The sequence below is a fragment of the Mus musculus genome, chromosome X (genome assembly GCF_000001635.26).
Source record: "Mus musculus strain C57BL/6J chromosome X, GRCm38.p6 C57BL/6J".
NCBI lineage: Eukaryota > Metazoa > Chordata > Mammalia > Rodentia > Muridae > Mus > Mus musculus.
Window position 1 is genome coordinate 101,500,671 of NC_000086.7, and position 139,055 is coordinate 101,639,725.

The following is a 139,055-nucleotide window of genomic DNA, read 5'->3' on the forward strand; positions in this document are numbered from 1 at the left end:
AGAAACCCTGTCTCTCGGAAAAAAAAAATAGAAAAGAAGCTATCAACTTGAGGGTGCGTGTATAAGGGGTTGGAGGGAGGGTACCTGGGAGGGGCTGAAGGGAAGAAAGGAAGGGGGAAAATGATGTAATTCTATTTCAATTAAAAAACAGCTGGGCGTGGTGGCGCACGCCTTTAATCTCAGAACTCGGGAAGCAGAAGCAGGCAGATTTCTGAGTTTGAGGCCAGCCTGGTCTACAAAGTGAATTCCAGGACATCCAGGGCTATACAGAGAAACCCTGTCTCAAACAAACGAACAAACAAACAAACAAACAAACATAAAACAGTTAAAGGGCTGGAGAGGTGACTCAGGTTAAGAGCACTGGCTGTTCTTCCAAAGGTCCTGAGTTCAATTCCCAGCAACCACATGGTGGCTCACAACTACCTGTAATTGGATCTGATGCCCTTTTCTGGTGTGTCTGAAGATAGCTACAGTGTACTAATATAAATAAAATAAATAAATTGGAAAAAAAGACACTGTTTTAACAAAAATTAAAAAGTAAATTGGGGCCGGGTGGTGGTGGTGAACGCCTTTAATCCTAGCACTTGGGAGGCAGAGGCAGGCAGATTTCTGAGTTCGAGGCCAGCCTGGTCTACCGAGTGAGTTCCAGGATAGCCAGGGCTATACAGAGAAACCCTGTCTTGAAAAACAAAACAAAACAAAACAAAAAAAAGTAAATTGGGGCTGGAGAGATGACTCAGTGGTTAAGAGCACTGGCTTTTCTTTCAGAGGTCCCTAGCTCAATTCCCAGCAACCACATTTTGGCTCACAACCATCTGTAATGGACTCCGATGCCCTCTTCTGGTGTGTCTGAAGAGAGCAACAGTGTACTCACATACACAAATTTAAAAAATCTTTAAAAAAATAAAAAGTAAATTGTTAGTTATAATTTAGCTTTTTTGGTGTGAGACAATTTCTCTTGTAACCCAGGTTGGCCTTGAACTCAAGAGTTTCCTCCCTCCGCTTCCCAAGTGCTGGGATTACAAGGATGTGTGTCCTACCACGCCCTTATTGATGTACTGCTGAGGGCGGAGGGCAGTCTTAGTCTTGATGCTTGTTTCACTATTTTTTTGTTGTTGTTGTTTTTTCGAGACAGGGTTTCTCTGTATAGCCCTGGCTATCCTGGAACTCACTCTGGTAGACCAGGCTGGCCTCGAACTCAGAAATCAGCCTGCCTTTGTCTCCGGAGTGCTGGGATTAAAGGCGTGTGCCACCATGCCCGGCTTATCTCACTATTTAAGTCAGGCTTGCCTCTAATAAGTGATCTACCTGCTTCCACTTTCAGAGTCTCACAATCACAGTTGTGTGCCCCTCCATATTTCTTAATAATCCTTTATTAACAGTTATACCAAAAAAAGCCAGAAAAATTGTTAGGCTAAGGTATATGTACTTGCTACCAACCCCTCAGGCTGGAACTCACATAGTAAAAGGAGAGAACTCACTCCCCAAAATTGTCCTGGGTCACAATCACAGGGTCTCTCTTTTCACCCATAGAGAGCACACAGATAAGTAAGAAGGAAGGAAGGAAGGAAGGAAGGAAGGAAGGAAGGAAGGAAGGAAGGAAGGAAGGAAAGAAGAAAGAAAGAAAGATGTATGGATGCCAATAAGTACATGCTGAAAGGAGCCTGGTATGGCTGTCTCCTGAGAGGCTCTGCCAGAGCCTTAGAAACACAGACACAGCCAACCATTGGACTAAGCGCAGGGTCCCCAATAGAGGAGTTCAAGAAAGGACTGAAGGAGTTGAAGGGGTTTGCAATCCCATAGGAGGAACAACAATATCAACCAACCAGACACCCCAGAGTTCCCAGGGACTAAACCACCAACCAAAGAGTACACATGGAGGGACTCATGGCTCCAGCTGCATATGTAGCAGAGGATGGCCTTGTTAGGCATCAATGGGAGGAGAGGTCCTTGGTCCTATGAAGGTTCTATAGATGCCCCAGTGTAGGGGAATCGAGGGCGGGGAGGTGGGTGGGTGGAGGAACACCGTTATAGAAGCAGAGGGAGGGGAGAGGCGATAGGGGGTTTTCAGTGGGGGACCAGGAAAGGGGATAACATTTGAAATGTAAATAAAGAAAATATCCAATAAAAAATTCTAAAAAGAAAGAAAGGAAAAGAAACGAAAGAAAAGGAAAGGGATTGCTTGGGGCTGGAGAGATGTCTCAGAGGTTAAGAACACTGTCTGCTCTTCCAGAAGTTCTCAGTTCAATTCCCAGAAACCACTTGGTGGCTCATAACCATCCGTAATTGGATCTGATGCTTTCTTCTGGTGTGTCAGCGACAGGATGCTCATATACATTAAATAAATCTTTTTTTTAAGGTGGTTTAAAAAAAAGAAAAAATATGCTTAAATCATTTTGGGAAGTGGCAGCCGGGGATCTGAGGTTTAAGGTCATACTTAGGTATATATAAATTTTTGAGTCCAGCTTGGGCTAAATGAGACCATGCCTATAAATAAATAAATAAATAAATAAATAAATAAATAAATAAATAAATGTCCTCTCTGTTCAGGGATGGGATGAGAGTGGGAAAACAGCTCTCTTGACTGAGAGTATGAGTCTGTGGTTGGATGAGCATGTGAGGGCCCCCTAAGTCTGATTCACAACTTCAAAACAAATCTGGAGGCCTGCAATTTGCATTCTGTGAAGAAAGCATTGGAGGCCTCCTAAAAGTAGTAACCAGGTTCTCCATGTAGAATGCAGGAGATTTACAATGGAAGCTCTCCCTCTTGTCCCTGGTTGGTTGTTGTTTAAGACAGGGTTTCCCTGTGTAGTCCTTGGCTGTCCTGGAATTCACTCTGTAGACCAGGCTGGTCTTAAATTCATGACATCCACCTGCCTCTGCCTCCTGAGTGCTGTGATTAACTTCTTTTTCTTTATTTGTTTTAAAGATGTATTTATTTTTATATCTATGAGTACACTGTCACTGTCTTCACACATGCCAGAAGAGGGCACTGGATCCCATTACAGATGGTTGTAAACTACCTTGTGGTTGCTGGGAATTGAACTCAGGGCTTCGGGACCTTTGGAAGAGCATTCAGTGCTCTTAACCACTGAGCCATCTTTCCAGCCCCAGCCGCCAGTGCTGGGATCAAAGGTGTGTGCTATCATAACTGTCCTCTGAGAGGTTCTATCCAGAAGCTGACTGAAACAGACACAGATACAGCCAAATATCAGACAGAGGTCAGGGACACTTATGGAAGAATAGTGGGAAGGATTGAAGGCCCTGAAAGGAATGAGAACCCACAGGAGGACCAACACAATCAACTAACTTGGACCTCTTGGAGTTCTCAGAGATGAGCCATCAACCAAAGAACATGCAGAGGTTGGAACGAGGCTCCCAGCATATATGCAACAGATGTGCAGCTCTCTCCATGTGGGTCCCCCAACATCTGGAGCAGAGACTCTCCCTAAAGCTGTAGCCTGACTGTGGTATCTGTTCCCCAACAGGGCTGCCTTGTCTGGTCTCAGTGGGAGAGGATGCACCTAATCTAGCAGAGACTTGATGTGCCAGGGTAGAAGGATACCCAGGGGGGCTCCATCTCACAGAGGAGAAGGATGGAAGATGGTCTTAATTGGGGGGCGGGACTAGAAGGGAACAGTGCTTAAGATATAAATAAATTTAATTAATTTTTTATTTATTTATTATATGTAAGTACACTGTAGCTGTCTTCAGACACACCGGAAGAGGGCATCAGATCTCATTACGGATGGTTGTGGTTGCTGGGATTTGAACTCTGGACCTTTGGAAGAGCAGTCGGGTGCTCTTACCCACTGAGCCATCTCACCAGCCCAAATTTAATTAATTAATAAATAAAAAAGGTGTGCTCTGGGGAACAGAGAAATGCCTCAATGGTTAAGAGCACTGTCTGCTCTTCCAGAGGTCCTGAGTTTAATTCCTAGCAACCACATGGTGGCTCACAACCATCTGTAATGAGATCTGATGCCCTCTTCTGGTGTGTCTGAGGACTGCTACAGTGTCCTCATATACATAAAATAAATAGGAAAAAAAGAGCCAGGCAATGATAGAACACACGTTTTTATAAATGTTTTCTTTTTAAAGATGTATTTATTATATATAAAGCATTCTGCCTGCATGTACATCCGCAGGCCAGAAGAGGGCGCCAGATCTCACTATAGATGGTCATGAGCCATCATGTGGTTTCTGGGCATTGAGTCCCTAAGGACTTGCCTAAATGAGATTGCCTTTGCAGTCAGGGGAGTGACTACTGCATTTAGTATGACTGGAGAGGATAACTAACTGTATAACAAGACATTATTTTGGAGGCAGTCTAAAAAAAACCAAACACCTTTTTTATTCATTTATTTCATGTGTGTTTGCATGTTTGTGTGTGTGTGTGTGTGTTTGTTGTGTAGGAAGAGGGAGAGCATGCAAACATGTAAGTGCTACAGCACAGCACAGGTGTGACAGTGGAACCTGAGTTCTGTTCTCAGCTCCCATGTCAGGCAGCTCACAACGGCAAGTAAGCTTCCAGATACACCTAAATATTTGAGTGTGGTGTGGGACTGCTCAACAGAAATACAGCAATGTATTCTATTTTTTTCTTTTTTTAAATATTTATTTTGTTTATGTTATGTATATAAGTACAGTGGAGCTGTACTGATGGTTGTGAACCATCATGTGGTTGCTGGGAATGAAGGTTGCTCACTCCGGTCGACCCCGCTTGCTCCGGCACTGACTCTCCTGAAACTGGAGTTTGCGCTTGTGGATTTGTGAGTTTGTGGCTGTGAGGCAACATGTAGTGGTGGGAAATGAACCTGGGTTCTCTGCCAAAGCAGCCAGCACTCTTAACTGCCAAGCCATCTCTTTACACCTGAAACAGTTTTGTTTTGTTTTGTTTTGTTTTGTTTTGTTTTGTTTTGTTTAATCAAAATAAACAACCAACCCAGCCACAAAACCTTCCACCTACAATTTGTCCTGCCTGTGGATGTGCTGGGGTAAAGATGGCTGAGAAACTGTGGAAGTGGCCAGCCAATGACTGGTCCGACTTGAGACTCATGCCACAGAGGGAGCCCGTGCCTAACACTGCCCAGAGGGCCAAGCCCAGCAGCTGGACCTAGGATAGAACCAAACACAACCAAAAGATAAAAGTCAATAAAATGATTTTTAATGATATTCTGCCATACTCTTAGACCAGAACCTAGCATAATGGTCATCAAAGAGGATCCATCCAGTGGCTGTTGGAAATGGATGCAGAGACCCATAGCAGAGCTCAGACAATCCTTTGGAAGGATTGTAGGAGGCAGGGGTGTAGAGAACACCACAAAAACACAGTCCACAGAATCAAATAATCGGGGCTCATAGGTGCTCACAGAGACTGAATAGGCAATCAGGTAGCCCATATGGGTCTGAGCTAGGTCCTCTGCATGTATGTTATGATTGTGTAACTTGGTGTTCTTCTGGAACTCTTAACAGTGGGAGTGGGGCTGTCTCTGACTCTTTTGTCTGCTTCTGGGACCCTTTTCTTCTTACTGGGTTGCCTTGTCCAGCCTTAATATGAGGGGATATGGCTGATCTTCCTGTAACTTGTTATGTGATGTTCAGTTGATACCCCTGGGGGACCTGCTCTTTTCTGAAGGGAAAGTGGGAGGGGGGAGGGAAGGAGGACTGGGAGGAGAGTAAGGAAGGGAAACTGCACTCAGGGTGTAATATATGAGAGAAGGATAAAAAAAAGAATAAAGAGCAGGGAAAAATAAAATAAATAAGTTCTAAACCAAAAATTTGGAAAGAGAAGAGAAAAAAATTTCCTTTTGTCTCCAAGTCATATAGCTTTCTTTCCAGGAAAGAAGTCATGTTTCCAGTTTCCTGCAGATTTTTTTAAAAGAGATTTATCTATTTATTGTATGTATATGAGTACATTGTTGCTATCACACCAGAAGAGGGCGTCAGATCTCATTACAGATGGTTGTGAGTCACCATGTGGTTGTTGGGAATTGAACTCAGGACCTCTGGAAGAGCAGTCAGTGCTCTTAACTGCTGAGCCATTCTCCAGCCCCAGCTTTGCAGATTGTATTAGCATGTACATATACAAGTGTTGATAATCCTTCTTCCCTTGCACAGATGATAATCAACATTCTTTTTTTGGTTTTTGGTTTTTGGTTTTCCCGAGACAGGGTTTTCTCTGTATAGCTCTGGCTGTCCTGGAACTCACTCTGTAGACCAGGCTGGCCTCGAACTCAGAAATTCGCCTGCCTCTGCCTCCCAAGTGCTGGGATTAAAGGCGTGCGCCACCATGCCTGGCTATTCTTTTGAGTCTCAAGGCATTTATTCATTTATTTTGGGACAGAGCCTTATGGTTGGCTTGCCCAAAACTAACTGTATAATCCAAGCTGGCCTCAAGCTCTTTTCATTTCCCAAGAGTTCAGTTCATTTTCTTTTACACTGTTTGTTTGTTTGTTTGTTTGTTTGTTTTTAAATAGAGTCTCACATGCTCCAGGCTGGCCTTCCTCTTGCTCTGTGGCCAATGATGAGTTTGAATTTCTGATCTTCCTGTGTCTACCTCCAGAGCACTGAGATTAACAGTGTGCAGCAGCACAGGTGGTGACTGGGGACTAGAACACGGGACTTTGTGCCTGCTGTGTAGCCACTCTACTGAGGGACACCTTTAGCCCATTTGTTTCTAGTTTTGTTTTTCCAAGTGTTTCCAAGTATGGGTTTACACTAGACCTGCCTTCCTTCCTCTCTCCTTCTGGTCCCTCTTCCCTTCTTCCTTCCTTTTCCTTCCATTCTTCCCTTCCTGTCCTTCCTTTCTTTCTTCCCTTTCTCCTTCTCCCCTTTCTTTTTCTGGACTTTTGAGACATGTATCTTATAGGCCTAGTGGGCTTCACACTCACTATGTAGGGAAGAGTAGCCTTCAACTTCTGATCTCTTTCCTCAGCCTCATGAGTACTGAGACTATAGGCAAGAGCAATAGTACTTTTTTGTTTATATATATATATTTTTATTCTATTCCTATAATAGTGTGTGTGTCCATGTGGTAAGTGTTCATGCACCCACTCCACAATGCTTAATGTTTTGTTTTTGAGACAGGGTCTCTTTATGGCTGTCCTAGAACTCAATAGGAGGGCCTTTAAGTCAAAGAGATCTGCCTGCCTCTGCCTTCTGAGTATTGAGATTAAAGGCTTGCGCTACCATGCCTGGCTGGAAGTCCTTCTCTTATTCCTGAAATCCAGTTGCGTGAAATATACAAAAGCCAAATCCACGCTATCACCAGCAAGGCACCGGCAGAGAGGCTACCAGCCTGTTCTCAGCCCAGCCAACTCTCTGACTCAGCTCGGTAATCCTGGCTCGCTAGATTCCTAAGGCTGGCTTCTGCCATGCCCTGTGCGCCCAAATTCCTGCGGTTGGCTGGGGTGCATTCTTGCCACCGTACCTTTCTCTTTGGAGCCCAGCGGAGTCGCCATGTGAAAGAAAACACCACACAATCTTAGTTTACAATCAATAGGTAACACAATCACTGGGCACAAAACCTAGCATCCTAATTTTATTTTTATTTTATTTTATTTTATTTTATTTTTTGTTGTTTGTTTTTCGAGACGGGGTTTCTCTATGTAGCTCTGGCTGTCCTGGAACTCACTTTGTAGACCAGGCTGGCCTCGAACTCAGAAATTCGCCTGCCTCTGCTTCCCAAGTGCTGGGATTAAAGGCGTGGGCCACCACGCCCAGCCTTTTTTGTTTGTTTGTTTGTTTGTTGGGTTTTTTGTTTGTTTGTTTGTTTGTTGCATCCTAATTTTATAAACTAAAATCCTCTGCAGGATTCACCACTCCCGACAGCCTCCAGCTTCCTACATTGTGTCTGCCTCCCTTGATCTCACAGTCCAAAAAGGCCTCTTCTTTCTCCTGCCTTCCCTCTTCCTCTCCCTGACCCAGAAATCTCTTTCTCATCCAGTGATTGGTCCCTTGTAATCTTTATTCATTAGGGGAAAATTCTACCACACAAGTTAGCTACCATTTAAGCTTAGGATAGCATCTCTTTTCCCTGTGATAGTGGGGATTTGAGCCAGGGTATTAAAAATACAGTTAGGTGAGAAATCAAAATGAAAGGTAATAGGAGAGCCACCATTTCCAGTTGAGGTTGTAGCAAGGCCCAGACCTTAGCACAACTGACTCTGTTCATGCTGTTAAACTCAGCACATAGACAGCACCACCTGCCAAGACAAAAACAAGGGCCTAATCCATCAAAGTCCATGTTGTGGGAAAGTCTCTAACTGGACTAACCTTGCCTTTTGGCTTCTGTAGTTCTGCTTCTGGCTAACTGTTCTTGTTAACTGAAGTATGTCAATACAGAATATGATTTTGTGTTTAAAAACTCATCCCAAGAAAGGCTTAGTGCTACACTGGGATCCTGAACACCAAGTGTAGTCACTGTCTGACAAATAAGGACTTTCTATTATCAGCTTAAACGCATGTCAGAGCAGTTTTCTTTGGTGGATACCCCACATCAATGTGGAAATCCAAAACAACCAACTCACCACTTCATTAAACAAAGGAAGCATTTATATGCAAAATGACCACTTTTAAAATATACCCAAATCATGAGGGCAAGGGGGATGGCTCAGTTTTTAAAGAGCACTTATAGAAAATAAATTCCATTCATAATAGTAACAAAAGACATAAAGTGATAAAGGCAAAGAAATAAAAACAATAGTAGTAGGCATGGTAACAGGTAAAATCGAAAGCACCCCATGGCCTCACCTAAAAAAAGAACTACAGGCAACTAAGGGATGCTGAGAGCAGGAGAAATAGTCTTCCCCAGGTAAGAGCACACCAAATGGTTATCCAGCACCAAATGAAAACATACTCTAAAAGCATACATATGGGTGACTTTATATGCATTGAGCAGGTTGTTTTAGTAATAGATATGTATATGCATATATGTATGTAACAACAGTTAATAAAAAAGAGGTCAAAGAGCTCGAGGATAAGTATACGGGAGGGTTTAGAGGAAGAGAAGGGAAGGGGCAAGTTATGGAATTAAATTATAATCTCAAAAACTAAAGGAAATAATTTTAAAAAGAGTATGCTGGGGGCTGGAGAGATGGCTCAGCTGTTAAGAGCACTGACTGCTCTTCCAGAGGTCATGAGTTCAAATCCCAGCAACCACATGGTGGCTCACAACCATCTGAAATGAAATCTGATGCCCTCATCTGGTGTGTCTGAAGATAGCTACAGTGTACTTATATAATAAATAAATAAATAAATAAATAAATAAATAAATAAATAAATAAAGTAAAAAAAAAAAAGAGTACGCTGGGCTATGGTAGTGTGTGCCTTTAATCCCAGCACTCAGGAGGCAGAGGCAGGTGGATCTTTGAGTTCAAGTTTAGCCTAGACTACAGAGGGAGTTTCTTCCCCCACCCCCAGTTTGTTTGTTTGTTTGTTTTTTTAAATTTTACTTGTTTATTTTATGTATCTGAGTACACTGTCACTCTCTTTAGACATACCAGAAGAGGGCATCAGATCCCATAACAGATGGTTGTGAGCCACCATGTGGTTGCTGGGAATTAAACTCAGGACCTCTGGAAGAGCAGTCAGTGCTCTTAACCACTGAGCCATCTCTCTAGCCCCAGTTTGTTTTTTATTAGCTATTTTCTTTATTTACACTTCAAATGTTGTCCCCTTTCCTGGTTTCCCCTCCGAAAAACCCCCCTATCCCATCCCATCTCCCCCTGCTCACCAATCCACCCACTACTACTTCTCTTTCCTGGCATTCCCCTATGCTGGGGCACCGAGCCGTCACAGGACCAAGGGCTTCTCCTCCCATTGATGACCAACAAGGTCATCCTCTGCTATATATGCGGCCAGAGGGAGTTTCAAGATAGCCAGGACTACACAGAAAAACCCTGTCTTGGAAAAAAAAGAATATAGGCAAAGAGCGATTACACATGAATAGATTACAGGAAAAATATTAGACTTCAAGGTTTAAAATGTCTGCTAGTTTTATTTAAGAAAATGAAAGGCAATTGTAGACTGACAGAAAATACCTACAACACATGTCTGTAACAAAGGCTTTGGATACAGAACATACAAAGAATTTTATAACTCAAAATCAGAAAGCAGCCCAACAGCAGAAGGGTCAAAGGGAAGTGGCTAGGGCATCATATTCTGCAGTTCTAGCAGCCCGAATGGCAGAACAGTTTCTGCTTAGGTCACACAGCCAGACTCCATCTCCAAAAGATGTTTGTACAAAGAATTATTTCATGTATATGAGTACACAATAGCTGTCTTCAGACACACCAGAAGAGGACATCAGATCCCATTACAGATGGTTGTAAGCCACCAAGTGGTTGCTGGGAATTGAACTCAGGACCTCTAGAAGAACCTCTGAGCCATCTCTCCAACCCCAGTGGTATACATTTTTAATCCCAGCACTAGGGAACCAGAGGAAGTGGCTCTCTGAGTTTTAGGCCAGCCTGGTCTACACAGTGAGTTCTAGAACAGTCAGGGCAATAGTAGTAACCCTCTTTAAAACATCAAGTACAATCAAACAGCAACAACAGAACAAAACAAGGACCTGGAGGGCTGGGTGTGTTTGTGCACAACGTTAATCCCAGCACTCGGGCTACAGAGGCAGATGGATCTCTGTGAATTCTAGGCCAGCCAAGGCTGCATAGCAAGACCCTGTCTAGGGAAAAAAATAAAATAAATTAACCCCCTCTACACACACACAGGGTAGGAAGTGGGGAGATTGCTTGGTGGTTAAGACAACTGGCTACTACTCCATAAGATCCGAATTCAATTCTCAGGACATACGTGGTGAGGTAAAACAGGCTGTAACTCCAGTTCTGGGGACTCTGATATCCTTTTATGGGCTCCCAGACACTGACTGAATATGCTGAATAGACATACATTGCAGGTAATACACACATACACATAAAATAATAAAATTAAAAATTTAAAAACAAAATCGAAAAATAATAAAAATGAAATAAACGTATTAAAGGGGAGCTGAGAATGATGATATGTATCTATAATTTTCGCATTTGGGAGGCAGAAAGAAGAGGATCACCACTAGTTCAAGACCACGCTCGTCTACACTTCGAGCTCTAGGCTAGCCAAAGCAACATAAGATTCAACAACAACAAAAACAAAACTAGGACAATGCTAGGTTGACAGGTGTAGTTGCTCAAGTCTGCAATCCAAGCACTCAGGAAGTTGAGGCAGGAAGGTCACTATGAGTATGAGGCTAGCCTGGGTTACATAGTGAGATCATCTCAAAAAAACAAAAATAAATGACAAAAAGCATAAAGAGAAACGCATCATAGAGCAACACATATAAATAACTATAACTAAGTGAGAAAGTGCTTAATTCATTAGTTATCAGAGTAATGCCAATAAAAATGATAGTGACATATGACTAGATAGCCACGAGAATAGCTAAAGTGAATACCACTGGCAATACTAAATAATGGGGACTATTTGGAGGCACTGGGATTTTTCGTGTCAGAGTGTGAAACAATAGCTCTATAACATCAAATTAGGCAAATGTATACCTATCCAATGACTGCTGTTAATGATAAATGCAAGCACGTATCAAAAAAGACACACATTTACAGCAGCTTTATAATAACTGAAACAAAACCAAGTTTCTATTGTGACTGATGACTACCAGGCCACTAAAAAGAATGAAACATATTGATTTCCCATTACTTTGTGTAAGTCTCATAAGCATACGGAGGCTCGGGGGTTAGGAGTGTTTAATGCTCCCAAGGTACAAGATACAATTTGCAAAACACATGAAACTCAAGAAGAACGAAGACCAAGGTGTGGACACTTTGCTCCTTCTTAGCATTGGGAACAAAGCACCTATGGAAGGAGTTACATAGACAAAGTTTGGAGCTGAGACGAAAGGATGGACCATCTAGAGACCGCCACACCCGGGGATCCATCCTATAATTAGTCCCCAAACACTGACACCATTGCATACACTAGCAAGATTTTGCTGAAAGGACCTGGATATAGCTGTCTCTAGTGAGACTACGCTGGGGCCTAGCAAACACAGAAGTGGATGCTCACAGTCAGCTATTGGATGGATCACAGGGCCCCCAATGGAGGAACTAGAGAAAGTACCCAAGGAGCTAAAGGGATCTGCAACCCTATAGGTGGAACAACAATATGAACTAACCAGTACCCTGGAGCTCTTGACTCTAGCTGCATATGTATCAGAAGATGGCCTAGTCAGCCATCAGTGGAAAGAGAGGCCCATTGGTCTTGCAAACTTTATATGCCTCAGTACAGGGGAAGGCCAGGGCCAAGAAGTGGGAGTGGGTGGGTAGGGGAGTGGGGAGGTATGGGGGACTATTGGAAATGTAAATGAAGAAAATACCTAATTTTTAAAAAGCATTTAATGCTCAAGAATTTCATAAATCCATTGTTTTTAATAGCTGAGTAGTATTCCATTGTGTAAATGTACCACATTTTCTGTATCCATTCCTCTGTTGAGGGACATCTGGGTTCTTTCCAGCTTCTGGCTATTATAAATAAGGCTGCTATGAACACAGTGGAGCATGTGTTCTTATTACCAGTTGGAACTTCTTCTGAGTATATGCCCAGGAGAGGTATTGCTGGATCTTCCGGTAGTATTATGTCCAATTTTCTGAGGAATCTCCAGACTGACTTCCAAAGTGGTTGTACAAGCTTGCAATCCCATCAGCAGTGGAGGAGTGTTCCTCTTTCTTCACAACCTCGCCGGCATCTGCTGTCACCTGAATTTTTGATCTTAGCCATTCTGACTGGTGTGAGGTGGAATCTCAAGGTTGTTTTGATTTGCATTTCCCTGATGATTAAGGATGTTGAACATTTTTTCAGGTGCTTCTCAGCAATTCGGTATTCCTCAGTTGAGAATTCTTTGTTTAGCTCTGAACCCCATTTTTTTGTTTGTTTGAGACAGGGTTTCTCTGTGTAGCCTTGGCTGTCCTGGAACTCACTTTGTAGACCAGGCTGGCCTCAAACTCAGAGATCCACCTGCCTTTGCCTCCCAAGTGCTGGGATTAAAGGCGTGCGCCACCATGCCCGGCTGAACCCCATTTTTTTAGATTTATTTATTTATTTATTTATTTATTTATTTATTTATTTATTTATTTATTATATGTAAGTACACTGTAGCTCTCTTCAGACATTCCAGAAGAGGGAGTCAGATCTCATTAAGGATGGTTGTGAGCCACCATGTGGTTGCTGGGATTTGAACTCCAGACCTTCGGAAGAGCAGTCAGGTGCACTTACCCACTGAGCCATCTCACCAGCCCGAACCCCATTTTTTAATGGGGTTATTTGTATTTCTGGAGTCCAGCTTCTTGAGTTCTTTGTATATATTGGATATTAGTCCCCTATTAGATTTAGGATTGGTAAAAATCCTTTCCCAATCTGTTGTTGGCTTTTTTGTCTTATTGACAATGTCTTTTGCCTTACAGAAGCTTTGCAATTGATATTGCAAACTTTATATGCCCCAGTTCAGGGGAATGCCAGGGCCAAGAAGTGGGAGTGGGTGGGTAGGGGAGCAGGGCAGAGGGAGGATATAGGGAACTTTCGGGATAGCATTTGAAATGTATACAAAGAAAATATCTAGCCGGGCGTGGTGTCTCACGCCTTTAATCCCAGCACTTGGGAGGCAGAGGCAGGCGAATTTCTGAGTTCAAGGCCAGCCTGGTCTACAGAGTGAGTTCCAGGACAGCCAGGACTACAGAGAAACCCTGTCTTGAAAAAACAAACAAACAAACAAAAAAGAGTGTTTAATGCTCTTGCAGACTGTCCAGGTTAGTTTCTCAGCACCCATACTGCACAGTTCACAACTTCTTATAACTCCAGCTCTATCACATCCCTTCTTCTGGCATGCCCAGCCACCACACACCAATGGCATGCACTCCCACAGACATGCACACATGCACATAAATAAAATAAACAAAAATAAAAGTAAATCAACCAAAAATTCAAAACCATAAATTAAAGGGAAAGTAAACAAAAATGGAAAAAAACAAAATTAAGAAAAAATGAAACATAAAAGAAGGGACTGGGGCTGGCGATATGGCTCAACAGGTATGAGCACCGACTGCTCTTCCAAAGGTCCTGAGTTCAAATCCCAGCAACCACATGGTGGCTCACAACCATCCATACATAATGAGATCTGATGCCCTCTTCTGGTGTGTCTGAAGACAGCTACAGTGTACCTATGTACAATACTAAATGAATCCAGAAGAAGAAGAAGGAGAAGGAGAAGGAGAAGGAGGAGGAGGAGGAGGAGGAGGAGGAGGAGGAGGAGGAGGAGGAGGAGGAGGATCACAGCCATCTGTAACTCCAGCTCCAGGGAACCGTAGGCTTCCAGCATCAGCATCTATGTGCACATTCCCCCCCGACACACACATACTTACACATAATTAAAATTTTAATTTTATAAAAAGAAGAAAAATACAATGGACACAAAAGACTACATGCTGAGCTGGGTATGGTGACACAAACACCTGTGGACCAGCATTTGGGAGGTCCTCACAGGCTCATGAGTTTAAAGCTAGACTTGGCTACAGGAGACCCTGCCTCACATGAAACAAAACAAGCAAAACCTACAAAGAAATATAATTAGGTAATAAAAGTAGACAAAGTACTGATGTACACTGTAATATGGACCTTAACCTAGCCATGAAAGATGACATATCCCTGGGAGATGTGAATTAACATCTGACTCTACACATGATTTTAGTCAAAAGGCCAAGAAGAGCCCATACCCGACTCTGCAGTGGGATGGCACTAATAGTTCAAAGAATGGAATATACAAGTGAATCTTCAATAACAAGTCTATGGGGCTGGAAAAATAATTTACTGATAGAGTCCTTAACTAGCATTGTAAGGTCCTGCACTCAGTCCCAATGCCAAAGAAAAGTTTATTAGAAAATTGCTTACAGTAGCTGGGCATGGTGGCGCATGCCTTTAATCCCAGCACTCGGGAGGCAGAGGCAGGCGGATTTCTGAGTTCGAGGCCAGCCTGGTCTACAAAGTGAGCTCCAGGACAGCCAGGGCTACCCAAGAGAAACCCTGTCTCGAAAAAACAAAAAAAAAATTGCTTACAGAGGGAAGGACAAATGTGGACAGTTGCATTTTCCCAAAGTTGCCAACCTGCCTCCCAACCTGCTATGGTTTATGAGTCTAAGGCTACAGCAGAATTAACAAACCTGAGTTTAGAGCACCACCTAGTGTTCTAGCAGCAGCGGTGACTACAGATTTGAACCAGCCTCTGGGAACATTATCTTTATGTGTACCCCTTTTTTGTCCTTAGGGGGAACTTCTCTGGATTTAGAAAACACTGTGGAACTGTGAGCAATTTTACTGAAATCTGGCACTTATAATGGCCACCTGGTGGCTTCTTACAACATGGAATTACTTGCTGGCTGTGGTGGCATATGCCTTTAATCCCAGCACTCTGGGGGCAGAGGCAGTTGGATCTCTGAGTTCAGGGACAGCTTGGTCTACAGAGTCAGTTCCAAGACAGCTAGCGCTACTCAGAGAAACCCTGTTTCAAAAATCAAAAACAAAAACAAAAACAAAAAACAAAATCAAGATGGAGTTACTCTAAGTAGGACCAGAAGACCAGTTTCACTACATGTATGACCCAATTTAAGTGTCCAGAAAGACACCTTTACAGGAACCATAAATAATTGCCTGCACCTGAAGGTAGGAACATGGAACAAATGAAAATAAGCACTTTGGGATGGTGATGCAAATGTTCTAAAACCTGATTTAAAATTTTTTATTTTTATTCTTTTTAAAAAAATTGTTTATGATTTTTATGCAAGTACACTGTAGCTATCTTCTGACGCATCTGAAGAGGGCATCAGATCTCATTACGGGTGGTTGTGAGCCACCATGTGGTTGCTGGAATTTGAACTCAGGACCTTTGGAACAGGAGTCAGTGCTCTTAACCACTGAGCCATCTCTCTAGCCCCCTCATTTTTATTCTTATTTTATGTGTGTTTTGATTTTATGTATGTATGTGTGCCACTTGCATGGTCTGTTGTCCAGGGAGATCAGAGAAAGGCATTGGAGCCTCTGGAACTGGAGTTTTGGACAGTTGTAAGCCAACATGTGGGGACTGGGAATGGTTCATGAGTCTTCTGTAAGAACAATGGATGCTCTAACTGCTGAGCCATATCTGCAGCCTCATACACTTTATTATTTTTTTTTGAGAAAAGTTATTTCTCCATGTATCTCTGGCTTGTCTGGAACTCATCATGGAATCCAGCATGGCCTCAGACTTGGAGAGATCCACCTGGTTCTGCCTGTCAAGTGCTGAGGTGCCCTGCCAGAGAAACTATATTTTTTTAAATTATTTTTTCTTAGAAATTTCATACATGAGCCATGCATCTATATCACTTGGGCACCTCCCTCTTCTCCTTTCAACTTGCCCTGAAAATTCATGCTCTCTTCTTTCTTGTTGTTACACACATACATACACACACACACAACTTACATAGAAGTTTGTTTGTTTGTTTGTTTATGTTTTTGAGGTGAGGTGGTTGAGCCAGTGTCTCACTATGTAGCCTTAGCTGGCCTGGAACACACTTTGTAAAACAGGTAGACCTTCATCTACCCACTTCTGCCTCTGCCTCCCAAGGGCTGCTATTAAAGGTTTGTACCACTATGCCTAATGATACAATAACTCTTAAAAGTCCAGTGTCTACCCAAAGAATACTTAAGCAGTCAGCAAAATAACAAAGAAAGCTTGAGAAGGAGGAGAGCTCAGTGGGGAAGTGCTTACCTACCATGTGTGAAAACCTGGGTTCTATTGCCAGGGACACAAACAAACAGACAAGGTTCTCGGTTCACAGTCAGGTATGGGCTCTTCTTGGCCTTTTTTTTTTTCTTTATGTTTGCCTCTACATACCTTTAGACAAATATTTATCAGTGTGGGCCAACTACTGGTTCTTCTGTTACCACCATAGGCTTGGTGATAGGGAATTATCAATCCTTAGAAAGGCTATGTCCTGGGCGTGGTGGCGCATGCCTTTAATCCCAGCACTGGAGAGGCAGAGGCAGGTGGATTTCTGAGTTTGAGGCCAGCCTGGTCTACAAAGTGAGTTCCAGGACAGCCAGGGCTACACATAGAAACCCTGTCTTGAAAAAACAAAAAGAAAAAAGAAAAAAGAAAGGCTATGTCCTAAGCTTTTTGTGTGGCAATTTCCCTTCTCTTTCACATCTTACCCTAGGGACAGACCACAAGTATCACCCCCAAATAAAACAAAACCAAAAATTAAAAAAAAAAAACAACAACAAAACAAAAACCTGTCATGCCAGTCATTATCAGGCAGTTCTAGCCTATCTTCCCAGGCTTCTGTTACTGTCCTTAGTTGTTCTGAGTCTGTACGGGAGGCGTTGCTTGCTTCCATCCTCAGTGATTTCCCTACTTAGTCTCTGAATACTTCTCAATTGCTCCAGCTTTAAAATGTAGTGTGTATGGGGGCTGGAGAGATGACTCAGAGGTTAATAGCACTGAATGCTCCCAGCAACCACATGGTGGCTCACAACCATCTGTAATAGGATCAGATGCCTTCTTCTGGTGTGTCTGAAGAGATCGACAGTGTACTCATATACGTAAAATAAACCTTTAAAAAAATAGTATGTAGGGCTGGAGAGATGGCACAGAGGTTAAGAGCACTGACTGCTCTTCCAAAGGTTCTGAGTTCAAATCCCAGCAACCACATGGTGGCTCACAACCATCTGCAATGAGATCTGACGCCCTCTTCTGGTGTGTCTGAAGACAGCTACAGTGTACTCATATACGTAAAATAAACCTTTAAAAAATAGCTCTCCCTTTGGGTGCCACTGGCCGCGAGCAGGAGGACAGGGGCCGGGTGGGGACAGGGGCACTTGTGTGGCCGGACAGCGAGCCTGCGCCCAGTCTGTGCCGCCCCGACCCAGCCCCAACTCGGCCCTTCCTGACTCCGTCCCATCCTTGGTGGTCTCCTCCTGGTCTGACCCGTTGCCCAGCTGGCCATGTTTACTGCTCCAGGCTCCTAAAGCTGAGGTCCTTCCAGTCACTTTAGAGATGTTTCACCTCTTCGCTCCCGAACATTCCGCCTTCCAAACTGGGTCGCCTTTCTCTCTTGTAAAAGTCTTCCCTGCAGCCCACTTCTGTAGCCCTTGGTTCTTCCTTGGTTAGACGTTTGCATCCCTTCCAAATTAACTGCGATCTCTGCACAATAATGGCAACTTTGACACCTCCTTCCCTGAGGAGCCAGTCTTCCTTTTGTCCTGAACTCCGCAGCCCTATCATGGAGGCTGTCTACCTGGTGGAGAATGGGGTGGGCCTGGTACTGGACTTGCTGACCTTGATGTTGGATCTCAACTTCCTGCTCGTGTTCTCCCTCCTGGTTACCCTGGCCTAGCTTTTGGCCTTCATCTACAATCTGCCACACACGGTACTGACCAGTCTTCTGCACTTGGGTCGAGGATTCCTGCTTTCTTTGCTGGCCTTAGTTGAAGTTGTGGTCCGATTTACCTTCGGAGGACTGCAGGCCTTGGGGACGCTCCTCTATAGCTGCTGCTCTGGCTTGGAGACCTTAAAGCTACTGGGGCACCTGGTCTCCCACGGAGCTCTGAGGAGCCGGGAATTCCTGAATAGGGGCATCCTGAACATGGCCATGCTTTGCTGCGCCAGGCCTGTGACATCTGTGCTATTGCCATGAGCCCGTTGGCCTATGTGATCAACAGTCTGGTCAACATCTGCCTCATCGGCACTCAGAACTTCTCCCTTGTGCTGGCCCTGTGGGATGCTGTGACGAGGCCTCTTTGGAGGATGACAGACTTGGTGGCTGCTTTCCTCGATCACATCTCCAGCAGTACCGTGGCCATGGCCATTCTCCTGTGGACCCCCTGCCAGCTAGCACTGGAGCTGTTGGCCTCAGCCGGCCGCCTGCTGGCCAGCTGTGTGGTTTTCCACCTCACTGGATTGGTGTTGCTGGCATGTGTACTGGCAGTGATTTTGATTGTGTTGCACCCAGACAAACCTTGAGGCTGGCCACTCAAACTCTCAGTCAGCTTCATGCCCGCCCATCCTACCACCGGCTTTGGGAGAATATTGTACGGCTGTCTTGCCTTCCACTAGGTCTGGAGGCTTGGTGCAGAGTCTGGAGCCGCAGCCTACAACTGGCCAGCTGGCCAAATCGGGAGGAGCACCAGGAGCCCCCCAAGGTGGCCCCAGGAGGGTGTTCTCAGCCAGGATCCAGCCACAGGACACTCTTCCCAAAGCAGAAGAGGCGGTCATCAGAGCTGCACCAGCTAGAGGCCGAGAGCAACTCAACGAGGACAAGCCTGTAGCTGGGCAAGACCCATGGAAGTTGCTGAAGGAGTAAGAAGAGCGGAAGAAGTGTGTTATCTGCCAGGACCAGAGCAAGACAGTGCTGCTTCTGCCCTGCCGGCACCTGTGCCTGTGCCAGGCTTGCACTGAGATCCTCATGTGCCACCCTGTTTACCACCGCCAACTGCCCCCTCTGCCGCCACAGCATCCTGCAGACCTTCAATGTCTACCTCTGAAGACCCCCTCCCTGCCTGCCCATCCTCTGCTCCACACACCAGGACAGCATCAACATTTTGCCTCTGGGTTCTGGCCTGAGTCTTGTTTGTCCCTGAAGGCAACTCTGCCAAGCCTCAAGCCATATATCCAGGACATGTAGCTGGAATACTCTGGAAGACTCCAGTCTGGGTGGAACAGAGTAACACTTTCTCTAAACCCTGTGTGGGGACCCGAGATGCTGAGGGTGGTGAGTATGTCATTATGCAAGGGCCATGAGACTCTATGGTGGGCTCTTCTGCTGCGTCTGCCAGGGCCTACCCAGATGCCTGCCTCTAGGGCTGTCCTTCTCTGCTTCTGGCTTTTTTTGTTGGAGTTTTTAGTCCTTTCCCCCAGGCCTCACCATGCCACATCAGTGTTGTTTGAGGATTTTGGCAACTCATGGGCCTTAGAGTGATTTTGATTCTTTTTTCTCTTTTTTGCTTTTTCTTGGTTTGGAACAATCTTGAACCTTTATGTTCAGCCCTGGTAGGTCTGGGAGTAGAAACTCTCAGGTGCTCTTAGAGTCACTTCTGCCTGTCACTGTCTTTTAAAGACTCCCAACTTGACCAGGACCTGGGGTCAGGAGTTTATCCCTGAGTACAGGGGTGCAGCTACACCTGGCTTTGGGACCATTTACCTTCAGGCACCCCAGCTCCATGGGGAGCCTCGGAAGGAACAACCAGATGTCTACTCATTCCCTACATGGCATAGAACACAGCATTCCTCCTGGGCTCTCTTCGGCAGTGGAGAGGACATTCCGCACTTTTCACTTGGGTCCAAACAAGGGGCTGGGTGTCAGGGGTCATAGCTCCATTAAGTCGGTCGGACTGCCCAGTTTCTATGAATAAAGTTCTGTTGACGGCTCTAAAAAAAAAAAGTGTGTAGGGCTGGAGAGATGGCACAGAGGTTAAGAGCACTGACTACTCTTCTAGAGGTCCTGAGTTCAAATCCCAGCAACCACATGGTGACTCACAACCATCTGTAATGGGATCTGATGCTCTCTTCTAGTGTGTCTGAAGACAGCTACAGTGTACTTATATATAATAAATAAATAAATCTTTAAAAAATAGTGTGTATATTTAGAATATATATTTTTAAATTGTCTGTGTAGGGGTATATGTGCCATGAGTGAAGGTGCCCTCAGAAACCACAGCTGCTGGGTCCCCTGGAGGCAGAGTTACAGATGATTGTTAACCACCTAACGTGGGTGCTGGGACGAAAACTCAGGACTTCTGGGGAAACTTACAGATTACAGATGTACCATGTTTGGTTTCTTCCCTTAGGTGTTTCATAGGAATAGAATCCTATACTATGTGTAGGGGGAGAAGCTGATACTAAAATCTGTTTCCCTAATTGGTTTTTGTTTGTTTGTTTGTTTTGTTTTGTTTTTCGAAACAGGGTTTCTCTGTATAGCCCTGGCTGTTCTGGAGCTCACTTTGTACACCAGGCTGGCCTCGAACTCAGAAATCTGCCTGCCTCTGCCTCCTAAGTGCTGGGATTAAAGGCGTGCGCCACCATGCCCGGCCTTAATTGGTATTTTATTTTATTTTATTTTATTTTAAAGATTTATTTATTTATTATATGTAAGTACACTGTAGCTGTCTTCAGACACTCCAGAAGAGGGCATCAGATTTCGTTATGGATGGTTGTGAGCCACCATGTGGTTGCTGGGATTTGAACTCGGGACCTTCAGAAGAGCAGTCGGCGCTCTTAACCACTGAGCCATCTCGCCAGCCCTGGTATTTTATTTTATTCGGTTTTTCGAGGCAGGGTTTCTCTGTATAGCCCTGGCTATCCTGAAGCTCACTTTGTAGACCAGGCTGGCCTCGAACTCAGAAATCATCCTGCCTCTGCCACCTAAGTACTGGGATCAAAGGCGTGCTGCGCCACCATTGCCCGGCTCCCTAGTTGGTTCTTGATTGCGTCAATTAAGACAGCAGAAGCCAATTGCTGGGAAAGGTGGGACTTCCAGGTCTCAGGAGGAAGAGGAGGGGCGTAGGGAGAAGCGGTCTTTCTGGCCCGGCTTTGGAAGGAGAAACACACTTACATGCACCCAGCCTCTGCCGCGGGTGGGGCGCGAGGAGGTTGGTGGGGCGGGGGGCGCTAGCTGTTACCTGGTAAAATTAGGGCAGGAGACTTAGCATTTTTTGTGTGTTTCCCATGCGCTGGGCTAAGGTGGGCAGGAAAAGAAAGCAGCTGGGGTAGTTGTTGGCAAATCTAGCCGGGAGGAGTGAGCAGATTTGAAGTGAGGCCAGCGGCAGCCGATCTTAGATCTTAGAGCTAATCTTGGAGAGGTCGGAGCATAGGCCAAGCTCCTGTGAAGGAGGTAGCGGGTTTGAAGTCGGAGCTAAGCCGAAAGCGCGGCCCCCGGCAAAGGAGCAAGCATGTTTATAAAACTACATGCAATTGATGATATCCAACGTGGAAGGCAAGAATCCACTATTAATTTAGGAATTCCCGGATGAATACACACAGTAATATAAGTCAGGAGGGGGAGAATTGGTTTTTCGTCGAGCAAAGCAAAGTCATGTGGTTCCAGAATGTGAGAATCTTAAAAACAGGGGGAGGCTCTGCTCTCAGGCTTTGAGATCCCCTACTATGAAAAGAGACAGCTCATACAGTATTTGTTTAGTTTGCAAATTACCAAAACGTGTGTGATTTTTGAGTTTTGCGGTTATATTCCTCTGGGAGAGAAGCTAAAAGTCTGGTTACTGGCTCAAGGACATGCTACTTGGGGAGAAAGGCTCTATTTTTGTGTTTTGTTTTTGTTTTTTAAAGAACTATACATATGAGCACACTGTAGCTATCTTCAGGCACACCAGAAAACGGCATTGGATCTCATTACAGATGGTTGTGAGCCACCATGTGATTGGTGGTAATTGAACTCAGGACCTCTGGAAGAACAGTCAGTGCTCTTCACCAATTTTCTCCAAACCCTACTTTTGTGTTAATAGAAAAGGACATTAAGCTCTGGACCATGTCCAGAGTTAAATGGATCAGATGTGACAGGGAGCCCCCTTGAATAACTAGAAAAATGGAAAGGAGTCAAACAGGACAGGTAAAGATGCTTTGTGCCATCCTTCACATGGCAAAAATGTTTTTGTTTGTTTTTTGAGACAGAGTTTCTCTGGGTAGCCCTGGCTATCCTGGAACTCAGTCTGAAGATCAGGCTGGCCTCGAACTCAGAAATCCGCCTGCCTCTGCCTCCCAAGTGCTGGGATTAAAGGTGTGGGCCACTACTGCCCGGCTTTTGTTTGTTTTTGCACGTGGCATAAATGAAGATTTATGGTTGCTTTTTATTAAAATTGGCTCATAAAAAAGGACAGCTGAGCTGGGCGTGGTGGCTCACACCTTTAATCCCAGCACTTGGGAGGCAGAGGCAGGAGGATTTCTGAGTTCGAGGCCAGCCTGGTCTACAAAGTGAGTTCCAGGGCTACACAGAGAAACCCTGTCTCGAAAAACCAAAAAAAAAAAAAAAAAGGACAGCTGTCTTTCACATGCTCAAACAAGGAGCAGAATTTCATCCTCAACTATTCTGTGCACCCTGCACAGACTAACACAATCCATACAGATATCTTGATGGTGCTTAAATCTGTCTTGAGATTTGTATATTGCAGAGTGTACAGCTTTTGCAAGATTAATCCGATGTTGAACTGACCTGCTTGGACTCCCTATGTCAGGTATTCTGAGTCATCTTTCAGACTGATCCAATCAGAACTTCAGTCAAGCTGTGAGCCTTCTTAGCATCAGAGACTGAATACCAATTGCTGGCTTGGCTTTCTTTTTTTTTTTTTTTTTTTTTGGTTTTTCGAGACAGGGTTTCTCTGTGTAGCCCTGGCTATCCTGGAACTCACTTTATAGACCAGGTTGGCCTCGAACTCAGAAATCCGCCTGCCTCTGCCTCCCGAGTGCTGGGATTAAAGGCGTGCGCCACCGCGCCCGGCTCTGGCTTGACTTTCTTAAGGTCTAACTAAATCTCCTAATTTCCCTATGCTTCCTCTCTCCTTTAAAGATATTCATTTTCTCTGTTCAGCAGGACATGGAGAGTCGTCAGCCCAATTCCCTGGGTTTGGGGTGGATTAATTACAGATAATGTTGTCATTTTGGGGGGTGTTGGTTTTTTGAGACAGGGTTTCTCTGTGCAGCCCTGGCTGTCCTGGAACTCACTTTGTAGACCAGGCTGGCCTTGAATTCAGAAATCCACCTGCTTCTGCCTCCCAAGTGCTGGGATTAAAGGCGTGTGCCACCCCGCCCGGCTATGTTGTCATTTTAAGGGATACTTTACAAAGGTAGCTTTGGACAGGGAGGGAACTAGAGAGCTTAAGCTCAGGGATTCCTGCTTTTCCTTTTCTCTATCCTTCCTTAGGGAAAAGAGGGTTGAAGAGAAAGGGGGATAAGTAATATAGAAATTAGAGGAATAGACAAGTAGGGATAGGCTATTAAATTTATTTTTAAAACATTACATAGTCATATCTTACATTGGTAGAACTTTTCACAGTTAATACAAATTGAAGCTATAATTTTACATTGGTATGCAATTTATAGATTGATGCAGTTTTTTTCACGATTTTAGAGCTTTATTGTAGAAAGTCAGAGAGAAAGAGAAGGTAGAAAGAGAGGCTGGCCATGGCTACTTGGAGAAATGGGGGAAGGGAGTGGGAGAAGGAGGGCTAGAGATTAGGATAAGAGAGCTTAAGAGCTGGTGCAGATTTAAGGTTTCATTGGTGTGACTCATATTTGTCACAAGATTTATAGTTAATATTCCTTGATAGGCATTGTGCTTATGCAACTCATCTAAGAATACAAGGCTTGGGCCCAGTCCTTCTAATAACTGCCATTACAAATTGTTTAGGATGATTCAGTAACATAAGGTAAGGTCCAGATAGAAAACCCATGGTTCTGAGTTCATTAAAATTCAAAATATTTCAATTAGAAATAGCAGAGAGTAGTCAAGGGTTAACAGTTCAGATTACCTTATGTAACTAGTCTTCCAAGCCACCTGAAGTACACAGACTACAACAGTTAAGGCCATTTCATTATTAAGAATCATTTGACTAGAGACATGTCTAATCCTGACAGCACACCCTTGGTTCAAAGAAGATTTGAGCAGCTTCCCCTCCAGGCTAGGTTGCTCTCCTGTCAAGGCAGCCACTGGGCAGAAATTGCCCTTGTCATCTACAGACAATACTGTCTAGAGAAGGACACATTTTGCAGAATAGTTGACAGGGTTAGCGACCCTTCAAATTTCTGCATTATAAGTCTGTCAGAGGACTTCTGGGAAAGCAGTAAGCATTTGTAACTGCTGAGCCATTTCTCCAGTCCCCCAAATAAGTGTCAATTAATTGCACAAAATAACTGGTGTTATTATGACATCTAATAAGCACATATAAGGTACTTCAATAATTTATTTTTATATCAGATTATACATGTTAGCTTTTTCTTTTTTCTTTTCTTTTTTTTTTTTTTTTTTTTTTTTTTTTTGGTTTTTCGAGACAGGATTTCTCTGTGTAGCTCTGGCTGTCCTGGAACTCACTTTGTAGACCAGGCTGGCCTCGAACTCAGAAATCCGCCTGCCTCTGCCTCCCAAGTGCTGGGATTAAAGGCGTGTGCCACCACACCCGGCTAGCCTTTTCTTTTAACATGCAAAGTAACATTTCCTTACAAATTTTTCATATATACTTGGGGTTGGTTGACCCTCTCCCCACCCCTTCCTCTCCTCCATTTCCCTGTCTTCCATCACCATTTAGAACTTTCCATACTTGGTATTCTTCCTTTTACTTCTTATTTATGTCTATATGTGTTTTTCACACATGTACACATGTGCAACATATGTGTGCCTGTGAAGGCCAGAATAGAGTATTTGATCCCCCTGGGATTGGAGTTAAAGACACTTCTGAGCTGCCACGTGGGCGCTAGGAATTGAGCCCACATGTACCGTGTAGGCAAAGCACACACAGAAAAAAGCCTTCCAAGCCTGCCACCAGCACCTCCAGCAAGGCTCTACCTCCTAAAGGTTCCAAAACTCCCACAAATAGCACCAGCAACTGGGGACCAAGTGTTCAAATATGTGACCTATAGGGGCATTTTTTCACTATGGCAAGAGTTGCTGTATGTGTGGTTAAGAGCACTGGCTGCTCTTCCAGGGGACCAGGGTTCAAGTACCAGCAATTGCATACATGGCAGCTCACAACCATATGTAACTCCAGTTCCAGAAACCCGAACACTGTCTTTTGGCTTTTGTGGGCACCAGAAATATATGTGGTGCACAGACACACAGGCAGGGAGCACTCATATGTGTAATTAAAATAATGTTCTTGTTTCAAGTACACAGCTTAAAATCATTTAGTACATGTATTCTGTTGTGATAAGTCACTAAAATATCATTCTGGTGCCTTTTTTAATAGTGTTTTTTGAAACAGGGTCTCATGTAACTCAGTTTGTCCTCAAGCTCACTTAGTAGCCCAGCTGACCTTGAACTGATCCTCATGTCTCTACTTCTCTAGTCCTAGGATCATAGACTTGCACCAGGGTACTTTCTTCATTACTGTTGTTATTATTATTATTATTATTATAGATTTGTCTCTTGTATGTAACCCATGTTGGCCTTGAACTTAAGATCCTCTCAATTCGGGTTCCTAAGTGCTGGGATTACAGATGTACCATGTCTGGTCTCTTTCGTTAGGTATTTCATATGAATAGAATACACTATGTAGTCTTTATTGTTTTGAGACAAGGTCTTTTCTTTTAAAAGGGTATTTTAGGGTGACCCAAGAAGACTAAAGGAAACTTTCAGGTCCCCTACTGCTTTAGTCACAGGCAGTTGTGAGGCACTGAACACAGATGCTCTGGAAGAGTAGTATACTTTCTTACTGCTGAGCCACTGAGACAGAGTCTTAGGTAACCCAGGCTTATCTTGAACTCCCTTTGTAATCCAGGATAGCCTTGAACTCCTAACCCTCTTGTTTCTACCTTCCAAGAGGTAGGGCTACATGTGCCAGCACTCATTTTACATGGTGCTGGGACTCCAACCCAGGATCTTGTGCATGCAAGGCAGGCATTCTTTCAAACAAGCTATATCTCTAACAAATACATGGTCTTTTGAAAGTCCTTTCATTCATGACATGCGTTTTGTTTTGGTTTGTTTGTTTTTCAAGACAGGGATTCTCTGTGTAGCCCTGGCTCTCCTGGAACTCACTTGTAGACCACACTGGCCTCGAGCACAGAGATCCACCTGGGGCAAGATTTTCCTTACCCAATTACATTAAAATATTAGTACAGCAGAGGGCCTGTGATTGGACAGAGAAATGGGAGGCGGAGCAAAGAGTTGCAAGAACGGAGAGCGACTAAGAGGAGGAAAAGCTAAGATGGAGGCAGACGGACAGGAAGAAGATCCCGATCCCGCGTGGTTTTAAATAGCCACAGGTAGTTATGAATATCATATAGGGATAGAATAATTGGGAAAACTTGTATGATCTAGGTGGGCAGCTTGTATCATTATCAATTGGCTCTGAAATTATTGTGTGGACCTCTTGTGAATTGAGATTTTTTTTTTGATACATAAATCTAACCTGTTAATTATAAGCCTCTAGAGTTTTGTTTCTATTGGGTTGCTGGGGCTTGTGGCCGCTGGCCGTGGGGTGGACGGTCGTTTCGTGGGGCTGGTTTGGCGGCAAAGGGAACTCCGGAGCCATGCATGCAGAGTAGTTGGATGGAACGAAGGAATTTGGCAGTTCTTTTTTCGTTTTTGGTTTTTTTCGAGACAGTTTCTCTGTGTAACTCTGGCTGTCCTGGAACTCACTCTGTAGACCAGGCTGGCCTTGAACTCAGAAATCCGCCTGCCTATGCCCCCAAGTGCTGGGATTAAAGGCATGTGCCACCACTGCTTGGAGGCAGTTCATTTTTAATATTTCCTGCAACATCTACCTATCCCTGCTTCCTGAGTGCTAGGATTAAAGGCTCGTGCCACCATCATTCAGCGGCTCTCTTGAATGGTGAATATTGCACTATGCAGATGTCTCGTTATTTGCTTTCTGACTTCTCAAATGATGGACATTTTGGTTTTCACTATTTTTGGGAGACAGGATCTCATTCTGCAGCTCAAATTCTAGGTTATGTGTGAGCCACCATGTCCAGTTTGGGTTTTCAATTTTGTTATAAACTGTAATATGAGATCCAAGACATCTAGGGCTACACAGAGAAACTGGTCTTGAACAACCAACCCAAACACCAATATGGCAATTTCTGCACGAGGTTTTCTGTGAACACGGGTTTCTGTTATTTGTTAGAGGGTATAACACTGTAGCCCAGGCTGCTGTATATAGCAGGAGCTATACAGCAATGCTTCTGACTCAGTTTCTTTCCTTTTTTTTTTTTTTTTTTGGTTTTTTTGAGACAGGGTTTCTCTGTATAGCCCTGGCTATCCTGGAACTCACTTTGTAGACCAGGCTAGCCTCGAACTCAGAAATCCACCTGCCTCTGCCTCCCGAGTGTTGGGATTAAAGGTGTGTGCCACCATGCCTGGCTGTTTTTCCATTTTCATGGAGGTCAGAAGAGGGTGATAGATCACCTGGAACTGTGGAGTTACAGGCAGTTCTGAGCCACCATTTCAGAGCTGGAAACCAAGCCCCAGCCCTCTGCAAGAACAGCAAGTACTCTTAACTGCTAATCTCTCCAGTCCCTAGAGATATATTTGTCATTTTCTTGGGTACAAAATTAGGAAAGGAAGAGCTTGATCATGGGCAAATTAATATAAAACCATGTTTATTGGTGCTGGGGATTGAAATTAGGGCCTATTATGCTAAGTACATACTACCACTGAGTTCTAGTACATCTCCAGTCTCTAAATCCATGTTTTAAGATAGGTTTGCGGCCAGGAGTGGTAGCACATGCCTTTTATCTCAGCCCCAACAAAGGCAGAGTTGTAGGACTGCCAGAATTACATAGCAGAAGGACTTTATCTCAAAAAACAAAACAAGCCGGGTGTGGTGAGGCACGCCTTTAATCCCAGCACTCCGGAGGCAGAGGCAGGCAGATTTCTGAGTTCGAGGCCAGCCTGGTCTACAGAGTGAGTTCCAGGACAGCCAGGGCTATACAGAGAAACCCTGTCTGGAAACCCACCCCCCAAATTTAAAATGTGAGCCAGCTGGGGGTGTGACTCATACCATTAATCTTAGCAGTTGGGAGGCAGATTCAGTCAGTTTGAGGCCAGCCTGGTCTATAGAGAACATTCCAAAACAGCCAAAAAAAAAAAAAAAAGTTTAATGTGTCATGAAGGAGACCAAGGAGATGGTGTATTGGTTAAAAAAGGATTTGACCTTCTGCTCTTATAAAAGACAGGTTTGGTTCCTAGTATTCACAAGATGGCCCACAACCTTTTCTAGCTCTAGTTCCAGGGCAGGTGATGCCTTCCTCTGGCCTGTGTAGGCAGCAAGCAACACACAATGTCTATGTAGAAGATCAGACAAACACTTATACACACATCACATAAAATAAAAATAAACCTTAAAAAAAAGACAAAAGCAAACATGAGGGGCCTGAGGAGGTAGCTGAGTTGGTAGAGTGCTTTTCTAGCATGCACTGGGCCCAGGTTTGATCTGTAGTCCTGCATACACCTGACATCGTGGTTCATGCTCAACATCTGAGCACCCACATAGAGTTTGTGACTAGCCTGAGTTATATGAGACCCTATCTCAAAAACCAAACCAAAATTAAAGCCAAAATCAAACGGGGATCCAGGTGTGGGGCTACACACTTGTAATTTCAGCTATCTGTTTAGCTGAGATAGGACCCGGAGCTCCAGGTCAGCCTTGGCAATTTAGAGAGATCCTGCCTCAACATAAATTTTAAAAAATGTTTGTAGCTTAGTGCTAGAGAATTCTCTAGTATGTATAGGTTCCATGTTCTATCCATAGCAATGCAAAAAACAAATAAGGGACTGAAGAGATGGGTCAAGGTTTAGAGGACCCATGTTACATTTCTCAGCATCCACATGGTGACATAGTGGCTCAAAACCATCTGTAACTTCAGTTCTGAGGGACCTTCTTGCCTCTGAGAGCTTCAGGCATGCACATGGTATACAGATATACATGTGGATATGTGTGTGTGTGTGTTTAAATAAATAAAAACACAGAGCGGAAAGATGGCTCCGTGATTAAGAATGGTTTCATGGCCTCCTATCAGTAGCCAGCACTCACATGGGATCTGACAATTTATTCTGGCCTCTATGGCATCATATATGCATTGAGTACATAAAAACTATGCATCTACACAAATACCTGTAAAAAGAAATCTCTTTACAAAAATCAAACAAAAGCAAAACAAGCAAAACACACAAAAAGAGAAAGGGTCTGGAGAGAAGGTTCAGCGGTGAAGAGTGCTTGCTCTTGCAAAGAAACTGGGTTCACTTTCCAGAACTCACAGGACAACTTCCAGCTGTCTGTGACTCGAGTTACAGAGGATCCAATGGCCTCCTCTAGCCTCTGAAATCACCAGGTACACACACAGTGCACAAACATATTCAACAAAACATTCATATGCAAAAAAGACATTCATACACACAAAATAAAAATAAGTAAATCTTAAATTAGGAAGGGGCAGAGTATGAGTTTTAATGCATCATCATTATTTTGTTTTTTGAGACAGGGTTCAGTTCCCACCACACGCATGGCAGCTCACAACTGTCTGTAGTTGGCAGTTCCAGGGTATCTGACAGTGGCAAGCCAAGGCATATAGAATAAAGAGTGCGAGAGCTTTCTGTACAGTGGTGGCGCACGCACACCTTTAATCCCAGCACTCAGGAGGCAGAGGCAGGTGGATTTCTGAGTTCGAGGCCAGCCTGGTCTATAAAGTGAGTTCCAGGACAGCCAGGGCTGTGATAGCTTCCTGTTCTTCCTGAATCCAGTTTCTACTACTCAACATCAAGCAGCTCCAACTCCAGAGGCAGTCAACAGTTCTGGCCTCTGTGAACAACTGCACTTCAGTGCATATACCCGTGCACAGACACATACAGATCATTTCAAAAATAAATCTTAAAAAAAGAAAATGTCCCCATGTATATACTAAAGAGAGGTGATCAAATATAATCGCACGACTGAACTTGTTGGCAGAGACCTATAATTTCAGTTAGTTGGGAAGCAAAGAATGGAAAATTCAAGGCCTGGCCCAGGAAACTTAAGTGGGACTCTGCCTCAGAACAAACTAAACATGAACAAGCAAACAGGCACAAAAAATGCAAAGTAGGAACTCTGAACAGATCCTCGGTTTGGCCACAGTGAAGATGCTCCAATTCAAACAAGTCTGTGTGCCACCATGGTGATCTGAAACATGAAATATGTCCTCAGGATGGGGCTCCGGGGTTGGTGGCAGATATGTTACCTACAGAGGCACCTCACTGGTTCAATATGTCTATTTACACAAATATATAGAGTACTTAAAAAACTTTTTTTTAAAGATAGGGTTTCCCCTAGTAGCCTGGAGCTTAACTATGTATACTATGCTGGTCTTACAGAGACAATTCTTTTTTTTTTTTTTTTTTTTTTTTTTTTTTAGTTATTTCGAGACAGGGTTTCTCTGTGTAGCCCTGGCTGTCCTGGAACTCACTTTGTAGACCAGGCTGGACTCAAACTCAGAAATCCGCCTGTCTCTGCCTCCCGAGTGCTGGGATTAAAGGCGTGCGCCACCACTGCCCGGTTCAGAGACACTTCTACCTCAGGTTTCCATTCCTGGCAAAATAAGGTTATTTTTTAAGTACAGGGAATTGAATCTATGTTGGCCAGTGAGCTGTATCCCAGCCTTGTATATTTCTGTCTCTCTTTCACTTTCTCTCCCCTCTTCAACCCCCCCCCCCTTCTCCCACTCGGTTTCTTTCTTCTCTCCATGCTTTTACACATTTACACACATATATACATACATACACACACACATATATATGCATATATGTGTATGTATATATATATATATATATATACATATATATATATATATATATAGTGCTGGGAATCATATGTGCGCTTAAAAAAACTATGAAAATGTTTAATGTTTGTGAATCTTGAAGTTTCGGTTGCTCATTTTACTAAGCTTAACATTTTACCATGGGAAAATGTAAATTCAAAATAAGTAAGTAGCAGTCGTCCCCCTATCACAATTCATAGTAATGTTCCTTTGGGGAACGGCACAAACCGGAAAAGACGGCTCAAATCATTATTGTGTAGTGTGTACTGTAGCCGGTGACGCGCGGTTTCCAGAGGTCGTAGGTCACGCCGCCTCAGATCTACTTTCTTATTGGAGAAAAATCTGCCGCTCTTACCATAGCAACCAGAACGGACCCGCGCAGTTGATGGGCGGGACTGGTTTGTTTGACCAATCACCTTCCAGTTATCCAGCCTGATCTTGGGCGGACCAATCAAACACATCAAAGGAAGTAGCCATCCCGACATCAAAGGATCACGTAGGACGGCCCATCCTTCCCCCCTTTTTTTCAACTTCCGGTAGCCTCTGGTTGGGTCAGGGAGCGCTGCAAGTCACCCGTGTGCGACTGACGTATTTTTTCTTTCCCGCCCATGGGCCCGGGGTGGGCTGGGCTGCTGCAGGACAAGGGTGGCGGTAGCCCTTCCGTCGTCATGTCCGACACAGACAGCGACGAAGAGTCGGCTGGTGGAGGCCCATTTTCTCTAACTGGGTTCCTGTTCGGCAACATCAATGGAGCAGGGCAGTTGGAAGGCGAAAGCGTCTTGGATGACGTGAGTCGTGGGCCTGGGGCGGCGGGTGCTGTGGCTAGGGAGAACTGGAGACAGCGCGAGAGGGCTCAACTCGGAGGAAGGACGAAGAGGAAAAGTCTTAAGTGTCAGTCACTGATGCTGAGGTGTTGGCTTCGAAGGTAACATTCTCCTTGCCTGGTAGGAAAGATAATAGTTAACTCTAGTAAGGTTATCAGAACCGCCACTGTGGAAGGCCTTCTTAAAGACCCTTGGAACTCTGCTTTTTCTGGCTTTTGCTGATCCTAATGGCTCCAAAGCCAGGACTACGGATGGAACGTGTGTTGTTCGGAACTGATCTGTATGGAATTTAGCAGATTTCCTATATAGTTCTTGAATGTGATGTTTCTTTGAGCAGCACTTCATGAAATAATTTCTCAGATGGATTTGTGACTTTGTTATGAGCAAGGGAAATATACTTGTGTAGGACCTTCAGGTTTAGTTGTTATTTTCGACCCTCATGCTGTCCCCTTTTCAGGAGTGCAAGAAGCATCTTGCGGGCTTGGGGGCTTTGGGTCTTGGCAGCCTGATCACTGAACTCACAGCAAATGAAGAATTGTCCGGGAGTGATGGTGCCCTGGTAAATGATGAAGGTAAAGTGTGGGCCATGGGGAGGACAGTGTGGGTGGGGGGAGGAGATTAGCCTGTTGTACGCTTTTCAGTGGGGATTTTCTAAGGAAGTGATAATTACTTGCTTTCTCTTGAGACGTCTCCCTTTTTATCCATAGGATGGATTAGGAGTAGAGAGGATGCTGTGGACTATTCTGACATCAACGAGGTGGCAGAAGATGAAAGTAGAAGATACCAGCAGACAATGGGAAGCTTGCAACCCCTTTGCCACACAGGTGATTCTCTCTCCGCCCCCCCCCCCCCTTCTTGTTTTCTAGCAATGGGTCTTTCAACATAGCCCTGCCTGACCTGGAACTCATTATGCATGCAAGATTGTCCCAAACTCATAGAGATGCATTTGCCTCTGTTTCCCAAGTGCTAGGATTAGACATGTTCCCCACTACGCTTGGTATTCTTTAATGTTGCAAAATTGGCAGTTTAGTACATTTTCTTCCTGAATAAGTCTGTTTTGGGCTCTGTCTTGTATATTTAATCTCTGCCATTGTTCTTGCCTGCCAATACATTTGCTCTGTATGCTGTTTCCACTGTCAATTCAGTGCCAAGTAGTAGGTATTCTCTTACCAAATTCAAGCTTTTATTTTTATAATGTTCGGTCTCAAATTGTTGATTAATGACAAGGGTGAAAATGATTTCTTGTCATCTCATATATTTTAGTGCCTGTAGATTTGATATAACTATTCTTATATGCTTTTCAAAGTTAAAGATGAAAACAAACCCACTCTTTGCCCTTAAGATTTTAAGATTAAGAAGGGTTATGTTTATAATCTCATGTCAATGAGCAAATGTATTTTGACTCAAATCATTCCCCTATTATACTTCTTTTTCTTCAAAACATAAGTATTTTCCCTGCTGTATTTTAGAATAACAGTCTCAGAATCGGAAGAGGTTTATTTGTTTGGCCTCTGCCTCTGGAGTGTTGGGATTAAAGTCTTGTATCACCACACTCTGCTTTTATTTTCTATTTTTGAAACTTTTAGGCCTCAAAATTGATTACGTAGCTGAGGTTTGTTTTGGAACTCCTTTGATATTCCTGCTTCTACCTATCAAGTTTTGGGATTATAGACATTCGTAACTTGGGAGAGATTTTTAAAATTTTTATTTATTATTTATTATATGTAAGTACAATGTAGCTGTCTTCAGACACTCCAGAATAGGGAGTCAGATCTCATTATAGATGGTTGTGAGCCACCATGTGGTTGCTGGGATTTGAACTCTGGACCTTCGGAAGAGTAGTCAGGTGCTCTTACCCACTGAGCCATCTCACCAGCCTGGGAGAGATTTTATTATTTCTTTTTTTGTTCACTTTTGTTTCATATTCATAATTTCATTAGCTTAGTATATTAAAAACAACAGTAGCGTATAGTAGCAATGCTCAAAGCTTTCTATAGGAGGAAATAACATTTTATTAGGGAAGACATTAGGTGGCCAGTCAGGTTGCAATGCTGGGTGAAAGTGGAGATCAGCATTTCAAATGCTGCTTGAGGCTGTCCAATTGAGAAAGCCATTGCTTGCAGTAAATACTCTGGTAGGGACACTCCCCAGTGTTCTTCTTGTGCTTCTCCCCTTGTCTGATGAGCATATCTAAAGGGTAGAATTTCCATTCGCATCCCAGCTCACTGCACACACACACACGACTTCTCGCCAGTGTGTGTTCTTTCTTAGATGGTCTCTGATGAGATAAAACACTTTCTGGAGGTTGTCTTGGGGACAAAGGACAAGGTGAATGATCTGAGGATTCCCCTCCACATCACCTGAGGATGGAGGATACCAGCTGGCCAGAGTGGTTTTTCTTTTTTCTTTTTTTTTTTTTTTTAAGGAAATTTTTTTTAAAGACTTTATTTATTATTATAGTAAGTACACTGTAGCTGTCTTCAGACACACCAGAAGAGGGAGTCAGATCTTATTACAGATAGTTGTGAGCCACCATGTGGTTGCTGGGATTTGAACTCCGGACCTTCAGAAGAACAGTCGGGTGCTCTTACCCACTGAGCCATCTCACCAGCCCCCAGAGTAGTTTTTCATAGTTCTGTTCTGTTCTGTTCTTTTCTATTCTTTTGGTTTTTCGAGACAGAGTTTCTCTGTGTAGCCCTGGCCGTCCTGGAACTCACTGTGTAGACCAGGCTGGCCCCAAACTTAGAAATCCGCCTGCCTCTGCCCCCCAAGTGCTGGGAATAAAGGTGTGTGCCACCACTACCTGGCTGATTTTATTATTTCTTAACTTTCTATTAGGTAAGGGAAATGTGAACTCTGGAGAACTTTAAAAATGTGTAGAACTTTTAAATGTTCTGCACTTAGCACAACTTGACTGACTTAATAAGTCAGTTCATTAGACATTGATGGTCCGGACATTTGGCATGTGTGATAAACTTTGATATGCAGTTTAGTTCCAAAAGGTAAAGTCTATTTTCTGAATTTTAGAGTCTGTGATCTGGAACCTCTAGCTGTTGGTTATGGTTTAGTCTTTAAATTGCTATGTAGAACTTCACTACTCAAAACTTAGATGATGGTGTTCATCATTTACCTCTTCAAGTTAGATTTTATGCTGCTTAGTTTTAGATTAAAGGCCTTCATAAATACTTAATTAGCCCAGGGCATGGTAATGTAGGCTGGTAATCATAGCACTTGGGAGTTAGAGGCAGGAGGATCTGAAATACTGGGTTTTCAAGCTGTGAGTTCAAGATCATCTTGAGCTATCTGAAACTCTGTCTCAAAAAAATCTCAAAAACAAAACAACCAACCAACACCCCCCCTCACCTTTTGGACTTAGCTTTTGAGGAGCAGTTAATGGATTTGTGTGTTACCTTCTCCCTTAGTCCTTCTTCAACTCTTTTTGGGAGACAACGTCTCACTGCGTTGCTCAACCATCTCCACCTCAGGCTTTTGAGTCGCTGGGACTAAAGGTGCCATTTCTTCGGGTAAATGCTGCTTATATAAACCCACCACATGCAGCACTAGTAATTCATGAAACACAAGTAAAACAGTTATTTCTATTAAGGCCTAAGCCAACTATAAGCTCAAATTCCTTTGTAGACTGTCATAATTAAGTTTTAATGAGCTACCAAAATTGTCAGTCAAACTACATACCAATAATTTTTCGCATCCTGACTTAGGCTAAGGGTAGGTGGTCCATCTCTGGTTTGCAGTGAGAGTTGACAGTTTGGGGTCTGATTTACTGTCTTAACTAGGGAAGGTAAAGTGGATGGATGGGGGTCAGATTCTATGAATTAACATCCTTGAAATGGGTGCTGTATTTGATAGAATGTCAGTTTACTGGTGTGCTTGCTTCCAGGTTGTCTTGTCCTTTAGGGATGCCTTCTAGTATGCTATTAGTTCCCATCTTTCTTTGTACCTATCCTTTCACATTGATTTACAAATGAACTTCTTTGTAGTAATTGGAAGGGGGTCAAGGTAATTAAGACTTTGAGGAGGTACCAGAAGGTGGTGGCGCTTGCCTTTAATCCCAGCACTTGGGAGGCAGAGGCAGGCAGATTTCTGAGTTCGAGGCCAGCTTGGTCTACAAAGTGAGTTCCAGGACAGCCAGGGCTACACAGAGAAACCTGTCTTGAAAAAACAAAAAACAAAAAAACAAACAAAAAAGACTTTGAGGAGGTGAAAAATTTTTTTAAAGATGTACACCACCATCCCTGGCCTTTACTGTCATTTTTATTGTTGTAGGGTTTTTTATGATTTATTTATTTTATGTATGTGACTACATTGTCGCTGTTTTATGGCACACAAGAAGAGGGCATCAGATCTCATTCTAGTTGTTTGTGAGCCACCATATGGTTGCTAGGAATTGAACTGAGGACCTCTGGAGGAGCAAATGGTGCACTTACTCACTGAGCCATCTCTCTCCAGCCTGAGGAGGTGAATTTATAGCAAACTCTTTATGAGACAGGGTATCTGTGATGGTTTCAATAAGAATGGCCTCCATAGTCTCATATATTTGAATGCTTAGTTACCAGAGAGTGGCAGTATTTGAGATGGATTAGAGAATTAGGAGGTATGGATTTGTTGGGCGAAGTATGTTGTTGGGGATGGGCTTAGAGGTTTCAAAAATCTCACACCATTCCCATCCTCTAAGTACTGGGATTACAGGCGTGTACTATTTTCTCTGCCCAAATATTCTTTTGTTCTACATATTTCCTTTTTCAATAATCACCCTTACCAGCCAGTATAGTGGAACATGTTTGTAATCCCAGCACTTGGAGTCAGGCTGGATGATTAGGAGTTCGAGCCCATGCTTAACTAACATACCAAGTTCAAGGCTGCTCTGGAATATGCTGCCTCAAGATAGCAACAACAACAACAAAAGATCTCAAGGGATCTGGCGAGATGGCTCAGTGGATAAAGACACCTACCACCAATCCTAACAACTTGAGTTTGATCCTCAGGAACCATGAGGTAGAAGAAAAGAACTGATTACTTCAAGTTATCCTCTGACCGGTGGTTGGGGCATATGCTTTCACACACAAAACAATATATGTAATTTAAAGAATAAACAAAAATAGAGGCTGGACCAATGGCTCAGCAGAAAAAGCAACTCTCGTTCTTACAGAAAACTTGTAGCAGCTCACAATCTTCCCTAACTCCTAACTCCAGTTCCAGAGGATCTGACATGTTCGTCTGACCTCCAAGAGAATCAGGCACATACATGGTGTACATAAGATAAATACGGGCTGTGGGCGGTGGTAGCACATGCCTTTAAATCCTAGCACTCGGGAGGCAGAGGCAGGTGGATTTTTGAGTTTGAGGCCAGCCTGGTCTACAGAGTGAGTTCCAGGACAGCCAGAGCTATACAGAGAAACCCTGCCTCAAAACAACAACAACAACAAAAAATACATACAGGCAAAACACCCACACAAATAAATACATCTTTTAAAAATATGATAAAGAAACAACTATTTTAAAAGGCAGGGGGTTGGAGAGATGGCTCAGTCATTAAAAGTACTGGCTGGCTTACTCTTCCAGACAACCTGAATTTGATTTCTAGTAGCTACATGTATTGTTTTTATGCTTTATTTGGGATTTTTTTTTTTTGAGATAGGTTCTTACTATGTAGCCCTGCTTGTCTTCAGACTCAGAGATCTACCTGCTTCTGCCTCCTGAGTGTTGAGATTAAAGGCATATGCCACATACAGAGAAGACTCTTCTGTGTTTTTTTATTTTGTTTTTTGTTTGTTTGTTTGGTTGGTTGGTTGGTTGGTTTTTCGAGACAGGGTTTCTCTGTATAGCCCTGGCTGTCCTGGAACTCACTTTGTAGACCAGGCTTGCCTCGAACTCAGATCTTCTGTGTATTCTTAAAGGATATATAGTACTTCTTATTACTTCTGTGGTGCTTTAAATTCTTGAAATTTGAAGGAATCTTAAGGGTATTGTATAGCATTCTTCATATTAAGGAGTTCATCTTGGTTTTGCTAGATTATGATGAAGATGACTATGATGCTGATTGTGAAGATATTGATTGCAAATTGATGCCTCCTCCACCTCCACCCCCAGGACCACTGAAGAAAGAGAAGGACCAAGATGATATTACTGGTGGTAAGTTAAAAAAAAAGTATACTTCCTTTTAGGAATGAGTTTCTATTCATAAAGTCAGGCTTTGGGCATGCTTAAGGGGCTTTTAGAAATTTAATAATAGTAGTTAGAGGGCTGGAGAGAAGATGGCTCAGTGGTTAAGAGCAGTGGTTACTCTTCCAGAGGACCTGGGTTCAATTCTCAGCACCAACATGACAGCTCACAACTATCTTTAACTTCAGTTCCAAAGAATATAATGCCTTCAGACAGACAGACAGACATGCAGGCAGAATACCAGTGCACATAAAAGTAAATCTGAAAATAATGTTAGAAAAGGATTCCTCTTCTTAAAAAATTGTATAAGTGCCAAATACTGATATTGGATAGATATTTTCCTTACAAAATGTTAAGTAACACATAGTTAAGAAGTATTATTTTAAATTAATTTAGTGCTCCTTTCTCAAATTAGGTTGCCATCACAGTTACTGGAGTGAGTTTCCCATGAGCATTTTTTTTGAGACAGGGTCTTACTGTGAAGCACCTCACAGGAATTTTCTTTACTAGGCCAGACTGCCTTTAAACCTGTAGCAATCCTTCTGTTGCTGCCTTCTTAGTGCTGGGATTACATGTATGAGCTACCATACTCTGTTCCCCCAAGACTTTCTGATGTAAATAATTTATATACTCTCATTTAGAACTTATCTGTTCAAAAAGCCAAACCTTTTAATCTGGTCATGGTAGTGTATGCCTATATTCTCAGTACTTTGAAGACAGGAAGATGACTAGATTGAGGCTAGCTAGGCCTATGTAACAGAAATATTATGTCTCCAAAATCAAACAACTTTCTGGAATGGAGCATCACTCATATTGAGTTGTTATCTCACCATCCTTAACCCTGTAACAGTAATAATCCTGCCATAGGTTAGATAAACAGCACTTGTCTTTTTTTTTTCTTTTAAGCAAGGCTTCACTGTGTATCCCTGGCTAGCCTGGAACTCTATATAAACTGGTTGGCCTTAAACTCATAGAGATTTGCTTGCTTTTGCTTGCTGAGTGCTGGGATCAAAAGTGTATGCCACCATGCCTTGCCCTGGTTTTTTATATTTTGAGACTATGGTAACCTAAATTTCTTCAGTTGGTACTTTGAGCCATTTTCTTTAGTTTGCAAGGTAAATGTTATTTGACTTTGTATGTAGACTTTATTTTTTGTTATTCTGTAGGCTTTAACAATTCTTCATCTTATAGATCTCCGAACTGATCATAACAGGGCCTGATTAATGTCAAGTATTAGTATAATTTTGTTATTAATCACAATATGGACACAGTATTGGTCATTTATGGAAAGTAGTAAATGTAGTAATAGTGTTTATTTTCTCTCATCACAACCCTAGGGTACCAGGTCCAAGGTGAGTTTGGGGATGGTGGGAAGTAATAGGTTGGATGAGTTTTCTGGCCTGCATACTAGTAACCTGGGTGCTTGGGACTATATCTCCTGCCACAGAACCATGCATATTAGCTTAGAAGGGGGGTGTCGGCTGAATCTGAGGAAATGTGTTCATAGTTTCATGCCAAAGGGCTTTCTTTTCCTTGTTGCAGTGTCTGAAGATGGAGAAGGCATCATCTTGCCCTCCATCATTGCCCCTTCCTCTTTGGCCTCAGAGAAAGTGGACTTCAGTAGTTCCTCTGACTCAGAATCTGAGATGGGACCTCAGGACGCAGCACAGTCAGAATCTAAGGATGGACAGCTGACCCTACCATTGGCTGGGATTATGCAGCATGATGCCACGAAGCTGTTGCCAAGTGTCACAGAACTTTTTCCAGAATTTAGGCCTGGAAAGGTACTTTGTACGGATAATGTCCATAATGAAAACAGACTTTTTTCAGATTCCAAGTTCTGTTGTTATAAAGCTAAATATATAGTTATGAGTCATGAGACTACCACTGCCATGATTGTAAGTCATGAGTCTTAATCGTGTTCTTATTCAGTGGCAGATAATTGTTTGTACAGGAACTTTTTATGCTGTATTAGATCAATTTTTTGAAGTTGTGTGTAGGAAATGTGCTACCCTGTTGCCAAGTGTGGTTGTACATGCTTTTAATGCCAGCACTTGAGAGGTAGAGGCAGGTGGGTATCAGTAAGTTTGAGGCCAGATTGGTCTACATAGTGCGTTCCAGGACAGCCAAGGCTATGTAGAGAGACCTGCCTCAAACAATGGCAGCAACAAACTTGTCCTGTTGGTGGCTCGTGAGATGGTTCATTGGGTAGAAGCACTTGAATGCATGCCTGAGGATCTTAGTTTGCTCTGCAGATCTCACAAATTGGTCAGAGAAAACCAACTCCTGAGACTTGTCCTTTGACCTCCACCCACATGTTATGACATGTACACCTACATACACACACATAAACACATGGCTAAATAAAATAAATTTCCTGTTAGAATAAAAAGTAAACTAAGTATCCTAGTTACTGTTCAATTGCTATAGATACCATGGCCAATGCAACTTATAAAGGAAGGCATTTAATTGGATGCTTGTTTACAATTTCTGAGGTTTAATCAATCCATGAACATATGACAGGGAGCACAGTGGCAGGCATGGTACCTAAGCAATAGCTGAATGAAAACTTATATCTGGATCTGCAGGCAGAGAATGAGACTGGGTCTGGCCTGGGCTTTTGAAACTCAAAGCCCACCCCCAGTTACACACCTTCTCCAGTAAGGCCATACTCCTTGAGCCTTCTCAGGCAGTTCCACTAACTGGGAACACAACACTCAAATATATGAGATTATGGATCATACCTAGTAGTATAGACCTTTGACCCCAGCTCCTAGGGAGGCTAAGGCAGGGGGAATCACAAGTTCAAGGATTTCTGGGCTTCAGAGTGAGTTCAAGAACAATCTGGGCAGCTTAGTGAGACCTTGACTCAAGAAGCTAAAGACTAGCCAGGTATGGTGGTGTTTGCCTTTAAACCCAGGCAGAGGCAAGTGGATCTCTGTATTTGAGGCCAGCCTGTTGTACATAGAAAGTTCCAGGTCACTCCTATATAGTGAGACCCTGTCTCAGGAAACAAAAATAAAACTAAGGATTGGGAATGTAGCTCATTGATAGAGTACAAGTCCCTAGGTTCAAATCTCAGTACCACACCAAAAGAAGAAAGAAGAAATAATTGACCTATTCAGGGATAATACTTTTGTGGTCTGAACTTAGCACACCTTCATTTTTTCCCCTGCAGTTGAGTAGATCACTTGAGAGTTTTTCAGACTCTGAATCTCTGACATAAAACTGTGTTCTATGTTCTAGGTGTTACGCTTTTTACGGCTTTTTGGACCGGGGAAGAATGTTCCATCTGTTTGGAGGAGTGCTCGGAGAAAGAGGAAAAAGAAGCACCGTGAGCTTATACAGGAAGGGCAGGTCCAGGAAGAGGAGTGCTCAGTGGAATTAGAAGTCAACCAGAAATCTCTGTGGAACTATGACTATGCTCCTCCTCCACTTCCAGACCAGTGTCTCTCTGATGATGAAGTAGGCAAAGTAGACATGAGATTAAAGTCTACAAGGGGGCATGTAGAAAGCTTTCTAGCTTATGTCAAATTTGTAACTAACACTTTAGCACCAAGAGTTCTTTGTAATTATCAGTGACTAATAATGAGCTAAATCCAGTGGTCTCACTTTTCTTGTAATAGAAAAATATTTGGTGGGGCAAGGCAGAGTTGATGATGCTACATTGCTAAATATTACTCATGGACAGAGCATGTCATGTTATATTCAGGTAAAAATGTTCAGGAATCATCCTTGTGGTTCCTCTACGTCACTTTATAGTTAATTCTCTGTAGCCTTAGGTCATCTGGAATAGGGAAACCCCCACCTCTACATCTCTGACTTTGTTACAGATCACAATGATGGCTCCTGTGGAGTCCAAGTTTTCCCAGTCAACTGGAGACACAGATAAAGTAATGGATACCAAGCCAAGAGTGGCCGAATGGCGTTATGGACCTGCCCGGCTGTGGTATGATATGCTAGGTGTTCCTGAAGATGGCAGTGGCTTTGATTATGGCTTCAAAATGAAGAAGACTGAACATGAATCTACAATAAAATGCAACATAATGAAGGTAAGCAACTCTGGTATATGAGAGAGGAATCATCAGTGTGCATAGGGTTCTATCATTTTTACTATTCAGCTGGCATTTATTAAGTAGAATCTTTAGTAGGAGATTTGCATAGTAGGGCCTCATATAACTAGGCCCTATTCTAATGATGCTGTCTTTGAAATTCCTACTGTTGGAGTTGGAGAGGAGGCAGATTTCTTTTCATTATCAGGTAATTTGCACAAGTAAAACATCACTTTTTTCTGTGCTGGAGAGTGACTCCTAGGTCTTGCACATGTTGGGGAAGCACTCTCTTTTTTTTTTTTTTTTTTGAAACAGGGTTTCTCTGTGTAGCCCTGGCTGTCCTGGAACTCACTTTGTAGACTAGGCTGGCCTTAAACTCAGAAATCCTCCTGCCTCTGCCTCCCGAGTGCTGGGATTAAAGGCGTGCGCCACCACGCCAGGCATGGGGAAGCTCTTATCACTGAGCTACATTGCCAATCCTTGGCTTTTGAAACAGAGTCACACTTTGTATCCTGGGCTGACTTCAGACTTGGAATTCTCCTTTCAGTCTCGCAAGTGTTAGCACTGCAGGTATTTGACACTAAGCCTGGAAAAGCACCACTTCCTGAGTCATTTAGGATCTGCATTGGGACCTTTGATTAGTGACTGACTGGTTGATTCTTCTTTCTACTTACACAGAAATTAAGGAAACTTGAGGAAAACAGTGGCGTCGATCTTCTGGCAGATGAAAACTTCCTAATGGTGACACAGCTGCATTGGGAAGATGATATCATTTGGGATGGGGAGGATGTCAAACACAAAGGAACAAAACCTCAGCGTGCGAGTTTGGCAGGCTGGCTTCCTTCCAGTATGACTAGGAATGCCATGGCCTACAATGTGCAGCAAGGTGTGCTTCTATGCCAGGAATATCTAACATCCAGGCTTTTATCTCCGTCATTATAAGTAATCCTACTTGTGCTCTTTTAAGCTTCTGAGAGAAAGTGAAATGCTTCAAATCTAATCTCTGATTTTTTTTTCATTTTTTTGTTCATAAAGGCACTTTATATTTATCATGTTATAATTTTTTCTCAACCAGGTTAAAATAAAAAATACTGTGCTTAGCTGGGCAGTGGTGGTTCTTGCCTCTGTTCTCAGCACTAGGGAGGCAGAGGCAGGCTGATCTCTATGAATTTGAGGTCAGCCTAACCTATAGAATGAATTCTGGGACAGCCAGTGCTACAGAGAGACCCTGTATCAAAAAACCAACTAGCCAAACAAAGCAAAACACACATACACAAAACTGTGCTCAACATCATGAAAACAATGTCAAAGGAAAAATTCTGATATTCTAAAGATTATCAATTATTAATTTTCAGGGTTTTTTTTTGAGACAGGATTTCTCTGTGTAGCCTTGGCTGTCCTGGAATTCACTCTGTAGACCAGGTTGGCCTCAAACTCAGAAATCCGCCTGCCTCTGCCTCCCAAGTGCTGGGATTAAAGGCGTGCGCCACCACGCCCAGCTATTAATGTTTTTTTAATATTTTGTTTTCTACAAGTATATTGTTAAGCTTAATTAATAAATGTTGAGACAAGGTCTTGCTCTGTAACTGAAGCTAACCTGGAACTCAACTGTTTACCTCAGGTTGTCCTTAAACTCACCATCTTCCTAATTCAGGCTTCCTAAGTACTACAATGCCGGTGTTTGTTGCCGTGCCATTCAAGTTCAGTGTTACAATGCTGTTTTGTTTTGTTTTTTTAAAGATGTATTTATTTTATGTATATGAGTACACTGTAGCTGTCTCCAGACACACTAGAAGAGAGCGTCAGATCCCATTACAGGTTGTAAGCCATCATGTGGTTGCTGGGATTTGAACTCAGGACCTCTCGAAGAGCAACCAGTGCTCTTAACCACTGAGCCATCTCTCCAGCCCCGCAACCTCTAAATTATTCTTGGTGATCTTGATAACCCTTTCACCAACTCTGAGGTCAGAGGGGGCATATTTAAAAGTCACCTTGATTTATTGGATTTTTGAGAAAAGATTTCCCTCCTTATTCCTTGCTGGCCTAGTACTTGCCATGCATGTTTCAGTCTTGCCTTGAACTCGAAGTAATCCTTCTAACTTAGCCTCTTGAGTACTGTGATTGATCCAGTAAATGCCAGGAAATATTTAAAATATAAAGAAAAGGAAATAGGAAACAGCATATTTGGTATTCCATTTGTAAAAATGAAAAACATAGCACCATATAAACAAAAATCTGACAAAAATATATTAAAGTATCAGCAGTGGTTATTATAGTTTCTTCAGTTTTCTTTTCTTTTCTTTTTTTTTTTTTTTGGTTTTTCGAGACAGGGTTTCTCTGTGTAGCCCTGGCTGTCCTGGAACTCACTCTGTAGACCAGGCTGGCCTCGAACTCAGAAATCCGCCTGCCTCTGTCTCCCAATTGCTGGGATTAAAGGAATGTACCACCAGGCCCCGCCTTCTTCATTTTTCTTTATACCATTTTGTATTCTCCATATTTTCTCAGTTACCCTGGATTCATTTTATAATTCAGGCAACACACCACCACCACTGCCACCCTGCCATTGATTTTTTTTTGATCCAGTCTTACTATATATAACTCAGGTTGTCCTTGGACTCAGTATCCTCAGCCCCTACCTGTTGAGTGCTGGGATTATACATATACATCACCACATGCAACTCAAAAGAGCCTTAATTTTGTTTTTGTTTTTTCAAGCTAGGGTTTCTCTGTGTAGCCATGGCTGTCTTTGAACTTTCTGTAGATGAGGCTGGCCTCAAACTCAGAGATTCACCTGCTTCTCGAATTCTGGGATTAAAAGTGTGTGCCATCACCACCTGGCTTAAAATGCCTTAATTTAAAAAATCTTTTGAAAAAGTTTTTCTCTTCAGGTTTAGTTAAATACTTTATTGGTTGCATAGTCTCTCTTTTAAATTTTTGTTTTTTTGAGAAAAAGTCTTGCTGTGCATCTCTGACGGGCTACTTCCTCTCTCTGCTTCCCAAGTTCTAGGATTAAAGGAGAGTATAGCAGCTCAGTAACAGAGTGTTTTGATACATGATCTTGGTGTGTAGCCATTAGCCAGCCCTCAGGCTCACTTCACAGTCCTTCTTTCTGTCTCTGTCTTTCTGTCTCCTGAATGCATAGCAGTCTTAATTCTTATTTTGTGCATAATATTCTTAGAAGCATGTTTTCCTTGCTGATCATTGCTTTACTTGCTAATATAGTTTAATAGCAATATTGATCATCATAATTTTTAAATGATTTACTTATTTTTATTTTGTGTGCATTGGAGTTTTGCCTGCATGTTTGTCTCTGTGAGGGTGTCAAATCCCGGGAACTGGAGTTATAGTTGTAAGCTACCATGTGGGTGCTAGGAATTGAACCTGGGTCCTCTGGAAAAGCCACCAGTGTTGTTAACTGCTGAGCCATCCCTCCAGCCCCCCACCATAATTATTTAGCTAGTCCCTTAGTAAGTAGGCTGTTTAAATTTGAACTATTATAAACAGTATTACAATGAACATTTTGTTAGCAGTGGTTTCTGTCAAAGAGAGATATACGTGATATCTAGTAGGTTTCGTTTAAATAGTTACATGAGTACCTGCACTAATATTTTTTTTCTGTTTGCTAGGATCATAACTGAAAGGACAATTAATGTTTTGTTTGTTACTGTTTTCTCTTCTTGTTTGGTCAGGTTTTACAGCTACATTGGATGATGATAAACCTTGGTACTCCATTTTCCCCATTGATAATGAAGATCTGGTATATGGACGTTGGGAGGACAATATCATTTGGGATGCTCAGAACATGCCTAGAATTTTGGAGCCTCCTGTTTTGACACTTGATCCCAATGATGAGAACTTGATTTTGGGTATGTTGATGGCAGGAGCCAATGCTCCTTATCTTTGACATCTTATTATTAATGGCAAAGGTCAAGAGGATATAAAAATGTTAGAGAAGGCAAAAGCTAGAAACTTTTAGGTGATGCTTTTTTAAAAGCAGAGTTGTAGCTGCCAGTTTTTAGTGTTTGAATATTGTTTAGGAAAAACTCATGTAGGGATATTTAAAATTGTATCTTCAAGACATCATTAGACATGGCTTGGGCAGTAGTGGTAAACACCTTGGGAGACAGAGGCAGGCAGATCCCTGAGTTCAAGGTCAACCTGGTCTATAGAGTTCTAGGACAGCCAGGACTACATAGAAACTCTTGAAACAAAGAAACAAAAGACATCAGATATAGTCTAGCTGGAGAGAATTGCCAACTAAAAGTAGTCTGGAAGTGAAGTGAGACATCTACTTAGAAACTCCAAAATTATCAGTGGAAAGGTGAATTTTAGCTGGACCTAGTAGCATGGATCCCAGCTACTTAGGAGGCCAAAGCAAGAAGACTATAAATTCAAGGCCTTTCTAAGTTACAGATTGTGTTCCAGGACAGCATTAGTAATTTAGTGATATTGTATCTAAAGATAATGGAAAATGCAGGTCAGAGGGCTGAGATGCAGCTCAGTAGTAGAATCCTTACCTAGCTGTGTCATATTTTCGTTTCAATCCTTAGTATTGTATAGAGGGATGGGGAAGAGGGTAGGAGAAAGGGAAGAAGAAGAGGAGAAAACAGGAGGAAAGAACAAAATTGAGCATTTCCGAAGTCATTTCTTGTTATATCCTCAGAGATCCCTGATGAGAAGGAAGAAGCTACTTCTAATTCTCCTTCTAAGGAGAATAAGAAAGAATCATCTCTGAAGAAGAGTCGAATTCTCTTAGGAAAAACAGGAGTCATCAAGGAAGAGCCACAGCAGGTTTGCGAAAAGAAAAGGACTTGGTATTTAGAAGAACAAAGAAAAGTATTAGGAAAGTGTAGTCTGACCAATACTTATTTGATCTATCATTATCATTAGAACATGTCTCAGCCAGAAGTGAAAGATCCATGGAATCTCTCCAATGATGAGTATTACTATCCCAAGCAACAGGGCCTTCGAGGTACTTTTGGAGGAAATATTATCCAGGTACAAATAGCTGCTTTGTTTTGACAGAGGGTATAGGTAAAGATTGCCTGGGAAGGAGTTAGTATTTACTTTTAACTCTTCTGTTTCCTGTTTAGCACTCAATTCCAGCTGTAGAATTACGGCAGCCCTTCTTTCCTACCCACATGGGACCCATCAAACTTCGGCAGTTCCATCGCCCACCTCTAAAAAAGTACTCCTTTGGGGCACTATCTCAGCCAGGTCCACACTCAGTTCAGCCTTTGCTGAAGCACATCAAAAAGAAGGCAAAGGTATAAATGAATCCTTGTTAGAAAAATAGTTCTGTAAGGTAATTGAGGTACAAATTGGGGGGTTATACTGGATATTAGATTATATTAGGGATTATTTATTTTCTCAGATGTGATACAATTTTATTTTGGTTATTCAGAAGAATGTCCTTATTCTTAGCTATTTTTTTAGGAGCTGAGGATTGAACTGAGGGCCTTGAGCTTGCTAGACAAGTGCTCAACCACTGAGCTCAATTTCTACCCTCTAGAAGATTTCTATGAACATACCTAAGGCTAAACTATTGCAGCTTCTAAAACTGGTTCACTAAAATCCTATAGAAACTGTACAGATTTAGTAGGGAAAATGCTTAAATAGTGAGAGCAAAGATGTTCAGAATACTTTTCTTTCAGTTTTAGAGGTATGTTTGAAAGTTTTCACAATGAAATTGAAAAAAATAACATGTAAAAAACGTTTTGGTATTGTCTCAGATTGGATGATATCAGTGTACGTGTAGTTTATCTTTCTGTTGGGAATAAGCTATATTTTCTTCATTTTGGACAGATGAGAGAACAAGAGAGGCAAGCCTCGGGTGGTGGAGAGATGTTTTTTATGCGCACACCTCAGGATCTCACAGGCAAAGATGGAGACCTTATTCTTGCTGAATACAGTGAGGAAAATGGACCATTAATGATGCAAGTTGGCATGGCAACCAAGATAAAAAACTACTATAAGCGGGTGAGACTGTACTCAAATACTTTTTATGTTTTTTTTGTATGTGTTTGTTTTTAAATACTCACTTCATGTGTATGAGTGTTTTGCTGCATGTATGAATATATGCATGCCACATACATGTGCCTGAGAAGGCCAAAAGAGCGTGTCAGATTCCCTGGAGCTGGAAGTATGGATGGTTGTAAGCCACCATATGAGTGCTAAGAATCAAACCTGGGTCCTCTGTAAAAATAGCAAATGTTCTTAACCATGGAGCCATCTCTCCAGGCCCTGAAATTTTTATTACTGTAACTCTAATTAGGTATGTAGTAATAATCTGTGAACATGTATTTTACCATATACATTTCTTGGGAGAAAGGAGTGGTATCTCTTGTTAATAGCAAATGCTATGCTTATGGAAGATTACATGTATGTTTATTGGTTTTATTCTGTGAGTTTGAGCTTGCTATGTTTCTTCTAGAAACCTGGAAAAGATCCTGGAGCCCCAGATTGCAAATACGGAGAAACTGTTTATTGCCATACATCGCCTTTCCTGGGTTCTCTTCATCCTGGCCAGTTACTGCAGGTAAAGAATTCTTTCCTGTCTTTATTCTCTTCTAAGGAAATTGACAGATAAGGAGCAAGTCTGCCCAGAAAGGAACAATTTTGGTTGATTGAGGTGTTCATGTATTAGGTATAAGGTAGTATAATCCACTGGGAGTAATAGTGGGTGTGATGGTGCAAACCATTAATTAATCTCAGCACCTTAATTAATCTCTTGAAAAAAACAGTCAGTCAATCAATAAATAAAAGAAAAGCTGGAGTTCAAAGTTACTCTTAGCTATGTAGCAAGTTTCTATCCAGTTTGGTAAATAGGGGACTATCTTAAAAAAAAGACTAGTATAATAATATATTATTATTATTTTTTGGAGACAGGGTTTTTCTGTGTATCCCTGGCTGTCCTGGAACTCACTCTGTAGACTAGGCTGGCCTTGAACTCAGAAATCCGCCTGCCTCTGCCTCCCAAGTGCTGGGATCAAAGGCATGTGGCACCACTGACTGGCCATAATTTAAAATTTAAGGCAAGATACTTCCTTGAAAATAATTCTGTGTTATCTTTTAGATCTTTAGCCTAAATATAAAGGAGTGAGGTTGTTTATTGTTTGATTTGTGAAGGGGTGTCTGTGTGTTTTGAGCTAGGTTCTTACTCTAGCACAGGCTGGCCTGAAACTTACTGTTTAGCTTAGATTGGCCTCAGATTGGCCTCAAACTTTGGGGCAGTCCTCAGCCTTATGAGTTCTGGAATTGCAAATATGAGCATGAGTTACTATAAAATGTTTTTTGAAAATACACATTGGTTGGGGGCAGGGATGGTGATGGATGCCTTTAACTGTAGGAAGGCAAAGGCAGGTGGATCTCTGTGAGTTTGAGGCCAGCCTGCTCTACAGAGTGAGTTCCAGGACAGCCAGAGAGAGGTGTTGTTGGTGATGCCTGCTTATAATCTCAGTAGTAGGAAGGCACAGGCAGGAAGGTCATAACTTTGAGGTGAGCCTTGGTTATAGAGCAAGACCATGTCTCAAAAATGAAAAAAAACAAAAACACACCAGGAAGTCCACCTAGAATTAAGGTAGGATATGAGTGTTTTAAATTCTTTATGTGAAATTAGGATGTTTGACGGACTAGAGATGAAGCTCAGGAGTAGAGTGCTCACCAAACCAAAGCTCATTGTTCATCTCCCACTGTGTGTGGGCTCATAGTTATACTCCTTCATCACAGGTCCTTTCATGTGTTCAAGGTCCTGGGTTTGTGTCTACCACTGCAAAAAAAGTGGTACATTTTAAAGATTTATTTATTTATTATACATAAGTACACTGTAGCTGTCTTCAGACACACCAGAAGAGGGCATCAGATCCCATTACAGATGGTTGTGAACCACCATGTAGTTGCTGGGATTGGAACTCAGGACCTTCGGAAGAACAGTCAGTGCTCTTAAACACTGAGCCATCTCTCCAGCCCAATATCCTGCATTTTTCAGCTAAGGAAACTTAAGCTCAGAACTTCATACAGTGACTGGCAAAAGCTATTTCTTCTGAATCTAAATTGTATAGTTTTTTTTTTCCACTTTTTTGAGTCAAGGTCTTTCATATAGCCTCTGTTGCCTTCAAATTTGCTATGTGGCCAAGGATGGCTTTGAACTCTTGGTCCTCTTGCTTCTGCTTTTCAAGTGCTGGGATTATAGATAGGTATTATAATACCTTTTCCTCCAATATCATTAATTAATTAGCTAGTTAATTAGTTTGTGTGTATCTCTGTGTGTTTTATATCTATGTATAGAAGCCAGAGATCATTGTTGGTTGTCTCCCTCTATTACTTGCTACCTTACTTTTGAGATAGCATCATTTTTCATAGATCCTAGAGTACAGTTTTGTCTAGACTAGCAGGCTAGCAGGCTTTAGAGGATCTTCTTGTCACCACTAGTCTTCTCCTTGCCACCACTGGGATTACAGGCATATACCTCTGTGCTCAGCTTTATATGTGAGTGCTGGAGATCCAAACTCATGTTTTCATGCTTGTACAATAAGTACTTTACCTGCTGAACCATCACCCAGCCCCGTTTTTTTCTTTTTTGCGGGGAGGGAGGGTCCTCATGCAATCAGGCTGGCCTCAGATTTACTGTGTAGTCAAGGCTGGTCTTGAATCCTAACCTTCCTGTTCCTCCTAACAAGGACTGGGATTACAGAATATGCCACTATGTCCAGCTTTGACTCAATTTTTTTGAGAGATAGTTTCTTTCCATAGCTCAGGCTAGCCTGGAACTACTGTAGCCTAGGACGGCCTTGATCCTCCTGCCTCAGCCTCTTGAATGCTGGGATTAGAAGTATATACTGCTATTCCTGGCTCTATTTTTAAAGTTTTTCTTCCTTTTGTCTATTAGGTTCTAAAAGACAGTGGGTAAAAAAAACTAAAAAAAAAAATCTTGTGTGATATTCCATATTTTACTCATCTTATTATATAGACTTTAGAGCTAATAAATATAGGTAAAATTAAGTTTTTTTCCCTTTTTTAATAGTTGGCTGAATTTTCTAAAGATTCTCTGTAAATAACTTTTGTGGTTTACTTTCATTAGGCATTTGAGAACAACCTTTTTCGTGCTCCAATTTATCTTCATAAGATGCCAGAATCTGACTTCCTGATCATTCGAACAAGGCAGGGTTACTTTATTCGAGAATTAGTGGATATTTTTGTTGTTGGCCAGCAGTGTCCCTTATTTGAAGTTCCTGGTCCTAACTCCAAAAGGGCCAATACACACATCCGAGATTTTCTTCAGGTAAGATGGGAGTGTGGGAGTTGGGCTAAGATGCACATGCTAATAGAACGATGAAAACACATCTGAGCTTAGTTGGAGAAGGCACCTTGGTAAGAGCTTTTATCCTTTATGTAATAAAATGTATTTGGCTTATTGGACAGGTTTTTATTTACCGGCTCTTTTGGAAGAGTAAAGATAGGCCACGGAGGATACGGATGGAAGATATAAAGAAAGCCTTTCCTTCACATTCAGAAAGCAGCATCCGGAAGAGGCTAAAGCTCTGTGCCGACTTCAAACGTACAGGTCCTCAGTGTGACTTCTTGTCTTCTCTGATGCTCTTGTACTCCTAAAGAATTATGACAGTCAGTTAAAAGAAATTATAACTAATAGAATAGAAATTGATGGTTGTAAGAGAAGGTACCAAACCTTGTAACTAGAGACTTTGATAATTTGATGATAATTGGTTGCTAGTATAGTCCAAGTGAGTATTTGCATGTCTTACATAAGATGTAAGAAACCTGACAGCAAGGTTTCTAAATTAGTCATATTTAGGGCATTTCATGGTTAAGTGTCAGGTAACTATACTGTTACTTTTGGGTGTTAGAATTCAGAACAGTTTTCCCTGAATCTTTTCCAGGGATGGATTCAAACTGGTGGGTGCTGAAGTCTGATTTTCGTTTACCAACGGAAGAGGAGATCCGAGCTATGGTATCCCCAGAACAGTGCTGTGCTTATTATAGCATGATAGCTGCTGAACAGAGACTAAAGGTGAGCCTCTTCTTGTCAGGCACTGCTTATGCCTAAATTTCTTTTCAGAAAGATAGAAGACAATTCTGTAGAGATTATAGTTACTAGATTATTACCAGTTATTCAACATTTTAAACTGTATGAGGTACTTTGTGTGTGTATGGATTCTAAGGAAAGCTACAGTATAGCTAAGTGGCAATGTGACGCTCAGTGAGGAACTTAAATCATATTGCCTTCCTTTAAAAATGATAGCACAATTGAGTGATGACTGTTTTGTAAAACAAGCAGGAAAAGGGCTTTGCAGCTTCCCGGGGAGGCAGAGATGATAGCTGGAAGTGTGGCTTATAAGGCTGTCTTAGTTAGGGCTTCTGTTGCTGTGCAGACACCATGACCATGGAAACACTTATAAAGGACAACTTGGAATTGGGGCTGGCTTATAGTTCAGAGGTTTAGTCCATTATCAACATGCCAGAAAACATGGTAGCATGCAGGCTCTAAAGAGGTAGCGTGAAGTTCTACATCCAAATTAGCTGACAACAGGAAGACAGAGTGACGCTAGGGCCGGCTTCAGCATTTGAGACCTCAAAGCCCACCCCCCACTGACAGATTTTCTCCAACAAGGCCATACCTTCTGTAATAAGGCCACATCTCCCAGTAGTGCCACTCCCTGTGAGCTTATGGAGGCCATTTTCATTCAAACCACCACAAAGGCCAAAACAGAAAAAGTCCAACTGAGAAATTCTGTAGTGAGAATTTTTCTTTCTCTTTAGCTTAGATTGCTTGGTTTTAAAATGGGTCCTAAGCTATTCACACATCCACATAAGTTCCTTGAAAATGTTTTTTGTCTGAGGGCTAGAGAGATGCTCAATGGTTAAGGGCACTGGCTGCTCTTCCAGAAGACTTGGGTTCAATTCCCAGCATCTACACAGCAGCTCACAACTGTTTGTAACTCCTGTTCCAGGGATCTGACACCTTCACACAGACATATATGCAGGCAAAACACCAATGCACATAAGATAAAAATAAATTATTTTTTAAAAGATTCTAGAAAAAAACTTGTTTGAACCCAGGGCCATGCACATGTTAGACAAGCATTCTGCCTCTGAACTAATGCAGCAAATTCCTTGGAGTCTGGCATATCTTCTAGGAGCTCAACGATCTCAAGGGTGCTCAACAGGAATATATACATTAAAAATGCAGGATCTATTTTCTATGCAGAATATGGTTTGGTATTTTATATTTGGATTTGGTATTCAGCAAAACTGTTTTTGGAGAAAATATGTTTTTTCCTTTGACCTTATTTATGCATAGAATTGTCTTCTTTCAGGATGCTGGCTATGGAGAGAAGTCCTTTTTTGCTCCTGAGGAAGAAAATGAAGAAGATTTCCAGATGAAGATTGATGATGAAGTAAGATTTTACAAATTATTTTTATTTTCTGAGGCAGAATCTTGCTTTATAATCCAGTCTGGCCTCGAACTTTAAATCTTCCTACCTCTGTCTCCCAAGTGTTAAAAGTACAGACATCCCAATATGCCCAGCAACACTTGTTTGTTTGTTTGGTTGGTTGGTTGATTGGTTGATTTGTTGTTGTTTTGAAACAGGGCTTCTTTGTGTAGCTGTCCAGGAACTCATTCTGTAGACTAGGCTGGCCTTGAACACAGAGATCCTCCTGCCTCCCTGCCTCCTGAGTGCTGGGATTAAAGGCATGTACCACCACTACCCATCTTGAAATTTTTTGTCTTTAATTATGTGTCTGTGTGTCTGTGTGTGGGTATGTGCACATAAGTAGGTGTGTGTTGGGGCTGAAGAGATGGCTCAGTGGCTATTAATACTGACTGCTGCTCTTCTAAAGGTCCTGAGTTCAATTCCCAGCAACCCACATGGTGGAGATGGTGACTCACAACCATCTGTGACAGATTTGATACCCTCTTCTGGTGTGTCTGAAGAGAGTAATAGCTTCCCTCTTTTAGAAATTTCTTTTTCTTTTATTGCCTTTTTCCACACAATATATTTTGATTGTATTCTTTCCCCTCTCAAAACTCCTTCCAAATCTTCTGATGAACCTCCCAACACATCCAATTTTATGTTCTTTCAATAAATGAGTATTTTATGTACTCATATACAATTAAATAAATAAATAAATCTTTAAAATGTAGGTGAGTATAGGTGCCTATTGAAGATCAGCTACATTGGATTTCTCTGTAGGCGGAGTTAGAGATGGCTACATTATGTGGGCATTTGGAACTGAACCCAGGTCTTCTGAAAGCAGTTAGCTTTCTTACCCGCTAAGCCATCTCTCCAGTCTGCATTATATTTTTCTTCCCTTTTTTTCTTTTTTCCTCCCCCTTTCCTCCTTCCTCCCCCTTTCCTCCTTCCTCCCTTCCCTTCTCTTCTCTTCTCGTCTCATTCCTTTTCTTTTGTTTTCTTTTCAAAACAGGGTCTCTCTTTATGTCATCCTTGCTGTTTTGGAACTTATATGTAGACCAGGCTGGCCTAGAACTCAAAGAAATCTGCCTGCCTCTGCCTCCCAAGTACTTGGATTAAAGGTGTGTACCACCATACCCAGCTATGTACTTTCATTAATTCAAAGAAAACTTTTAAAGATTTACTTTTATTTGTGTTTGTATGTGTGTGTGCCTGTGTACAGGGTACAAAAGAGGGGATCACATAGATCCCTTAGAGCTGGAGTTTTAGGTATTTGTGGACATGGGCCTTCTTATGTGGGTGCTTGGATCCAATTTCTAGTCCTTGTGATTGTACACCAAATGTTTTTACTCACTGAGCCATCTCTGGCCCTCAACACTTTTTAAATCAGTGCTTCTTGTTATCTTGTTTAAAAAGAAGGTTTTGGGCTAGTGAGATCTGTAATCCCATCACTCTTGAAGCAGGGGGATCAGATATTCAAGGATAAGCTTTACTACCTAGGGAGTTTCAGGCAACCTGGTCTAGGGACCCTATTATAAAAAATCAAAATAAGGGAGCCATGACAATCAAATACAGATGTCCTTTTAACTGTGAGCATCATGAGTGTGGGTACAACACTACCTTCTGAAGTTTTATGGAAAGTGGAGTGAAGAACATCATTGTTTCCTCATATTTCTTATCCTGGTTACACTCTGAGTATCTCTTTAATATCATGATATAAGTACCATAGAAGAGAGCCAGGCATTGGATAGCCACTACATTTAACTTGATAATTTAAGAAATCATGAAAATTACCCTGAGAATCCTTTCCTTTATCTCAGGTTCGTACTGCTCCTTGGAATACTACAAGGGCTTTCATTGCTGCCATGAAGGGCAAATGTCTCCTGGAGGTGACTGGAGTAGCAGATCCTACAGGCTGTGGTGAAGGGTTCTCCTATGTGAAGATTCCAAACAAACCGACACAACAGAAGGTGAGAGTCTAGAAATCAAAATGGAAGGACTGAGGGTTGAGCAGTCGATGAATAGAGTGGAGGGCCTGGACGTGCTTCATTTACCACAATGTCATAGATGCTTACTGTTAGGAGGTCAGCTTCAGATTTTTATTTGTTTCTGTTTGAGACAGGATGATAAAGAGCCTCAGCCAGTGAAAAAGACAGTCACAGGAACAGATGCAGACCTTCGTCGCCTGTCTCTGAAAAATGCCAAGCAGCTTCTTCGTAAATTTGGTGTGCCTGAGGAGGAGGTAGGTTTAGAAGAGGAAAACTCCTGGTAAGAGGTTTTGTATGCAGAGAGAAAAGGTAGGAAGCTAGAAAGAATCGTCTGGAGCTTCATATGCTGTAGAGGCTTTACCAAAACTTGTGAAACTTCTTTTAGGCTTTGATTTTTTTTTTTTTTCGGTTTCTAATCATGGCCCTGTTTTGTCCTTTAACATCCCTGAATGAGTTACATATGTGTAGTTCTGTGTTTCTTTCAGATTAAAAAGTTGTCCCGCTGGGAAGTTATTGATGTGGTACGTACAATGTCAACAGAACAGGCTCGCTCTGGAGAGGGGCCCATGAGTAAATTTGCTCGTGGATCAAGGTTTTCAGTGGCTGAGCATCAAGAACGTTACAAAGAGGAATGTCAGCGCATCTTTGACCTACAGAACAAGTATGTTATATTCATTCAGTACTGTTTAAAGTTTAAGCTAGAATATGGACGTTTCCTAGACATGCTATATTTTGAACTAATAATGCTTTTGTACATGCAAATCACTAACTCTATCTCCCGCTCTCAGATACTATTTTTCTATTTTGGAATGAGATAGCCCTGCTGATCTCGAACTTGCTATGTGGGGTATGTTGGCCTCAAACTTTTGATAATTCTATATCTATCTCCTATGTTCTGGGCCATAGGTATCCATGCTCTACCAGATATTTCGAAAGAAGAGGATGTTACTTTAAAAAAGTGTAACTAGGTTGTTGGGTATCTGAAATATCAGGCACTGTCTGTAATAATACTGCCAGAGTACCTATTCCTGGTTTTTGTGTGTGTGTGTTTTTGTTTGTTTGTTTGTTGGTTGGTTGGTTGGTTTTTTTTCGAGACAGGGTTTCTCTGTGTAGCCCTGAATTCACTCTAGACCAGGCTGGCCTTGAACTCAGAAATCCACCTGCCTCTGCCTCCCAAGTGCTGGGGTTAAAGGCGTGCGCCACCATGCCCGGTTCCTATTCCTGTTTTTAAAGACAAGGCTTTACTATGTCACTCTGGCTAGCTTTGAACTCAGTATGGACACCCAGCGGCCCTGAATTGTAAAAAGTATCTTTTATTCCTCTGATGTAATTGTTGTCTTGGAAGCTTATTGCCTCAGTCTGCTAACCCAGGCCTTCTAGCCCCTGTACAATCTTAGCTAGGCCTAGAATGTTTTCAGCCTCTGAGACTTACTTCTGAATGAGCTCACCCTTTCTAGTTCTTTCTGAGCTCTGACTGGCTGGTTCAACTCAACTGTTCTGACTCAAACTCTTCTCTGAACTGACTGATTTAATCTGGCTTCTCTCTTTTGGCCTCTCCTGAATTCCTCTGCTTGTCCTCATACTAACTTTGGCAGTCTGCTCTAATCTTCTGTCTCCTTATTGTCTGGCTTTTTCTGTCTTCACCTGTGTCTAGCTTCTTCTCTCTAACCTGTCTGTGTAAAACTCTCCCAGAGAAAACTGCTTCCTTCTCTCACGGCCCCTTAAGGAGCTTCCCTTTCCTCTTTTCTCATGAGAGTCGGGCAGATCCTATTCTGTCATGTCTTTCTCTGATTTGTCACTTTGTCTGCCACTCAATTAGACATCACTTTCAAACATGGGTGCCTTCTTCTGCCAGGTAACTTTACCTTCATTGTTTGGGACTAAAGGTGTGTACTAAGGGCATTCCAGCCAGAGGGATTAAAAGTGTGTGCCCTTAGCTGAACCACACCATAACACAATCTTGGGATTCACAGTGTGATCAAATATCCTTCAGCACTGAACCCATCACCTGCCTGTTTGCCTCCTGAGAGCTGGGATTGATTAAGGGCATATACCACCATGGACAACTCTTTTTTTTTTTAAAGCTTTTTCTGGAGACAGGATCTTGCAATGTAGCCTATATGGGTTTCAAGCCTTTGGCTTGTCTTTGCTTCCCCAGTGCTGAAATTATAAGTGTGTCCCACCGTGACTGCTGAACCTGCTGTTACCATAGTAATTCAGCAAAGAATAATTTGAATATCACGGACTGCTTAGCTTGATCTCTTGGTTCTGTGACAGTTCTTGTGGTCTACTTGAACTGGACTTAGTAGTTTTAAGTGTGATAATGGGCATATTTTTTCTTGTAGTGACTTATGAAAGAATAGTAGTGTGCTGTTAAAATGATCCATGAAAGCTGGGCAGTGGTGGTGCACCCCTTTAGTGTCAGCACTTGGGAGGCAGAGGCAGGTGGATTTCTAAGTTTGAGGCCAGCCTGGTCTACAGAGTGAGTTCCAGGACAGCCAGGGCTACACAGAGAAACTGTCTCGAAAAACCAAAAAAAAAGATCCATGAGTCTAAATGTTGTAGTGTACTGGGGAGCTGAGCTGTGTTTGGGAGACTGGGACAAGAAGGATAAACAATTCAAGGCATACCTAGGGGCAAAGGAGAACACACACAAACAGTGAGAGTCTCTTTCTATTTATTTGTTTGTTTGTTTGTTTGTTTGTTTATTTATTTATTATATGTAAGTACACTGTAGCTGTCTTCAGACACTCCAGAAGAGAGCATCAGATTTCGTTACGGATGGTTGTGAGCCACTGTGTGGTTACTGGGATTTGAACTCAGGACCTTTGGAAGAGCAGTCGGCGATCTTAACCGCTGAGCCATCTCTCCAGCCCCGAGAGTCTCTTTCAAAAAAAAATTATTGCAATTTTGCAAATATGTGAAATGTCTATCAAGATGCAGTTTTTCTGTTATAGGTTTTGTGTCTGTGGAGTCTGCATATATCTTTTTAAGGTTGATTCCTCAATTTTCTTCTTCAGTCCTACTTTGTACACCTGTATCTCCCCTGTCTTTAACTTTTTTCCTCTCTTGCTAGGGTTTTGTCATCAACAGAGGTCTTATCAACTGACACAGACAGCAGCTCAGCTGAAGACAGTGACTTTGAAGAAATGGGAAAGAATATTGAGAATATGCTGCAGAACAAGAAAACAAGTTCTCAGCTGTCTCGGGAGCGGGAGGAGCAGGAACGGAAGGAACTCCAGCGGATGCTACTGGGTAAGGGGACTTCTTAAAGGATCAAAACCACAACTTAGATAACTGCAAACTAGCACTGACTCCAAGCTGAAGACAAAGTAAGGAATGAGTATAGAGAAATTTGTAGATGGGATAGCAAGATTTCTACAGATGACTCCAGTCTGTGAGGATAAAATTGAAGAGATGCTGCCAGCTTATTGCTTCCTCTTTCTGTGTTAGGTACCTGGCTAAACTAGGCTATTAGTGCTGTACATGAAATCAAATCAGCTTTCTAGGCTTTCATCCAAAGTAACAGGGTTTTTTTTTTTCATCCATCTGTCTGTCTGTCCATTCATTTCATTCATTCATGCATGCATTCATACATTCATTTACTCACTTAACTTTATATCTCCATACTAGGCATTCATCTTCCCATTCCCCTTTCTTTTTCTCTGAGAAAGTGGAGGCCCCTCTGAATATCACCCACCCTGGCACATTAAGTCACTGTTGGACTAGGCACATCCTCTCCCACTGAGGCACGCAAGACAAGGAGACTCAGTTGAGGGAATGGGATCCACAGGCAGGCAACAGATTCAGGGACAGTCCCCGCTCTAGTTGTTGGGGGACCTGCATAAAGACCATACTACATATCTGCTATATATATGCAGGGAACCTATGTCTGGCCCATGCTCACTCTTTGGTTGGTGGTTCAGTCTCTGGGAGCCTCTAGGGTTCAGCTTGGTTGACTTTGTTGATCTTTGTTTTAAAAATATAGAAAGTATCTGATAGGTATGGTGGCAGATATTTTTAATGCCAGCACTTGGGAGGCTGAGGCAGGAAGCTCTTGATTTAAAGGCCAACCTGGACTATATAGTAAGACCCTATCTTTAAATAAAGTACAGAATCTTTGCTGGATGAAGTTGCCAGATTGTCTTTGAACTCTCTGAATTTATATTTAAAATTGTATGCAGAAGATTCTTAAAGAAGTCTTAGGTACTAAAATGAGCTAAAACCACCATCAAAAGTTGCAGAAGCTGATGGTGAGGGTGATGGATAATGAGGTCTCCATGATGTTTCTCATTACAGATATCATCGAGCAGGTAGTGAATGTAGATACTGAGAGGATGAAGTCCGAGGATGAAGATTAGAGTGACCATTTTCATCCATACTAGTCTTAGCTTTGTTGCCCATCTCTGTGAAGCTTTGAAAAATTTTGTGTCTCTGGCTACTTTGTAAAGATATATGGCTTATACAATTATAGTCCTCCAGTTCTTTGCTAATATGACCCTAGAACACAGCATGTACATTAATTACATGAACAGTTGTTAGAAAGGTAGACTCATCTTGAGCCTGAGCTCTCCATACCTACTGAGTTTAGTTTATATTTTTACAAGATCTCCAGTGAGTTCCTGTTCATATTAAAGTTTTAGAAGCATACGTTATCTAGATCCTAAGACTGGGCTTAAGCACTCCTCTTGAGTGCTTGCTTGGGTGTTTTCATCAACTTTTTGCTGCTGGGAGTTGCTGGTTTTTTTCGAGACAGGGTTTCTCTGTATAGCCCTGGCTGTCGTGGAACTCACTTTGTAGACCAGGCTGGCCTTGAACTCAAAAATCCTCCTGCCTCTGCCTCCCAAGTGCTGGGATTAAAGGCGTGCGCCACCACTGCCCAGCATGCTGTGAGTTTTCTATCACTCTGCTATTTGGTGGAATAGTAATATTTAGCTATTGCTTCTCTGTCTCCAGTAGGAAGCCCAATACTCTGAGGTATTTCTAGAACATTTGTATGTAGGAAAATGGAAATGGGCAGTGGTTAAAAAGGAGTTGGAAGGGCTGATGAGATGGCTCAGTGCCGACTGCTCTTCCAAAGGTCCTGAGTTCAAATCCCAGCAACCACATGGTGGCTCACAACCATCTGTAATGAGATCTGATGCCCTCTTCTGCTGTGTCTGAAGACAGCTACAGTGTACTTACATATAATAAATCTTTTAAAAAAATAAAAAATAAAAAAAAGGAGTTGGAAAAGAGCACTTTGAGATGTTCTTGTGGCTAGTAGCAAGTCTACTTTTAGTAGAATTGTAGTTCCATGATATATTGAACATCTCTGTTCAACCCCAAGAAGTGGCTATTTGGGTGTTAGGGGGAATGATTAGAAATTGTTTTTTACCTTACAGCAGCAGGCTCAGCAGCAGCAGGAAACAATCACAGAGATGATGACACAGCTTCAGTGACCAGCCTTAACTCTTCTGCCACTGGCCGCTGTCTCAAGATTTATCGAACATTTCGAGATGAGGAGGGGAAGGAATATGTTCGTTGTGAGACAGTCCGAAAAGCAACTGTTATTGATGCTTATGTACGCATACGGACCACAAAAGATGAAGAGTTCATGTGAGTTTGATATGCTGCTTTTGAGTATGGCAGAGAAAATAATAATGTATGTGAGTTGTAGTGATTCCATTGATCCTGGAATTCTGCTATTATTTAGAACCTGCTTGTCTTTAGATCTTTGGATTTGAACAGAGCAAAATCACTAGAGAAATAACCGTTTTTACTACATTTAGATGGTGGTAGTTTGGCTCTGCAAAAATCTTAGAAAAGTTACTCCTATAAGGTTTTTATAAAGGAGGTTTTGGCAGGAGGAATACAGGTTCTAGACCAGTCTGGGTTGCAAAAAAACTATGTCGCAAAAGTCAACAGCAAAACCTTAATGATTATTAATTAGTTATTCAGGACTAGACAGAGAAATGTTACTCTATACATGTGGAGGACTGACTAACAAGGAAGATGAAGATGGCAGACAGTTTCTGTCACTTCAGCCTGGATGAATTACTTATATTCTGAGATGGTAGCTTTCAGGGTAGTCATTCTTGATTTAAGCTGCTTATGGTCTTGCTTTTTTTTCCCCGTTACTCAGTCGAAAATTTGCCCTTTTTGATGAGCAACACCGAGAAGAGATGAGAAAAGAACGGCGGAGGATTCAAGAGCAATTGAGGAGACTTAAACGGAACCAGGAAAAGGAAAAGCTAAAGGGGCCTCCTGAGAAAAAGCCCAAAAAAATGAAGGAACGGCCTGACTTAAAAGTAAGTATATTGGGCTGGTGAGATGGCTCAGCGGGTAAAAGCACACTGACTGCATTTCCAAAGGTCCTACCTAAGTTGAAATCCCAGCAGCCACATGGGGGCTCACAACCATCTGTAATGGGATCTGATGCCCTCTTCTGGTGTGTCTGAAGAGAGTGGCAATATACTTATATATAATAATAAATAAATCTTTGGGTCTGAGCGAGTGGGACTAACTGGAGTAAGTGAAGTTAACCAGAGTGAGCAGAGGTCCTAGAAATTCAACTCCCAGCAACCACATGAAGGCTCACAACCATCTGTACAGCTACAGTGCACTCACATAAAATAAATAAGTCTTTTTTAAACAGTAAGTATATTAAGCCAGGCATGGTGGTACATGCCTTTAATTCCAGTACTTAGGAGGCAGGGCTACATAGGGAAACCCTGTCTCAACTGGCCCCCAATGATGTCTAGTTTTGTTTCTCCCCCACTGCATATGTATTTCATTCTCATTTTGACATCCTTCACCCTGCTTACCTCTAACACATTGCTATCTTTTTCTGTTGCAGTTGAAATGTGGAGCATGTGGTGCCATCGGGCACATGAGGACAAATAAATTCTGCCCCCTTTATTATCAAACAAATGCTCCACCTTCTAACCCTGTTGCTATGACCGAGGAACAAGAGGAAGAGCTGGAAAAGACAGTCATTCATAATGATAATGAAGAACTTATCAAGGTTGAAGGGACCAAGATCGTTTTGGGCAAACAGCTAATTGAGAGGTAAGGGATGGCAGTCAGAGAGTGCTGTAGCAAAGATCTGTTCAAGGTTGATGATTGGGCCTTTCGGGGGAAATGTGGTGTGATTATTATTTGAAGTGGAACTAGGGCTTATATCAACTTTGAGTTATCACATGTAATTTTTGCTGGTAATGAAAATTCCAGTGAGCATTGGGGCTTACTACTTGCTTTTACATATTATGTTTTCGGAGTCACTATCTTTCTTCTGGTTTTATTTGGTTGGTGTTTTTTGTTTGTTTGTTTTGTTTTGTTTCAATACAGAGACTCTACATACCCCTGGCTATCTTGGAACTCACTCTGTAGACCAGGCTGGTCTTGAACTCAGAGATCCTCCTGCCTCTGCCTCTGGAGTGCTGCGATTAAAGGCTTTTGCTACCAAGCGAGGCTAAGTCTTAATATTTATACAAGTACCCTTACTGGGATAGCTTTTTGTTCTGTTTTGTTTTACTTGTTTTCTGTGGTACTGGTAGGTACAGTGGGTAACATCCTCAAACCCTTGCACAATTGTTTTAAGACTTTGCTAAATTACCCATGTTAGCCTCAAACTTTCTGTCTTTCTGTCTCAGCCTCCCACATAGCTAGGATTACAGGCATGGAGCACCACACCTGTCATGAGGGTAGTTAAGATAAAATGAGAGACTATAAAGCAAACTGTACTTATGCCCAATTTTCTTGCCCTTAGAGAATTTAATAGATAAAATAGAGATGTTAGAAACTGGAGAGATAGCCGGGCGGTGGTGGCGCACACCTTTAATCCCAGCACTTGGGAGGCAGAGGCAGGTGGATTTCTGAGTTCCAGGACAGCCAGGGCTATACAGAGAAACCCTGTCTCGGAAAAAAAAAAAAAACCAAAAAAAGAAAAAGGAAAAAAAAACTGGAGAGATGGTTCCATAGTTAAGAGCACTGGCTATTCTTCCAGAGGACCTGGGTTCAATTCCCAACACCCACATGGCAGCTTGTAACCATCTGTTCCAGGGAATGTGGTTCCTTCCCACAGACATACATGTAGTCAAAACAAAATGTACATAAAGTAAAAAGAAATAATTTTTTAAAAATGGAGATGTTAAAATTTTTTCCCATTTTAAAATTATAAACTAAGGTGGGCTTTGGTGGCCAGAGATAAAGGCTTTACTATACATATCACTGCGTATACTTCCTATACATAATTAAAAATAATAAAAAATAAATCTTAACAAACAGAAGAGCTGGCGAAATGGCTCATCGAGTAAGAACACTGACTGCTCTTCTGAAGGTCCTGAGTTCAAATCCCAGCAACCACATGGTGGCTCACAACCATCCACAATGGGATCTAATGCCTTCTTCTGGTGTGTCTGAAGACAGCTACAGTGTATTTATATAATAATAAATAAAACGTTGGGCCAGAGCACGCAGAGGTCCTAAAAATTCAATTCCCAAAAACCACATGAAGGCTCACACTCATCTGTACAGCTATAGTGCACTCATATACATAAAATAAATAAATAAATCTTTTAAAAAATGAACAGAAAAAGAAACTAAGATATTGGTATTGCATATACTTGTTAACACTGCGCTATCCTTGCTTCTGGGCTTTTTATTGAACAGAACTAGTAAGTATACATATATTTTAAATTGTAATTTCATACTAATGCTTTAATTCACATTATACTTATCCCATTTCATATTTGTATCCTTTTCTGATTTGTTTGTTTGTTTGTTTTTCCAGACAGGGTTTCTCTGTAGCCCTGGCTGTCCTGTAACTCACTCTGTAGACCAGGCTGGCCTTGAACTCAGAAATCCGCCTGCCTCTGCCTCCCAAGCGCTAGGATTAAAGGTGTGCACCATCATGCCCGGCCCTTTTCTGATTCATTAAAAAAAAAAAAAGATTTATTTATTTATCATATGTAAGTACACTGTAGCTGTCTTCAGACACTCCAGAAGAGGGTGTCAGATCTCATTATGGATGGTTGTGAGCCACCATGTGGTTGCTGGGATTTGAACTCAAGACCTTTAGAAGAGCAGTCAGTGCTCTTAACCACAGAGCCATCTCGCCAGCCCACTTTTCTGATTCTTTTTTTTTTTTTTGAAGAATTATTTATTTATTATATGTAAGTACACTGTAGCTCTCTTCAGACACTCCAGAAGAGGGCATCAGATCTCATTAAGGGTGGTTGTGAGCCACCATGTGGTTGCTGGGATTTGAACTTCGGACCTTCGGAAGAGCAGTCGGGTTCTCTTATCCACTGAGCCATCTCACCAGCCCCCCCTTTTCTGATTCTTAATGTCAATATATTTCTCCCTTTTCTCTGACTTGTAAGTGCAAAATAGTTTCAAAATTCAAGATTTATTTATTATATGTAAGTACAGTATAGCTGTCTTCAGACACACCAGAAGAGGGTATCAGATCTCATTACAGATGGTTGTGAGCCACTATGTGGTTGCTGGGATTTGAACTCAGGACCTCTGGAAGAGCAGTCAGTGCTCTTAACCACTGAGCCATCTCCAGCCTCCTACTGTACTATTACTAGCGCGCGCGCGCACACACACACACACACACACACACACACACACACACACACACACACAGCCTGTAAAATAGGTTCAGGATTTTTGGAGTTTGTTGTCTATGTAGCTCAAGTTGTCCAGTAAGATATGTTTAGAGCACTTGAACTGGGCCAAGTTGTGCAGGCCTGTAATCCCAGCTACCTGGGGAGCAAAGCCAGGAGAATCAAAAGTTCAAGACCAGCTTGAGCTACAAAGTGAATTTAAGGGAGACAGAGGGAAGGAGGAGGTAAAGAAGAGAGTAATGAAATACATGTGATGATGAAGGCTGAAGAGAAGCTATTGCAAGGAGGCATAGGGGGCTTGAGGCATGAGGGTTACTAGTATGGAAGGAGTGAATGAGAACAAAGTAAAATGATATGTTTATGAAATGCCATAATGAAACACATTACTTTATATGCTTACTTAGGAAAATAGATCAGCCTTGGCAACTTAGACATTGTCTCAAAAATAAAAAGTAAGGCCAGATGTGGTGGTGTAGTACTTTAATCCTAGCATTTGCTGTGAGTTCAAAATCAGCCTGTTCGACATAGCAGGTTCCAGGACATCTAGTACTACATTGAGAGACTCTGTCTCAAAAAACAAACAAACAAAAAAAACAACACATGAAAAAAACAATGTAAGGGCTTGAGAGATGGCTTAGCAGTTAAGAGCACTGACTGCTTTTCCAGAGGTCCTGAGTTCAGTTCCCAGTAAGTACATGGTGGCTCACAACCACTGTAATGGGATCTGATGTCCTCTGCTGGGTGTCTGAAGACAGCGACAATGTAATCACATACATTAAATACATACAAACATATATACATAAGTCTTTTTTTTAATTAAAAAACATTAGTATGTTATATGAGCTATATGATTTATTTTATGTGTTTGAGTGTTTTGTCTGAATGCATGTAAGTGAACCATTGTATGTGCCTGGTACCCACAGAGGTCAGAAGAGGGTGTCAGGTCCACTGGAACTAGAGTTACTGTCTAGTTGTGAGCTACCATATAGGTGCTAAGAGCTGAACCAGGGTCCTCTTTGTTAGAGTAGCAAGAACTCTTAACCACTGAGCTATCTCTCCACCCTTGTTTCTGTGAACTATAAATAACACACTATAACATGTTACTGATTGCAGTGCAGATGAAGTTCGCAGAAAATCTCTGGTCCTGAAGTTCCCTAAACAACAACTTCCCCCCAAGAAAAAACGACGGGTTGGAACCACTGTTCACTGTGACTATTTGAATGTGAGTATCTGCATTTTCTTCTTATCAGATGGATTCTCATTGATTTCCTTAACCTTCTGTAGCATGGTTCTGTCAGTGTCAGATGTTCCCCCATGTCTACTCCTTGAGCATTATATATATTGTTCATTATACAACTTATTAAAATGTATATATTATTTTTTTGTTTTTCAAGACAGGGTTTCTCTGGGTAGCCCTGGGACTTTCTTGGTACTCACTCTGTAGACCAAACTGGTCTTGAACTCAGAAATCTGCCTGCCTCTACCTCCCTACTACTGAGTTAAAGGCATGTGCTATCACATCCAGCTTTTATGTATAGAGAGGGTGTGTATGTGTACGTGTTCATTTGTGCATATGCCATGATGCACATGTGGAAGTCAGAGGACATGGAGTCAGTTTTCTGCTTCTTTACCTCAAGTCTGGAGATCAAATTATGGTCACTGTCTTGTATGGCAAGTGCCATTATCCACTGGGCCATCTTACTGCCTATCCTCTTTGATGTGCATGATTATTTTGCCTGCATGTGTATAAATAAGTCTACTTAGATGCATGCCTGATGCCAGAAGAGCCCAGAAAAGGGTGCACTACAGAGTTAGTTGTAAGTCATTGTGGGTGCTGGGAACTAGACCCAGGTCCTTTGCAAAGGTTGCAAGGTATCTTAACCACCGAGCCATCTATCTCTTCATCTTACCATCTCTCCTGATCTAACCCTCTGCCACCCCCCACCCCTCTAGTACAGACTAGTCTAGAATTTACTATGTAATACAGGCTGTTCTTGAGCTTACAGCAATCCTCCTACCTCAGCTTCCCAGTTGCTAAGATTATAGGCTTAAGTCCTCTAAGTCTGGCATTATTGAAGATTTCTAAAATATATCAGTATATTTGAGAGTATTGGGTATTTTTTTGTCTGAAGCATTCTGATTTCTTACATTTTAGAGACCTCATAAATCCATCCACCGGCGCCGGACAGACCCGATGGTGACACTGTCTTCTATCTTGGAGTCTATTATCAATGACATGAGAGATCTTCCAAATGTGAGTTCATTGCACTAGATATATAGAATAGGAAAACAAAGGCCTATTTGCTTTTTCTGTTACTTCAGCTAGATAGCAGTAATGTATCTGGAACTCTTAATCCTTTGGAATTTTTGTCTGTTTTTAAATGATTATTAAATGATTTAAATGACTCTTAGGTGATGGAGGACAATGTAGGCAGAAGGACACATGAATTATAAGAGGATATAAAGCTAATTTTTTCTAGTTTCAACTCAATATTCTTTTTTCGAGATAGATATGTGAATTCAAATTTCTGGGTATTATAGTAGAAAGAATTTTTTTAAAAAAATTATGTGTATATCTCTCTATGCATATGCAAATGTCCTTAGAGGCCAGAGGCATTGAATTACGTGGAACCAAAATTACAGGGGGTTGTGAGTCCCCAGACATAGGAACTGGAAAGCAAACTTAGGTCCTCTGGAAGAGCACTGAGCATCTCTCTAGCCTCCAACTTGTATGTCTTACAAGAGTAGCTTTTGCATTCCATGAGTGTCTCATATATATGGAACTAGAAAGACAGTTTAATGGTTAAGAGTACATACTACAGTGGGGCTGGATAGTTGGGTCAGTGGTTAAGAACACTTGTTGCAAAGGACCCAGGTTCAATTTCCAACACCCACATGGAAGCTCACCACCTCCTCAGGCACCAGGCACATACGAGGTGCACAGACTTACATGTAGGCAAAATACTCATACACATAAAATTATAAAAATAAACTCGAAAATAATTTTTAAAAAAAGAATATATACTGCTCTTCCTGAGGATCATGCTTGGTTTTCGGCACTCACGTTCTCAAAGCCACCTGTAACTCTAGCTCCAAAGACTTGAATACTTTGTCAAGTGTGGTGGCTCATGCTTTTAATCCCAGCACATGGGAGGCAGAAGCAGATTGAACTCTGTCAGTTTGAGACCAGTCTGGTCTACAAAGCTAGTTCTAGGAATGCCAAGGCTATACAGAGAAACCCTGTCTTGAAAATCCAAAAAGGAAGGAAGGGAGGGAGGGAGGGAGGGAGGAAGGAAGGGGAGAGAGAGAGAGAGAGAGAGAGAGAGAGAGAGAGAGAGAGAGAGAGAGAGAGAGAGAAGAAAAAGTGGTTTAATGCAAGAAACAGAATTACTACATCTGAAAAAGCCCTTGAGAGTTGGTAAACCAGTAAGATATAATTGGCTGTGTCAAGTGTTCTTGCTCACAAACGGTGCTGACTCTTGTTTTCCCAGACATACCCTTTCCATACTCCAGTTAATGCAAAGGTTGTAAAGGATTACTATAAAATCATCACTCGACCAATGGATCTACAGACACTCCGTGAAAACGTGCGCAAACGCCTTTATCCGTCTCGGGAAGAATTCAGAGAACATTTGGAGCTAATTGTGAAAAACAGTGCAACTTATAATGGTAATAGTCCCTTGTTCCTTGACTACAAAGGTCACCTTTCAGATTCTTACCCCTTGCTGGTTCTAAATTCAGAGTAGATTAGAATGAAGGAAAACACTTTAATGTGCTTTTTTTTTTTGGTATGCACATCGGGTAGTGTACATTTCAGTCATATAATAAGTGTTGCTTGTTTTTAGTTTTATTATTTAATCCTTTTTTTTGAGACATGGTCTCAGTATGTAGCTTTGGCTGGCCTGGAACTAACTGCAGACCAGACCGGCCTCAAAATCACAGAAACAATTTGGCCTCTTCTTCCAAATTAGTGCTAGGATTAAATCTATGATCTATCACACTCAGCCTCCCACTATTTAATTTTTAATATATTCTCTGGTGCATTTGAGGCATTGGGTGTGGGTGGACTCTACACAGGACGTTCTTGTAGCCATATTTTGTGTATTCTAACTCAGTCTGCATTTTTTGTTACAGGGGCTAGATGTCCATTTTGTTTATTAAAAAAAAAAAAACAAACCAGGAATGGCAGGGAGGAAGAAGTCAGTGTGCATTAATTCATATATAAGTGTTGGCATCCAGAGTAGAGATAATACCAATACAGCTAGGATGTAGTTTAACATCTCATGACCTCTTCTGTTTTCTCATGTATAAACAGGACAATAATGATAGCTAGATTCGGAAGCTTTCAACAAGCCAGTCCAACTTACTTATCAAATTTCATTTCCAATGACTAGCTTCTATGCCCATTGTAGACAATATTCATACTCACCATTATATTTAATTTGAATATTCCAAGGTACTTCTTCATGTCTTTGCAGTCTTTTTCCCTCTTTCTGAAGTTTCCTTTGACTGCTCAAAAAACAAAACAAATAGAAAACCAAAAAAAATATACTTGTTTTGTTTTTGTTTTGTTTTTTGATCCTCTGTGTTCTGGAGCACAGTAAAATTAGCTTTAAAACTCTTATCCCCTAATTATGTATCCAGCCAGTTTGTGATTTGCTAGAAATAATGTTATTTATGTTGACAGTTCAGAGCTGAGCAGAGTGTCAGATTGTATACAAGGGAAGAATAGGGGGTTGGAAATGGTGGCATATGTCTACAATCCCAACACTTGGGAAACAGACAGGATCAGGAGTTCAAGGTCATCCTTGGTAGCTACATAGCAAGTTCAAAACCAGCTTGGGCTACATAAGATACTGTCTCAAAAATAATAAGTAATACCAGCCAGGCTCCTCAACAGATAGAAGCACTAGCTATGTAAGGCTTACAACCTGAGGTCAATTCCTAGAGCCTACAGTGGAAGGTGGAAACTGACTTTTTTGTAAGGGTTTATTTTTATTTTATATATGTGAGTACACTGTTGCTGTCTTCAGACACACCAGAAGAGGGCAATGGATCCCATTACAGATGGTTGTGAACCACCATGTGGTTGCTGGGAATTGAACTCAAGACCTTTGGAAGAGTAGTCAGTGCTCTTATCCGATGAGCCATCTCTGCAGCTCCAGGAACTGACTCATGAAAGTTGTCCTAATCACACACGCCATGGCTTATGGACCCACATTTACATTGTGTGCACGCACACACCAATTGTAATAAATAAAAATAGAAGAGAATTAACATAAAACAAAGCCCCACAGTGGGACGTCTGTAACTCAGTAGTAAAGCACTTAACCAGCACATATTAGGTTCTAGGTTCAGTTTTCAATAGTAGCAAAAATGGCGCACACCTTTAATCCCAGCACTCAGGAGGCAGAGGCAGGCGGATTTCTGAGTTTGAGGCCAGCCTGGTCTACAGAGTGAGTTCCAGGACAGCCAGGGCTACACAGAGAAACCCTGTCTTGAAAAACCAAAAAAAAAAAAAAAAAAAAAAGTTTCTCACAGCCTTAAATCCTTTATTTTTTGATTCATTCTTCTCACTTCCTCACATGTCATTCCTGGTAACAGTGGCATGAAATGTTTTTATTTGGATTGTCTGCCCCCTCACACACACACAGTATTTCAGCTATTGTTTATTCCTTGATACTACCGTCCCTCCCTCTTTGGGACAGGATCTCTACATACCCAAGCTGATCTTGAACTTGCTGTATAGTCCAGACTGGCCTCACACTTGCTATCCAAGTGCTTTGCTCTCTTGACTACTGTGACTACAGAGTTGTAACACCATAGCTAGCTTATTTTCTTTTATGGATAACTTTTAGATATTAAGTTAGTAAATATTTTGGATTTTTTCACTTTAAAACTAACATAAACAGTTGTGAACATTTATGTTTAAACTTTTGTGTAAGACATTTGCTTTCATTTCTCTTTGGTATATGCATAGGAGAGGAATTGCTGAGTTTATAGGGTAGCTTTGACCAGCATCTTGAAAACCTATTATTTTCCCAGTTTCTAGAGTAGCTGTATCACTTTGTAGTTCTACCAGAAATGTAACATGTATTTCATCCTCATTCTGTCTTCTCCTCATCCTCACCAACGCCTGTTAGTCTTTCTATCGTAGTCATCCTAGTTCGTTTCAAGTGGCACATCATGTGTATTTACGTCTCCTTAATGACAGTGAGAGTCTGCATGTACTTAGGATATTACCCACCTTTTCCTTCTTGATGCTCTCTTCTCTCCTTTCCAGGAGTATTTTATATAGCATTTTTTACTTTTATGTGTATGTGTTTGGGTGTATGTACGTGATTGCAAGTAGAGACCGGAGGCTTTGGATCACCCTGAAACTAGAGTTATAAGTGAGCTACCTGATGTAGATACTGGGAATTGGACTGCAAGAGCAGTACACACTTCACCGAGCCGTCTCTCTGGCTCTTATTCTTTTCTTACTACTTCAGCTCCTATATGTCCACTGATGCCCCTATCTTTTGTCTCCATCAATTCAAGGCTTCATAGCTTTGTTTCCAGGTATTTGCTAGACATGACAGTTCTTGTCCTACTAGCAATTCATTATCTGATTGCCTATGTAGATAAATAGTTTTGCTGGCTGCCTAGTTATACAACCTAGAAATTTTAGTCACAATTGATACCATACACCTTTTCTCACACTCATAGCAAAGTCCTCTAAACTATACTATCTGCATTTTTTAACTTGTCCCTTTCCTTTTTGTTACCCTTGCTACTTGGTTAATTGGAGCCCTTGCTATCTCTTGTTTAACCTCTTGCAACAGTTTTCAAATAGTGTTTTTGCTTTAATTCTTCCTATTGTTGAAGTTCACATCCTATATATATATGTGTGTGTATCAAAACTAATTGTGGCCCTGATGAAATGCACTGCAGCATGTTTATATGAATTTGATTAATTACTTCTGTGTCTTTGTTCCTTCTCTCTGGAATGTCTTTCCTATTGTATGCCTGTTGAACTTCTATTCTTTAATGACTAACTAAATGTTAGAACAAGCCTTCCCTACTGCCCCCCAAAGCAGAATTTTTGCTTTCTTTTTTAATATACTAAAGATTGAGCCCAGAACCTCCAGCATGCTAGGCAACTACTCTACCTTTTAGCTATAGGCCAGCCTCCCTTTTAGTTTTTATTTTGGAATGAGGCCTTGCTAAGTTGCACAGGCTAGCCTTGAACTTTTCTTGTAGTCCAGCTTGAATTTAAACTTGCAACCTATGTCTCAGCGTCCTGAGTAGCTAAAATTACCAGCCTGTATCACCAGTCTTGGTTTCCAGTTATCAGATTAGATATACAGGGAAATAGAATATGGTTCATATGCAATCAGTGTATTTCATTTATGCTGATAGGCTTTTTAAAAAAACTTTTATAGAAACTAAGACGAATAAACTTTAGTGTACCTACTCATTGAATTTAACAATCTGTCAGTTTGTGGTGAGTCTTATTTATTATAGATTTTTCTTACTATATCATTTCAGTTATAGATATCTGATAGGATTACACTGTCCTGCAGTGATTTCTTTTCAAGTAATTTTCTTTGACTAATCCAAGATCTTTCTATAATGGAACTATTAATTGTCCTTATATTCCCATCATTGACCTTGTCTTAGACAAGGTATAAAACATTTGAATGAATAATCAAAAGCTGAAATAAATATTAGGGCTGAGGCTCAGGCCCTAGGGGTCACTAACAAGAATTAGATGGAGGAAAATAATCTAGTAAATGATACTGAAAAGAAGTGGCCAGATATTCGAATTAGAGCTGGGTGCTGGTGGGTCAGGCTTTAATCCCAGCACTTGGGAGGAATTTGAGATTAGTCTGGTCTACATAGTAAGTTCCAGGACAACCAAGGCTGCTCAGAGAAACCCTGTTTTATAAAAACAAAAAGAAAAGAAGAAAAAGAAATCCTAGTTAGATAAAAATGTTTTGGGGGTTTCTTTTTAAGTTTGAGATGGTTTCATTATATAGTTTAGGCTACCCTGGATCTCCTAGTCCTATGGTTGAAGCATCTCAAGTGCTGTGATTGATAGGTATGTGTCCCAACTCCCAGCTCAAAATGTTTTAACTGTTCCAAAGATGAGCTTAAATGAAGCAGCTATAAGAAGAGGATGTACAAGAGTGGTCGCTTAGTTCAAGAATTTTCTGAAGCTCTTGGTGAGGATTTCTGGGAAACTGAAATAATAGTCTTTATGCTGAAAATCTGTTTACTAAGCAGAAAAAAAAAAGATGTTCATTGGTCTCTGTTTTGGTTTTTTTTGGGGGGGGTGGTTTTTTTCAAGACGGGGTTTCTTTGTGTAGCCCTGGCTGTCCTGGAACTCACTCTGTAGACCAGGCTGACCTCAAACTCAGAAATCCTCCTGCCTCTGCCTCCCGAGTGCTGGGATTAAAGGCGTCACCACCACGCCCGGCGTTTGTTGGTCTCTCTACCATTCTTAACCACATTGTTCTCCATCCGCAGAATAATTTTCAGCATGTTGAAAGCAGCAATAAAGCTGGATCATGCCTTTACTCCCAGTACTAGGGAGACAGAGAGAGGCAAGTGAATCTCTTAAGTTTTGAGACTAGCCTTGCTACATAGATAGTTCCTGGCTAGCCAGAGCTACATAATGAGACCCTGTCTCAAAAAACAAACAAACAAAAAAAGCAGCTGTAATCCAAGAGAATATGGTCACAAATAAAGAACAGTTAAAAAAATTCATTCATATTGACTACCCATTGCTATATTAGGCACTGAAAAATGGAGTAAAGACTGGTAGTGTCTTTACCTTGTGCACCTACCTGTAATCCCAAGGAGGTGAAGGTGGAAGGATCTGAAGTTGAAGGTCATTCTCAGCTACATAGTGAGTTCAAGACCAGCCTGGGATAAATGAGACTTTGTCTTAGAAACATAAAAAAGAAAAAGACTGCTATATCTACCTCAGTTACTAAGCTGGTGCCTGGGACCTTTTAGGTTCTTTAGTAAATGTATGAAGTGTTGGAAACATGTGGCAACTTTGCTTTATAATGTCTATTTCTTATTCCTCTGTAGGACCAAAGCACTCACTGACTCAGATTTCTCAATCCATGCTGGATCTCTGCGATGAAAAACTCAAAGAGGTAAGAATGAAAGATAAGACAAAGTAGTGGGCATAGTGACACTCACCTAGAATCCTAGCACTTGGGAGTTGGAGACAGGAGGATCAGGATCGTAACATCATACTCAGCTACATATTGAGTTCAGGAAGAGCCTAAGCTAAGGCTTTGACTCAAGACTCAAAATAAATAAGGTTTTTAAAAAATAAATGCTGTGTGGTATATGAAGGTGAAGAATAGTGGAGTTTAGGAACTAGTGTATTTAACAGAAGGAACAGTACCCAAGGGAATGACAAATATTGATGTATTTGAGGGGTAGGGATTTAGAAATTATATAGCACTGTCTTCTATAGACTGGAAAGCCAAATCCAAAGAAGAAAATCCCTTGCTCTGTAATCATGCAGGATATAAAATCCAGAACCTAGTAACTCTAGAAAGAATGATGGAAAATGGCTTCCCAGGAGATCTCCTGTAGCTTACATTGCAGCTCGCTGCCATCCCAGCAAAACAATGAGATACTGACTGCCTTATCTAGCTCAGGCTGGCTTAGAACTCGCTGTGTCTTGAGAGCTGGCTTTAAGAATTAAGGATTCAGACAGTGAGAACACAGAGGATAAGTCAATGAGAACATAAGAGATTTTTGTAGTACACAGACTGAAGTGAATTTGTTTAATTAAGTTTCCTTAAAAGAGTCACTAATCAGGCTGTGGTTATATATTAATGTCAAGTCAACCTGGGTTGCATAGGATACATACCCTGTTAGAAAAACCATTAACTAGTGGTAATGTAGTTCTGTATTCTTGGCATTCATTTTATGTAAAAAAGACAATGTTATAAAAGCCAAATTTGCCAAAAATGTTGTAGCTAAACTGGTGATGTCTTGACCTTTCTATTCTTGGTATTATATAAGCATGGGATGTAGAATATGGGATTTGCTGACATGTTCCTTCGTGATCCTTTAGCCAAAGTATCATTTATCTAGGTTGACCTGAAACCGGATAGTAGATAATTTAGATAATTTAGTAGATAAACTTTTGGGGACTAAAGCCATAGACAGCTAGCTAGACTTTAAATTATCTTTAGTTTTCTGTGAATATCATACTTCATGAAAACTGCTTTCTTTTTTTTTTTTTTTTTTTTGCTTTATTTCAGAAAGAGGATAAGTTGGCACGTTTAGAGAAAGCTATCAACCCCTTGCTTGACGATGATGATCAAGTAGCCTTTTCTTTTATTCTGGATAACATTGTCACTCAGAAAATGATGGCAGTTCCAGATGTAAGTAATTTTCATGCCAAATATTGAGAGGATGGAAAGAAGTGCATAGAGTAAGCATGTGTATATTAAGAGATTAAGATAAATGGGGCGATGGATATCCATAGGAACTGGGATGTAATTTAAATTATCAACCTTTTGCTATGTGAATTTATTATTGTGTAAAAGTAAAGATGCCAAGTGTCTTTGAATATTAAGAGATTTGGTTTTGTTTTGTTTGTTTTTGAGACAGGGTTTCTCTGTATAGCCCTGGCTGTCCTGGAACTCATTCTGTAGACCAGGTGGCCTCGAACTCGGAAGAACTCAGAAATCTACCTGCCTCTGCCTCCCAACTACTGGGATTAAAGGCATGTACCACCACTGCCCGGCTATATTCTTACTTCCTAATGTCAGTATTGAGTATTTCTACACTCTTGAATAGCCTGGGAGAGCAAAGCTGTCAACTAATAGTAGATTCTTGATTTAGAAATGCTCATCTACAAATAACACTTTCAACATTTTTATTGCATTTATTTATTTGTGCATGTTGTGGGGGGAAGCATAAATCATGTTTTGTGTGTGGTCAAAACAACTTGGTATAGGCTGGAGAGATGGCCCAGCAGTTACGAGCACTAACTGCTCTTCCAGAGGTTCTGAGTTCAAATCCCAGCAACCACATGGTGGCCCACAACCATCTGTAATGGGCATCTGATGCTGTCTTCTGCAGTGTCTGAAGATAGCAAAATAAATAAATCTTAAAAAAACAAAAAACAACAACTTGGTAGAGTGTAGTGGTACAACCTTTCATCCCAGCACTTGAGAGGCAAAAAGCAAGTGGACCTCTGAATTTAAGGCAAGCCAGGGCTACACAGTAGGACCCTGTCTTTTTTTTTTTTTAAACCCCTTGCAGAATTGTTAGGCTTCCCTTCTAACCTGTGGGTTCCAGGAATTAAATTCCGGTCAGTGGGCTTGTTGGTAATCACCTCTACCCACTTAGCCATCTAGCCTGTTCACAAAAAAAAAAAACAAAAAACAAAAAAACCCCACAACAATTACTCAATGTTGTTGTCCCTTTTTTGTTTAATTGTTCTTTTTTTTTCAACATTTTATGGTAAGGCTATCATTTATCATACTAGTTCTGTGGACCATTTTATATATTGGTCCCCCCAGAAATTCTGAATTAAATTTTCTGTTGCATATAGTCATAATGATCTATGTCTACAGTATTAAAATTTTTTCAAGATAGAACTGTGGAATAAGCAATTTTATTCTAGTTTGCAAAACTTAGTCTTTAACACAGAAATAAGATTTTAGTTGTAAGTTTAGAGGAGGGATTCTCACTTTATCTGGATGTAAGAATCCTTAGTGAGATCCTGAAATTATAATTTTGCGTGCAGATTCATATTTTTGTGGAACGAGTCTATACTTTTCATCAGAAATATTTATAACTCAATGAAAATTGGACCTCTTTGTTATAAGTAATGGTTTTCACTTGACTTCCTGTGCTTTCTTTTTACTAGTCTTGGCCATTTCATCACCCAGTTAATAAGAAATTTGTTCCAGATTATTACAAAGTGATTGTCAGTCCAATGGATTTGGAGACTATACGTAAGGTGAGTGATTTTTTTTTTATGATCAGTGGCTTTTTATAATATTTTTGTATGTGTAGCTGAGTGCCTGTTTTTATCATAGAATATCTCCAAGCACAAATACCAGAGTCGAGAGAGCTTTCTAGACGACGTAAACCTGATTCTGGCCAACAGTGTTAAGTACAATGGTGGGTATTTATGTTTTTTCCTCTATCATGAGTTTTATGTATCCAACATTAATTTACATTACTAAAATTTTAAGGCTTAAGCAGGTTTGAGCAGTGATAGCTAAATCAAGTAACTTAGTTTACTTTTTTAAAATTTTGTTTCTACATTTATGTATTTGTGCTATCCTTGTGTGCTTTTGGAGGTTAGGGGACAACTCAGAGAATTGGTTCTCTGTTTCCACCATGTGGGTTCGAACCTAGATTGTCAGGTTCAGGGCTGAACCATTTAATCTGCTCAGTTTTTAAAGTAGGTATATATTTTAGTGTGTGTTCTGTAAGGATCACTATTAAAGAATCATGGAAATCAGTCTATCCTTTCTTTTGAAATCGTGTAAAGCATAGGAAAATGAGGCATTAATGAAAATCAAATGGATGTTCCCTGTCCTTTGAGTCATCACTGTGTTTCTATAAGCTTTGAAAAGCTATATCCCAAAGTTCTATGGAGCTGAGGCTGAAGTGTGTAGCTGGCTATATAGACCATGGCAAACTTTGCTGTATGTAATTTTGCTCAGCACCTGAACCAATGGAATAATGTGTGCTAAACACTTTGCTAGCTGCTTTAACTTCTGATAATAAGGATGGTCTCTGTGTTCAAGTACTTTATACTTCAGTTGATATAAACAAAACACATCTTGACAAGGGCTATAAATAGAAAGGTATACAAAAGGCGTTACTGGAAAAACAATACTCTAATCTGAGGGCTAGGAAAAACTTCATAAATTAGTAAAAGTTAAAGATTTTTTGTTTTTGAGACATGGTCTCATGTATTATAGGCTGACCTTGAACCTGCTCTACACATGAGTTCATCTTCCTGCTCTCACCTCTCATGTTTGTGGGGCACCAAGCATGGCTAAGACATTTATTTATTTTATTTATTTATTTATTTATTTATTTATTTTTAAATTTTTGAGACAAGAATCTCACTCTGTAGCCCTGCCTGGCCTGGAACTCACTATGTAGACCTCATAGAGACTGGCCTGTCTTCTGCCACCACACTCAATCCAAAAAATTATTATAATTTAAAAACGTTTTAAATGGCCAGGTGTGTGGAAGACAGAAGAAGATGGGTCTCTGTGAATTCGAGGCCAGCCTGGTCTATATAGTGAGTCCAGAACAGCCAGGGCTCAGTTAAACAGAGAAATCCTGTCTTGAAACAAACCAACAAAAAAAACCCTGTAATATTTATATTTTAATTATGTGTCGGTGTGCATGTGAGGAGGCCAGAAGGGAGCATGAGATCCCCTAGAGCTGGAGTTAGAAGTGAATGTGAGGTGCCTGACATGGATGCTGGAAACTGAAGTCAGGTCTTTCAAGAGCAGCAAATGTTCTTAACCATTTGAGTCATCTTTCTAGCCTCAGGAATTTGTTTTTTAACTGAGTCTTAAGGGATGCTCACTATCATGGTTAATTTCTGAGCATCTTCTATGCTGAACAATAGTGAAGAGGAAAAGGATGATGAAGTTCCAGATAGCCAAATAGATGGAAAAGTACAAGTAAGTTTGGCTTGAGTATAGGGTGATGGCTAGGTTTGACTATAAAAAACAAGGGGAGGGGCTGGTGAGATGGCTCAGTGGGTAAGAGCACCCGACTGCTCTTCCGAAGGTCAGAAGTTCAAATCCCAGCAACCACATGGTGGCTCACAACCATCCGTAATGAGATCTGACTCCCTCTTCTGGTGTGTCTAAAGACAGCTACAGTGTACTTACATATAATAAATAAATAAATCTTTAAAAAAAAAAAAAAACAAGGGGAATATAACTGACGTTCAAAGGCCAAGTAAGTCACACTAAACCAGTGGAGAGGAGAGGGATAGAGTTTTAGTAAATACCATTTGGGAAGTTATCAAATAATAAAGTGGAGGGGAATGAGATTTGGAGACTAGTAAAGAAACTCTTAACAGTTCCCATGTTGAAAAACAAAACTTAATAGCCTGGACAGTTAAGAAGCAGCAGCAAAAAAGGCCTGGCATGGTTACACATGCCTTTAACCCTAGCACTCAGGAGACAATGGCAGGCAGTGAGTTCAAGGATAGCCTAGTTGGTCTACATGGTAAGTCCTAGGATAGCCAGGGCTCCAAAGAGAGACTCTGTTTCACAAAAACCAAAACGATATGGGCAATGGTGGTACATGCCTTTGATCCCAGCACTGGGGAGGCAGAAGCAGATAAACCTCTGTGAGTTTGAGGACAGCCAGGGCTACACAGAAGATATTGTCTCGAATAACAGAGAGAGAGAGAGAGAGAGAGAGAGAGAGAGAGAGAGAGAGAGAGAGAGAGAGAGAGAGAGAGATATTATATAGATAGTAAGAAAGCAAAATTGATACTTCATAATTGGACCATGACTGATACCTTTATAAAATGCTCTGTGTGTTTGTGTTTTAAGTGGGACATTACAGTTGGACTATACAAGGAAAGCCTTGTGGGCCAAGTGTGGTGACTCACACTGTTAATTCTAGCACTCAGGAAGCAAAGACAATTAGATCACAAGTCTTTTTGAGTTCTACATAGAGTTCTAGGCCAGCCAGAATTACATAGTGAGACCCTATCTCAAAAGCAAACTTCAAAGAGACAATGTTAGAGATTGTCTAGGATATGTCTCAATAGAATGGAGATATAAACTATTTAACATGAAGTTTTGCACTGACTTTTGTTTTAGGGCTTTTTTTTTTTTTGAGATGCAGCCGGGTGTTGGTGGCACACGCCTTTTATCCCAGCACTCCGGAGGCAGAGGCAGGTGGATTTCTGAGTTCGAGGCCAGCCTGGTCTACAAAGTGAGTTCCAGGTCAGCCAGGGCTACACAGAGAAACCCTGTCTTGAAAAAAACAAAAACAAAACAAAAAAACCCATCCCATTATCCAGTTTTCATTTCATTTTAACTCCTTCATATATGCCACATTATATACAAGACTATTTCCATAGAATTTAAAATTTTCATTCTGCTTTAATGATAGCCATGTTTCTTTGAATATGCAGTATTTCTCCATCTTTTCATTTCCCATTCATGTTTCAAAAAGAGCTTTTTGATTTTGCTTTTGAGATAGTCTTGCTATGTTGCTCAGGCTAACCTCAAATTGGTCATCTTCCTCAAGTTCCTCAGTGCTAGGATTGTACAGTTTTATGCCTCTGTATCCAGCTTTTTACTCCAATATAGCTTCTACTGTGCCAAGTATATCCTAAGTGAACAAGATCACATAATTCCCCTTGATAATAGGCCATTTATAGTCCTTATCTTAATCTTACTCCAAGAGTTAGTCACTTCTTTGAAACTGTACTGTGATGACAGATGTCTTCCCTTTTAAACCTTTTCATGCCTTTTTAGTCTCCTTGCTGAATATTCTTACTCATATATTTCAACTACCATCTCTTTCTTGATGACAGTATTCTAGACAAAGATTTATGCCTCCAACCACCTGCTTAAAATTGTTCTTTTTAAAAAATCATGACTACATGTCTGTGTAACATGTGCATGCAGTATCTACAAAGGCCAGAGAGGACATCAGATTCTCTGGGCTAGAGAGAGAGGTGGGGAGGAAGGAAGGGAGGAAAGAGATCATGTGGATGCTGGTCCTCTGCAAGAGCATCCAGTGTTCTTAACTATTGAGCCACCTCTCGGGCCTTATAAAATAAATATTAGAAAGAAAGGCCAATGGGCCAAAGGGCACAGCGCCTGGAAAGTGAGGTGGTGCTGTAGAATGACAAGGAAGAAGTCCATCTCAAGTATAAGAAAGCTGCTAAAATCAGGTCTAGGGAGTTGGGTTTCGAAGTGTTTCATTACTTATTGAATAAAGGCTCAATGAGCATTCCTTGTCACTCTTTATCAGTGGTTCCTTAAATACACTTTTGTAGTACTGTATGCGTTATTGAAATTTGAAGTTTGGGCTGGGCATAATTTTGGATGGCAGCATAACTTTAATCCCAACACACTATAAGCAGAGGTAGGCAGATCTCTGAGAGTTTGAGGCCAGCATGATGGTGTGTTCCAGGCCAGACCAGCTAGAGTTACATAGTGAATTCTATCTCATTGTATAGCCCTGGCTAGCCTGGAGTAGCCTATGTAGCTACCCTATGTAGCCACTATACCTATTTTAGTGTTTAAGGGGCTGGTGAGATGGTTAAGAGCACTGAGGAGCTCTTGAGTTCCAGGCCAGCAAGGGCTATATGTAGGACCTTGTCTCCAACAATAAAAACAAACCTAGGTCATAATAGCCTCTTTTTTTAAAAAAAAAAATGCCATTTTGTTTGTTGAAGACAGGGTCTCACTTTGTAGTCTTGGCTGGCCTTAAACTCATGAAGACCTACATGCTTCTGCCTCCTGCATGCTGTAATTAAAAGCATATGCTACTACATTCAGCTTAATCAATTGAAGAAATGATTATGTAGACAGGTGAGCCTCTGCTTCCTAAGTGTTGGTATTGTTTTCTTCATGTATGAGTGTGATACTTATAGGAGAGGGTTATCTCTAGTATGGTAGAAATAGCATTAAGGGAACTGTAAGCCTAGGAGTGATAGCAAAGCTGTTTACTTAGTGAACAGGTAGTTGTCTTTGTAATTTTACAGCTATCTGGCAGTAATAATGCTTGTTTGCTTCTTGTTACATCACTGCAAATACAGGAAAAAAGAATTGTTCTAACTGGGCGTGGTGGCCCACACCTTTAATCCCAGCACTCGGGAGGCAGAGGCAGGCAGATTTCTGAGTTTGAGGCCAGCCTGGTCTACAAAGTGAGTTCCAGGACAGCCAGAACTATACAGAGAAACCCTGTCTCGAAAAACAAAACAACAAAAAAAAAGACTTTTTTTAAATCTTAAATAACATTCTGTTTTCCTAAAGCAGTCATTAAATTTCTACTATTTAAGAACATGATTCGGGCTGGTGAGATGGCTCAGTGGGTAAGAGCACCCGACTGCTCTTCCGAAGGTCCAGAGTTCAAATCCCAGCAACCACATGGTGGCTCACAACCATCTGTAACGAGATCTGATTCCCTCTTCTGGAGTGTCTGAAGACAGCTACAATGTACTTACATATAATAAATAAATAAATCTTTAAAAAAAAAAAAAAAAAAAAAAGAACATGATTCTCTAAGCTCTGCAAATCCTTATTTAATTGGGTAAACTCTGAGTAAATACATTTTTTTTCAGTAAGACAGTTTCGGTCCCTCTGGCCATGATTTAATAAAAAAGTGAAATATACTCACAGGTTTTCTTTCTTCTTCTTTTTCTTTTTCTTTTTCTTTTCCTCCTCCTCTTCCTCTCTCTCTCTTCCTTCTCCTCCTTCTTCTTCTACTTTTTCTTTTCTTCTTCTTCTTTGCTAGTAAGTAACTTAATCTGTTGGGTAGAATGATAATTTATATTAATTTACCTTTCCTGGTAATTATGGCACCATTCTGGAAACAACTAGTGTGTTTGTGTGTGTTTCCTTGTAAGGTCTAGGAAACTGGAATTCTATTTCTGTTTAATTCTCCCTCCCAGCAGCCTCAACACTTTGTTCCCAGAGAGGCCCCATTACCTTTGTATGTCTATCTTTTTTTCCCTACAGCTCGTCAGCATACTTTTAGTAAGTTCCTAGTGTATTTTTAGGTTTATGGAGGTGGATGTAGACCTTGGGATAATTTTATTCTACCCAGAAAAAAGATACATACAGAATTTTGTTCAGGATGTTTGTGAATCTCTTTGCTTCATTACTTCTTCATTCAAGAATTGCTGCTAAGATAACAGTAAGAAAAATGTCTGGGTATGTGTATATACTTAACAGTGGTTTACCCAACTCTAGCATATTTCATTATAAAGACTTAAATGCTAATTTTCTTACATAGTAACAAAATGGAATTAAATATCTGGAAACAAACTTGTGAACATAGGTTGTCTAAAACCAGCAGCAGTTACAGATAGCCTGTGATAAAAACATAAGCAAGGGATAGCATTTGTAATTTTCTTTTTATATTCTAGAGGCATTATTTATTAGTGAATATTTCTTTAGAGGTATTGCTTTCAAAGGAAGTAGGAAGAGATGTTTTCAAAATGATTTCCAGAGAGAAACACTACAAACGTGTAAAACTAATTGCCTTCATATTAAAATTGGCATGTTAAGAATTTGATCTGTGTTTATATGTTCAAACTGAAAAACACTAAAGGCTGAATTTCTAGTCCATGTCCTTGTAGGCATAAGAGCCAGTATACAGAAACTGGTGTTATATTAGTTCATTTTAAGGAGGTCTGTAGCCTCTCTGTAGCTTTGATTTGTCTGTATCATTACATAACCACCACATGAAGCTTGTTCATCTGCTTATGTACAGACACAGGCTAGAAGGGATTTGATATCCTTTTCTCTCATTCTCTGCATCTTCCTTTGAGGCAGGTTCTCCTCCTGAACCTGCAACCTGGTCTTGCTAGGCATGACGCCAGCAAGCCCCAGCAGTACTCCTGTGTCTGTTCTGCTCAAATCTGGGGAATGCTCAGAGTATTATGCATATACTGGGATCTGACTCTAGTCTTCATGATTGCAGAGTAAGTGCTCTTAAGCACTGAGCCAGCATTCTGGATCTACAATAAATTTTGATTAAGTCAGAGTCTCACTGGGTGGCGGTGGTGTACACCTAGAGGTAGGGGCAGGTGGTTCTCTGAGTTCAAGGCCAAACTGTTCTGTAGAGTGAGTTCCAGGAAAGCCAGGGCTATACAGGGAAACCCTGTCTTGGGGAACAGGGGCAAGTGTCTTGCTTTATAGGCTGGGCAAGAACTTGTAATTATCCTGCCTCAATCTCCCAAAGTGCTGAAATTACAGGCTTAAGCCACCATGCATGGCTTGCCTGAGAACCTTTGCATGTAGTCTCCTTTCTGTCAATATTTTGAATATCAAACTACTGATTGATTAGAACTAGGAGATAAAAAAACAAAGACAAAAAAAAACAAAACAAAAAAACAAGGTAGGCATAGCGGTACATGCACTTGGGAGGAAGAGGCAGGTGGGCTTCTGAGTTTGAGGCCTGGTCTTTAGAGCAAGTTCCAGGAGCCAGGCTACAGAGAAATCCTGTCTTTAAAAACACAAACAAACAAAAACCAAAACTAGGAGATCAAAAATCCAGAAACAAGCTATAGCTGTACTTTGTATATGTTGGGGGTGAGGCTAGGTGAGACAGTATCTTGGTGTTACAAGTTGTACTGGCCTCCTGCCTTAGCCTCTGTAGTACTTAGATAAAAGGTCAGTGCCACTACACTGTTCTTAATCATGTATGTCCTTAATATTTTAGTGATTGGCTTAAGCTCTCTTTTTGGTTTATTTGTGCCTGGCATAAGGATACATCCTCATCATCCGTTTTGTTTTTTGAGACAGTGTTTCTCTGTGTAGCCCTAGCTTGTCCTAGAACTTGCTCTGAGACTGTGGCCTCAAACCCACACAGATATGCCTGCCTGTCTCCCAAGTTCTGGGATTAAAGGCGTATGCCACCACTGCTCAGTGAATTTTATTTTATTTTATTTTGCATATTTTGTGTGTGGGGGGGTAGTAAAGATAGAACCTAGAGCTTTGCACATGCCAGGAAAGTACTCTACCATCAAAATATATTCCCAACACTGTCTGATTTTTTTCTAAAGTTTTAAAAACTGTTTTTATTCATGTTTCTGGTATGTATATGAGAGAGAGAGAGAGAGAGAGAGAGAGAGAGAGAGAGAGAGAGAGAGAGAAGAGAAAATGAATATGGGTACCCTTAGGGGCCAAAAGAGGACATTGGATCTCCTAAAACAAGTGACTATGAGCCACCTGATGTGGGCACTTAGATCAGAACTGGGGTTCTCCGTAAGAGCAGAAAGCATTCTTAACTACTGAGCTATCTCTAACCTTTAGATTTTGGATATAAGATAGAAGGTCTCTAACTGTTACATGCCAGCCTCAAATTTAACTATAGTCCAGGTTAGCCTGGAGTTGATGATCTGCTGCTTTATCCTCCCCAGCGCTGAGATGAAGGCGCTATCATGTGTGGCTCCATTTCACATATTTTAGAATAGATTATGTATGCTTAGGGGATGTTTTACTTGAAAATGACTCATCTTTTAGCTTATTTTATTTGTATGAATGTTTTGTGCTGTATATGTCTCTATATCACATGCTATGCCTGGTTCCCAAGGAGGTCAGAGAGGGTGTCGGATCTTCTGGAACTGGAGTTAAAGATGGTTGTGGACCACCATGTGAGTGTTGGAAAATGCCTAGGAATCCTCTACAAGAACAAATGCTCTTACCTGTTGAGCCCTCTCCCCAGCCCCTGAAAAGGCCTTTGTTATCCGTGTAATGGCTTATAATAATTATAGTAGTTATGGCTAGAAAGCTTTACAGGTATGTATGGTATACTTTTTGTGGTGCTAGAGACTAAACCCAGGGCCTTGTGTGTGATAGGTAAACTATCCTACTAAGCTCTATCTCTAGTCTTCCTCCCCCAAAATGGTATACTTTTATTATTATATCATGGTAAGCAATAGGTAAATTTCTTTTTTCTTTTTTTTTTTTTTTTTTTTTTTTTTTGGTTTTTCGAGACAGGGTTTCTCTGTATAGCCCTGGCTGTCCTGGAACTCACTCTGTAGACCAGGCTGGCCTTGAACTCAGAAATCCGCCTGCCTCTGCCTCCCGAGTGCTGGGATTAAAGGCGTGCCCTACCACGCCCGGCTAATAGGTAAATTTCATGGATTACATCTGTGAAAGCTTTTCTTATTGTCTGGGAATATATTTCAGAGAACTTTTCTAGAATAAAGAAAGACCTGGGATCAATACCCAGCACCACATAAACTGGGCGTGGTAGCACACGCCTGTAATCTCAGCACTCAGGAGGCAGAGGCAGGCAGATGTCTATAAATTCCAAGGCCAACCTGGACTATATACAGAGACCCTGTCTCAAAATAATAAATGAAAGATAAAAAGTGGAGCTGTAATCTGATGAATTTTAAGTCCATTAGTCTACTTATGAACATGTTTTGTAATAAAATTCCTCAGAGCTATAACCTATGAAAATTGCTTGGCAAAAACAAACAAACAAAAAGTGGAGCTGCTATTTCTAGAACATTTGTACTTATAAAAATGGAAATCCAGCCGGGCATGGTGGCGCACACCTTTAATCCCAGCACTCGGGAGGCAGAGGCAGGCGGATTTCTGAGTTCGAGGCCAGCCTGGTCTACAGAGTGAGTTCCAGGACAGCCAGGGCTATACAGAGAAACCCTGTCTCGAAAAACCAAAAAAAAAAAAAAAAAAAAAAAAATGGAAATCCAGCCGGGCGTGGTGGCACACGCCTTTAATCCCAGCACTTGGGAGGCAGAGGCAGGTGGATTTCTGAGTTTGAGGCCAGCCTGGTCTACAAAGTAAGTTCCAGGACAGCCAGGGCTATACAGAGAAACCCTGTCTCGAAAAAACAAAACAAAACAAAACAAACAAACAAACAAAAAAAAGCAAATGGAAATCAGCAGTGGTTAAATAGGAGTCAGGAAAGAGCAAATTGGGGTGTTTGTGTGGCTAGTAGCAACTCTATTTTAATAGACCAGTATATACTCTCTCTTGCCATTTTTTATTTTTATTTTTGTTTTTGTTTTTGTTTTTTTAGACATGGTCTCACCGTGTAGCTTTAGATTGCCTGAAACATACTATATCTCTTTCTCCCTCTGCCTCCTAAATTCTTGGATTAAAGGCATGTGCTACAATGCCTGGCCATTAACCTATCTTTTAAATTTTATGAAACATCAACCATTGGGTTTTTATCTGAAATCTTATAGTGCATGTTGTGCATTAGTTTTTTAAATGTTTTCATTGAGATATAACTTACCATAGGAAAATGCATATAGGAGCTGGAGATGTATCTTTGGTAGAGTTTTTGCCTACCATACATAATGCTCTGGGTTCAGTTGCTAAGAAAACATCAACTAGTCATGGTGGTGTGGGCCTGTAATTTGAACATTGACTAGCTGTTCATTTATCTTAATTTTATTCATTCTTTCATTCATTTTTTATTGTGAGAAGGTCTCACTATGTAACCCTCCCTAGCTGGCCTAGAACTATGTAAGCCAAGCTGGCCTTGAATTTACAGAAATTCACCTGCTTCTTTTTCTGGAATTAAAAACATGTGCCAACACACCTGGCTTAAGGGATTATTTTAGATATGATACAGTTTAGCTTAAAAGTTAGGTTTATGGCAAAATTGATTGAATTTACAGAGGTCCAGTATACTCCCTACTCCGTTATACCGAAGTGGTACAGTAGTTCTATTAATAGATGAACCTCCACTGATCCTCCATATACCTGCAACTGTACTTACATAAGGGTTCTTGTTTGTTTATTTGAGGTAGGGTCTCTAAGGATAGCTTAGAACTTGTTCTATAAAGGTAGATTGAGTGGGGGGGATGCCCATAATTCCTGCACTCAGGAGGCAGAGACCAAGGGATCATATGTTTGAAGCCAGTCCAGAACACATGAGATCTTATATCCAAAATAATTTGAGGAGAGTCTGGAAAATTAAAATGTAAATGAAACAAGATTAGCCATGTGTTGATAATTGTTAAGTCTGGCTAATTAGGCTAATTGGGGTATAATTAGTCTGATTTTATATGTTTAAAGTTTTTCCACTTAAAGCTAAGTGTGGTGGCAGAGGCACATGGATCTCTTGAGTTTGAGGCCATCCTGCTCTACATAATAGGTTCCAGGACAGCCAGGGCTATCTATACAGTGAGACCATGCCTTTAAAAATGAAAAAAAAAAAAGAATAAAAAAAAACTCGATAAACTATTGGATTAAAAAAATCCACAATTTTTGTTTTTAAATTGTAATATATGAGGCTGGAGTGATTGTTCAATGATTTAAGAGCACTGGCTCCAGGGCTACACAGAGAAACCCTGTCTCAACCCCCCCCCCTAAAAAAAAAGCACTGGCTACTCTTCCAGAGGACCTGGGTTGACTTCCCAGCATGTATATGGCAGCCCAAACCATTTATTTGTAAGTTCAGTCCAACAGCCTCTTCTGCCCTCTTTGGGTACTAGGTATGTGTTTGTTGTACAGAAATACACACGGGTAAAACACCAACAAACATAACATAAAAAATAAATTTTAGCAAGGTAGTGGTTTGTTTGGTTTTTTTAACACTTTTTTTTGTTTGGTTTGTTTTTTTTGTTTTTTTCAAGACAGGGTTTCTCTGTATAGTCCTGGCTGTCCTGGAACTCACTTTGTAGACCAGGCTGGCCTCGAACTCTTTTTAACTTTTAATCTCAGCACTCAGAAGGCAGGGTAGGCAGATGCCTGTGAGTTCAAGGCCAGCCTGATCTGCATAGCTAGTTCCAGGATAGCCAGGGCTATACAAAGAAACTTCTTAATAAACAAACAAACAAACTTTAATGATTATTTTAATAAACAAATTGAAATATATGTATAAAATCAGTATGTTGGAAAAATGTAAAATTCTTGAAGTTACAGAGGTGTGCATTTTACTTCTTTCATAGGGCCTGAGAGTCAGTATACTAAGACTGCTCAGGAGATTGTGAACGTTTGTCACCAGACATTAACTGAGGTAGGTGGTAGAGAAGATCTAGCTCCCTAAGCCTTTCTGTTGTGTCCTTGAGTTTGAAAATTTACCTCACTATCCTGTTTTATTTCAAATATAATATTCCACCTTCTGCCCTCATTCCATTACTTCTTTCTCTGCTTTTTTTAAGTTATCATCTGTGTTCTGCTATTAGAATAGAAATACTATGAAGACTGCATTCTCTAAAAATGTATTTATATGTATATGAGCGCTCTATCTTCATATACACCAGAAGAGGGCATTGGATCCCATTACAGATGGTTGTGAGCCACCATGTGGTTGCTGGGAATTGAACTCAGGACCTCTGGAAGAGCAGTCAGTGCTCTTAACCACTGAGCCATCTCTCCGTTCCCGAAGACAGGGATTTTTGTGTGTGTGTTTTATTTTTGCATGCCCAGTACCTAAATGTTGAATGAATTGATTAATTTTATTTGTTTCCTAGTATGATGAACATTTGACTCAACTTGAGAAAGATATTTGTACAGCTAAAGAAGCAGCTCTGGAGGAAGCAGAATTAGAAAGTCTGGACCCAATGACTCCAGGGCCATATACACCTCAGGTAAGCCAAAAGAATGGGAATGTCTTACAGTCTTCTATGGTTTGGGAAAATGGGAGCATGTTAACAGATCTGTTTACTGAGATACCATTCTTCTCTGTCCTTCCTCTTCATATGCCTTTCGTGTGCTTTCTTGTCTTCTCAAAGGCTAAGGTGAGTGAGGGCCATGGGTCTTTGTGGCCTTGTCGAATCCAGAAGAGGCAACTATGGGATGAATGAGTGGGGTGGTTGTTTATAGTGTGTGAGAACACCAGATTTCTGACTACTATAGCCAGAGGCATCCTTTAGGTCTCTAATTGTTTTCTTGGTAAATTTTGGGGATGTAGGACATCCTAGAATGTAGGCTGCTCAGTTACAGATAGGGTCCATATTTTTCTTGTGCCTTCTAGATATCTGATTACCCATTATTTTAGAAGTATGTCAGTATAGCTTTTATCACTTAATTTCCAGAGTTAATTTCTTTCCTACTAAATGAATACTGTTTTAAGTCTATGTTAAAAGACTAGAAAGAAGGAAGGATAAGAAATTTTTAGTTCTTTCTGGTCTGACTGAACCTGTTGAGTATTTCCTCTAGTCTTAGAAAGTTGGCATATTTGAAAAATAGACTTGAAGTAGAATATTAACAGGTCCTTGGTCTATGTTGGAGACACAGTGGTGGAATGAAAGGACATGAGGTTTGATGTAAAACAGGCCTGGGTGTGAGTCTTATCTCTGCTAATATCTACTTTTGTGATATTGGGAAATTAACATTTCTATTCCCATTTCTCTAAGATGTTCTTTCCAATATTAAATGAGTTCATTTGTATGGCACATTATAGGCATTTGATAAATATTTATTTCCTTCTTTATATGAAGGAATTTTTTTTGTAAAGTTCCCAGAGACTCTTTCAAATTTAACTGAATGCTTTAATGCAGAATTCCTTCCAATTCCTGTAGGGTTATTTCTCATTCTTCCCAGGTTTCACTCCAAACTTATATGCACCATACATGATCTCTGTTGGATTTTTGCTGTCTCTATGTCTCATTCGTACACTTTCTCTATCTATCTTTTACTCTCTCTTTCATCCCAAAACATAGGTTACTGAGGGGCCAGGTATAAAGAACCCTCAGATACTTCTTCAAGGTCCAGAACCAGGAAAGGCTCTTGGAGTTGTATGGGCAGATTGGGTCAAGGGGGCTTGGGTGAGTGATGTTGCCCAGGAAGGCCTTGTTTGCTAATAGGCTCACAGTTTCCACAAGGTACTTTCTGGTAAGTTAAAGCTTGGATACTAGCCATCATTCTCTAGCAGAACCTAACCACCAATTAGTATGTGCTTTTCTTGGGTCTTAGATAGTCATAAACCTAGACCATTGGTGAATCAGTGTTGTCCTTCCTGAGCAGTAGCTGCTTTGGTATCCTTAGTGAGTTTCCTATGGAGAATATGGTATGGCTAGTGCTACTTCATTCTTTTCAGTTCATGCTCTCATCTTTCCCTTCACTTATATGTATAAATTTTAAATTAGCTAAAGTCATTGCCTGTTAACTAAAGGAATTTAGATTCCATGTGTGACCATCCTTACTCACAAATATGTAAAATCAAAACATTATTAGAAAGTATCTGTATTAGATTAACCTGTCATAATACAGTTTTGATTGTATAGGAGCATAGCATTAATCACGCCATTTTCAACTTCCAGATTGTGACAGTCAGTAGTGTATTTGCATCTGGATACTTCTACTGAAACTTGCATTGAGCTCAATACTTTGGAATTATTCATTTTACACTTTCTCACATTCCTCTTTATTTTTATACTACATTTTAAATTTTGCAGAAAGTTTATTTGTATGGTAATGTTTTGAACTCTATTTTGGAAAATCAAATCTTCTCAGTCAATCTTCTTTGCTTGCTTGTTTACGACACTTATATGGGTAGACATTTGGGGTTTTTTGTTGTTGTTATTGTTTTGTGTTGGTGTTTTTTTTTTAAATAGCCCAGGCTGTGATCTTCCTAATTGAACTTTCTGGGTGCTGGGAGTATAGGCTTTTGTCACTAATCCTTGCTCATAAGCAAGTTTTGTATTAATCAAAGTAATACCATGATTGGGGAGAATTAGAAGATAGGGCTAGAGAGATAGCTTAGCAGTTACGAGTGCTTGCTGTTCTTTTGGAGGACCTGACTTTGGTTGCTAGCACTCATGTTCTGTGACTTGCTGTTTTAACTTTGGCTCCAGAGGTTCTGACACCTTCTGGCCTCTACAGACACTACACTCACATGTACACACCCACACACTGACATTCGCATATACATATATTTTGTTGTTGTTTATATATACAGGGTTTCTCTGTATGGCCTTGGCTGTAGACCAGGCTGGCCTTGGACTCACAGAGATCTGCCTGCCTCTGCTTCCTAAGTGCTGGGATTAGAGGCAAGCACCACCATTGCCCAGCCACATAATTTTTTAAATGAATAAATAAAATCTTTTTAATCATTGGAAGATACAAATAACAGGTGTGTTACTTATCAATTCCATTTTTCATAACATCAACTACTGAGTATTTTGAGTTTTCATATCTGTGATATGTCTATTTATGTCTGTAGATATACTTTAAAAGTGAAATTGATGAATATTATTTTCCTTGTTATGTTTATTTCATGAATATTTTATCTAGTCTCTCTTATTATTATTGACTAGACTCCATTTAGTAAATTTCTGCACTTTTCAGGGATGAAAAGGAGCTATCATTTCTTGAGTACCAGGTATTGAATACACAAAGCTCTTAATTCTCACAACAACCCTGTGACGTAGATATTATCATCCATGTTTTACAGTTGAGGAAAACAGGGTGGTTAACAACGGTAGAACCAAGACTCAATCCCAGGGCTGTTTACTCCAAAGCCCATGCTTTTTATTCTAACCATGCCATTTTGCTTTGAAGTATCATCCACAGACTTATGAACTGTCAAACCATCCCATGCTCTTTTTGAAATTAATTCCTTTATCCAGTTTCTGTTCATGTCTCTTAAGTCAGTAAAACTATAACTAATATGAATCCCTGAGCTTAAAAACAGCAAGGCAAGACTTAGAAAAATAAAGTAGTTTACTGACCAGAGAGGCTGTTATGTTAATACATAAACTTGTCCCTAAGCTTTATGCATTTCTACTTTAGTTTTTAAACATATACAATAGATGCCAGTCTGCTAGAGTGAATGCTATTTAAAGGATTCTAAAAATTTGTGTAAAAAGCTGTACCGGGCTGTGGTTTCTCTTTAACTAGGTTGTTTTGCATGTCCTTTTGTTATAAAGGAGAATTCTTTGTATTTCTTCTAGCTGCTTCCCTTTATAGAAGCTAAGTTGTGTATTTTATGCTGCAGCCTCCTGATTTGTATGATAACAACACATCCCTCAGTGTTTCTCGAGATGCTTCTGTATATCAAGATGAGAGCAATCTGTCTGTCTTGGATATTCCCAGTGCTACTTCAGAAAAGCAGCTAACACAGGTAGAATGTTATTCTTCTTTGTGAGATTGGTGGTCTGCTTCGTAGGTGAATGTGCAGGGACGGAGTGATCCCATGTATATATGGAAAATGACTGGATCCTTTAGTCCAGAAAACAAGGCTTTGAAATGTGATGTCTATAAAATGGTTGTCAGATTGAAACACAACAGACCTTCAGGGAAAATATTTGAGACATCAGAACAGCCTAGAAAGTGACTGACTAGAAAAACCAGCTGCATTCAGAGACAGAGTTCAGAATACTTGGTATAGTATTTTATGTAATAAACCAAATTAAATATATATATAATTTTAATTGGTCTTTGCCAGAGGCATCAAAACATAATTCTCATCTAATGCTGTACCTATTCTCAAGGTTTCATGATAGAGAATAAAACCCAGAAGGATTTTCTTTCTTTTTTTTTTAAGATTTATTTATTATATGTAAGCACACTGTAGCTGTCTTCAGACACACCTGAAGAGGGCGTCAGATCTCGTTATAGATGGTTGTGAGCCACCATGTGGTTGCTGGGATTTGAACTCCAGACCTTTTTGGAAGAGCAGTCGGGTACTCTTACCCACTGAGCCATCTCACCAGCCCCAGAAGGATTTTCTATCTCAAAAGCTTCGCTTAGGAAGAAAGCATTCCCTTCTGATGACACTTAAGAGTGGATCAAAAACTTCCCTGTTCTTTGGTTTTTTTCTTGCCCTGTCTATTATTTCCAAAGAATGACTGTGGGGAATGCACATGCCTTGAGCTGTGTAAACAGCCTCCACTAGCAGTGGGGTTGGCTGGGATATCAAGGAAGAACATCTGTCCTAGGTTAACCCATGGTTAACTCTACAAGCACATCCCTCAATGATGTGCTATTTGTGTTCCTTACTCAGGCTCGCCCGGGCCAAGGTAGGCTGGGCGAGGAATTCTCTGGTGTAGATATTGAAGGGTATCAGGAGGATGGGAACCTGAGACTCTAGCCCCAGTGAGTATGCTTACAGAAAGCTTATGATTACATTACACATTTATATGATACAAGCCCCAGTAGTGCAGGGCAGACCAAATCCCAAGGTGATATCATAGAGTCTCCTTACAGTGAGCCTCTGTCTGACTTTAATTCTTGAAATAAGCTAGACAAGTCGATCCACTATCATTATTTGACTTGTTGTGAGGCAGCAAATGGGATGCGGGGGAAAGAAGGTGTTCTGGTCTCTTAGTGATGGCCTGCCACCTGGACTTGTTTAGGAAGGTGGAGATGGAGATGGTGATCTTGCAGATGAAGAGGAAGGAACTGTACAACAGCCCCAAGCCAGTGTCTTGTATGAGGATTTGCTTATGTCTGAAGGCGAAGATGATGAGGAAGATGCTGGGAGTGACGAAGAAGGAGATAACCCTTTCTTTGGTGAGTCTAGCTCACTGTTGTACCTCAGGATTGAATAGGAACCTCTTTACTATTTTGTGCTATTATTAAAAAAAGCTATCTCTTTTGTTAGAGTCCTATTAGAGCTGTAAGTAGTACTGAATATAAACTTAGAGGATGTTCATGACCATTAGCCTTAGGGGAAGTGAGGATGAATAGACACAGGAGGCATAAAGGTAATAGTGGCAAAGGCAGTGCCCAAGTAGGAACTTTAAAGGGTTATGTTTGGGAGCAGGGAAGGAAAATAAAGCAAAATAACAGAAATGATAAGATAAACGTATTAGAGATGATAGAAAACAGGTATATTAGACTAAAGTCAAGGAAATAAGTTGCTTAAACTCAGTTTCTAAACTATAGATCTTGCCACGGTTGGCCTTTGGTAGTTAAAGGAGATGCCTTAGAGGTGAGGACTATAAGCACAAATGAAGTCTGTATAGACTACTTTAAGAATACTAGGCTGAGGATGCTAATTATGACAAAAATTACTTTTTCTCATTCTTGTTTTGTTATTTTGAATTTACTGTCTCATATATGTTAGGCAAACAGTGTAACACTGAGCCATCTTCCTAGTCCATCAAGCTTATCTCTTAACGAACCATAATTTTTTTTACAGCTATTCAGCTAAGTGAAAGTGGAAGTGACTCTGATGTGGAATCTGGCAGTTTAAGACCCAAACAGCCCCGTGTGCTTCAAGAGAATACAAGGATGGGCATGGAAAATGAAGAAAGCATGATGTCCTATGAGGGAGATGGTGGGGACGCTTCCCGTGGTTTGGAGGATAGCAACATCAGGTGATGGGCAGCAATATGCTCTGAGGCTATGGTATCATTTCCCAGCTGTGGTGACAAGGGACCTAGCATTAGATAGTTTTCATCTATCAAACATTTCCTTAGCACCTCTACTTGGGCCAGGCATTGTCTAGACCCTGGGAATACACAGAGGAACAAGACATAGTCTGCCTATGAGGAGCCATTCTCGTAGAAAGATTGACACAAATCATTGTAGATGCAAAGTTCTAAGTACCGAAGCACAAGTAAGTACGAAGTACTGAGGTATCCCCAAAAGGATAAGTAATCAGGGTCAATTTTATATAGAAACATTTGAGCTGTATCTTAAAGGATGGATAGGAGTCTGCTAAGCATATATGATGGCAGCAAGGGGGTAGATCTTTATAGATGAAATATGTCAGAGGCATAGATATACAACATGAAGTGTGTTCAAGAGTAAAGGGAGATGAATAAGACTTTTGAAATAGGAACAGACTATATTGTGGAGGACCATAAGTAACATGCCAAGGCATTTTGATTTTATTCTATTAGGAGTTAATACTTTGAGGAAAAGGAAGTTGTTAAATATGCTGACACACTTCTGTAATCTCAGTACTTAAGGTTTGAGATAGGAGTATCCTAAATTTAAGGCTAGCCAGGTGTGGTGCTGCATGCCTAAGAAGAGACAAATGGATCTCTGAATTCAAGGCTAGCCTAGTCTACATAGTGAGCTCCAGGCCAGTAAAACCCTGTCCTCCCTCTCCCCAGAGAGAGGGGGGAGAGAAGAAAACAACAAATCTGGGCTATATATTAAGGTCCTGTCTAAAAACAAACAAAAGATATGTGTGTGGTTATATGTTACTATGCATACTTTCAAGGTGGAGGTAGGAAGATCAGGGATTAAAGGTAATCCTCAGATATAAGGTGAGTTCAGAGCCAGCTAGGGCTACATAAGGTACTGAAGAAAATGAGGAAGAGAAAGTAACATCAAACATGTATGTTAGATAACTTTTAAGGGCAGTATGGGACAGATAACAGCAATATTCAGTTGAATTTGGAAATTAAATCTGGTAAGTAATGAAAACTTTCTTGAGGAAAGAAGAACAACAGAAAGGATGGGAATATGCTTCAACCATGCTGGATTTACTACATATGCAGTCCATCTCGCCAGCAAGTAGATAAAATCTTGATTTTTATCCTACAAGTATTTGTCCTAAGTGAAAACACAAGGTACGGGATTCCTTTAAGGAACTGTGCGCCTCAGGAATTATGAAACAGCTTAACGGGCAGTGACAGTGTAACATGAGACATGACAGGCCACCATAGGGTTTTTCTGAGACATGGAGAAGGGTGGGGAGGGAAGCTGATTAGAGAAGGAAACTAAATCAAACGTGAGTAGTAGGTTTATATAGGGTAAGAAGCATAGGGGATCCCAGAGACTTGTAAAGACCCAGAGCATGCATGAGACACATTTTCAAAATTAGTTATTTTCTTCCCATCCTGACCACAGTTTCCCCTCCCTCCTTTCCTCCCAGTCTTTCCCCCACCTCCCTTCCCTGAACTGCTCCTCTTCCCTTTCCCTTTAGAAAAGAGGAGACCTCCCAGGGATGTCAAGCAGCTCTAGCTTAGGAAGCTGCAGTAAGACTAGGCTAGACAAGGCAGCCCAGTAGGAGGAAAGGATCCCAAAGACAGGTAACAGACTCAGAGACAGCCTCTGCTACTGCTGTTAGGAGTCCCACTTCAAAACCAAGCTGCACAAGTGCAACTTATGTACAGAGGGCCTAGGGAGGTCAGTCCCATGCAGGCTCCCTGATTGGCAATTCAGTCTTTGTGTATAGGACACTTTTAAAGAATACAAGTAGGCCAGAGTTTTTGATTGATCCATATAGTAGAAATGATTCAAAGAAGTAGTTAAGAGTAAATAAGCTTTTTTGTTTTTGTTTTTTTTTAAAAAGAAGTAGGTAAGAACCAAGTTGTGAAGGACGTAAATGTGAGCAGGCATTAAGTAAGAATAGTGTATAGTCTACTTTGTGCTTTAAATCTTACTTATTTTTATGTATATGAGTACTCTGTAGCTGTCTTCAGACACACCAGAAAAGGGCATCAGATCTCATTACAGATGGTTGTGAGCCACCATGTGGTTGCTAGGAATTGAACTTCGGATCTCTGGAAGAGCAGTCAGTGCTCTTAACCGTTGAGCCATCTCTCCAGACCCTGATTTGTGTTTTACAGAGTTATTTATTTATTGTTTGTACATTGCTGCACTGTAGCCTTCATGTGGTTGTTGAGAATTGAATTTCTAGGACCTCTCTGCTCGCTCCGGTCAGCCCTGCTCATTCCAGCCCAAAGATTTATTTATTGTTATATGTAAATACACTGTCTCTGTCTTCAGACACACCAGAAGAAGGCATCAGATCTCATTACGGGTGGTTGTGAGCCACCATGTGGTTTCTGGGATTTGAACTCAGGACCTTCATTAGGCGTGGTAGCGATACTGGTGATCTCTCCCCTTTTTTCTTGTGTATGTTATAATTTTTAACAGTGAACATACATTTGTGTCGGGGGTTGTGAAATTTAGAGTAAGCAGAAAATAAAACACACTTGCAGAAATGTGAATTAATTGGAGGAGCTCAATCCTAGAGGTCTGAAGACTTATTTCAGCAGTGCAGGCCAGGCCCAGTAACACAGGACTAAGCAACATCAGACAGAGGAGGAATAGAAAGGTACTAGAGAGACACAATATATTAGAGAAATTATTCAGGACTGCTGACTAATTTTGGATACATAGGTGAGTGAAACTAAGTCCAATGAAAGAGTGGGGCTTGAGAGCATGTGTGGTCATGTTAGCCAGTAGTAAGTGTTGGTCAGTTTCAGCTTCTCGTGTATATCAAGTTGACAAGTTGATGTTTTTGAGTGGGATCATTTTTCTTAGGGGCATATGAAACAGTGAAGAGCCCATTAGTGTCCGGGGGAGGTGAAATGGGCTGACCCCTTGACAGTACAAAGCATGCAAATGATCAGCTAGGGGATGGTGCCCAAGCTTGAGAGATGTTGTTTCTCTTCTCAGTTATGGGAGCTATGAGGAGCCTGATCCCAAGTCCAACACCCAGGATACCAGCTTCAGCAGCATCGGTGGGTATGAGGTATCAGAGGAGGAAGAAGATGAGGAAGAGCAGCGCTCTGGGCCCAGCGTACTAAGCCAGGTCCACCTCTCAGAGGACGAGGAGGACAGTGAGGATTTCCACTCCATTGCCGGAGACACTGATTTGGACTCTGATGAATGAGGCTTCCTTTAAGTCTTTTCAGTCAGCCTAGGTCTATTACCTTTCCCCCCAGCTTGTTTCTGTGTACATAGTAGCTGATAATGATATCACTAGATTAACACCTTAGTTTTAGTAGTAAGTAAAATAGTAATTATTTCTCTAGATTGTAGAGTAGCAAGTTCTTTTCCCTAACCACTACCAAAAGGAGAGAGCAGACTCACTCTTCCTCATTACACTCCTTTAATGGCATTTATTGCTCTTGTTGTATAAACATGCCACCATTTTACTTTCTAATTGGCAGACTGGAACAAAGGAAAACCCCTCTGCTGGATTAGAGAATTAGGTCCTGATGAGCTGGCTCTGTGCCACACTTAAAATATAATCCTGTTAGACAAACTGGTTGTTCATATATTACTTACTTGGATAGACAATGCCTTGTTGCTAAATAGATTACAGGGATGTAGCTATAAATCTCTGAATGATAGGTGGTCATGTAAATGTCCTCTTCCCCCACCCTGGAAAAAATTATAGGAAAATGGTTAGTACCTTAGGGCAAAGACTGCCTTTTGGTTTTTTTTATACTTAGGATATGGTTTTATGCAAAGTAACTACTCAGTAGATGTTCTTAAAAATCACAGAATCCCAACAGATAATGTTACTGTGTGCCTGATTCATGTAGAGCACTCTATCAGACCTTTGCAGTGCAAAGGTTAAATAAGAGCTTGCCATCAAGTTGGGGCAGTGAGACTGGAATTCAAACAATGTTAATTAATCAGAGAACTCTAAGTACAATTAAGAAGCTAGCTGTAAGGTACAAAGGAAAAAAATTAGAATCATGTGTGGAAAAGCAGAGTTTTCTAGAGGCTACCTGAATGCTGATTGTTGAGAAGTTATAGAGTACCATCTCAGCAGGGTGTTAACATGAAGGGAAAGTTCACAGTCTAGATGTGACAGAATGTGTTCCTTGTTTGTACCTGCCTTGTTTCAGAAAAAGGATGCTGGAGTGACTAGACATGACACTGAAAGACGGACAGGAAGCATATCTTCAAGAGCTTTGCATTTGAGCTAGGCATGGTGGCACATGCCTTTAATCCCAGCACTTGAGAGACAGAGGCAGGCAGATTTCTGAGTTCGAGGCCAGCCTGGTCTACAGAGTGAGTTCCAGGACAGCCGGGGCTACACAGAGAAACCCTGTCTCAAAAAACAAAACAGAAAAACAAAGAAATTTTCAGAATGTTGAATGAAGATAGAAATTGAGTCAAGTAATAAACATGTATGATTCAGTTTGTCTAGAAGTCAAAAATTGGGTATATATGATATGCTTGTATATACTTGTATGTGCAAAGGAAAAGATATGAAAGAATGTACATTAAAGTGTTAGCAGTGATAGCCTCTGAGGGATGGGAATGGAGAGGAGGTGGTTTGTTTGGTTTATGTACAGTAGGTAAGTGTTATGCTTTTATTTCTGTATCTTAGTTTTATAATGTGTATTATTTTTTGTAATAAAATGTTAATTTAACAGCAATAGAATCGAGAGTGATTTTAAGTAGTCCAAGCTAAGGAGGTGGAATCTAAAGTTCAATGGTGCCATTGGAATGAAGGGAAGGGGAATGGCATTAAGGCATCTTCAGAAAGGGGTGTGATCAATAGGACTTCATAACCAGTTGGCACTTGAGACTCAAAAGGAGAACTAGAATAGGTTTCTAGAATTTTGACTTGAGAAATTAAATAGGTACATGATATTCATTTTTATATTGCTCATATTTAATTTATATTTATTTTTAATTAAAATAAAATTATATCGTTTCTTCTCTTCATCTCCCTCCCACCCTTCCCAATCCCCCTTCTCTCAAATTCATGGCCTCTTGATTATAGCACTTATTTCTATAAAGCAGTTTAAGACAGCTGGGTGTGATGGCCAAGGCACATCTCTGAGTTCAAGGCCAGCCTGGTCTACAGAGCACATTCCAGGACAGAGAAACCCAGAAGTAAGTTAAAAACTAATAGAGAACATGTAATTTCTGATTAAAAGGATCTTAAAATCTGAATGAGAGATTTTGTAAATATCAGTGTATTAAAAAGTAGTCTTTGCCGGGCGTGGTGGTACACGCCTTTAATCCCAGCACTTGGGAGCCAGAAGCAGGCCTGGTCTACAGAGTGAGTCCCAGGACAGCCAGGGCTACACAGAGAAACCCTGTCTCCAAAAAAAAAAAAAAAAAAAAAAACTCTTTGGGGGAAAACGCATTTACGGTGAGAAAACTGTGGACTCTGCTTGCCAAGTAAGTACAGGAAGAAGACTCGAAAGATAGATCATAAAGCCAGACATGGTGGTTACACCTCTAATCCCAGTGCTTTGGAGGCTGAGGCAAAGGATGCTTCTGAGTTGAGGTCAGTCTGGGCTACAAGCCCCTAACTTAGGAAAAAACAGCAGTTGATGAGTAGGCAGGGGTTTAGTGGTTAGCCATAGGGGCCATAAGTGAGAAAACACTCTAGGCAGAGGGAATGTGAGGAGGCATGGAACAACAGATTCAAACTATAGTTCCAATATTAAGATTTTCAGCTGTAGGATGATTATTTTAGAGCAATCATTCTTTATGATTTTGAATAGAAAGGGAACCAGATGGGAGATGACTAAGGCCTAACCCATGACTGAGTCACTGGTAGTAGGCATCAAATAAAACTTTTAACGACTAGAGAATGGGAAGTAAAGAAAATGGAACCTGTGTTTCTGACTTGAGAATTTCTAGTCACTGAGAAATGGCTCTTCAGTGTCAGAAGCAGGTGAGTTTAACATATACATGTATAAAGCTTAGGATTTATGCAATGTAGACAGTAGACATCACCTGGGAAGCATAGATAGAGTAAGATGAAGACAGATTCTTGATGAAAACCAGTATTTAGGTACTGTCAGAAGTAGAAAACCTGAAAAGCGTGACGTCTCAAACAAGAAGGGAACTTTTAAGAGCCTTGCTCACTCACTCCTGGAGTTTAAGGTCAGCTAGAGCTAGAATTAGAACATGTCTTAAAGAGAAAACAAACTAGTTAGAGTTGGAGTTCATTTGATAGAGTGATTACCTAGAAAAGACAAAGCCCCGTGTTCAATCTCCAGCACCAAATAAATAAACCGTGGCACATAGCCATAATCCTGACTCTTGGAGGTAAAAGCAGGAGGATAAGAAGTTCTGAGGGGAAGTCAAGATGGAAAGTAATTAAGTATGCTTGCATAGACCTAGAGGGGAATACGGTATAGGTAAGGAGTATTTGTTAGAAAGACTTGTGTAAATAGAAAGGGGTACAGAGAGGTTTATTCCTCTGAAGTAGTTAAGGTTGTCTTTGTGACCAAAGTGAAAATAGTGTGGGAATCAGAAGTATGGAAGTATTTAGAGAGGCCCCGAGAAACTAGAAACAAGCTAAGATATCTTTGGGGATTGGAGAGATAGCTCAGCATTGAAGAGTATGTGTTGCTCTTAAAGAGGACCCCCGAATTTGATTCCTTGGACCCTTCTGAAACTTTGAGTACCTACACTCAGGTGCACACCCATACACAGAAACTTACAAATAAAAAACTTTAAAGAAAAAATGGCCTCTTTATTTTTTAATTCTTCTTTTAGAAAAACATTTTCCTTTTATTAAAAATAGATTCTTTTCTCAAACAATATATATCATGATGAGTTTCCTCTCCTCCTCCCAGTTCCTCCCCACTTCCCCACTCATCTGGATTCACCAGCTTTGTATCTATCAGAAAAAAAAAGGCTTCTAAGAGATAACAAAACATAGAATAAAATATAATAAGAGAAAAAACACATCAAAGTTGGACAAAGCAAACCAACAGAAGGAAAAGTGCCCAAGAGGAGGCACAAGAATCAGAGACCCACCCATTCACATGCAAGTCCTATAAAAATCAAAGCTGAAAGCCATTATATATCCACAAAAAACCTGCTGTAGACCTGTGCAGGCCCCACTGCTTCAGTCTCTGTATTTACACAGACTTTACTCAGTTGTTTTAGAGGTCTTTGTTTTCCTGGTGTCCTCCATTCTCTCTGGCTCTTACACTCTTTCCCCCTCCTCTTAAGGATACCTGAGCTCTGAGGGGAGGTATTTGATAGAAAAATCCCAATTAGAATTGTGTGTAAATACGTAAATAAATGATAAAAATCCCATTTAGAATTGTGTGTAAATAGTAAATAAAATCTTTTAAAAAAGAGTTGTGTGTTCCAAAGTGTGTGTGTGTAATATCTGGGTGTAGATCTCTATTCCCATCTGCTATAGGAGGAAGCTTCTCTGATGATGGCTGAAGAAGACAGTGACCTGGTCATTTGAAGAGCAAAGGAGGATATTAGTCTATGCTCATGTATTTACAGAGTATGAAAATTATTGAGCAATATGCCCTTTGACCTGCTGGCACCTCAAATTGAGATGGAATGGGCAGAGTCCACTCTTGACTCTAAACCTTTCAGTTTAAGTTTTAATTTGGTGTGTGTGTTATATGTCCTTGTAAATATAAATTTGTGCAGAGGCCAGAGGTTGACATCAGAGATCTTTACCTAACTGTTCTCCAACATTATTTTTTGAGACAAAGTGCCTTGGTGAAATGAAGGCTCACTGATCTGGCTACACTAGTTGACCAGAAAACTTAAAAGGTCTTCTGTCTCTACCGTATTCTCCACCATCACCTCAATAAAAGGCATGCATCACTGTGCCTGGCTTTTGACATGGGTTCTGGGGCCTGCCAAGCCTGAAGACCTAAATTCAATCTCTGACACCTAAATGGTAGGAGAAAAGTACTCCTCAAAGTTGTCCTTTGACCTCCACATATGTGATGTGGCATGCACACACATTCAAGGAAGGACCAAAGGAGCTGAAGGGGTTTGCAGTCCCATGGGAGGAACAAAAATATGAACTAACCAGTACCCCCAGAGTTCTCAGGGACTAAACCACCAACCAAAGAGTACACATGGAGGGGCTCATGGCTCCAGCCGCATATGTAGCAGAGGATGGCCTTGTCGGTCATCAATGGGAGGAAAGGCCCTTGGTCCTGTGAAGGCTCTGTGCCCCAGTGTAGGGAATGCTAGGGCAGTATGGCAAGGGTGGGTGAGCTCCCTCATAGAGGCAGGGGTGGGTGGGTAATAGTTTTTGGAGGGGAAACTGGGAAGGGAGATAACATTTGAAATGTAAATAAATAAAATAAGCGAGAGAAAGAGAGAGAGAATGAAACACCAGTGAGATGAAAATGGATTCTGGGCATCCAAACTCAGGTCCTTTTGATGGCAAGGTACTGCCAGAGCTATCTGCTCAGTCCTGTTTTGTTTGTTAAAACAAATTCTTCGCCGGGCGGTGGTGGCGCACACCTTTAATCCCAGCACTAGGGAGGCAGAGGCAGGCAGATTTCTGAGTTTGAGGCCAGCCTGGTCTACAAAGTGAGTTCCAGGACAGCCAGGGCTACACAGAGAAACCCTGTCTCGAAAAAACAAAACAAAACAAAACAAAACAAATTCTTACTGGGCAATCCAGGCTGGCTTCAAGCTTGCTTTGTATTTGAAGCTAGTCAGCTTTGTTTTTGTTTTGTAGTTGTTTGATTTAGTTTTGGTTTTGGTTTTCTGTTTGTTTATTTTTGTGTTTGTTTGTTTGTTTTTTGAGACAGGGTTTCTCTGCATAGCTCTAGCTGTCCTGGAACTTGCTCTGTAGACCAGGCTACCCTTGAACTCTGATCTACCTGTCTGCCTCTAGACTGCTGAGATTAAAGGAATGTGCCACCATACCCAGCAACTCTGTGTGTGTCTGTGTGTCTGTGTGTGTCTGTGTGTTTCTATGTGTATCTGTGTGTAGTGTGTCTGTGTGTTTCTATGTGTATCTGTGTGGTGTGTGTGTGTGTGATATTTGTACATGTGAACCCATACCACACTTTTGTGAAGGTCAGAGAACAACTTTATGGAAGGAATTGTTTCTCTCCTTCCACCTTGGCGTGGGTTCTAGAGAATAAACTCAGGTTATCCAGCTTACTCCTTAAGTGTTTTAGCCACTAAGGCATCGTCCTGGTTTTCTTGATATTTTTAAATGATCTCTGAGGATATGGGGAGCTGGCTAGTGCTTCATCACAAAGTTACTGTGCATTTAATGTACAAGAGAAGTACTGTTTTCCTTTTATTTTGCTAGCTTTGGGCTTGAGGAGAGATAGGAACTTTGTTATAGTCCTTGGCTATCCTAGAGCAAACTAAGTAGCCAAGGCTAGCTTCAAACTCAATCACCCTTCTGCCCCAGCTTTCCAAGTGCTAAAACTACAGATGTTTGCCAACAGGGTCAGCTCAGTGTTCATTTTAAATGTTATCAATTTATTTGTGGGTTTTTTCCTCCAGCAGTTTTTTTTTTAAAGATTTACTTACCATTATATCTAAGTACACTGTAGCTGTCTTCAGAAACAAACACCAGAAGAGAGCATCAGATCTCATTATGGATGGTTGTGGGCCACCATGTGGTTGCTGGGATTTGAACTCAAGACCTTCAGAAGAGCGGTCAGTGCTCTTAACCACTGAGCTATCTCTCCAGCCCCCCTCCAGAGGTTCTTAACACAGTTTTCAAGGTATAGAAGTAGAAAATACATTGTGTGCCAGGCCAGGTGGTACACAACTTTTATCCCAGCGCCCAGGAGGCAGAGGCAGGCAGTTCTCTCAAGTCCAATACCAGCCAGGGCTACATAGTGAGATTCTATCAAAAAATAGTGTAAGGACCTGGTTGTAAGAGATAGAGTGGTGAAGGTGAGGAACCTCCACTTGGAAGGCTATCTGGGGCAAGAAGATTACTTTCATTTTTGGTTTTGCCTCCTTTTTTTTTTTTTTTTAAATTAAGATGAGGTCTCCCTATATAGCTCTGGCTGTCCTGGAGCTCACTCTGTAGACCAGGCTGGCTTCAAATTCACAGAGATCTCCTGCCTCTGTTTCTCAAGTGCTGGAACTAAAAGAGTCCACCAATTTTATTTTATTTTGTTTTTTATTTATATGTGAGTATTTTGTCTTCGTGCATTTAAGTGTACCTGCAGAGGGCAGAAGAAGGCATACGATCCCCTGTAACTGGAATTAGGGATGGTTGGAACCAAACCAAGCTTCCCTGCAAGAACAATCAATTCTCTTAACCCCCGAGCCATCTCTCAGCTGTGATGGCAGGTTTAAACTACCCTGGGTTATATTAACGATTTTTAAAATAATTGTATATGTTTTTATGTACGTGTATATATGTACTGGGTTGTGTACACACATGTGTATGTATGAGAAGACAACTTGCTGGAGTCTCTTCTATTACATGGGTCTGGAGGATCCAACTGAAGTTGTCAGGCTTGGCTGTGAACACCTTCATCTTGATGGACCATCTTGCTGGCTCTACTCCCCAAGATGTGATTTTTAAAGTGGTCTGAAAGTGAGTGGGAGGAAGGTGCTAGGTTAATGGTCAGAAAATGTTTTGCTGTGTAGCTGTCATTGGCCTATATGCATTAACTTGGGCAAAATCAAAGCACTTTTTACAATTAGAATGTGTAGGGCTGGTGTGGCCCAGTGGCCATCCATAGAATGCTTACCCTAGTGTATGTGAAGCCCTGCATCCCATCTCCACTGCTGGGAAAACAACTTTTGAAATTGTGATAAGTAATACAGAAATACTTTTAGAAATGGCCATAGTCCATCCCATAATCAGCCACCAAACCCAGACACTATTGCATATGCCAGCAAGATTTTGCTGAAGGGACCCTGATATAGCTGTCTCATATGAGGCTATGCCTGTGCTTGGCAAATACAGAAGTGGATGCTCACAGTCAGCTAATGGATGGATCACAGGGCTCCCAATGGAGGAGCTAGAGAAAGTACCTAAGGAGCTGAAGGGGTTTGCAACTCTATAGGAGGAACAACAATATGAACTAACCAGTACCCACAGAGCCCGTGTCTCTAGCTGCATATGTAGCAGAAGATGGCCTAGTCAGCCATCATTGGAAAGAGAGGCCCCTTGGTCTTGCAAACTTTATATGCCCGAGTACAGGGGAACGCCAGAACCAAGAAGTGGGAGTGGGTGGGTATGGGAGCAGGGCGGGGGAAGGGTATAGGGAACTTTCGGAATAGCATTTGAAATGTAAATAAAGAAAATATCTAATAAAAATTAAATTTAAAATAAAAAAAAAGAACTCGCCATAGAAGTATGTAGAAATAAAGACTCACTGTTTTGAGGGAAGCCAAAGAAAGAGTCTTTCAAAGGATAGGTGGCTAGCAGTTTCTGCTACTTAGGAATGGCCAGTCACTTAAGGCCTGAAAGTGATGATCTGGATGTGGAAATTGAGGAGCCTGGGAAAAGCACTTTCTTTGGAATGATGAGTGCAGAAACCAGATGGCAGCATCATTTCAGGAGCTTGGTTTGGGTGTGTTCTAGTGTTCTTTACTTGATCTAATCCAATCCTGAACTTTTTATGAAAATAACTATTTCCAATTTGCAAATAAGGAAACTTGTTTATATGTACACAAGAGAAATAATTATCCTTGGATAAAGGGATTACTTTTTTATGTGTGTATGTATTTATGAGTGTGTGTGGATGTGTGTGTGTGTGTGTGAGAGAGAGAGAGAGAGAGAGAGAGAGAGAGAGAGAATCTGAGAGACTGAGAGAGAGAGAGAGAGACCAAGAGACTGGCTGCCTGCTAGGCACCAATTTAGCCCCTGAGTCAGAACATCTATGGGAGAACCAAGATGACCTGTGCTCCAGAGGCTCAGAGCTTCCCATGTGCTGGGCAAACATACTGTCTTTGTCCTTCCAGGTGGTTGTGATTTGAGAACTCTGGGAAATTGATTTAACATCATGTCCAGTGAGCACTGTCTTGTAGAGATGCTGCTCTTGTAGTAGGCATCACACTGGGCATAAGTTGATCTTTGTAAATTTCAGTTCTTGGGCTTGGAGTATGGTTGGTAAAGGCATGCCTGCCATTCTGATGCTGATAATCCCTAAAGCATTGTGGTAACATTTTGAAAAAATGTTCCTTTGGAAAGTAGATAAAATGTAAGATCATAATTATTGTGTAATTTTTAGTTTATTTTTAATTATGTGTATAAGTCTATGTGGACACCTAGGGGGTTAGATATCCCTGGAACTGGAGTTACAAGTGGTTGTAAGCTGCCTGATAATAGGTGTAAAAAATTGAACAGAGATCCTCAGAAGAGCCGTGTGTGCACTGAACCACTGAGCCAGGTCTCTAGCACCATAGAATCATAACTTTTAAATTGTAAGATGCATAAAGATTAAGCCTTTGTGCCTTGGTTCATAATAGTAAAGATTTTAAATAGATTTATTATTTTTATTCATGTGTTGCTATGGAGGTATGCTGTGTGTGTGTGACCAGCCAAGGTTACGGTGAGATCTTGTCTCAAAAATAGAACGTAGTCCAACTTGACTCGCATGTAATTACTTACAGTAATCCTGTAATGTGTGTCAGGAGTGGTTAAATAGCAAAATAAGTGGAATTAATTTACATTTTAGTGAATAGAGGGATGTCACATAGATGATGGCAAAATTGCCTGGTCTTGTATTATCTTCTTATGAAATTAGGATTACCTAAGAGAAAGAAATAGTTATGTTGGAAAAGTAGAAGTAACTACACGGTCAAAAGTAGAAAAATTGGGGCTGGAGAAATGGCTCAGTGGTTAAGAGCACTTCCAGAGGTCCTGAGTTCAAATCCCAGCAACCACATGGTGGTTCACAACCATCTGTAATAAATAAATAAATAAATAAACAAACAAACAAACAAATAAATAAATCTTTTCAAGAAGAGTAGAAAAATTGCTGGACGAAGTGGTGCATGCCTTTAATCCTAGCATTCAGGAAGCAGAGATAGGTGTTTGTGAATCTGAGGCCAGCCTGGCCTACAGAGGGAGTTCCAAGATAGCCAGCTCTACATAGAGAGACCCTGTCTCAAAAAACATTTACTAGAAATTTTTCTTCAGGGAGAGATTGCTCAGAGGTTAAAAGTACTGGTTGCTCTTCCAGAGGTCCTAGGTTTGATTCACAGCGCTGACATGGCAGGTAATAATTTTCTGTAACTCCAGTCCCAAAGAATCCAACCCATAGTGTACAGATACACATGTAGGCAAAAGACCTGTTCACATAAAATAAAATAAAGGTTTAAATATTTTTCCTCCTGCTAGAGAGATGTCTCAGAGGTTAAGAACACTGTTCTTGCCGGGCGGTGGTGGTGCACGCCTTTAATCCGAGCACTTGGGAGGCAGAGGCAGGCAGATTTCTGAGTTCGAGGCCAGCCTGGCCTACAGAGTGAGTTCCAGGACAGCCAGGGCTACACAGAGAAACCTTGTCTCAAAAAAAAAAATACACACACACACACACACAAAGGACTGGAGAGATGGCTCAGCGGTTAAGAGCACTGACTGCTGTTCCAAAGGTCCTGAGTTCAAATCCCAGCAAACCACATACTGACTGCTCTTCCGAAGGTCATGAGTTCAATTCCCAGCAAACCACATGATGGCTCACAATCATCTGTACAGCTACAGTGTACTCAATAAACAAATAACTCTTTAAAGGAAAAGAATCATAAGCAATTTGCAGACTGGGCTTGCCAATTTAAAATAGACAGTGTAGGCCCACACATTCTCCCTGCTTGAAGTCCCCGTCCCATTTTTTTTTACCTCCTCCAGCCTTCTAAGTGAAATGCCAGCTGGGACTCCAGATTCCAGCGGAAGTGCTTTCTGAACCAGAAGGAAGAAAACATTTTAGCAAAAATCCACATTCCAGATCCAAGAGCCTTAGAAATGCAATATGAGGTTTGTGGCATGCTGCAGTCTTTGTCATACTGAGTGTCTTTCACTATTGGTGACCTTGAGCAGTTTACTCAGGTTCCATTTCCTTAGCTAGCTAACTCTGTTAGAGTTTCAGAGGTGACTTTGTCAGAAAAGCTGACTGTGACTAAAGTTGCTGTGATTTAGATGTGGCTTGAATGTGCCCCCAAAGGGCTCATGTGCTCTGCTTGGTTCAAAGTGTGCCATGGTTGGGAGATGGTGGTATCTTGACTGAGGCTTACTAGTTCATTAGGAGTGCTGCCCGGAAAAGAGATTCAAATCTTATCTGGAGTGCCAGACAGAACCTAAGACGGTGAATTCTTAGAAAAGAATAAGTCTAACTCTCTCCCTGTTCTCTGTCTCACCGTGTAATCTCTACCTGTCGCATGATCCGTCGTCAAGATGTCAGCCTTTATAACCAAGGAACTGATGTGGTTGCCCAAGCTTGAATTTTTTTCCAAAATTAGGAACTAAGTAAACTTATGGTGGTCTGTATATGCTCTGCCCAGGGAGTGGCACTATTAGAGGGTATGGTCCTGTTGGAGTACGTGTGTCACTGTGGGCACAGCCTTTAAGACCCTCATCCTAGCTGCCTGAAAGCCAGTCTTCCACTAGCAGTCTTCAGATGAAGATGTAGAACTCTCAGCTCTGCCTGCACCATGCCTGCCTGGATGCTGCCATGCCTCCCACCTTAATGAACCTCTGAACGAATTAAATGTTCTTTTAAGAGTTACCTTGGGAAGCCGGGCGTGGTGGCGCACGCCTTTAATCCCAGCACTTGGGAGGCAGAGGCAGGCGGATTTCTGAGTTCGAGGCTAGCCTGTTCTACAAAGTGAGTTCCAGGACAGCCAGGGCTACACAGAGAAACCCTGTCTCGAAAAACCAAAATAAAAAATAAAATAAAAAAAAAAAAAGAGTTACCTTGGTCATGGTGTCTCTTCACAGCAATGGAAACCCTGACCAAAACACTTGTTTTCTTAGAAAACTAGGTAGCATTGTGCATTTTGTTAGAGCGATGGCAGATCAATTAGTATACTGGCATACAGTAAGCATCTACTAATTGTCACCTTTTATCTCTTCAGAATAAGCAGAAGTTCATAGATTTAAAAGAGTTGGAGTTACTCTGTTCTTGCATTTCCATGTTTTGATTTGTTTGAGACATGAGTTCATGTAGCTGAGGGTGGCCTGGAACGCCTGATCTTCCGGCTTTCATCTTCCAAGTGCTGTGATGACAGTTATATGCCATAATGCCTGCCTTGGAAGTATTCTATTATCAACATGAAATCTTTTTTTTTTTTCAAGACAGGGTTTCTCTGTGTAGCCCTGGCTGTCCTGGAACTCACTTTGAAGACCAGGCTGGCCTCACACTCAGAAATCTGCCTGCCTCTGCCTCCCAAGTGCTGGGATTAAAGGCTTGCACCACCACTGCCCTGCATGAAATCTTTTTTTTAAAGATGATTTATTTATTTGAAAGCCGGGTGTGATGGCTCAGCATGCAGGCAGATTTGGAGCTGGAGGAGCTGAGAGTTACATATCTTAATCCAAAGGCAACCAGCAGGAGTCTTTCTTCCACAATGGGCAGAGCTTGAGCACTAGGAGACCTCACACCACATCCACTTTAGATTTCTTCATGGAGGGAGATCTAGCTGGTCTTGGACATCCTGAAAGCCATAGCTGTTTGTTCAGCAGTCCCCAACACATCTCATTATCATAATAATTTCTAGGTCTCTCTAAAATCAGATTTAGTGTGTCTGGCATGTAATCTTAGCAAATGTTCACACTGATTGTGTGGGTGTACATGCATTTAGGGGCACACTTGTGAAGATCAAAGGAAGGCTTTTGGGGAGTTGGTTCCGTCCTTCCACAAAATAAGTCCTGGGGATTGAACTGAGTTCATCAGGCTATGGTAACAAGCACCTTTACTCGGTAAAGCATCTCACCTGCCTAGAACTAGTATTAAAAGCTTCCCAAGTGACCCAGATGTTATAGTGCACAGGGGTAATCCCAGAACTCTGAAGGATGAGGAAGGAGGACTACTTTGAGTTCAAAGGCAGCCTGTGTTACATACTTGTTATTAAAAACAAAAGCAAAAGCCAAAACTCCAAAAAACCTTCCCCAACCAGGCACTTACTTGTGCAGAGGCAGAGGCAGAGGCAGGTGAATCTCTGTGAGTTCAAGGCCAGCCTGATCTGTATAGCAAACTCCAGGTTAACCAAAGCTACATGCATATGAGGCTATGTTAAAAAAAAAAAAGTTACAAATACGAGTGTTGCCGTGGATGTACAGTGCCAAAGGAAGCCTGACGAGTGCTTTTGATCCCTTGGAACTGGAGTTACAGATGGCTGTGAGCCACTATGTGGTTGTTGGGAATAGAAACCTAGTCCTTTGCAGGAGAAGCCAGTGTTCTTAACTGCTGAACTGTTGAGCCATCCATCTCTCCAGCCTCCAAATGGTCACCTTTTTTTTTCCAAGACAGGGTTGCTCTGTGTAACTCTGGCTGTCCTGGAACTCACTCTGTACACCAGGCTGTCCTCAAATTCCTGCCTCTGTCTCCTGAGTGCTGGGAATAAAGGCATGCGCCACCACCACAGGGCTCAAATGGTTACTTTTAATAGTGGCCTAAAGGCTAGTGAAATGGCTCAGTGGGTAAGGATACTTACCTCAAAAGCCTAAGGAGCCAAGTTTAGTCCCTGGACCTAATACTATAAACTTGCCCTCTAACCTCTATGTGTGTGTATATCGTGCACACATGATAATAAATAGGGAACTTACCATGTAAATATAAAACTCACTGTGTAACTCAGCTAGGCTCAAAATAATGGGAATCCTGTCTCATTCTCCAAATTGCTTAGCATTGCAGGTATGAGCCATCATCATGCTGGCCTTTCAATTTTAGATAATACAGTAATGATGTCTATGAATATAGGTGTCTCTTTCTGATAGGTTTTATTTGTCAAGTTCACTTTACAGAGCTGGGCATGCAGTTTAGTGGTTAAGCTTGTATTTAGCAAGTCAAAGGCCATAGATTTAGCCCCAGCATACATGTATAAAACTAGATAGATAATATATGTGTAAAACTCAAAGCTAAGACCACGGCATGTAATGTATGCATGGTGCAAGGGGCCCAGTGTAGCTAGAATATTGACTATTTGAATAAGGAAGGGCAAAGAGGGATGGGAAGGAAGGCAGAGCAAGTGTATCATGCCACAAATCTACAGAGAACATGGCGAGGAGTCTGGAATACATCTTGAGCTTGTTGGATTGTGCAGGACTGTAAACAGATGTAGGCTGCCATTAGATTTAGTCAGGTTTAGAGATATTAACTTTCTCTTCAGAGTATATGTTGAATTGGTGATACACAAAAGGGGCCAGGCTTGAGGAAAGGAAATATGTCCTTAGGTTATTGGATTAGTCCAGATGAAAAATTGACACGAACTTGAACTGAAATGATGACAGTGGGGTTGGAGAGGATGGGATGGATTTGGAAGACTTTAGGACGGAGATCTGCACACATTTGATGACAACTTGTTTTTGAGATGCAAAATAAAAAGATGTCATGCTGGAGAGATGGCTCAATGGTCAAGAGCACTTGTTGCTTTTGCAGAGGACCCAGATTCAATTCCCAGCACCCACAGGGTGGCTCACAACCATCTGTAACTCCAGTGGATCTGATGCCCTCTTCTGACCTCTGTGGACACCAAACATCAATGTGGTGCACATACATATGTGCAAGCAAAACACTCATGCAATAAGTCATGATCCCACTCTTATAATCCAAGTTCAAGGCCAGTACACACACACACACACACACACACACACACACACACACACAATAAATTTAAAGTTTTGAGATTATAATACACTACCAATTTTTCTCCCTTCCCTTTCCTACCTCCAAACTCCTCAAAAGAAAGAAAGAAAATGTAAATGTTACAAATCTGGGGCTTAGAGGCTAGATGGATGGCTCAGGAGTTAAGAGTTGAATAAGCCTTTCACATGGGGTCACCTAAGATCATTGGAAAACACATATATTAAATTATGATTCATAGCAGCAGCAAATGTACAACAATGAAGCAGCAACAAAAATAATGTTATGGTTGGGGGTCACCACAGCATAAAGAACTGTATTAAAGAGTCACAGCGTTAGGAGGGTTGAGAACCACTGCTGTAGAGGCAAACACTTGGCAGTTTCTCAGTCCACAAGGATGGGTGCCTTAGCAGCTCCAATCTGGATCCAAAAACCTGGAAGGTTCCTGCAGAGCCACTGGTCCTTAGTGGCTTAAGTGACAAGATCCTCAGCAGCAGCGTCAACTTGAAGGTGAGAGGGGAAGACAAGAGAGCAGAGGGAGAATGAGCTCCCTCCTTCCAAGCCCCCTTTGAAACATCTGGGCTATTACCAGAAGGTGCTGCCCACAGTCAAAGGGGGTCTTCCTCCATTAGACAATCAAGGGCACTTCCTCAGGTGGTGGGGCTCCCTGCTCAGTTGTCAGGCCAATATTAAAACAAACCATCACACCAGAGGATCAGGCTCTAGTGACAGAGACTCATTTGTGACTGCATAGTATTGCCCTGATAGCTGAACTGCTTTTATTTATCCAAATTCTTATCTTTGGACTTTACGGTTACGTTGTGTTTTGCTGTCAAAAACAATGGTTCAAGCCAGGCAGTGGTGGTGCACGCCTTTAATTAAATCCTAGCACTTGGGAGGCAGAGGCAGGTGGATTTCTGAGTTCGAGGCCAGTCTGGTCTACAGAGTGAGTTCCAGGACAGCCAGGGCTACACGGGCTACACAGAGAAACCCTGTCTCAAAAACAAGACAAAACAAAACAAAAACAAACAAACAAACAAACAAAAACCACCAATGGTTCACTGGGTACTTTTGTATGTGTGCCATTTCAGCACATAGAGAATAATAGACTATATAGAATAGATGTCTATACAGAGAAACCCTGTCTCAAAAAATAAATAAAAGAATAGGTACAGCCAGGCGTGGTGGCACACACCTTTAATCCCAGCTCTCGGGAGGTAGAGGCAGGCAGATTTCTGAGTTTGAAGCCAGCCTGGTCTACAGAGTGAGTTCCAGGACAGCCAAGGCTATACAGAGAAACCCTGTCTCGAACCCCCACCCCAAAAAGAATAGGTATAAAAGAATAACTTATACACCATATAGAATAGATTTAAATACTTGGTTTTGGGAGGGGGCTTTTTGAGACAAAGTCTCACTATGGGGCTCTGACTGACCTGGAATTCAGAATGTAGACCAGGCTAGCGTCTAACTTACAGAAGATGTTCCTGCCTCTGTGACTCTTGTGTTAAGATTACAGGTATGAGCCACCATGCCAGGTTGGTAGAGTTTTTTTTTCAAATATAGCATAGATAAATGCTCTCTTTCAAAAACATCCCCGTGGTTATGAGTTTTCTTTATTACTAATGATTTTTTAGTATTTCCTTTTATTCTGTATGGATAGATGTTTTATCTACATATGCATTATGTTCATGAAGTGCCTTCAGAGGCCAGGAGAGGGCATTAGGCCTGCTGGAACTGTAGTTACAGGCAATTGTGAACTGCCCTTTGGTTGCTGGGAACTGAACTCAGGACCTCTGGAAGAACAGCCAGTCCTCTTAACCACTGAGCCATCTTTCCAGCCCCATAAAATCCATTTGTTACTATAACACCATCACTTTCTTTTTCTTACTATGTCTGTTTGGGGTGTGCTAGGTGTACATGTGAGTGCAGGTGCCAGTGGGATCAAGAAGAGGGTATTGGAGTCTCTGGAGCTGGAGTTAAAGCTGGTTGAAAATTGCCTCATATGGGTGCTATGGTCTGCAAGAAAGGGGGAAAAAAAAAGCTCACAACTGCTGAGCTACCAACACTGTTCACTTTTGATTGGTCAGGTGGTGGCTGTATTTGGTAATCTCATTCCTTTTCAATATTTTACATTTTAATTTTGTGTGAATGAGTGGTTTTACCTGTGTGTATGTCTATGTAGTCTGTTTGTGACAAGGAAGTGCTGGCAGAGCTCAAAACAAGGAACTGGAGTTATGAATACAAGTGAGCCAACATGTGGGTGCTAGAAACCCAGCCCATTTCCTCTGTAAGTGCAAGGAGTGCTCTTGCTGGATGGGCCTTCTCTTCAGCCCATCTCTTAGACACTGTTGACATACACTTAAAACTTGCGCTTCCCCCAGCAGCAGAAAGCGAATCTTTCCACTGCAGAACATGCCCTCAGGGGATGTTCTGAACAGAACAGAACAGGCAGCGGGGTTCAAGACAGGGTTTCTCTGTATAGCTCTGGCTGTCCTGGAACTCACTCTGTAGACCAGGCTGGCCTCAAACTCAGAAATCTGCCTGCCTCTGCCTCCCCAGTGATGGGATTAAAGGTGTGCGCCACCACCGCCCGGCTATGCCCTCTTTCTCTGGAGTATGATCAGCACCTTGTCTAGTGGTGCTGTACGAATCTTTTTACAGAGAATGCTTTGTGTGTGTTGCAGAATGTTCAAATTCAGTTTTTCTTATACTAGTCCTCACCCTGATTCTCGCCCAACCCTCTACAGGGTACCTTCCTCCTGCCTTTCTTCTTTTTCCTTTTTCTCTTCCTCATACACACATTCTCTTTGCTTTCCTCCCGTTACCTGCCTTCTCTCTCTCTCTCTCTCTCTTTTTAAAGATTTATTTATTATTATATCTAAGTACACTGTCCTCTCTCTCTCTTTTTTTTTTTTTTTTTTTTTTTTTTGGTTTTTCGAGACAGGGTTTCTCTGCATAGCCCTGGCTGTCCTGGAGCTCACTTTGTAGACCAGGTCCTCGAACTCAGAAATTCGCCTGCCTCTGCCTCCCAAATGCTGGGATTAAAGGCGTGAGCCACCACTTTTTTAGAGATTTATTTATTATTATATCTAAGTACACTATAGCTGTCTTCAGATGCACCAGAAGAGGGCGTCAGATCTCATTACAGATGGTTGTGAGCCACCATGTGGTTGCTGGGATTTGAACTCAGGACCTCTGGAAGTGCAGTCAGTACTCTTAACCACTGAGCCATCTCTCCAGCCCTACCTTCTCCTTTTCTGATGATACCTTTTGGTTTCAGCTTGCTGAAGCTATTCAGTCAAGTGAATCTAGGTAGTGCTCTGTTGTTGCTTGTTTTAAGATTGGATGCATGGTCTCGCTGTGGCATTGTTGGTTGTTGCTTCAGTCCTGTCCTCTGAGCTATAACTACAAACCTGAGTAGTTTTCAGGTGTTATTGAAGTTCCGAAGTAGTTAATCTTAAGTAAAGAAAATTATCTGGGAATATGGCTGTGTATCTGATTCAGTCTGTAGAAAGGCTTGGAGAATAGAACACATCTTCTCTTTCTTCCCTCTGTTTTGAGACAAGGTTATCAACGTTGTAGCTCAGGCAGACCTCAAACTTATGACAATCCTCCTGCCTTAGCCTCCAAGTACTGGGATTACAAATCTAAGCCACTATACCCAGCTGAGGTTTCCTTCTAAGAGATATTCTCTCTGTAAATGGCCTCGTTAGTCTGTGCCTGTGAATTCCAGACTGCCCTTTTCACACCCTGCCCTGTGCATGTGGAAATTGCCCTGCTAGCCCCTTCACACACACACACACACACACACACACACACACACACACACACACACACACACGAATGCACACACAGAGGCATGCGTGTCTTCTGCTAGTTCCGTTTCTCTGAATGACCCCTGACACATCTTTCAAAGCATCCGCTCCATCCTGGAGCTCGTTCTCCTGATAAGCATGGGGTGGCGCTCTTCAAACATGTCATCTGCTCCACTTATCTGAGCAGTTTTAGTGAGTACTTAGGAGCACTTGAACTGTCATTGCCTCTAACTAACGAGAAGGAAAACCTTGTGGAGGTCCCAGGAAGGGTTTTCCAGTGTCACGGAACCATTGCATGGCTCATTGGTTGATGAGAATAAACAACGAATATATACGTGTGTGTGTGTGTATGTGTGTGTGTATATGTGTGTGTGTGTGTGTGTATATATACCTGAGTCCAAACTAATACAAATACACCACACACACACACACACACACACACACACACACACAGAGAGAGAGAGAGAGAGAGAGAGAGAGAGAGAGAGAGAGAGAGAGAGAGGAAGGAGAGAGACACAATCTTCAATTCAGAGGTATTCCAAGTAACTGTGGAGACTGGATGTCGACCTTAAGGAGGTGAACATTACTCTCTAGTCCTTAGGTGTGTGCTGAATACTGTGACTTCCTTTAAAATGGTCTGGGGGCTGCAGAGATGGCTCAGCCATTAAGAGCACCGACTGCTCTTCCAGAGGTCCTGAACTCAATTCCCAGCAACCACATGGTGGCTCACAACCATTTGTAATGAGATCCTATGCCCTCTTCTGGTGTGTCTGAAGACAGCAACAGTGTACATAAAATAAAAAGAATTAAAAAAATAATAATAAAATAAAATAAAATAAAATAGTAGTCCGGAAAGGGAGTACTTCATTTCATGGCAGAGAAACTTTCCTCCATTAAAAAAATTATTTTGTGGTCTGGAGAGATAGCCCAGCACTGGCTTCTCTGGCAGAAGATCTGAGTTTGGTTCCTAACACCTACATGGTGTTAACTCCAGTCCCAGTGGATGTGACACCCTCTTCTGACCTCCTCCTGGCATGCATGTGGTAAGCAAAAGATCCATACACACAAACTAATACACTTATTTAGTGTGGTAGAGCATGCATGCTGCAATGCAAGGGAGAGGTTAGAGATCAGCGCTCTCCTTCAGATATGCGAATTCCAGGATTCAAACTCAGGGCACCAGGCTTGGCAGCATGTAGAATTACCCACAGATCCCTCTAGCACCTGAAGGATTTTTGAAAAGTATATCCACTCTAGTGGTTATGAAGTTGTGTCTCATTGTGAATTTGGATTGTGTTGCTCTAATAGCCAGGGATAATGACTGATTCTCTCTCTCTCTTTCTTTTCCCCTTTCTCCCCCCTGCTTTTGAGACAGTATCTCACTATGTATCCCCTGCTGACCTGGAACCCTCTATATAGACCACACTTGCCTCAGATTCACAAAGATCCACCTGCCTCTGCTTCCTGAAGGTTTGGATTAAAGGGGTGCAACAATACACTTGTCCCCAGGGCCAGGGCTTTTGTCTTGTTTCTTTTGGTTTTGAGATAGGGTCTTATTCTATAGCCAAGGTTGGCCTGGAACTCATCATTTAGCCCAGATAGCTCTTGAATTTGAAATAATTCTCCTGCATCAGCCTCCCAAGCATGAGCCACCATGACAGATGTGTTTCTATTTGTATGTGTGCATGTATGTTTTTAAAAGAAACTTACTTTTTTACTTAAAGATTTATCTATTTTATGTATATGAGTACACTGTAGCTGTGCAGATGGTTGTGAGCCATCATGTGGTTGCTGGGAATTGAATTCAGGACCTCTGCTCACTCCAGTCGGTCCTACTCATTCTGGTTGGCCCTGCTCACTCCGGCCCAAATATTTATTTATTATTATATCTAAGTACACTGTAGCTGTCTTCAGACACACCAGAAGAGGGCGTCAGATCTCATTAACTGCTGAGCCATTTCTCTGGTCCTGCATATATGTTTTTAATTGTTTGTTTGTTTGTTTGTTTGTTTGTTTGTTTGTTTGAGACAGGGTTTCTCTGTGTAGCCCTGACTGTCCTGGAAGTTGTGCTTCAGGCTGGAGAGATGGCTCAGTGGTTAGGAGCACTGACTGCTTTTTCAGAGGTCCTGAGTTCAATTCCAAGCAACCACATGGTGGCTCACAACCATCTGTAATGGGATCTGATGCCCTATTCTGGTGTGTCTGAAGACATCTGCAGTGTACTCAAATACATTAAAATAAATAAATAGCTAGCAAAAAGAGAGAGCTATGGATATTGCTTAGTGGTAGAGAACTTTTTTTAGCTTGTCTAATGACCTCCATCAATCCCCAGTACTAAGGAAACTGGTAATTGGCATAAACAGGAAGGATAAGAATCAAATGACTGGAAAATAAAACTAACAGGACTCCAGGACTCACTGGTTATATGTGTCCCTGGAGAGTCACTGGTTATATGTGTCCCTGGAGAGTCAGGAATGAGTCCAGATTCCTGTTTCATGATGAGATCTACATTTGTCACAGCTATTTGTTAACAGCAGCAAAGACAATGGCTGACTAAGCAGGAAAGCCATTGTTTTTTAAGAGTGTGAGTGGGCTCCCAGAACGCAAGGCGCTGTGGAGAACCACGGTGGTGGCTCAGCCTCCAGGAAGAATGGGCTCGAGCACTGCAGATGCCCACAAAATGAGTGACGTGCATTTGCCCACACAGAGGACAGAAGTCAGTCTTAAAAACACTCGAAATTTCCTCACTGAAGAAGGGGGGGAATGAGGAGGACAGAAGAAGCTCTCCCTGCACAGTCTTGTGCTTGTAATAGTGTGTGTGTCTTTGTCTGCCTGCCTGCCTGCCTGCCTCTGTGTGTGTGTGTAATAGTGTGTGTGTGTAATAGTGTGTGTGTCTTTGTCTGCCTGCCTGCCTGCCTGCCTGTGTGTGTGTGTGTGTGTGTGTGTAATAGTGTGTGTGTAATAGTGTGTGTGTCTTTGTCTGCCTGCCTGCCTGCCTGCCTGTGTGTGTGTGTGTGTGTGTGTGTGTGTGTGTGTGTGTGTGTGTATAGAGTTCCGTTTAAAGCATGTACTCTTTCCAGTGTCTAAAGAACTAATACAGATGTCTAGCGGGTGGTAGTATACTCGAAGTTCTTGGCATTCTGGTAGCAGTTAAGACAAAAATGTGAGCCGGACGGTGGTGGTGCACGCCTTTAATCCCAGCACATGGGAGGCAGAGGCAGGCAGATTTCTGAGTTCGAGGCCAGCCTGGTCTACAAAGTGAGCTCCAGGACAGCCAGGGCTATGCAGAGAAACCCTGTCTCAAAAAAAAAAAAAAAAAAAAAAAGAGACAAAAATGTGGGGTGAGTCAGGGCTAGCATGAAAGGTGAGATAGGAAGACAGAAAAGAGAATCCTGAGTTTGGGAAGAAAACTTGCCTGGAATTCTCTGTGTCCCTGTAAAAAGCCTTAGTTGCTCACATGCATAATCTAGTGAATGCTTTCTTTCCCATTGCATAGGTACATTTCACTGTTTCTACATCATAAGAACAGGTCTCTAGTCCTAGTTCACATTCATTGACCAAAGGAACAGCATCTCTAGTCCTGTTTCTATTGATTTCTCCAGATCTAAAGGGATAGTTGTGATGGTTAACCTTTGTTGTCAACTCGACTGGATTGAGATTCCCCCAAGGTGGGGGTGGGGAGGTGGCTTGGCAGCTAAGAGACTTAGTACTCAATTTGGGTTCACAGCCTCCTGTGACACCAACTCCAGGAGATCTAGTTTCCTATGCTGGACTCCTGGGCAGCTGTATTCACAACATACATATACTCACAGACAGACACAAAATTATATATAAAATAATTTTCTAAAATAGAGTCACCTAGGAGACACACTTCTGGGCCTGCCATGAATTTGTTGCCTGAGAGATTTACCTGAGAGAAGAAAGACCCTTCATGAACATGGGTATCCCACCGGATGGGGTTAGAGATACCCAGGAAGAAAGAACCTCAAGTGAGGAATTGCCCCAATTGGATTGGCCTGTAGGCATGTCTGTGGTCATTTTCTTGACTAGTGATTATTGTGGAAGAGCTTAGCCTACTGTGGGTGGTACTACCCCTGAGGAAATAGTCCTTGGCTACTTAAAAAAACAGGGCTGGCAAGATGGCTCAGTGGTTAAGAGCACTGGCTGCTCTTCTAGCGGTCCTGAGCTCAAATCCCAGCAACCACATGGTGTTTCACAACCACCCTTAATGAGATCTGATGCCCTCTTCTGGTGTGTCTGTACTTATGTATAATATAAATCTTTGGGCCAGGGCGACTAGGGACTGAGCAAGCAGAGTTGACCGGAGGGAGCAGAGGTCCTAAATTCAATTCCCAACAACCACATGAAGGCTCACAACCATCTGTACAGCTACAGTGCACTCATATACATTAAATAAATAAATATTTTTAAAAGAAAGAAAGAGAGAGAGAGAGAGAGGAAGGAAGGAAGGAAGGAAGGAAGGAAGGAAGGAAGGAAGGAAGGAAGGAAGGAAGAAGAGCAAACTATGGTGAGCAAGCCAGTAAGCAGTAGTCACTCGCTTCTCCAGGGTTTCTACTTCAGGTCCTGCTGTAATCATGGGGCTACAATAAACTCTTCCCTCTCCAACTGAGGTTTTTTTTTTTTAATCACAGCAATACAAAGCAAACTAGAACAATGCACACATACAGAAAAGAAAGGGCTGGGTAGACGTTTCCAGTCCAGGAAGTGCTGGCTACCTGTGAGAACATTACTCAGATCCCCTGCAGTCATGCAAAAGCCAGATCCGTGGTGAGCTCCCGGAATCTCAGCCCTGGGGAGATGGATACAGGAAGATTCTCAGGGCCTGTTGTCCATCTAGTTTGGCTGAATAGGTGTGTTCCAGGCTCAGTGAATGACCTTGTCTCTAAAGAACTGAATGAATAAACAAATAAGGGGAGAACAATTGAAAAGGGCATCTGATATGGACCTCCAGCCTGCCACCCCCACAGATATGCACCCCCCCACCCCCCCACACACAAACTCATGCAGACACATACACTTACAAAAAAGAAAGGAAAGGAAACCAGAAGCCTGAGCAACAGCGCCCATCCCTCTGCTTCCTGACTGCAGAAGCTTCCTGAAAACCGCTTCAGGCTGAGGCTGCCCTGGCTAGCCTGTTCCCGCCACTCTATCTTCCCCAGCATGAAGGACTTTATCTTCATTTTTGTTTTTCTTTTTTAAAAAATTTATTTTATTTATATGTGTACAGTGTTGCTGTCTTCAGACACACCAGAAGAGAGCATTGGTTCCCATTACAGACAGTTGTGAGCCACCATGTGGTTGCTGGGAATTGAACTCAGGACCTCTGGAAGAACACTTAACCACTGAGCCATCTCTCCAGGGACCTTATCTTCAAACTGTGAACCAAAGAGACTTTTCTTTCCTTAAGTTGCTTTTGTTGGGAATTTTTGTCGAAGCAACAAGAAAATCTGACTAATAAATAAACAGGAAAAACTGGCCAGGTGTGGTAGCACAAGTTTCATTCTAGAACCTGGGTGGCAGAGACAGGCAGAGCTCTTACATTCCAGGCTAGCCTGGTCTACATGGCTTCTTCTAGGCCACCCAGGGCTACACAGTGAGACCCTGTATCAAAACAAAGCAAAACAAACAAAGGAAAAAACATCACACCATGAAACAAAAGGTAAAGCTGTCCAAATGGTTGCAGTGAGTGCCAGAAGGGCTTCAGCACTGTTCCCTTAGGTGTTCACGCTCTAGGACTGAAGCCCACCATGGGGACATCTCTAGTTGTTAAAGCCTGAGCCATAAGGCCTCTGGAATGCTGTTTTTTTTTAGAGAGAGGGAGGGAGGGAGGGAGAGAAGGAGGGAGGGAGGGAGAGGGAGAGAATCTCAGTGTCATCTCTAAGGAGCAAAGTATTTTCTCTCCTTTTTTCTAGAGGAGGAGGGTGGCTATCTTTTCTATAAAATTGAGAAAATTGTCCTCCATCTCTCATAGGAGCTAAGATTTGTCACTCAAAGTTTTCCATCGTCTCTGGGTGACAGTGGCACTTAGCTTTAATTCCAGCATTCGGGTCTACAAGGCAAGTTCCAGAATATCCAGGACTACACAGAGAAACCTTGTCTCAAAAAAAAAAAAAAAAAAAAAAAAGCTGGGCGGTGGTGGCGCACGCCTTTAATCCCAGCACTTGGGAGGCAGAGGCAGGCGGATTTCTGAGTTCGAGGCCAGCCTGGTCTACAGCGCGAGTTCCAGGACAGCCAGAGCTATACAGAGAAACCCTGTCTCGAAAAACCAAAATAAATAAATAAATAAAATAAAGACATGTTATTTCTTCTTTAAATGTTCAATACGTATGCTTGTGTACACGCGCTTGTGCTATTGTGCGAACGTCCCTGTGTGCCTGTGAGTGTGCCTGCCTGCGTGCCTGTGTGTACCAAGGAGGAAATCCTGTCTTGAAAAAAACCAAAAAAAAAAAAAAAAAAAAAAGAAAGAAAAGAAAAAAGAACATGTAGGGCTGTTGGAGAGAACTGGAGTTCGGATACCACATCAGGTACTCAAAATTGCCTATAACTCCAGTCTCAAGGGATCCAGCACACTCTTGCCTTGGAGGGCGTCTGCACACCAATGCACAGGCACACATGTAGGAAGAAGAGACAGATCAGATCATGTTGGTGTTGGGAGGTGTTAGAGCTGAGCAGTTATGGATCACAGGAAAGTTCAAGATCTAGTACTTTGGGTCTGTGTAATACAGGACTGAGAAATTGTTCATCTGTCGTCTCTCCATGATCCATAGTCCTAAATCCATGGCCTTTTACTAGAGCAAAGAAGACTGTGGGTCAGGTCCCCTCTCTCAGGAGCAGGAAGTGTCGAATATGTGACTTCAGTAAGTAGGGCTAGGAGCACAGGAGGCCTGGGGACATTCTCACTGGAGAGTGATAGGTCCTGGCCTTTGAGCCTGTGGGCTGCAGGAGCAGGAAGTGAGGAGTCTCTTCAAATGGCAGTGAACTTACTGAACAAATGAATATCCTCCTGTCTCTCTTGAATACCAGATAAATGTTGCAGATCACTCATACTGAAGAACAGAACAGTTATTCTTACAAATCCACCTTCTTTTTTTAATATATTAATCTTTTATTTGTTTACATTTCAAACCTTGTCCCCCTTCCAGGTCTCTCCTCCACAACCCCACCCCCACCCCATCCTTCTCCCCTTGGCCTCTAAGAGGGTGCTCCCCCTACACACCCCCACTCCCACCTCACTGCCCTAGCATCCCCCTATGCTGGGCCATCAAGCCTCCACAGGACAAAGCACCTCCCCTCCCACTGATACCAGACAAGGCCATCCTCTGCTACATATGCAGCTGGAACCAGGGGTCCCTCCATGTGTACTCTGGTTGGTGGTTTATTCCCTGGGTGCTCAGAGGGGTCCGGTTAGTTGATATTGTTGTTCTTTCTATGGGGTTACAACCCCTTCAGCTCCTTCAGTCCTTTCTCTAACTCCTCCACTGGGGTCTCCAAGCTCAGTCCAATGGTTGGCTGAGAGCATCTGCATCTGTCTTAGTCAGGTGCTGGCAGAGCCTTTCAGAGAACAGCCATACCAAGCTCCTGGGCTTTGGTGTCTGCAGATCGAATGGATTGCACAGTGAAGCAGTTTCTGGATGGTCTTTCCTTCAGTTTCTGCTCCATTTTTGTCGCTGCATTTCCATGCATGTCCTCTTGAGTCTGGGTTACCTCACTCAGGATGATATTTCTAGTTCCATCCATTTGCCTACGAAGTTCATGAATTCATTGTTTTTAATAGCTGAGTAGTACTCCATTGTGTAAATGTACCACATTTTCTGTATCCATTCTTCCATTGAGGGACATCTGGGTTCTTTCCAGCTTCTGGCTATTATAAATAAAGCTGCTATTAACATAGTGGAGCATGTGTCCTTGTCATATGTTGGAGCATCTTCTGGGTATATGCTCAGGAGTGATACAGCTGAGTCTTCAGGTAGAACTATTTCCAATTTTCTGAGGAACTTCCAGATTGATTTCCAAAGTGGTTGTACCAGCTTGCAATCCCACCAGCAATGGAGGAGTGTTCCTCTTTCTCCACATCCTCACCTGTATCTGCTGTCACCTGAGTTTTTGATTTTAGCCTCTCTCTCTCTCTCTCCCTCTCTCTCTCTCTCTCTCTCTCTCTCTCTCTCTCGTGTGTGTGTTCTTGGTAAGATTTATTTTTTTTACACACCAGAAGAGGTCATGGGGTCCCATTACCGAGGGTTATCAGCCACCATTGCTAAGAATTGAACTCAGGACCTCTGGAAGAGCAGTCAGTGCTCTTAACCGCTGAGCCATCTTTCCACCCCAATCTTAGCTATTCTCAAATCCACCTTCTTCAACAGTTGTGCTTTTCTCTTCATTGCTTGTCTTTTTTTTTTTTCATTCCTCCAGACCTACCTCCCATTTGAATGAACTGACAATAATGACCTTATCCAGACATCCATATGAGCCAAGATAGTTTGGGGAGTAACTACCATGCTAACAGGGACACTCAGGAGTGTTGGAGCAGGTGTGCCACTGTGGGCTTGGGCTTTGATACCCTAGTCCTAGCTGCCTGGAAGTCAGTATTCTCCTAGCTGCCTTCAGATGAAGATGTAGAACTTTCAGCTCCTCCTGCACCATCCCTGCCTGGATACTGCCATGTTCCCACCTTGATGATAATGGACTGAACCTCTGAACCTGTAAGCCAGCCCCAATTAAATGTTGTTTTTTATAAGACTTGCCTTGGTCATGGTGTCTGTTCACAGCAGTAAATCCCTAAGACATGTTGTTAAAGATGGTTGTCAGCCATCATGTGTGTTCTCTGAAACAAAGCCAGGTCCTCTGGAAGAGCAAGTGTTTTTAACCACTGAGCCCTCTAGTCCTCGATATCATCATCTTCTTTTCAGAAACAGAGTCTTTCTACTATGTAGTGCTGGCTGTTCTAGAACTCTCTCTCTCTGTAGACAGGCTGGCCTCGAACTCACAGAGATCTGCAAGCCTCTGCCTCCTGAATGTTGAGTTTAAAGGTAAGAATCCAAGGTATTTGCCACACCTAGCAATGCTCAATATCTTAATGGCAATATAAAAACAAAATGTGCTGGGCGTGGTGGCACACGCCTTTAATCATCCCAGCACTCGGGAGGCAGAGGCAGGCAGATTTCTGAGTTCGAGGCCAGACTGGTCTACAAGTGAGTCCCAGGATAGCCAGAGCTACACAGAGAAACCCTGTCTCGAGAAACCAAAAAAAAAAAAAAAAAAAAAAAGTTTGTATTTAAATGGCCCTGTGTTATATAACAATGTTTTAGTACTTTGAATATCAATTTATGCAAAATTTTCTAGTAAAAATATTTTAGAAAATGTTCCATAGTAATAATTTGATCAGCTATTCAAGAAACAAAGATCACAGACAACAGGCCGGGCATGGTGGCACCCACGCCTTTAATCCCAGCACTCGGGAGGCAGAGGCAGGCAGATTTCTGAGTTCGAGGCCAGCCTGGTCTACAAAGTGAGTTCCAGGACAGCCAGGGCTATGCAGAGAAACCCTGTCTCGAAATAACAACAACAACAACAAAATCACACAGACAATATATTTTTTCATTAAGAGGAAACGAGGAAACTATGGATATTTATGTACAGAATTAATTGCATTGGCAAATTCCATTCTGAAATTTAAAAAGTACTGCATGAGCTGACATTAAGAAACAGAGGAGGGAGCTGGAAAGATGATTAAGGACACTGATTGCTCTTCCGGAGGTCCTGAGTTCAATTCTAGCAACCACATGGTGGCTCACAACCATCTGTTGCCATATTTGAAGGAAAGAAAGAAAAAAAGAAAGAAAGAAAGGAAGGAAGGAAGGAAGGAAGGAAGGAAGGAAGGAAGGAAGGAAGAAACCAGAGAAGGGCCAGGTAATGGTGGTGCACAACTCTTGTCCTAGCACTTGGGAAGCAGAGGCAGGTGGGTAGATCTCTGAGGCCAGTCTTGAGCGCCAGAACAGCCAGAGTTACATAGAGAAACCATGTTGACAGAGAGGGGGGCAGACTGGAGAGACAGCTCAGTGGTTAAGAGCTGCTCTTGCATCCACATGGCAACTCACAACTATCTGTAAATCCAGCTACAGGGTATGTGTGATGGTGTGTATATGCTTGGGCGTAGGAAGTGGCAGGATTAGAAGTTGTGGCTCTGTTGGGAGTAGGTGTGTCACTGGGTGTGGGCTTTAAGACCCTCATCCTAGCTGACTTCTGGGTTATAAGTCTGTCATTCTAGCTGCCTGGAAGTGAGTATTCTGCTAGCAGCCTTCAGATGAAGATGTAGAACTCTTAGCTCCTCCTGCACCATGCCTGCCTGGATGCTGCCAAGTTCCTGATTTGATGATAATGGACTGAACCTCTGAACCTTTGAACATGCAAGCCAGTCTCAATTAAATGTTGTCCTTATAAGAGTTGCCTTGGCCATGGTGTCTGTTCACAGCAGTAAAACTCTAAGACAGTGTGTGATACTCTTTTCTGGCATCCAGGGACATTGCATGCATATGGTGTATACATATACATGCAGACAAAGCACACATACATACGAGATAATAAAATACAACTTTAAAAAGAAAATTAAAAAGACTAGGTACGGTGGTCCAAACCTATAAAAATCCAAGAACTAGGGAGGTAAAAACAGAAGAATCAGAAGTTCAAAGCCATCAAGGTTGAGGCTAGCTTGGGTGCATGGAAACCATGTCTCAAAGAAAAAAAAAAAAAGAAATGAAATTAAAGAATTTGTTAAGCAGTCTAGGATGGAGGGGATGGGCATTCTGGCTTGAGGAGAAGGTAGGGAAAAGTTGCTCCATCTTTTTAGGGTGCATGAGTGATGCTAAGTGTGAACACAAGGACATGTGGCAGCAGACATGGCTGCATAAGTAGGAAGGCTGACATTTGTGCATGAAGCAGATGGTATATGACCACCGAGTGCTTGTACACAGGGTATTGACTTCATTCTGGCTCACACTGTACATGGCCTAAGATTAAGTGTGGAAGAACAGTCAGGTAGTACTAGTGCCCAGAGCTAGGGAGCAGTTGTAGTTGGTGAGGACCACAGGGAACAGCTCTGAGATGGAAGCCCAGACTGAATTCCAGAGCTATTTTGATACTCAACATGTGTTCTTCTGGCTCCACACCCTTTCACCTATTTTTGGCACGCAATATGAGGCCTGGTATGTTTTTCCTTCTCATTGATACTATTTTATGGTTCTGCTCTTTACCCCAGAAGCAGCTGTTAGGATCTTTAGGAATAGGAATGGGGTCTCTGTTACTGACACCTCTGGTCTACTCCTGTTAGATGGTGGTGGTGCACGCCTTTAATCCGAGCACTGAGGAGGCAGAGGCAGGTGGACCTTTCAGTTCGAGGCCAGCCTGGTCTACAGAGAGAGTTCCAGGACCTCACGTTACACAGAGAAACCCTGTCTTGAACCCCATTCCCCCCAAAGAAAGGAAGAAAGAGAGGAAGAAAGAAGAAAAGAAAAGAAAATGCTATCTTCAGGTATAAGGTAATTTGGTTTTCTGAATTTGCTTGTTCCCTCTTTTAAATCCTTCATTTAAGAACACAATGCCCTGCTGAGCAGTGGTGGCGTACACTTTTAATCCCAGCACTTGGGAGGCAGAGGCGGGCAGAACAAAGTGAGTTCCAGGACAGCCAGGGCTATTCAGAGAAACCCTGTCTTGAAAAAACAAAACAAAACCCAAAACAAAAACTTCTAGGGCTGGGCAGTGATGGCACACAGCTTTAATTCTAGCACTCAAGAGACAGAGGCAACTAGCTCTCTGAGTTGGAGGCTAGCCTGGTCTACATAGTGAGTTCCAGGACATCCAGGGCCATGTAAAGAGACCCTGTCCCAAAATGAATGAAAAAATAAGTAAAAGTCCCATATGTGAAGAATAGTTTACTGGGTACATGTGCTTGCCATCAAGACGGATGGGCTGAATTTGATACCCTAGATTCACCTGGCAGAAGGAGCAGACTGACTACCCCAGGTTGTCCTTTGACCTCCAGTTAGTCCCTGGCATGCACGTGTTCCCTGTCCCACCTCGGCCCTACCCCCATACATGCAGGTGCCAGTGATCACCATAAAAACCCATAAAATGTAATAAAAAGGAAAGTTGAACTTGGCATGACACTGCCTGACAGCCTCTCTCCACCCTAGTCAGCACTCTCCCTCCACTTTCAGGGTTACTTACTGTCATTTATGGCTGAATTCTGGGACAGTACCCAATATTCCTGCCCAGCATAGACACATATTCTTCAGTTACTTGCAAACACTGATGAAGGAACTGTTATGAAGAGATGGTACAGAAGTCATCAAGAAAAAAATCAGATGACTTTGTTTTTTTTTTTTTTTTTTTTCCCTGAGTCAGGGTTTCTCTGTGTAGTCCTGGCTGTCCTGAAACTCACTTTGTAGACCAGGCTGGCCTCGAACTCAGAAATCTGCCTGCCTCTGCCTCCCAAGTGTCTCAAAAGACAAAAATAGGTTAAGATGGTCTGGTAAAGGCTGTTTCAGCTAAACCTGTAGCTTGAGTTTGATTCCCTGGGATCCACATGGTGAAGGGACAGAACCAACTTCCCAAAGTTGTCCTCTGACCTCCACAAGCACATTGTGGCATGTTTCCCCCTGCCCTCATAAATAAATAAGTAGATATAATTAAAATTGGTTAAGCCAGGTGTAATGACTATTCCTGGTTGTCAACTTGACTATATCTGGAATGAACTACAATCCAGAATTGGAAGGCTCACCTGTGATCCAGATCTTGAGGCTGGTAAAGTGTCTGACCTGGATCTTGACATGGAGATCTTGAAGCACAGTGGCTATGAATCTCAGGACACTAAGGCAAGGAGATTTCTGAGTTCAAGGTCAGCCTAGAACAAAGCAAGTCCCAGATCCAGGCTTTCTGTTACACACCTTTAATGTGGGCCACACCTTCTGCTGGAGACCTACATAAGGACATTGGAAGAAGGAAGAGTCGCTCTTCTTCGCCTGCTTGCATTTACTTGCCAGCACATCTGTTGGTATCTATCTACTAGCCTTGTGGGACTAAGCAACTACTAGGTCCTTGGACTTCCCATTCACAGCTGACCATTGTTGGGGAGTTGGACTACAGACTGTAAGTCATAATAACAAATTCCCTTTCTGTATAGAGACTACCTGTAAGTTCTGTGACTCTAGAGTACCCTGAATAATACACCAGGTGATATATCCCTTTGATCCCAGCGCTCAGGGAGCAGAAGCAGGCTGATGACTCTGAGTTCCAGGCCAGCCTGGTCTGCATAGTGAGTTCTAGGACAGTCGGTAAGACACTGCCTCAAAAAAAAAAAAAGAAAAGATTTTTGTTTTGAGTGTGGAAAGATACTCAGCAGTTAATAGAACACACTGTTCTTGAGAGGACTAGAGTTTGGAGGACCTCGGTTCAATTCTCAGTACCCTAATATGACTCATAAGCACCTGTAACTCCAGCTCTAAGGGGAATCTGACACACATACACACACACACTTGAATTAAAATACAACTAAAAATCTTTTTTTTTTTTTTTTTTTTTTTTTTTTTTACTTTTTTTGAGACAGGGTTTCTCTGTATAGCCCTGGCTGTCCTGGAACTCACTCTGTAGACCAGGCTGGCCTCGAACTCAGAAATCCGCCTGCCTCTGCCTCCTGAGTGCTGGGATTAAAGGCGTGCGCCACCATGCCTGGCAAAATACAACTAAATCTTAAAAAAAAAAAAAAAAAAAAAAAAAAAATTTAAAAAATGGTTAGGTTGTGCCAGGTGTGGTGGCGCACGCCTTTAATCCCAGCACTCTGAAAGCAGAGGCAGGCATATTTCTGAGTTTGAAGCCAGCCTGGTCTACAGAGTGAGTTCCAGGACAGCCAGGGCTATACAGAGAAACCCTGTCTCAAAAAAAAAAAAACCAAAAAAAAAAAAAACAAAAAACAAAAAACCAAAAAACCAAAACCAAAACCAAAAACACCAAACAAACAAACAAAACAAGCCTACAAACCTGGTTTGGTTTTTCTGTTTTTATTATTTTATTTTTATTTTTATTTTTTAAAGTTTGCATGGCCCTCTCTGAAGAGGCGATAAGATTGTGGGTTTTTAGGCAATCAGACAAAAAGAATGAGCATCCGAATTCCTGAGACACTCTGAAAATTAGAAGTTAGAAATACACGATGGGCTGGTGAGATGGCTCAGTGGGTAAGAGCACCCGACTGCTCTTCCGAAGGTCAGGAGTTCAAATTCCAGCAACCACATGGTGGCTCACAACCATCCGATCATGAGATCTGACTCCCTCTTCTGGAGTGTCTGAAGACAGCTACAGTGTACTTACATATAATAAATAAATAAGTAAATCTTTAAAAAAAAAAAAAAGAAATACACGAAAGATAGACTTGGAGATTTTTGTTTAAATCACCAGAGATTAACCTCAAGAGACATATAATCAACTCCTTTTTCTCCTAGCAGAGGTGTGGAAAGTGTAAATATTAGAGAACTAAAATTCACAGTTGTTTTTAAAGTTAGAATTCAAGTTTGGCTATTCAATCTTAATTTTCTAAGTGGATTAATTTCCAGCCACAACATCAAAGAGGCAGCATTGTCAGATGTACAATTAAAGCCTTCTAACAGACATTCAACAAAGAACAGAGAGTAGGGTTCTGGTTGAAAATATCTTTTGTTGCCAGTAAATAGGACCACCTGAGTGTGTTTCAGACTCGTCACTTAAGGGCTATCCAAATTAATTGCTAGGAATACTAAATCGCGTTTGGAAAAATCAGCAATGTCCATACAGCATCTGCTCGTCCTCACACTGAGGGTGGCTGGACATTCAAGCAGATCCCAGAGTGCTGGGCTATGGTGGTTTCTTTTGTTATTGTTTCTTTGTTTTGTTTTGTTTTTAAATTATTTTTTTTAATCTGGTTTCATGGAAGCCAGCCTCTTAGCAGTCTTTTGTGTTGAGATTTGGGAGTGAGGAGGTGGGAGGGATTGGACAGGGAGGAGGACTGAAAGAAGTATCTCAGAGTTTTTTTTTTTTTTTTTCTATCTGAAAAGGAAACATTTTCCTTTGAAGCTGTGCAAGTAGAACCATTTCTGGGCAAGGCCTCCAGAAGTGCTAAATTGCAAGGCTGGGCTTTAGAAAATAACAACTGATTGTCCTCCTGATGATTGATTCAGAGAAAAAAGATGACCTCAAATTACTAAATTAAAAAAATATATAGGGGGCTGGAGAGATGGCTCAGCAGTTAAGAGCACTGACTGCTCTTCCAGAGGTCCTGAGTTCAATTCCCAGCAACCACATGGTGGCTCACAACCATCTGTAATAGGATCTGACACCCTCTTCTGGTGCGTCTGAAGACAGCTGCAGTGTACTTAGATACATAAAATAAACAAATAAATCTTTAAAAAATATAGGAACTATTTTAAAATTTTTATCTATATATTTATTTACATCTAAAAATGTTATGTGTAGGTGAGTGTGCATGTGCCTGCAGGTGTTCATGAAGGCTGGAGGAGTTGGATCCCATGGAGCTGGAGCTACACAGATGGTTGTGAGCCAGCTGATGTGGGTGCTGGGAATTGAGTTCCGGTCTCCCGGAAAAGCAGTACAAGTTCTTAACCCCTGAGCCATCTCCTTGATGCCACCCTTACCACCACCACCACCCCTTTCGAAACACTCTCATTGCGTAGCCCAGGATTACCTGACACTTGCTATATAGACCAGGTTTCCCCCTTGAACTCTCAGAGCCTGCTTTTGCCCTCTGTGTGTAGGGACTAAAGGCATGCACCACAGCTCAGGCTAGCCTGGAATCCCCCTCCATCATTGTCTCGGCCTGTAGAGTGGCTGGGCTGTAGGCACAGTCTTCTGAACCCCTAGGTAAAGTTTCTTGGGGGGCAATTCATGTTGTTGTTCTGTGATGGGCTCATTTGTTTCAGTTTAACGCAGAAAAGGCAACATTAGCTCCTTTGTTGGCATACATTTAAAATAATATCGTTTGAGATGACATCTTACCAGGGCTGGCCTGTAACTCACTAGAAGGCCCGGCTGGCCTTGAACTTGCAATTCTGGCTGCTTCTCTGTCCTTTACTGCTGGAATCATTGATCCTTCTTATACTGGCAAGATTTAAAAATGTAGAGCTACTTTAAAAAATGCACAAAACATAGATGAAAATGAAAGTACAGAGAAGTTCAACTTCTCAAAGTGGGTTATTTATTTTTGAGACTGAATCTGTGTAGCCCAGGCTGGCTTCCAACACTCTTCATAGCTGAAGGCCCTGAAGGCCTTGACCTCCTGATCCTCCTGCCTCTGTCTCCTAAGTACTGAGATTACAAGTAAGTACTAACATTCTCTGTTTATTTTTAAATTTAATGTAGTTAATGAATTAATTAATATTTGGTCTTTCAAGACAGGTTTCCTCTGTCTAGCTCTGGCTGTCCTGGAACTCACTCAGTAAACCAGGCTGGCCTTGAACTCAGAGATCCACCTGCCTCTGCCTCCTGAGTGCTGGCATCAAAAGTGTGTGTCACCACTGCCCAGCTATGCTCTGTTTATTAAAAACACTCAGGAGGTAGAGGCAGGAAGATCTTTGAGTTCAAGGCCAGCCTGATTGATATTCAGAGCTAGTTCTAGGATAGCCAGGACTACACAGAAAAACCCTGTCTCAACAAACAAACAACCAACCCCTCCCCCCCAAAACAAAAACAAACAATAGCTTGGCATGGTGGCACAAGTCTTTAATCTCAGTACTGGGAAGATCTCTGAGTTTGAGGCAAATCAGGGCTACACAGCAAGGACTACATAGAGAAATCCTGTCTCAAAATATATAAATAAATATGGCTACTTAAAAGAGACAATGTTGGCCAGATAGTGGTGGCACATGCCTTTAATCCCAGCACTTGGGAGGCAGAAGCAGGCAGGTTTCTGAGTTCGAGGCCAGCCTGGTCTACAGAATGAGTTCCAGTTCCAGGATAGCCATAGCTATACAGAGAAACCCTGTCTCGAAAAACGAGAGAGAGAGAGAGAGAGAGAGAGAGAGAGAGAGAGAGAGAGGAAAGAGAGAATTTTTGTTGTTGTTATTTCTTTTTTTTATTGGATATTTTCTTTATTTACACTTCAAATGTTATCCCCTTTCGTAGTTTCCCCGAGAGGATGTTTTCTTTTCGCACAGAGTTTATATATATATATCCAATTTGGAATAAAGTTTACTTTTTTTTTTACATTTCATTTTTTATTAGATATTTTTTCAGTTACATTTCAAATGCTATCCCCAAAGCCCCCTATACCCTTCCCCAATCCTGCTCCCCTACCCACCCACTCTCTCTTCCCGGCCCTGGCATTCCCCTGTACTGGGGCATATGATCTTCGCAAGACCAAGGGCCAAAAGAGACAATATTTATTTAGTTTAAAATTTTTATTCAACTTCTGGCTGGATACCCATGAAATGTGCTTTCAACAAATTAAAAAAAATCATGGTAGAGGAGCAGAGGACTAGGAGAACTAAAGGAGAATATAGTGATCTGTATCATTTGTTCTGCACATTCCAGAAGGATAGTCTACACTTCTAATATTGTAAGACTTTCCTTCTTAAAGAGCCAAAACAGCTGCCTGGGTATGATGGCACATACCTTTATTCCCAGCACTTGGGAGACAGAGGGAGTTGGAGTTCCAGGCTAGCCTGGTCTACAGAGTGATTTCCAGGACAGTCAGGGCTACACAGAGAGAACAGGTCTCAGGAAAAATAAAAAAGAGCCAAAAACATCAAAGCAATGTGTCCCTCAATACATTGATTAAAATTTCACATCTATAACTGAAATAGTTACAGCAGCAAAAGCTTTCTAGAGCACTGAAAGTTTGTTACCTCGGCTTCAATCTCTTTTTCTTAACCACGAAGTGAAGGGTGCAGAGTTTTCACCCATAATCTTTCAGCAGTGCTAGAAAGTCCTTCACTTTGTTCGGTAAGGTAGATTTGGAAATAAGTCTATTAGGGTATGTGGACATTATGCAAATAGCACATGAATGGTGATATTGCATTGGTCAATCTAACAGGGGAAATTGTACATTCAAACAAAGTAGGTCTTGAATAACAAAAAGCTCTATTTCTAGAGCCCCTTGTTGAATGTTCAATTAGATCAACCAATTGTCTTTCTACATCTGGTTGTTCATGACAGCCAAATCTGCCTTTTGAGTGTTCCAGTCTACTGGGAAGTGCTTACCATGGACAAGAAAAACAAAAAAAACAAAAAACAAAACAAAAACAAAAACAAAAACAAAAAACAATGCTTATTAGAGCCACCCAGAAAGAACAACAACAAAAGATCTAGCACCTGAGCTATTGTCTGTCTTCCAGTGTGATTTGTCCCCACTCCTATCCTTTTCTTTGCAAGTTTCTTTCAGCCCCTTGGAAGGCTTCTCAGTATCATGTGATCACCCTTCTCCACTAAAATCACAGGAAGAGGCAGAGTCAGGATCAAAACCAAAAGGCTAGGATCTACTTTCAGGCATAGATTCTGGGCTGGAGAGCCCTCAGAGCCTCTTTGGATTTGCTTATTCTGCATTGGAGGTAGTGGGAGGTAGATTAGTGGGATAGCATGACTCACTTCAGGGCTCTGCAAGAAAAGTCTTGTTGGTGCAAATAAGTATACCATGATCCTCTTTTTGAGGGAAGAGTTACTCCCACTTGAGAAGAATCAGGAAGATAACTGAGCGGACAATAGCCTCTTATCCATAAACACAGAAAATAGTACCACAGGCTCATAGCCATAAGGAGAAGACTCAGTCTCTTATTTTGAGATCCAGAGCTCCTTAGTGGATTTATTTAGTTCTCTCCCCTGCTCCCCCCTCCCGCGCTCCCCCCCCCCCTTTGTAAACAGTTTCAGGCTGTAGACTGTGAACATCTTTTTTTGGACAACATTACGTGGTAGACTGGGATTGGAAGGACAAATCAAGGTTTTGACTTCTCACTTTTTGTTTTGTTCTCTTTTTGAAGAGGATCCCACATTGTAGCGCAGCCTAATCTGGAACTCATTTACGTAGCCCTGGGTGGAGCCAGGAGGATCACCTCAACGTCCCAAGTGCTGAAATTCCAGGCCCTAAGGACCAAGATCAGGTTCAGCTTTCCTTTCATTTTGATGTGCCTTATCATAGAGGTTATAGATCAAGAAAGCAAGTGATGATTAAAGAGGGAGGGGGACCTAACTGGCCTTTGAGTCCTGATATCTTTATTTTTCTCAAATCTTTAAAGCCTACTGGCGCCAGAGAGGAAAAGTACTCCCCCTGGGCTGAGCTCCAGAGGGTGCCTTCCTAGGCCTCTCTCGGCTTTTGTTTTGCAGAGCAGTTTCCCAATGTATCTCTAAGGCTTTAGACATTACAGCTGTGTTGGTTTTTCCTCCCTGTTTTCACTGTTGTTTTTCCAGCTGGCTACTGTTTTCAGCCCAGCAGCCACCAAGTAAGAAATTCTCAGTTCCCAAGTTCACTGGCTATGTTGGTTATACGACCACAAACCAGTTTGGTTTTCTTTAATCTTATTCCAAGTTGAAAAAGAAAAAAAAAAAATGGGGGAGGCCAGTGAGGTGGCTCAGGAGGCAAAGGAGCTTGTTGTTCGAGCCTTCAGTCCCCAAATGTGGAGAGAATCCTACAAAGTTTTCCTTTGACTTCCACACGCATACCGTCGCATTCACACTGTGGCACACTCCCCACCCCCCATAACAATAATAAATACACTACAATATTTTTGGAAGTTTTTTTCTTCCTTTCTGGGAGGATTTCAAGACCAGTTTTCTTTCTTGTGACTGGGTACCGAATCCAAGGGGCTCTCTCCACGCATCTAGAGAGCCTGCGGTGCAGTGTCAATGCATTCTGTTCAGCTTCATTTATCTTTTGGGACAATCTTCCAGTGACTGCAGCTGGGTGCACATCTCCAGCGCTTGCTCATGGCATTGCTTCAAAAAGGATGCTTTAAATGAACAGACTCCAGGGGGATGCTACAGGATAGATAGGAAACTGTTGCACGGTAAATGGTGTTAGAGTAGTGGAGTTTGGAATTAGAATGGAAGCAGTTGATGTATTTTACAAAGGACTACAAATTTCAAATTGCTGCATAAAAAAGGAAAAGAGAAAAAGAGTAACTAGAAGAAAAAAAATGAAAGGAGCACAGAAGCACCCCACTCCCCGCATTGCCCAGTACCAGCCTCTGTCTTCAGACCCCCTCTAGTCTGAGGTTCCCTTTCCAGACAATAGATCAAATGGGCTTCATTAAAATAACCCTCGGTATTCTTATTAAGCAGCATTTTGGGTCTACCTAAGCATATTGGAACTCCTTGAGGGCAAAGAGTTTGTCTTTTTCATTTTATGTTTGCCACAGTGCCTCGGATATAGAGATTTTAGTAAATGTTAATTTGTTGGCTGAAGAAGTTAGGCTTGACTGGTAAATCCCTGGAACCAAACCTCCAAGATCCTATTATTGGAGGCTCCTGGACCAATTCCTTGAAGGAGTTTTCCTTCCTGAGCTACATGAGCCTCACAATCCAATTTTTTCATAGCAGCGTGAGACTCCTTTCAGATGAGGGAACCCCAGATCAGTTTTCTATGAGTCAAATAGCTGTCCGACTGGGAGCATGACCTGACATTTAACGACTTTTTACTTAATTAACTATCACGCACTAATCAAGAAGGCCTAAACATCTGCTAGTAGAATCTGAGTTGCCTTTCTTAATGAGGAAAAGCTGAGTTCTTTCAACAAAGGTGGATCACTTGGTGGGTTTGGGGCTTGCCAGGTGTATCAAATGAAAAGATAAGGCCAATCAATATCCAGGAGAGTTTGAATGGCAAGCTTTCTTTTTTACTACATGTTGTGGTTCTGTGGGGCAGAAGAAATGAACAATATTATCAACTTTTTCTGCACTCATAATCCAAAGTTCATAGGTTGTTTGGCAATCTCAAGAAACTGAAACAGCCTTTGAGGATTTGTTTTTTATTTCACCAAGGAGCTAGACAGCAAACATTTTTACACAAGCTCACTAATTTTTCCTAGATCAAAGAGTTTTGAAACGGAAAGACTCTAAGAGAGCTAACTGTAGTCCCCAGTGGCTTGTAATAATCACTTAGTGACGTGTCTTAAAACTGTCAAGGAACAAGGCAGGAAATATAAATTAATAACAATGTGACAAAAATGTCCAAACACTGGGCTTGAAACCGTAAGAGGATCCAAAGAGCTGTTTTGTCAAAGGAAGGCAATTGGAAATTCATTGTAGTTGTGTGGTTTAGGAAGAAGGCAAAGGAACACAGTTTGCTTTGTTGAATTGCCTTAAGCTCCAAGGCATTTGCAGTCCTTAATGATTCTGACGAAACAAGGTCACAATTCAGGATCAGGAATTTTGAGGAAAAAGGCATCCTCTTTAACATTTCTGTGGTTGCTTTTGACATGCAAACTCCTAGCATTTACCCTGTTACCATCCCGAATCTCACAAACGATTTTGAATTTTAGGGTTATATGGTTCAAATCGAACACATTTGGGTTCACTCAGCTCAGGGAGACTGTCCGTTTTTCTCATCAAAGTACTTAAATTCATGGGTGGAGTCTGAATCAAAAAGCATTCAAATCGAACCGGCTCCCCCATTGTTTTGAACAGCCCCGTCTCTGAAACGCAAATATTCGCGTTTACTTGCTTAGAACTAACACGTTGGTCGTGTAAACTACCCTTTTCTGTTGAATGGAGTTAATTAAACTTTTCTAGACGCTCTGACATTCT

General features: G+C 41.6%; 1 protein-coding gene and 1 pseudogene across 11 annotated transcripts; both read left to right on the forward strand.

Annotated features, from left to right (window-relative positions):
* Gm6184 (predicted gene 6184) lies at positions 18,315 to 19,572 on the forward strand (annotated as a pseudogene).
* On the forward strand, positions 26,902 to 101,119 carry Taf1 (TATA-box binding protein associated factor 1). 11 transcript variants are annotated; one of them, XM_017318514.1, is made up of 41 exons: positions 26,902 to 27,016; positions 32,182 to 32,331; positions 32,825 to 32,939; positions 33,075 to 33,191; positions 38,398 to 38,517; positions 39,885 to 39,899; positions 40,090 to 40,331; positions 41,794 to 42,012; positions 42,381 to 42,599; positions 43,278 to 43,485; positions 46,289 to 46,465; positions 47,263 to 47,390; positions 47,490 to 47,597; positions 47,693 to 47,866; positions 48,405 to 48,578; positions 49,033 to 49,137; positions 51,679 to 51,879; positions 52,020 to 52,161; positions 52,496 to 52,626; positions 53,933 to 54,013; positions 55,852 to 56,001; positions 56,154 to 56,273; positions 56,505 to 56,680; positions 59,096 to 59,274; positions 61,404 to 61,617; positions 62,144 to 62,309; positions 62,858 to 63,069; positions 66,747 to 66,855; positions 67,789 to 67,887; positions 69,125 to 69,302; positions 74,715 to 74,782; positions 75,911 to 76,033; positions 77,530 to 77,622; positions 77,702 to 77,786; positions 89,278 to 89,345; positions 89,803 to 89,919; positions 90,064 to 90,069; positions 93,270 to 93,395; positions 94,630 to 94,786; positions 95,418 to 95,595; positions 98,639 to 100,359. In XM_017318514.1, exons 2-41 carry the CDS (start codon positions 32,212 to 32,214, stop codon positions 98,853 to 98,855), a joined length of 5,637 nt encoding a protein of 1,878 aa, XP_017174003.1. In that variant the 5' UTR covers positions 26,902 to 27,016; positions 32,182 to 32,211; the 3' UTR covers positions 98,856 to 100,359. The 11 variants fall into 11 exon arrangements, 10 of the variants coding, with proteins under 10 accessions (XP_017174003.1, XP_017174007.1, XP_017174004.1 ...); XR_001782748.2 differs by lacking the exon at positions 26,902 to 27,016 and adding an exon at positions 90,994 to 91,165 and having other exon boundaries at positions 32,055 to 32,331; XM_017318515.2 differs by lacking the exon at positions 26,902 to 27,016 and having other exon boundaries at positions 32,060 to 32,331; positions 98,639 to 98,703; positions 99,823 to 100,359.
* The last annotated feature ends 37,936 nt before the right edge of the window (positions 101,120 to 139,055 follow it).

Coding starts and splice junctions, on each gene's coding strand:
- Taf1 (XM_017318512.2), top strand. CDS start 32,152: ATGGGCCCGGGGTGGGCTGGGCTGCTGCAGGACAAGGGTGGCGGTAGC. Junction 33,192..38,397: donor GCAACCCCTTTGCCACACAG/GTGATTCTCTCT, acceptor TGGTTTTGCTAG/ATTATGATGAAGATGACTAT. Junction 93,396..94,629: donor CAGAAAAGCAGCTAACACAG/GTAGAATGTTAT, acceptor GGACTTGTTTAG/GAAGGTGGAGATGGAGATGG.